The 117596-nt window shown below is 35.1% G+C and overlaps 11 protein-coding genes and 1 non-coding gene across 29 annotated transcripts; 5 read left to right on the plus strand and 7 right to left on the minus strand.

Annotated features, from left to right (window-relative positions):
- Positions 1–634: 634 nt before the first annotated feature.
- Positions 635–12329, minus strand: LOC18424129 (long chain base biosynthesis protein 2a). Of its 4 annotated transcripts, none has more exons than XR_016041290.1 (12): positions 12098–12329; positions 11629–11694; positions 11255–11343; positions 10879–11024; positions 10629–10753; positions 10438–10531; positions 10162–10325; positions 8784–8945; positions 8443–8590; positions 8149–8315; positions 1727–1834; positions 635–1070 (listed from the first exon to the last, which is right to left on the minus strand). XR_016041290.1 is itself a non-coding variant. In XM_006828723.4 (12 exons), exons 1-12 carry the CDS (start codon positions 12218–12220, stop codon positions 978–980), a joined length of 1464 nt encoding a protein of 487 aa, XP_006828786.1. In that variant the 5' UTR covers positions 12221–12329; the 3' UTR covers positions 635–977. The 4 variants fall into 4 exon arrangements, 2 of the variants coding, with proteins under 2 accessions (XP_006828786.1, XP_020517282.1); XM_006828723.4 differs by having other exon boundaries at positions 8443–8569; XR_016041291.1 differs by lacking the exon at positions 11255–11343.
- A 13072-nt stretch (positions 12330–25401) lies between these two features.
- LOC18424130 (putative cysteine protease RD19B) lies at positions 25402–30269 on the plus strand. The gene is made up of 4 exons (XM_020661594.2): positions 25402–25910; positions 27906–28025; positions 28865–29111; positions 29653–30269. Exons 1-4 carry the CDS (start codon positions 25452–25454, stop codon positions 29922–29924), a joined length of 1098 nt encoding a protein of 365 aa, XP_020517253.1. The 5' UTR covers positions 25402–25451; the 3' UTR covers positions 29925–30269.
- A 2832-nt stretch (positions 30270–33101) lies between these two features.
- On the minus strand, positions 33102–40189 carry LOC18424131 (cell division cycle 20.2, cofactor of APC complex). 4 transcript variants are annotated; one of them, XM_088847633.1, is made up of 11 exons: positions 39666–40183; positions 39427–39513; positions 39029–39133; positions 37815–38000; positions 37242–37511; positions 37046–37148; positions 36279–36745; positions 35964–36124; positions 35644–35860; positions 34903–35529; positions 33102–33731 (listed from the first exon to the last, which is right to left on the minus strand). In XM_088847633.1, the coding sequence occupies exons 1-8, from the start codon at positions 39771–39773 to the stop codon at positions 35972–35974; spliced, it is 1479 nt and encodes a 492-aa protein (XP_088703759.1). In that variant the 5' UTR covers positions 39774–40183; the 3' UTR covers positions 33102–33731; positions 34903–35529; positions 35644–35860; positions 35964–35971. The 4 variants fall into 4 exon arrangements, with proteins under 4 accessions (XP_088703759.1, XP_088703761.1, XP_088703758.1 ...); XM_088847635.1 differs by lacking the exon at positions 39427–39513 and having other exon boundaries at positions 39666–40189; XM_088847632.1 differs by lacking the exon at positions 33102–33731 and having other exon boundaries at positions 34578–35529.
- A 13276-nt stretch (positions 40190–53465) lies between these two features.
- LOC18424132 (expansin-A7) lies at positions 53466–54614 on the plus strand (the record flags this gene model as incomplete). Its single annotated transcript, XM_006828726.4, has 2 exons — positions 53466–53803; positions 54169–54614. Coding segments are annotated over 2 exons (651 nt in total), but the record flags the coding sequence as incomplete, so codon positions are not given.
- Positions 54615–57367: 2753 nt separating this feature from the next.
- Positions 57368–59908, minus strand: LOC18424133 (Pentatricopeptide repeat (PPR) superfamily protein). The gene has a single exon (XM_011630759.3). It carries the CDS (start codon positions 59906–59908, stop codon positions 57563–57565), a length of 2346 nt encoding a protein of 781 aa, XP_011629061.2. The 3' UTR covers positions 57368–57562.
- A 14-nt stretch (positions 59909–59922) lies between these two features.
- LOC148780341 (uncharacterized) lies at positions 59923–76621 on the plus strand. 6 transcript variants are annotated; one of them, XM_088847640.1, is made up of 5 exons: positions 59964–60054; positions 60744–60915; positions 65277–65349; positions 76159–76198; positions 76295–76621. In XM_088847640.1, exons 1-5 carry the CDS (start codon positions 60045–60047, stop codon positions 76345–76347), a joined length of 348 nt encoding a protein of 115 aa, XP_088703766.1. In that variant the 5' UTR covers positions 59964–60044; the 3' UTR covers positions 76348–76621. The 6 variants fall into 6 exon arrangements, with proteins under 6 accessions (XP_088703768.1, XP_088703766.1, XP_088703769.1 ...); XM_088847642.1 differs by lacking the exon at positions 60744–60915 and having other exon boundaries at positions 59923–60054; XM_088847643.1 differs by lacking the exon at positions 76159–76198.
- On the minus strand, positions 63615–71366 carry LOC18424134 (coiled-coil protein). The gene is made up of 3 exons (XM_088847636.1): positions 70452–71366; positions 65019–65138; positions 63615–63862 (listed from the first exon to the last, which is right to left on the minus strand). Exons 1-3 carry the CDS (start codon positions 71004–71006, stop codon positions 63845–63847), a joined length of 693 nt encoding a protein of 230 aa, XP_088703762.1. The 5' UTR covers positions 71007–71366; the 3' UTR covers positions 63615–63844.
- Positions 76622–77722: 1101 nt separating the features above from the next.
- LOC18424135 (uncharacterized) lies at positions 77723–79608 on the minus strand. Its single transcript, XM_006828729.4, has 2 exons — positions 79436–79608; positions 77723–78513 (listed from the first exon to the last, which is right to left on the minus strand). Exons 1-2 carry the CDS (start codon positions 79444–79446, stop codon positions 77952–77954), a joined length of 573 nt encoding a protein of 190 aa, XP_006828792.1. The 5' UTR covers positions 79447–79608; the 3' UTR covers positions 77723–77951.
- Positions 79609–85469: 5861 nt separating this feature from the next.
- Positions 85470–92791, plus strand: LOC18424136 (uncharacterized). Of its 3 annotated transcripts, XM_011630609.3 has the most exons (9): positions 85470–85772; positions 86569–86681; positions 87346–87405; positions 87599–87648; positions 87808–88041; positions 88404–88556; positions 91241–91336; positions 91592–91612; positions 92397–92791. In XM_011630609.3, exons 1-9 carry the CDS (start codon positions 85513–85515, stop codon positions 92565–92567), a joined length of 1158 nt encoding a protein of 385 aa, XP_011628911.1. In that variant the 5' UTR covers positions 85470–85512; the 3' UTR covers positions 92568–92791. The 3 variants fall into 3 exon arrangements, 2 of the variants coding, with proteins under 2 accessions (XP_011628911.1, XP_020517341.1); XR_016041293.1 differs by lacking the exon at positions 87346–87405 and having other exon boundaries at positions 88404–88483; XM_020661682.2 differs by lacking the exon at positions 87346–87405.
- Positions 92792–95092: 2301 nt separating this feature from the next.
- LOC18424137 (heat shock protein 83) lies at positions 95093–98963 on the minus strand. Its single transcript, XM_006828731.4, has 4 exons — positions 98683–98963; positions 97915–98056; positions 97483–97763; positions 95093–96922 (listed from the first exon to the last, which is right to left on the minus strand). The coding sequence occupies exons 1-4, from the start codon at positions 98824–98826 to the stop codon at positions 95372–95374; spliced, it is 2118 nt and encodes a 705-aa protein (XP_006828794.1). The 5' UTR covers positions 98827–98963; the 3' UTR covers positions 95093–95371.
- A 7683-nt stretch (positions 98964–106646) lies between these two features.
- LOC18424138 (RING/U-box superfamily protein) lies at positions 106647–114229 on the minus strand. 5 transcript variants are annotated; one of them, XR_016041306.1, is made up of 11 exons: positions 113975–114227; positions 112704–112890; positions 111742–111840; positions 111356–111457; positions 111034–111116; positions 110834–110950; positions 108998–109100; positions 108456–108559; positions 108028–108339; positions 107548–107732; positions 106647–107068 (listed from the first exon to the last, which is right to left on the minus strand). XR_016041306.1 is itself a non-coding variant. In XM_020661652.2 (10 exons), the coding sequence occupies exons 1-10, from the start codon at positions 114106–114108 to the stop codon at positions 106919–106921; spliced, it is 1692 nt and encodes a 563-aa protein (XP_020517311.1). In that variant the 5' UTR covers positions 114109–114229; the 3' UTR covers positions 106647–106918. The 5 variants fall into 5 exon arrangements, 3 of the variants coding, with proteins under 3 accessions (XP_020517311.1, XP_020517312.1, XP_088703795.1); XR_016041307.1 differs by lacking the exon at positions 108998–109100; XM_020661652.2 differs by having other exon boundaries at positions 108028–108559; positions 113975–114229.
- A 92-nt stretch (positions 114230–114321) lies between these two features.
- TRNAT-UGU (transfer RNA threonine (anticodon UGU)) lies at positions 114322–114393 on the plus strand. The gene has a single exon. It is a non-coding gene; the product is annotated as a tRNA-Thr (tRNA).
- The last annotated feature ends 3203 nt before the right edge of the window (positions 114394–117596 follow it).

The following is a 117596-nucleotide window of genomic DNA, read 5'->3' on the forward strand; positions in this document are numbered from 1 at the left end:
AAGTTTATTTTGGGTTTTGCGCTTAATAAAGACATCCAAATGACCCGATTTCATATCTAACGGTCAATAACAAATATGACCTTAAATCAAAAGTGAATAGCACATGAGATATTGGTAGAGAAAAAAACCAAATGTTTACGAGACCTAGAAAAATAAAAATACCACTATATCATTGGGTCCTCAGGTAAGATGGTATTCAAAAATATGAATAACTCAAATAGGTGGTTTCCTAAAAACTATTCAGGGGTAAAATTAGAAATTGCCGCTCAAAACAGTTTCTAACCCATGACACGTCATTGAAGGGTTTTATGAATAAAATGAAGCATTTCTTGGGGATGGTTTGATAAATTTCCCCAACTTTTATTTGTCGTCTAACCTCTCAGCAGATCATTAATGGATTTAATTATAAAGATATTTCGGTTCAAATACATGCATGCACACATAAATAAACACAAGCAGACAGACAAAGTAAGGGTGTAAGGCACAAACGGTGCATCAAAGGGCATCTACTTATTTCTCTGGGCGACCGACCGAAACATAATACAAAGTCGAGTATGCCCGTGGCAACCAGATCTATAAATCATTTTCTGTTTAACAGGCAGGGATGCATTCCTGCTCACACAGGGTACTCATATTCTAAATTTTATAAATGCATTTTATTTTTATGTACAAATCTGTTAAAAACATAGCCGACCCCGAATAGTTGGGAAAAAGCTCTGATGATGATCTGTTAATAACATAAACCAGACAAGCAGGAGAACAACAAAGAATAAATTCAAAAAAGAAACCCAAAAAAGCAAACAGATTGGAAGGTTACATCAACCGATCCCAAAGATCAGCATTGGCATCACATAAAGCATTAGTAGAGCTCCATATGATCGATGAACAAACCTCACTATAAAATAGGGTAATTTCTCTGCCTTTGGATCAACTATGACTATTTTCATTCTCGATCTACAATCTCACCAGAATGATTCTCACTCCAGCTTCTCTCTATCCTCTAAATGTTGTTTCTCGGGCTCCATTGGTAGATACTTTATGCCAATTAGGTCACCGATTTGGCTTATGACCTGAAAACCACATCAAATTGGATCACTGCATCACTCATACAAACCTAATGTGTGAGTGGAAATAATGACAAGTACAAACGTAAAAGAGAAGCAACGCATTTTATCTTCGGAAACATTCGGTCTATTAGTTATAGAGACACTTAACATCCGGATGCATCTTTAGACAGATCAATTCACAGAAAGGGACTCTTTTTTACAGTATACCCAACTTAGAGAATGGAGGTTGTGTGTGTGTGCCTGTGTGTGAGATAGACAGAGAGAGAGAGAGAGAGAGAGAACGATGCCAAACTGCTGGCAAAATCTAGTGGTGAAAAGCATATTCAACGTAAGACAAAGGATTTCCCACGAACAATGATCATAGAGAGCAGAGATTTGTGAACACAGTGTCTCTGAGAGTGAACGCCAAAATGTTGGCAACGTGAATTCTATGTTCAAATAATACAAGAAAAGACTTTCCCATGAACATTGATCCAAGAAATGGGGAAGAGGGATGTGTGTATTTTAAAGACAGACAGGTGCATTTTTGGCATGCGATGTGTGTGTGTGTGTGAGAGAGAGAGAGAGATCAAAGAGTAAACGAAAGGCGACTCAAATTTAATTTAAACTCGTATACAAAAATGATTTTCCCCAGTCAGCAAAAAGAGAAGCAATGTTACCTCCAGTCCTCTAATCAGGTCTTCCCTTGTGTGGGAGGCAGATATGCAGATACGAGCCCTCGCCAGAAGCAATGGCGTTGCAGGGAATGCAACTGTCACAACCGCAACCTATAACGATAGACCCACTTGAGACATTCATTTTCTTCAATACTTTGTGCATTGTTTCTTACAAAGATTATAAAAAAGCATCTAAGAAATGGCAAAACCATTAGGGGACTCCAAACTCCTAGGAGGATACTTCGTAAAGGAAAAAGATAACAATGTCACTGAAAGTCCTTGGAAAATGAGAGCAATATGGGGAATGAAACATAACATAATACTTTGGAGAATGGGCACAGGTCATAAGATAACTGCATAGGTCAGGAACAACAGACCACATATTATAACAAGACAGCCGTCTGCTACAATTATTACGGGTAGCAAATTAGAAAGAACTCTAGAAAATGTAGGATGTCCCTTGAGTTTCAGTCACGTGGTAGTTGGTACACATCTGGTTTGCATGCCAAGGATTTGAGACTTAAATTTTGACCAAAAAATAACCTATGCTAAAAAACGAAAGCAATTTAAGGAGATCTTGATTTTCTACTTTTCCTGCTGCGACCTAATCGGATGTCTCGAGTCTCAAATCTCTCTAGATGCATGAATCCTGTAGTATATGGTTTGGGCACTCAGGCTCAAACCAAAGAATGCAGTTGAATCTCATGGTTGCCAGTTAAAAAAATAAATAATAACAGTAATAATAATAATATCTCATGAGGCCCTTAGCTGTGAGTAAAAATCTTTAGTTGGATAGGTAACATGCTCCATAGGCTTCAAAGCACAAGTCCTGAAGAAGCGCGTATGACTCCTTTTGCGGGGTCTACATTAGATGGGAGTTTCTTTTGCTTTGTAACTCTTCCCTTCTCAAAGAATTTCAAATTTATGGACGGTTGAGAGAATATTATCTTGATAAACTATAAAGGCAAGCAACAGGAACTTTTGTAGAATCAATTCCCTTTGTACTATTCTGTATTTTACTGGATAAGAATTGAGGGAAGGGAAAGGAGATAAACAATTAAAGTAAGGGAAGGGGAATTGTTATCTGAATGCTATAAGGTGCTTTGTCATAGAGAACAAAGAACACTTAGATGGTTCATGGGTCCATTGACACAAGGCATACAAAGAAGGCCAAGGATGGTCTACAAGGTAGATATAGAGAATCCCTGGTCTACAAGGTAGATATAGAGATTAGGAAAAGATATATAAGAAAAGGTATATAGTAATGTGGCTTAGGTTTTAAAGACTGCTGTATGGGGGTTCATAAAGGTGAAGAAAGAGGGCAGCGATGTTCGGTTTTGATGAAGTATTAACAATAGGACCCTAGTGTGCCATCCCACTTGTGTGCACGTGCGGGTTTGTTTTGATTATAATTTGACTCTTAAGTAAAGAAGGCAAACCAGAGAAAGCACATATAACGGAAAGAACAACTTCGATTTAATATATTCAGTACCAAGGTACTAACAGAAGGGGTGGGATTATGAATTTCCTGGACCGGAATTTAGCTGATCCTCTTAGACATCCGGCTTATATGTTCGCCAGAGGATGCCCACTCGCTCGCTTCAATGCGCCAATATGAGGATTGAGAATTCAACGTCAAGGTCTCCCACAGAAAATATGGCCCAACCTTGCTCGATACATGTGAGAAGAGAAGGTGTGCCTCAATGCCCATATCAATGAATCTAGCCAAACGAGGTTGATATGCTTCAAAGAATCCTTCTTCTAGTTTTCGATCTCGTTCACTTGCTGCACTTTCTCATTTGAGTGTTAAGGGATTTGGAATTTTCTAGGGGTAGCCAGGGAAATTTAATTTTGGGGGAAATTTTGGGGATGTTTTTGATATTTCCCTATTTTCTAAGAGTACTCTTGGAATTTGGGGATTTTCGGTAGGGTACTTTGAATAAAAGGATTTGTTTCTCACTATAGGCTTAGGCTTCTCCACTGTCTCACTAAAGTTCCAAGCCAAAGTCGCTAACCTATAGAAAATGAGACTCCATGGGTTAATATAGAAGGTTTAGGAAACCAGGGTGGAAAATTAATAATCTAAGTCATAGGAGGGTGGACTTTCAAAACTTGGCTCAGGCTTGGGCAAAAATGACCATTTTCCGTGGTCCAAATTTAGGAAATATCATACATTTGCCCTTGGACAGCTTCTCTATCATTTCTCCATCTATTTCCTCCTTGTGTGATCCCCTTTCCTTCTTCCACAATTTTATAGAGCATCTTGCAATGAGCATTTTCCAACAAATTTGGATAAAAAACTTCAGTATTTGAATGTGTTAGAAATTTGTGGATGTGCCATTAAAACTTGAAGAACTCCCATACAAAACTCCAGTATTTGAATGCGTTGGAAATTTGTGGATTTGCCATTAAAACTTGAAGAACTCCCATACTTTTTTCAATTCCTTCAAATTTCACCCTTTACTAGCCGTTATTCGACTATCTGTCAACACAAACTGTCAGGAGTCATACTTGCAGTATTTGGAAAGAAATTTGGATAAAAAACTCAAGAATCAAGGAGTTATGATCATCTTATAGGCTCTTTTATGGGACTCAGCAGTCTCCATTTTTCGAGCAAATTCTCTCTACAATCCCACCCCCAATTCGGTTTTATACCCTACAACAAATTATATAGATGTTTAAGGAGTTGAATGAAATGTCATAACTGTTAAATTTTAGCCCAAAATGCTTCACAGATTGTAAGATATGATCAGTGTTTGGAACTCCGTCAGTATATATATGGATGGAAAGCTCTTTGGATGGAGAATAACATATCAAAATTTGAGCATATTTGGAGATGGGGATCATGAGTTACGATCAACTATTTGGGAGGAAGAAGATTCGTCACTCGCTATAAATTGTTCATGAACTGCTAGACCAAAGCCACAGTATACGACACTTCAAATGCGAACTTCTCGCTATCAATTGAGCTCAAATTTGAAACTTAAGCTTTTAAGAGAATGCATTCTTCTATAAAAATTTAGGTTAATTTGGCCACGGATTTATAGGGGTCCTTTTGTAAATTTGGGGCCGTTTTGTATCCGGACTGCACTCTCTCAATGGTCTCCAACTTTGCGAGCTTATACCTCGGTCATCTGATAGCGGAATGACCTGAGTTTTGGAGGACACCTTCTAGGCACCTCAAATTAGAATTTGAAACCCTTGGGTAACCCTGCAGGTTTGACTAAAGTTTGACCAAGCTCCATTATTGACCATCCATTCAGCAATACGACAGTGCACCTTACTATGATCTTCGTTCTTTCTTGAGGGTTTCTTTTCCTCATTTCGTAGAGACCTGCAAGGTTTGAGCCCGATTTAGGATTGCTCTCACCAACTGGTGATTCTTGTGATTTTCCGCCACTTTGGACTTATTATCATATTTCCCCCGCTTATATGGCAACATGGGGCTACTTAAAGGTCTGAAATCCATGGTTTCACCTGCCTGGAACCGTAGTCTAGTTATATGCTCCATATTCACAGTGATTACCTGTTGGGTGATTTCATTTGCATCAAAACACCCCCGAACACCTTGATGCTTATTGGTAGCTCAAGAGGTTTGTGTTATGGAGACCCATTTTGTCCATTCTCGTTGGCATCATTCAGAGGCTTTAAGCCAGCACATCAACAGGAAAGTTAATTCAAGACTTGGAAGTTTTTAGGCTAGAGCAATATTGCTTCGTGGTCTTCCAACTAAAGATAACTTTGGTGTTCTGTGATGCTCAAGGCAAATTAGAATCATGGTCTTCAAACGTTATGGGGTAGACTTGGCCAAGAAAGAACTTGCAAAAGAGACTAGTATTGGGTTTTCAGATTAGGGGGACCAGTCAAAGTAGAAGGACGATTGGTGAAAGATAGGTTGATCCCAAATAACCGTCTAGATCAACCTTTGCATGTCTTTGAGCCTAGGAAAATCCCATGGGATCGAATTGTGAAAAGCAAACACAGCTAATGGAAGAGCCAATATCTATCCTTTGATTGAGGGGTCACTCTCATAATAAAGTAACACATTTATGTATCATTTTTATTCTTTAAATTTAACATTCAGGTGTACATTAAATACATGCTCCAAACCCCCGGAGTGATGGAAGCGGAACTTCAAAAGAATCTCAAAAGATTTACTATTGAAGTGTTCTCGCGTGGAGCACAAGTGTCATTTAGTAAGCGTAGGAAGGAGTCCACAATCCTTAGAAGCAATTAGCAGTAGGGCTTTAAGAAAATGCAGGTGAACAAGGCACTATGTGGATAGTAGTGCTCGAAATTTGGGAAGGAACCAAGGGGGTTTCTGGAAAAAGTTTAGGCTTCGGTTGGGAAAGCTTCCAGGAGGTATTCTGGCAAGATAGGACTGAGATGGTGTTGACAGTTACTGTGTGTTGGTTTGCAACAATCTCATTCGCAAAGTCAGACAATAAGCAGCGTTTTGCATTTGATCTAAAATGGCTTCCCTGCCTATCAATCTCTCCACTGTAAAGGGCACAATTAAGTCTTGCCACTAATCCACTACATGCACCTTAACCAATGGTGATCCCAAAAGAAGCATAACTAACGGAATGTATGCTTATTTTGAGGGTTCTGGTTGTTAAGGATGTGGGTCGGTCTACTGGAGCATTGAGGCCCAAATGAAGAAGTTTACGTAAGCCTTCCATATGGATGGAGTAAGGATGGCAGTAGAGCTGGGTTTTCACAGTCTTTTTCATTGTAGTGGTGCTCAACCTGAATGCTAGAGTTAAGGATTGTTTGAAATGGATGGTGTAAATTATGTAAGATTGTTGCCCCAGAAGGATCCTAGAGATGAGTAGATAGTAGAGTTTCCAGGGCCCACCCAAACAGGAGATATTTGGAAGTGCTATCCGGAGAATATTCTTAGTACTGTCACATTGTCACCAAATTTGCTTTTCACAAGGTTGAGTATCCATCTAGTGTTATGCCATGCCTCCCAGGGGTGCTACCTTTTGGTTGGCTAGCAAGTAGCAACACTTGAAAAGTTATATAAAAAAGACAGTCTAAGCATCAAGTCTAAAGGCATCAAATCATTTCAAGTAATTTTCTCGAGTCACTTTTTCCATCTTCTTGGTCTGTTTTTAGGTAATGTAGCATCGGATGCTAACTCAACTGCAGTTGGGATATCTGGCATGTTCCTTGAGAGTGGTCATCTCCCCCCCCAAAAAAAAAAAAGAGAGTGGCTGCAATCTTTGGAAGATGTGCCTAGCAATGTCCCAAGAACTAGAAGATGAACAATGAAGGATACCTTTGGGCATTTACACTAGTTGTGAGGTAGTAAAGAAAGCATTCACTCAGCCATATGTTAGGTTATCGACACTAGTTAAGGAAGAGTTCTTTGGCCTCCATCACTTCTTGCACATTTGCCTAGAGGTAAGTCATGAGGTTCGAGGATTTTATACCAGAACAGAAAATAACAAAGCATATGTATGAGAATCAAACCTAAAGTAGATAGAGCTTCCTAATAAATAGAACATTTATTTTGGAGCAGCGCCCTCAGATATCCTGGTCCTTCTGGCATTTGTGGTATATTCAAGAACAATGCTTTGAAGGCTTTTGATGGACCACTCAAACTTTGTGATTCACAGAGATGAAAATGAGACCCCAATTGACTGTCTCAAGATACCTAGCATTGTTGGATCCTCAAATCATGCAGGGCAGCTCACAAACATAATTAGACGGATGAGTGGACAAGGCAATAATTATATGGAGAAGCTTAGTTATCTAAATAGCTGTCTTGTCTTCTCTTTTGACTCATTTAGAGACATCAATGTTGTCATAAAATCCCTAGCAGTGGAGAGAGTGGCAAGAGAGGATATTACTGTTCAGAACTTTCTTCCCTTTTCAATTAATCTACTTGTACATGAATTGCATTCCCTTCATGCTTGTATGATGTGTACGAAATTGTTTTACACCACAAGATATTTGCATCTTCTGTGTATTAATAAAGGTTAACAATAAAAAAGAACTTAAGAAGATCTCCCATTTCTCGATCTTCCTTTTCTCTTCAAAAAAACCTTGTTTCTTTTATCCATGTCCTAAACAATTTCTGATACCACACCCCCAAGTGGCAAGTAGAAGAAGATACATACCAGAAACCTCATCAACTAACCAGTGAGCAAAGAAGTATGCTAATTTAATTCTCGACTACCACAGTACACAAACAAGATGGGGATATCAAAATGTGTCACCATAACTCACTCTAAAATCACATAATATGAAGGAAACTACAAAAAAAGGTAAATCCATATGGTTAATATTAATAAAAAAATAATAATTAATAAGAGGGAGTCCCAAAGTTTAGAAAGATGAAGTTGGGATCTGTATCAAATATGCCTGCATATGTCTGCACATTTTCGCACGAAATACAAAAAAGATAGTAAACTTACATCCTCCTCAAGACACCCCCTAGAGAAGGCTGGAATTTTTGCCGGATTATAAAGCATTATTGGCATTACTGGAGAGTCATTATCACCCAAAACCTCAAATCCCATCTTCTTTAGTTCCGATCTGAAAAAATTGCTGTTCTCACGTACTCGCACAAGCTTCTGAGCCCCTGCAGACAACATAATATTGCTTCTCAACAAACAAGAAATTTTTTTAAAGAAAAGCAAAGAAACTTACGAACATCTAAATCAATCGATTCAAGACAATAAGAAAGTTCAGTATAAAACACTCTGAACCTCTATTAGAACCATCCTCTCCTAGAATGACTTTAATGGCAGAAATAACTTGTTGTACAGCAGGTGGCGACATGGATGTTGCATATAGATGTGCTGGACACGTATACTTCAAATATTGAATGAGTTCCTACCAAAGATAGAATGGCGCCTATGATTCAGAAACACAATAATTGTCATTGAAAACCAATTCACTAGAAACAATCCATGAAAGACATGAGGAGATATTCTCACAATATTAGAGAAAATACAATTTACGTTATCCATAACAGTAACTATGACAAAGAATACACAAAGATTACATAGTGTGATTTAGTAGACAAGTATTGAATTACTAAATGGACCTTGGATCCAGCAATGTATCCCCCACATGATCCAAAAGACTTGGTGAAAGTTCCCATCATGACGTCAATATCAGCAGGATCCACCCCAAGGAGCTCACAAACCCCTCTTCCTGACTTACCAACTGCTCCAATGCTGTGAGCCTCATCTAGATATATGTAGGCCTAGTTCAGGGAAAAAAAAAAAAACAAGAAGATATAGGTGAAAACTGCCTACAAAGACATGTTAAGATCATAATTCGGAAACTGAAAAGCAAAAAGCTTTCTCAGAGAAAAGCAAAGTAAAATCCAGAAGAACTCTATATCAGAAATCTGAAATATAATGTCACTATAAATTCATGCAGAATAGATGACAAAAGATATCTACCTAGAAAATATTTTTCTTGTCATTGTATATGTTCTAGGTCGATATCTTCTGACAATGAAAGATAGGTCAATATCTTTCATCGTCGAAGATATTGACCTAGAAAATATATAACAACAACAAATACATGATTAAAATAAGAATCACATGTCTTAATAGTGCCATTCAAAGAATTTCTAAAAGCCAAATTGGCAGAATAACATATCAAGTATAACTAATGGAGTTTATGAATGTATAACATAATTGTGTGCGCATGATTCTACATCTTTTTGAAGAAATCTACATATATGTATACAGGCATTTGTGTATTTGGTCTAAAAATATCGAATGACATATTCCTAAAGTCTCCTTAAATATGCTTCATGTTAGAAGTAGACAAGGAAAAACAATCAAATGTACTAAAATCAGAAATAATCAACAGTAGGGTTGCTATATTAGTTCAGTTCAGAAGGCTTTAATAAATTCGTAGACGAATGAATGTCTTTAATAAATTCGTAGACAAATGAATGTAGTCATTAGCAAAAAATAGGTAAAACAATTGTAGATATTAAAAATATATATATATACATATACTAGAGTTAATATAGACACTCATGTCATACTCAAAGGACTTGAAGTCAAGTTTAAATTTAGAAAAAAAAAAAAGCAGGAAGAAGAACAACACATAAGTATGTATACGCTCCAAGATTAAAATCCATGCATGATGCAATATAACTAGGAAGTTACTTTGACAATAATAGTCCAATACTTGTCAAAAGAATCACAATAATTAGTGTAGATTTAACAATAATCCAACAGTTCTCTCATGCCAACACAAACATTTAATGGAGATTGAGAAAAATCCCAATTTCATAAGAACCATTGATAACTTAACGGGGCAAAATTCATGTAGGAAGCATAGGTTAAAATATTATTTAGAATACACTACACTCATAAATTCAAAATAACATTACTGTGGCAACATACGTCTTAAAGAAAAAAGCAATTAGAGAATGCATCATCAAAATAATAGACAACCTTATATTTCTTACAGACTGCTACTATCTCTGGAAGTTGGCAGAGTTCCCCCTCCATGCTATAGATTCCTTCTACAATCACAATTATCTTTTTCCATGGTCGATGAGTTCTTGGAAGCCCTTCGGCTATTGCTTCTCTTAGAACTTCCTCCAAGTGCAATGGTGCTGAAAGCAAAAATATGCATAATCAAGAATTGACAAAATAAACAATGCAGATGTTGGACCTATACACTTTCTAATATGAATAGGTTAGAAAATCATTCTCGCTGCGACTTACTATTGTGTCGGAAAACCCTAATTGTAGCACCTGATCCACGAGCACCATTAACAATAGAACTATGGTTCAATGAGTCACTAATTATCAATCCCCCCTGTGACCAATGACAACCAAAATTAAAAGATGGCCACCACCAATACAGAACACATAGCCATCCTATAATATTTATGAATGCAAAATTCAATACGAACCTTTCCAATAAGGACAGGAATAATGGCTGAGTTCGTCGCATAGCCCATGCCAAAGACCACAGCTGAGGGCTTCCCAACAAAACTAGCAACTAATTCCTCAACTTCTGTGTGCAAATTGGTTGTGCCTAATACCAGAAAATGCCTGAGTAAATTATGCATTTCCAGATACATAATACCAGAATAAATTGTAGTACCTACTACCAGATAATCTCAACCTTCGCAGTAAAATTATGTCTCACAAGATACATACCGGCATCAACACGGTTACTGCAAGTGCTAGGTGAATATCTCTTCAATGACTCAATTGCACGTGGTGTGCAGTACTCATCTGAGGATGCAAATCCAAGATAATTGTAGGAACCCAAGTTAAGGCATCTTCTTGTTTTTGAAGTCCGTCTGTACAATGTAGTATTAATCAAGAATTTAACAAGCAAAGAAATATACTAATATTAGATGATTCCAAAAGGCCATGATGGAGGTTGCAAAGACTAACCATGACTGTAACTACAAGAATGGAAAATTAAAAAATCAACAAAAGAATATGCATAGCTCATAATTATAGCAGCTAACTTCCTAAAGAATCTCACTTATTTTACTGCAATAGAGAGAATAAAATAAATATTCACATTAGCGTTTTGTTACAGTCTGTTGAGTAACGCTCAACCAAATCAAACCAAGAATCAGGTGCACTTGAGATTGGGCGTCCAAAACAGTCCTGCCAATAAATAAAGAATATTCTTATTAATCAGTATTTGCCCAGTCCAGTTTTCTATGGACTGACAAATATAATTAGAGGGAAAAAGAAGTGCAGCAAAGTATAATAATCTACATATGAACAAAAGAATTACAGAAGAATTAGCACGTGCAGTAATGAATAATGAATTACATATATCCATTAATGATATGAAAGCAAGTGAAAATTTAGGCCCAAAATAAATACACCAGACGTTGAAAATAAAAAAGAGCAACTATTACATGATTCTATGAATTAAAAGTTTACCTGAATGCGAAGATAAAGCCGGCGCGTGTAGAAATCCTCATTCTCTAGGACAATAGGTGCATACAACTGCATCAAGCCAAATATGCATTTTACACAATCAAAACACGTACAATATAATAACCACATCACAATAAAGTTTATGACTTCTAATGCCAAAATTAGAGCATAGAATACGGAAAATTTCACCAAGAGCGAGCAGAGCATATAATTGCTTTCGTAAAACGTGAATTGACAAATCTGAGACAATTTAGACGGCACATTTCACATTTCAAGCATTAAATTAATCACAAAAACCAAACCAGCACAATGTAATCATTTCATTTAGACAGTAAAACAACAAAATCCATTAAAATCATCACTGAAATCTTAATAAAAACAATTAGATCAACAAAGGAATATTTAAAAAAAGAAGAAAAAAAGCTCATAAAAAGGAATTGCACGCATTATGAACCATAAAAACCCTAATTACCTCTTTCTTGGACGAGATCCGTCTCCATAGTTTCCTGAACAGGTCTCTAAACTGGCCAAATACAAAGAGCAAACCATAGCTAAACAGAGTTGTTAACGCTGTTACATAAGGAATCGTAATCATATTGATCTATACAAAATTTCAAATCGTAATGAATACAGAAATTCTAGGGTTTCAAGCCGCCTGAATGAAGAAAGAGGGATCCCAAAGCTGTAACGACAGCAATGAGACTGGATATCGTTTTGCCATTCGGAAAGGTTCATAGAAGGCGTGTCAAATGATATCACGCTCCGGCGGAGCTTGCTGTTCATTTAGTCCCTCTAGAAAATTGCAGTATACCGAACCGAAGTTTTGAGGATTATAAATTGGAGGAGGTTTTATAAAGCCTGCAATTTATTAAAACAAAATAAAGCTCATCCGAAATCCTTGTCTAGAAAGTACTTCCGGAGATGAAAATCTCTATGATGGCTCTAAAATCAATTTCCAACGTCGACAATAAATTTTGGAACTCAAATAATGGTATAGATCTTTTATACCGTTTACAATTATTTTTAAAGCAAAATAGATGGTCTAGATAATTTGTTACAATATATATTATTTTTAGAGCTTGAAATCTTTTTTTTTTTTTTTTTTTTGACAACCATAATGTTCAAGTTGATATGATATGAGCAAAGGTCTTTCGATGCATGACTTGAAATTTCGATGAATTATGAAGTGACGATTTATTTATTTCGATAGGGCTAAAACCCTATCAAACCATTTTCTTTATAAAATTTGGTACATATTTTTTATTTCGATTTTTTTTTTTTAATACAAGATAAGAAAAAATAAAATTCGGGATAAATATAATTGAAAGAACTTAGTTGTGGCCTAAATAGGCTATAAGATGAGGGAAATGCGATAAGACAAGGTAAAGTAGAATTAGGTGCTAGCCATGTAGCAACTTAGACTTAATAAAGCATTGGTTAGGAGGAACGACTTGGTTCAAGTGGATAGTTCTAAAATAGTAAGGGTAGAGCAAAATGGCAAAATAAGATTTATGTGAGGTCAAGATAATGATAATGATGATTTTTTTTATTTTTAATATGTCATTTAAAAAACATCTCATTTTTAATAATTTTAAAAGGAGTAATGTTAGAGTGCTCACACTATATAGTAATTTATTGTTGTACTCAACAATTTTGGATACTTGTATATTTTTATTTTGTACATTGGACATGTTTTTAATAAGAGTATTTTTATCGTTAAGAAGGGTGTCATGTCATCGACACGAGGTGTGACATCACCCACATGGAACACACTAGTACCATTTGATGTTTCATTTGGATGATGTGACACCCCATATAGATGACATCATATCCCTCTTAATTACCAAAAATATCATCACTAAAAAAAACTTCATATAAGAAACATGGTATATATGTGTCCAAGTTTTGTTGAGTATAATGATAAATTATTTTATAGTGTGAGACCGCGAATACAACCCTTTAAAAAATCCCACTTTTTTGAAAGTGTTTTTTTAATAATTTTATTCAATAAAAATAAAATTATTAAAGTGTTCATACAAGTTTTAACTGTTTTTGTTTATTTTGGTACTTTCCTTCCAAATCTTTTATGTTTTTGTACTCCATACATGTGCATGTTTGTGGGAAATGTGTAGACCAAAGGTTTGAGTTCAATTCGATGAAAAAAATTAAAATACAAGACACTCCCATGTTGATGATGATGGGAAAGTAGGGGGCTAGCTATTTTTTGCAACCCAAATCTAGTGAAATATTGGTTTGGAGGTACGACTTGGTCCAAGTTGAAGGTTCTAAAAGGGTAAAGATAGAGCAAACACGCTAAATAGGATTCATGTTGGTGAAGTTGATGATGATGATTATTATTATTTTTTAAAAATAAATTTAAAAACACTCCATTTTTTTAATATTTTTGAAAACATTCCATATTTTGAAAGTGTGTTTTTTTAATAATTTTGTTCAACAAAAATAAAATAACTAAAATATTCCTACGATTTTTAAGGGTTCTAGTTTATTTTGGTATTTTTCTTTCAATTTTTTTTTTTTTTTGTACTCCATACATGTGCATGATGGTGGGATATGTGTAGACCAAAGGTTTGAGTTCAACTCGATGAATAAAATTAAAATACAGGACACTCCTAAAAAAACAAATATGATTGTTAAAATATGAAATATGGATGGAGATTTTTAAATTCTTTAACATATTAGCAAAATATTTAAAGTTTGAGGCTGCATCTCAAGTTTGATTCCTACCATGAACTATCCAATAAAAAAATTTAAAATATTAGAGATGTTTACTAGATTTCCATTTGACTAACTTATCAAAAAAACTTCAATCATACTCTTCTCTAGGTTGAAAAACATCCTGAAGTTGAACATAGACTCCTAAATTTTGTACAGATGGGGAACTCAAAATTCAAATTTATGGTTTTTGAAATAATTATTTGGTAATTTTTAGTTGCACTAAAATGTATAGTCCAAAGTCCTCCTTTGATCTTTTTATTCAAGGTAGTAAGTTGATAGTATGATCCTGCGATAGTATACCACATGCGACACAGATTAAACACGGTTATTTCCCGTCAAAGTCTCCAACGCCTATAAACAAAAAATGCAACGCCTGTAAACAAAAAATGCACGGTCGCCCGTCGGCACGGAATGGCCTTGTTGAACATGAGGATTGGTATATATGGCCTTGTTGAACATGAGAATTGGTATATATATATATATATATATATAGAAAAAAGATGGGATTAGCGTATTAAGTCATACGAACCTATGAGTCAAACAGTTTATATTGAATTTGGGTCGATCTGATGATTACGGATGTCTAGTAGTACTTGAATTTTAATTTTTTTTTCTACTCATCCAAATCACTTGAAATTTTAAACGTGTGTTTATAAAAAATTAAATAATAACAGCCATGTCATCAATTTGAACTTGTTTTTAGTGAGTTTATTATTTTTTCACATGTTTTTTTGTTTCTTTATTATTTTTTCACATAGTAAAATAACAATCCAAATTGTCGCTTCAACGATCCATACCAGTTAAATTACCCAGACCTGCCAAGAACATAAAAAATATACTCATACCTACCAAGAACATAAAAAATAGGGCAGCTCGTGTGCATGTGAAACTTTTAATGCAATCACTATTTCTTTAGGGTCATTTGGATACTTGAAAATATATTGTTTGTGAACTTTATTACTGGCGTAATACATTTATGGGTAATACATTACCTGCAAATAGATTATTACTGTTTGGGTAGTAATTAGATGCAACCTGAGAAATACATTGCTACTGTTTGGCTATGTGTGAAAAAAATCTAGAAAATGAATTACCGACATTTTGGGTAGGAAATACTATGTTAATTTCATCTATAGTAATATGGTTTTTTTAATACTTTTTTTAGTATAAAATATCAATTATAACTACTTTGTTTTCTAATATGTAAAAGTAATATCCCAATGGGTTAATTTTATTCGGCAACTATTACGCGGCAAGTTTGAATTTACAAAAAATAAAATATAAAAGGCGAACCCATTGTAACCCAATAAAATTGCCACCCTACTATTACTACATTTTACTCAAGAAACACATTCTAAATAAAAAATAAAAAATAAAATCAACCATTAATCACAATATAATTCAACTAACATCATATTACTAAACTACATAAATTATCCCAAAGCAATAAAGAAAAGAAGCACATTTTATACAAAAATAGATTGTTATAACGATGAGTGGAAGAGAGAGTCCCCAAAGCTTGAGAGAGAGAGATAGTTTTAGAGAGTCCCCAAACTAGAGAGAGAGACCTTTTTAGAGAGACATGGATGGGAGCTTCTTATGTGTGGGCTGCTTTGGCTTTCAACCATTATTAGTTATTAAAGCCCCAAATTCATCAAATTAAACATGTTGGGAACTCTGTAATCTGACTCCACATTAAATATTGTAGTTGCAGGTTAGAGTTGGTGAACTCGAACTGAGTCAAGACTGTAATTCTATTCATTGGTCCCTCGAGGAGTTCGAGATAAGCTCCAGGTATTTATACTGTCTTATGACCATATTTGGTTGTGGTATGTTCATCGGAATAGCCTTCCTCAATGAAGTTGTTTTCCTTAACTTTAGTTTTGCTTGGTCCCTGAGAATCCCAAAAATTCATTTGAACTGATACCCAAATGGGTTAGAGAGAGACAAAGAAATGGAGTGTACGACCATGAATGAGCTAAAGCTCAGAAAGATGATATACTTTGAAAATGTGGGTTCTGAAATCCTGCTAAGAAACCACCGAAAAATGAAATTCAAGTAGTTTTAGACGAAAAACTAGGGTTTCAGGCCAAAAGGGGCAACTACCGAGGTGCCAAGTTGAGAGATGAAAGCCTGATCTTACTGGTGCGAAGCAAGCACAAGGAAGAAAGTTTTTCAGCGCGAGAGAGGTGGAAGATAAGGGGTCTTCAAATTTATAAATCATAGTTAATATTTTCTAGCGGGTCTGTTGGGTAGATATTTCCTGTCTTTTTTTCGTAATATAGTTTTTAGCTATTGGGGTGGGTAATGGCTTTCATGATTTTGAAAAAAAAATTAGGTAATGTGTTTCATATCCTGCTCACTGTGTTGTACCCAAATGCTGAAAATGATGTATTTCCTCGTAATCTATTTCCTTGTAATAGAAATACATGTATCCAAATAACCTTTATAAAATTGTAATAGAAATACATGTATCCAAAGGGCTGCTTATTTTTTGTGTGCGACAGTAACCTAAGTAATAGGTGAAAAGTTAAAAAGTTTAACATAAAAAGTAAGGAGTAGTTACCTTGTACTAAATTTTAAATAATATACTATTTACGGTAGATAGGTTCATTGTCACATAATACTATTCATTATGCACCATTCACTCGGACTATTAGTTTAGCACTATTCATGCACTTTATTAGCTGTAACGCTAGTACTTCCCGTGCTTTGTCCGAAATAGTATCAGAGCAAAATTTGCAATAAAAACCCAGTTTAGAGTAACTAGTTACTAACTAGTATTTCCAAACTTTAGTTTTGCTTAAAGTTAAAATTTAACTAGAGATGAGGCAACTGATAATCAAAGATGGAAGCCAACCAGTAAGCAATTATTTTATCAGTGAGGGAAGGCTATTGTATGCTCGTTTGAGTTGATAAGGGCTTTTAAAGGCTAGTGTGCATTGAGATAGTTACCGCTAGGCAGAATGTTTTAAGCAGGTCAAATGTAGTAATTGAAGGTTAAATGGAGACTTTGAGCCAAACTAGGATTGAATTCGAAATGGAACAGGAAGTTCTAGATAGTAACAATTATAATTTTATGGTACTAAATACTTAAGATCAAGTCAAAACTACCTACTGTAAAACTTACTAGTATCTATAGGATTGGAACTTTTAACCTTCGAGCTAAATATATTGTTAGGACAATAGAAAAAACTGTCATTAAGAGATGATCAGACTCTCATACAAGATTTCATTAAAAAATTATTAAAAGAAAAACAAAAATATAATTATGTACACATAGATACGCAACAAGTAGTCACAATAGCTCTAACCAAGCAAGGATTAAAGGCTATTGTGCATTTGAGGGGTTTGGTCAAATCAAAACTAGTTAAACTACTGTTCAAAATGATTGAATTGATTTTTTTTAGAAAAAATCAAAATAAAATAATATATATATATATATATATATATATATATATATATATATATATATATATATATATATATAAAGAAAAAGCTGATATTAGCCCACTAGCTCATATAAACATATGAGCCCAACGGGCCAGATTGAATCTGGACAGATCTGACGATATATATTGCATCAAAACAATTGTCCAACTAATTTTCACCAATTTTACGAAAACCAGTTTTTAACTTGAATAGACCAACCAAGGCACAAATTTGATGTTCGACCGGATAGAAAACATGTTCAGTCCAGTATTGATAACCATGGTATGTATCATGTTTCCTCTCTAGGCTGTCCTCTTCTTCATCCTCCTCTTCGCCCTTTCTCTCTCACCCTAAACCCCATCACCACCTTCAACTCGGGGAACTCGTCGACATACATGGCCTCAACACCTTCATTTGTTCTTCCGTTCTCCACTTTCCTTGTCCCTCTCAGTCCCCTCTGATATCATCCACCTACTCCATACTCTCCCATTCAAGAACACCATTATTGTCACCCATAATTCGAGTTCTAATTTGACTACTAATTATGTGCATGTTACCCATCTTGATGTGTATTTGGTTGAAGCTATTGTGGTCCCTGGATCCTGAGAATGCTGAATTATAGTAAATATGGCTACGATATAGTACCTTTAAAGGATAGGTTTTTTTTTTTTTTTTTTTGTGAAAGGAACCTTCAAAGAGTAGTATTTGATGCACCGACTTCATCGACATTGATGAGCAGTGACACACTGGCCTTGGATAAGTCGTCCGCGATGTCCCAAGAGGAGGTGCCTGTACCTGCGACCGCCGACGTATCTCATTAGTCAGATGCATCTAGCAATATCGAGAAATTTGGAATGATTTCTGTTGTGGTATGCTCTGTTTTGGTGATGACGGTGTTGATGTAGATTCTTGTTTATTTATGTGATCAGTGGATAATGTCACAATCACCCTCTCTTTCTTTTTGGGGGATTTAATTATGTAAATATAAAGGTAAAAGTTTATATAGAGTTGCAACCTTAAATTGTAGAATTAAAAGTGTATCTCAAAAATCTATCAGAAAATGTTGTTTTAATGTTGAAAAATCCTCTAATTAATCATCTTGACATCAAGATGTATTAATTTAAAAAAAAAGATCTTGAGTCCTAGAAACAATGCACCTTGCAACACATTATGTAGACCGTCCATTTTCAAGATTTTCATATGTTTATAGATCTACTTGATTCTTGCCCCTTATAGAGTTTACAATTTTATATTTAGAGATGAAAGTAGATTTTCAGATAATCTTAAGAATTTTTTACACCAAAATTACATGTTATGATAAAATTTCGAGGTGAGCCTTATTAGATTGTTTAAGATTGCAACGTTACAAAAACCACACCCAAAATACAATACTATATCAACTTTCACACCCATGATTTTTTACTCGAACCCATCCTTCTAGCTCATGATATGGAGGAATCCTTGCATAGATGGGTGTGATTACTAAACATAGAAGCGCAGAACGTAACCCTTTATTTTTGGTGTTATCAGTTTTTTTTGGGTTTTGGTTTCTTGGGATTGTTGTCTTTTCCTTGGACAAGTTTCGTGGAACAATGTGTTTTCTTTGTTATTTTTTATGATGTTGTTTATGTTTGGAGTAGGTATACAATGCTAGTTTACTTCTATGTAAGAAGACTATTTGGGAGGATTTTGTTAATCTGAAATTTTTGGAACCACTTAAGAATTATTAGGTGATTAATTAAAAATATAATTTAACTAATACTTAGATCTCATCATCTAATTAGGTCTCTATTTCTATTAAATCTCGAGACATTATTTTTCTCAAGTACACAAAATGTACAATTAAGGAAATTTCTTTTATTGAGGTTAATCTCTGGGTTGAAGAGGTTATGTCCCCAAATATTGTGGTCCTACAATTATTTCTAGTTGGGGTTTTATTCAAGGGAGCAAATAAACATTATATAATACCCTATGGGTTGTGCCTTTATTCTATTAAATAAGTGATTCCCATGAAGATGGGCTCATAAGGCACAAAAAAGGTTCTCATATTTTACAAATAAGCTAATTTTACATTTTACAAATTTTCAAAACCCCATCAAAAACCATATATCATTATTATTATTATTATCATCGTCATCATCATCGTCATCATTGACAATGTTATATAAGGAGACTCAACAACACCTAAATCATAAGGTGATGAAAATAATAGCGTAAATGCAACTTAGCAAGAATTATGAGTGTTAAAAATACCTCATTCCTTAGCAGGAAATATGAATATGTTCAAAAGGAACCTAAACACTTGCAATATTAATTGATACCTTTAGGGCCTGTTTGAATGTGTGAGATAAATCCGACAAGCCTGACTAAATTATCTTTTATGATTAAATTATCTTTACACATTTTCCTATACAAGCTCATACACATTGAAAAGCGATCTTATATAAAACAATATACAAGAAGACCATCTACTTTTGATACAAAAAAGTGACAATCACTTATTCTTAGGGCATGCTACAATTCTTATGGCATGCTACAAATGTGATTCTAAGAAATCCCTTCTCAAGCCATACAAAACATCCCTAGCTGCCTAATTTTGCATCTAATGGCTTGGTGTATCATAATTTTTTTAGTTTTTTGTACTAAAAATGGATGATCGTATGGTATACACTTATATAATATAGTTATGTCAAATAAGTCTCTAAATTATCCCAATAAAAGTGGGCAAAATGCGAAGAAAATTTCTATTTCATTGAACCAAATTAATGATCTTTCATTTCTTCCTCTACACAAAAAATACTTTTCTCTTCTTCAACTTAGGTTTTTAATTTTTTGAGAGCTTCATATTTCATAATGTTGCTTTGGTTTTCACTGTGTTATGGCTTCTTGATGCAAACTAAGGTTTGTAGAATTGAAGAATGAGAGTTTTTCTAGTTCGAAGTAGGTTTTTTTTGGATCAAAGAACTAGGGCAAAAAAAAGCACAAACTTTTAAAAACATTTTTGCTATGTTTTTAAAAACATTTTTGCCGTACTTTTTTTTTTTGGTAATTCAATAGAGAAGGCAAGCTCCTACCTATTTTTTCAAATAGATAAGTACTTAGCTTTTTAAAAATATTAATGGAATTAAAAACCCCAACATGATAACTTGGTATGGAGATGCTACCACCACAACTCAATCCCTCACCCTCTTTTTGGTACGAGTCACTTGAGAGAGGGCCCAACCCTTGGCAAGAATTGAGCTTTGAGCTGATGTAATGTTGTAAAATGTTAAATCAATTAGGGTGAGGCTCTTTTCCAAATAAAAATAAAAATTTGGGGAATGGGCCAAGGAAGAGGGATTTACAGTGGTGCGTCATGTTGGTGCGTCATGTTATGTCATAATTGGTTCTTTTCTATTAGTCTCGAGATATTAAACAAATAGGAAAAATATGTATAGAGTGGAGTATATGAACAATCAAATTAGAGCTCACCTTAAAAATTTCCCTAAAATAGATTGCTTTGATGCCCAAATATGTTCAAATTGATCATCTCGACATCAAGATGCATGGATATGAGAAAAAAATGAATTTCAATTTAGAAAATAATGCATTTTGTAACGTATTTCTTTACCGTCAATTTTAAAGATTTTTGTAGATTTGTTCGATCTACACTATTTTTGAAGTTTTAAATTTTATAATTAAAGATGATAATATATTTGTAGGCTATCGCAAAGATTTTCAGTATTGAAACCACATTTATTTATACTATTTGAAGGTGTATGTTGCTTTGATTGTTTAGAACCTCGGTTCTATACAAACCACACCTTTTAGAAATTAATATATCTTAATTTGAAGTAAAACTCAAATAACCCCCAACTTCCCAAACCTCGCACGCCCCCTTTTTTTCCAATTTTTTCTATTTTATGGACAAAAACACATTTTATGGTAGTCTTTCTACCATAATACATTGCGACCATTACGGTAATTAAAATACTGTTGTACATAGAGAAAGAATTACGATACTAGAGTAATAACATAAAAATCTATTACAGTACTTTAATTACCGTAATAACATAGAATATTTTGGTAATTAAAATACCGTAATACTTTAAAGTAGTATTACAGTGATTTAAATACCGTAATATTGCCCAACTCAACGCGGAAGATTTTTTACTCTCTCGAGCCTACTATTTCTTTACTCCCTCGATAAAAATCGACGGTAGCTGTAATTTTTCAAATTTCAAAATTTTAAGATATAATATCTACTTAATTTTTTATGGTTATCGAAATTTTAGAACGGAAATATGCTTAAATAGGTGTTTTTGAGCGAGGGAGTAGATCCACATCGTGCTCCCATGGGCTATATATTAAAAGCTTAAAAGCTTTAAACCAAAGCTAATATCAGGGCTACCTTTTTCAAAAAACCTAAGTTCCAATGGGAGCACGATGTGGATCTACTCCCTCTCTCGAAAACACCTATTTAAGCGTATTTCCTTTCTAAAATTTTGAGAACCATATAAAAATTAAGTAGATATTATATCCTAAAAATTTTATATTTGAAAATTTACAGATAGCGTGAATTTTTGTCGAGGGAGTAAATAAATGGTAAATCGTGTTGAGTTGGATAATATTACGGTATTTAAATTACCGTAATACTACTTTAAAGTATTACAGTATTTTAATTATCGTAATACTCTATATTATTAGGTAATTAAAGTACCATTATAGATATTTATGTTATTACGGTGCTAGAAGTATCGTAATTCTATCTCTATTTACAACAGTATTTTAATTACCGTAATAGTCGCAATGCATTACGGTAGAAAGACTACCGTAAAGGGTATTTTCATAAAAAAATGCTGAAAATTGAAAAAAATGGTGTGGGTGAGGATTTGGGAAGTTTGAGTTTTTTTTTATGATTATCTTAAAATTAAGATATATTAGCGATAAATTATCTAGAAAATATGCTAAGTGGGCTCATTTTTCCACATAGAATGGTGGTTTCTCAAGGTAATGAGGGCACTTGAGATATTTCTAAACAGTGTGGTTTGTATATAACTGAGGCTCTAAACAATCAGAGTAAAGCGCACCTTCAAATAGTGTCAAGAAATGTGGTTTCAATACTGAAATTTTTTGTGATAACAAAATATATTCTCATCTTTAATTATAAAATTTAAAGATTCGAAGATAGTATATACCGAGCAAATATATGAAAACTTGAAAATCTTGAAAAATTGACAGTCAAAAAATGCATTACAAGATGCACTATTTTCAAAACTAGAAATCCACTTTTTTCTCATGTGCATGCATCTTGATGTAGAGATGATCGATTTGAGGATATTTGCCCATCAAAACAACCTCTTCAAGTGAAATTTTTGAGTTGGGCTCTAATTTGTTTGTTTACGGCCTCAGCTCTATATAAATGTTCTCCTTTTCTAAATAAGCAGCTATCCAAGGAGCCTATGTATTATTTAGATTGATTGATACATGTATCACGTTGTGTGGAGAACAAGTTGCATATAGCAGACAAATATATGAATCTAGACAAATATATGAATCTCGGGCATAAGCATTGAGAATGTGATTTGTTTGTTATAACACATTCGAAAGAGTACAAGATAGGCCCCTTGGAAAAAGGAACAGTGCTCTCCAATGATGAACCTAGAGCTTGTCACCTCTAGAGGTGATGAATCCTTTTTCACCTGTTTATTTAGTTCTTCAGTAATTTTTTTTCCCCTAATTGTACTTTATATGCACTTGAAACAATCTACGTCTTGAGATTGAATATAGACGGTCCAATTTTCAGATGGTTAGATCTAAGTATTATAAAACTCAAAATTTATTTATTTTTAGAGAACAATCATCTAGTAATTCTTTAGTGGTTCCCAAATTTTGATAATGAAAAATCTTCCCGAGTAGGTATTATAACTGGGGGAGTAGAAGTAAACTATACACCCGAAGGGAGCATAGTGTATATGCTCTTAATTAGAATTTAGAAAAAAAAGAGAAATTAACTTTAAAATCTCTTCTCTTTTTTTATTTTGAAAATTAGAAAAACTTGCTCACATTTTATTATATTGTATGCCCAAATCTATTGTTTTTTTGGAAAAAAAATTCTTTCCAAAATTCTCTTGTTTGATACTAGAAGAAGTGTCAAACTGATTTGATTTTTTTTTTTAGAGTATGTCCTTTAATAGAGCAGAATGATGGTTCAGGATTTGTATAGCGATGAGTTCGACGCTGAACAACTGGCCATGTCTTTGACTGGAAAAATTACTGTAATATATAGCTTTGGAATTTCAAGTGCCTAATAGTTATTCAAATGTTATTAAATAGTGTGCTCATGCCGGAGCAAATATTATCAAATTGGTTCCTTGAGTTCAAAAGCTACTTGAAGATTTTCCACATTTAAAAAATTGAAATAAACTGAAGTTTAGGTCCTAAAAAGACTCCTAGGTCGGGCTTTTGTCCAATGGAGCAAATGGGTAGACGTAAAAAGAAGTGTTACATGCAGGCACTTGAAGTGCTGAACTCGTATACCACATTTAAGACATTAAGGGTGCATTTCTTTTAAATAAGCTTATAAAAGTGCAGATTCTATGAGTGGAAATTGGTGCTTCTGAATGCTTTAAAAAACGTGGAAATTGGTGTTTCTGGATGCCTTAAAAAACACCATCAATGGAAGTCGTTTTTAGGAGGTTGCCACTTCTATGGTAAATCTTAAAAGGGGTGGCATTGAGAAAGTAACCATAAAACAAACACGCTGTAAGTGCTAGGCTTACTCGACATATTGGGATTGATACTTGAAGGCCAGAAGGATAAAATCAATTTGGTCTTCAAGTGTTATAGTGATGATATTTTATGAATTGTTTTTTGATCAATTAGGTATAAAATAGAACAATGTTGACCTATTTTAGGTGTTGTACCAATAATCAATACGATGGGAGAGTAGATTTAGTTGGATTGACTATGTGTGGCGCTTATCAAGTATAACATCTGGTAAGAGATGAAAGTTAATTTAAATAAAAGAATTGAAAATGACAAGATGAGAAATAGTAGATTTAGTTAGGCGGACTATGTGTAGTGCTGATCAAGTATAACACATGATAGGAGATGTAAGTTAATTCCAGTAAAAAGATCGAAACGGACAAGAGTTCAGCTCGAAAAAAGAAAATTGAAAGTAGTACGAAAAATAAAAAGACTTACAACCCCACTAAGAGTATGACATTTAATAGAGTAAAATGATTGTATAAAGGGAGATCAAGATTTACATCCATGTAGTTCACTCCAATTAATCAGAAAAATACTATGATGACGTTGTAAATTTTTTTTTTAACTTCTACGTCTATGCTCCAAATAAAAGAAAAAAAAACCCGACCAAATCATTTCATGAATTTTGGCAGGTTTTCACCAAACCCGTCACGTAATCGTCATTATAACCAATCTTGGGGGCATATTAGTCAACACCAAGAAATTCAGAACGCATGGGGGCCTTTCCCCCAAAGTATTATTATCCGTAGAGATGTATGTGCAAGTTTCTGTGGTGCCACGTGGTTAATCATGATTGGACCCTCCCCACCAATAGCTCGTCCCCTCTATATAATCGGAGACAAGTTACGGGACATACCCGCCTCCTGTCTTTCTCTCTCTACCAAACATTCCCTATCTCTCTGGATACCATGGCTTCCTCTGCAACTGTCCTCCTTTTCTCTCTCCTCTCTCTCTCCTCTCTCTCTCTCATCTCTGCAACTCAAGCAGAGGATCCGATCATTCGACAGGTGACCTCTGACGACGCTGGCAACTCTCTTCTCGGTGCAGAGGGACACTTCTCTCTCTTCAAGAGAAAGTTTGGAAAGGAGTATTCTAATGAAGCTGAGCACAATTACAGGTTCTCTGTGTTCAAGGCGAACATGGCTAGGGCAAGAAGACACCAGATCTTGGACCCTACTGCTGTTCATGGAGTTACCCAGTTCTCTGATCTCACAGAGGAGGAGTTTCAGGAGAGATATCTAGGGCTCAAGGGGAAGCTTGATTTCCTGAAGTCGAACCTTCCTGAAGCTCCGATCTTGCCCACTAATGATTTACCTGCGGATTTTGATTGGCGTGATCATGGTGCTGTTACTCCTATTAAGAATCAGGTATCTCTCCCTCTCCCTCTCTCCCTCTCTCCATCTATTTATATATCTATATATAACTTGTGTTTGATTCCTCTTGATGATTGTTCAGTGTGTCATATAATTATTGGTTCGATGGATTTTCTTTTCTGTTGTTGTTTTCATGTTTTTGCATTGGAATATGGCAAATTTGAGATGGTAGGTTTGTTTTTTCAAGTTCTATTTGCTGCCTTTTTTTTTTTTTTTTCATATTGATTGTTGTTGGTTTAATTGCTAGCTTTTGTCTTCATGTGCTTGGGTTGATATATGGATAATTTGAGTTTGTCTACGATTTTTGGTCAAATTTATTGCTGGTCTACTTTTAATATGAATACCTGTGGGATTGCTGCGTTTGGTGATTTTTTTGGTTGTTTTGTGATGAGGTTGAGCTCACCCCTAAACGAAAAGAACCTAATGTGCTATTTATGAGAAATAAATCTATTGAGATTGGTTTCTTTGTTGTTGGATTAAAAATAAAAAACATCGTTTTGACTTGGGATATGTTTGGCTGAATATATAGGGAGGTTTTATATTGTTTGATGAGTTATTATTGAATTTATATCGAAATATTTCGTTTTTAGTTTTTTTTTTTTAATCTTTTATTCCTATTTGGATTTTTGGAGTCTTACAATGCTTGGTTGTTTTCTGACCAGTTGGTTAGAGCTTTGCTTTCTGTTTCATGCACTGCTTCCTATATATTCCGTTTGATTTGCGGTTTCCTTTTCTTTTTCTTTTAGTTATCATAATTAAGTTGTTTGGTGGGTTGAGATAACCCAATTAATTGGGAAAAGGCTATGATTATGATGGTGGGGTGAGATATGGCTATTTTGACTTTGTCTAGGAAATTTTGTCAATGGGTTTGCTTCCTTTCGTGAATTTTTGGGCTGCTTTGTGATGATATTGATGTCACTCATAAAAGAAAAAAAAAAAAATTGAGCTATTTATAAGAAAAAACCTTTATTGAGATCGGTTTCTTTGTTGCTGGCTTGAAATTAAGAAAGCAAAAGCGTTTTGACTTGCGATGTCTGGCTGAAGTTTGATGAGTTTTTGTTCAATTTATGTCAAAATATTTGGTTTTAATTCTTTATCTTTAAATCCCATTTAGATTCTTGGGGTCTTACAATGCCGGGTTGTTTTTTGATTAGTCGGTTGGAGCTATGCTTTCTGATTGTCCACTGGTTCCTATAGATTTCTTTTGATGCCTTTTTGTTTGTTTTGAAATTGTTATTATTAATTTGTTTGTCACGGTGAAATATGGCTATTTTATAGTTTGTCTGGAAAAAAAGAATATATCAAGCTATTAGAATAATGTTTTTTTTTTTGAGATTGGTTCTTGGTTTCTCTGTTGTTGCCTCGAAAATAAAAAAGCGAAAGCCCTTTGACTTGGGATATGTCGGGTGGATTTATAAGGAGGTTTTATTTTTCTTGTTTATGAGTTTTTATAAATTGGATATGTCTGGCTGGATTTATAAGGAGGTTTTATCGTTCGTGTTTGATGAGTTTTTATTCTATTTATATCAAAATATTTGTTTTTTAGTTTTATATCTTTTACTCTGATTTGGATTTATTGGAGTCTCACAATTCTGGGTGGGTTTCTGATTAGTTGGTTGGAGCTTTGCTTCCTGATTTCGTCCACTGCTTCCTATAGTTTCCTGTCGATTGTCCTGTTTTTTTTGTTTGGAAGTTGTCTTTATTAAGTTGTTCGGTGGGTTATTGATTTTGTTTTGCATTTCATTGATTTAACTGTCTTATATCTTCTCCAAATATGTTTATGTTGCTCATTATCTAATGTTTTAGTTGCTGGGGCGGGGTTATGATTTTATAGCACATTCTATTTTCTAGTTTCTATCTCCTTTTACTCTTTCATGTCTTCTACTTTACTGTCTTTTTTATTTATGTTTTGATTACAATTTTGTTATTCTTATTCTCATGCTATTATTCTTTGAATTTGATTATCTGATGCCTTGAATTGTTGGATAGGGTTCTTGCGGTTCATGCTGGTCGTTCAGTACCACAGGAGCACTGGAAGGAGCTCATTTCTTAGCTACAAGGGAGCTTGTCAGCCTCAGCGAGCAGCAACTTGTTGACTGTGATCATGAGGTTTGCGACTTCCCCCCTTCCCCATTTTCATCCCTTTTACTCTCCTTAGAGTATCAAGCTCATGGTGTCTCGTTCTTCTTTTTTCTTTTGTTTTGTCTCGCTTTATTATCTTGGATTGCTCTTTAAACATTGCACACATTCAAATACAACTACTTGCAGCTTAACAGAATGCATTCTGACTTCTCATATATATTCCTTGACAAGTATTATGATGATATTTTGACCTAGATCCATGTTAGAGACTTACATTCCACTATCTCATAGCAACATATTGCCGTAGGTGCTTGCATTTCTTCATCTTGGAATTCAACGTGTCTATTTTCGACTTGGCAGTGGTTCAGATTATGTTGTTAGTGTTTGCGTATTGAATGATGCCTGGTTTTAACCCTGAGGTGTCAATCCTTTGTGTCATCATGTCTAAATCTTATGTCAACACTTGAAGAAAGGTGAATTGTGTGAGAAAGACAAACCCTATGCACTACCCAATTGAGATTTGGAGATAAGAACTTTCTTGAGATTATGTGCATATTCTTTTCAATTCCTTGTAAGAAGCCATATACAGTGTTAATGCCTGTTCCCTGCTTATAAATTAGAAACTGGTGATACATTAATAAAAAACTGGTGATAGTTTGAGCTGCATTTGTCCCAAAAGGAACATGCAGGAATTTTTCATATTCTTTTCCTGTCTCCTGCTACTATTTACCAAACCCAGTCACTGGAAGAACGAGCTGTGGTCACTTGTGTCGCATGAGGATAGCAGACCCTTCCAGGGACCTTTTTCTTTTGTATGATACTGTCATTTTACTGTAGACAATTCAATAATTGTTTGATGGATGCAGTGTGATCCATCGAACCCTGGAGCTTGCGATTCAGGTTGCAATGGCGGGCTGATGACGACCGCCTACGAGTACCTCCTTAAGGCTGGTGGAGTGGAGAGAGAGCAAGACTACCCATATACTGGAACAGACCGTGGCACCTGCAAGTTTGACAAGAGCAAGATTGCTGCTAAGGTCTCCAACTTCAGTGTTGTCTCAATAGACGAGGACCAAATGGCTGCAAATCTTGTCAAGAATGGGCCGCTCTCAGGTAACTGCACCATAACCCGAGCTTCTCTCTCTCTCCCCCCCCTTCCCCCTACCCCCCCAATCCCCCGGGGACCCCCACACATGCCACACATACACAGAGCAATTGCAGCTAAATGAATGAATAGGATTTTTCTGTTTCCAATCTCTATGTATAGGGTTTTATTTTATATTCTGAGTTGTAATACAATCTATAGGAATACTTCTTGCCTTTCCCTTCTAACCTGACATTCCATGCTGGCAAGTTTAGTTAGGTTATATTAAATACATTTTCTCTTTTCATTCTAAAACAACATCCCTTTGTTAATAATTTATTTTATTTTAAAAATAAATCTCACTATTTTACCCAAAAAACAAAAAAAACCAAATCTCGCTGTTCTTTCTAGTCCAACATTCCATACATAAAAAATTATACATTCCCAACATACATTCTCAGATAGCTGACAACAAGAAATTAAACGTCTAGCACATCATTCTGAGTGTTGATCTCAGAACTTGAATTCATGCTCCTCTCACACTTGAATTCATGCCTTCTTTTTATGCAGTGGGTATCAATGCAGTCTTCATGCAAACATACATAGGTGGGGTTTCGTGCCCATACATTTGTAGCAAGAGGAATCTGGACCACGGGGTTCTGATAGTAGGCTATGGCTCAGCTGGGTATGCACCTATCAGGCTCAAGGACAAGGCCTACTGGATCATCAAGAACTCCTGGGGTGAGACATGGGGTGAGAAAGGGTATTACAAGATTTGCAGGGGTCACAATATTTGTGGTGTAGACTCCATGGTTTCGACTGTGGCTTCTATCCAATCGTGATTCTCTTGCACCTTCTTGGCCTATACCACAAATAGACTCCATTGTTTCGACTGTGGCTTCCATCCAATCCTGATTCTCTTGCACCTTCTTGGCCTAATATGTGGAACTTTTTATCTTTGTAAATACATGAATGGTACTGGCCTCATAAGTTTAGAAGCTTTTAGATATATATTGTTGTTAAAAGACACATTCTAGCTTGTGGCATCAACTCTGCTGGGTGATGTTTATAAGCTCTATTGCTCTGTAGAACTCAGTCCTATTAAAGCGGTGACCAGCTGAAGCAAACCGTGTAGTTGTAAAACTTGAAATGGGTATTTACTTAAAATGGTTGTGGCTTTGGTTTGATATGTTCTGTTCTGTTACTTGCTTATGTCCATCGCGAGCTTTATGTTCTGTTGCTTCTGCTTGCTTATGCCCATATTCTCGGCCTGGAATTAACGACAAGATCCTTGGTCTTGGGCATGGTTCAATGTGAATCTGTCCCTCCCTCTTCTCCACAGCTGTCTTTTACATACATACACAGTTGTAATTAGATTACCTATTTGTAGGGTATGGGTTTATGGATTGTCATGTGATGTCTCCTGCCTCTACAGGCACACAGGATTTGGCTAAGATATACTAATTACTTAAAGAGCTTTTCTTTTCCGCTTTAGGGTTGGGGGTGAAAGGGCTTTACATACAACCGGGCAAAGTGGTTGATGATTGAATCTCAAAAAATCTATTTGTGAAAAACTGTTGGCAATTTGATGTTAATTTGGATTAAAGCAGATTTTTGCATGTGTTTCATGTTTATCAATCTCAATCATTTTCTATTGGAGTCTATCCAAATTAGTATGTGAGAATTTGGTGCTCGTCTTTTCGTTGGCTTTTTGGGGAGAACCACTAGATTGCAAATTTGCACATTTCTATTTCTGTAAGGTCAGGGCATTGGAGTTGTGATGCAATAGTCGAGTTATTCAAATCTGCAGGGGAAACTTGAAAATCTATTTATTAAGGATTTTATGAATAACTCTAATTATGAAAAACCCTGGCAATTTGATGTCAATTTGGATTGAGAGAATTAACCAGTTTGAGACAATTAACTGGTTTTAGCGTGTTTTATGGTTTTTCCAATCTCTTGCAGAGGCACAGATCCATTTTACTGATGTGTCTATCCAATTAATATGCAAGAAGTCGGTGTTCATCTTTTCTTAGCAGGACTTTAGAGAACCAATAAATAGCAACTTGCACGTTTTTAGTTCTATAGGTTTAGGGCATGGAACTGCAAGAAGCAATGGTCTCAAGTTTTTTCAATCCAGAGCTTAACCATCCTCCCAAAGTAGTAGATAAGCCATGAATTGCTTGCTTCCCATTTTGTCGTGGACTTTGGGACTGGTAATCGTTAAAAAAACTTAGTCTATCAAGTGCCTTTTTAGAATGTGTACAGTAACTAACCACCTATTAGATCTATACTTTCTATTGCATAATTATAAATACAACCTGACAACATCATTCGAAATAAAATAAAAAACAAGGCTAATATGATTTCTGAAAAATGCAGGGTCATAATTTTAATAACATATGAACATATAGCGGTGTGGCCAAGGCCAAGTTCATTAGAAACGACTAATACATTGTTTCATAAAAAAAATTAGCATCCTCACTTTTTTTTGTAAAGCAGCTCCTATATGCGGGCCCTTAAAAATTTGTTGAGGGTTTAACGGACTGACCATTGGAGTTTGGAGTCACCCCATCTCATTTGATGCATGAGTTGCATGCTCGCTAACTAATTAAAGATGGTCATACCATGACTCAAGGGGCAAAACTTTTGATGGCTCCCCTCTCAAAGGGAAAAGGCACACAAGACTTGTCTAGACTCCATACCATGCCTTACCGGTCCATAACCGGTCCAATCCTCATAAAACTTGCAATTATGTATAACGCACCCGTTTTCTTATGTACCAATTTGGAAGTTTTAGCTTCCTAGAAATCTTAGACAATGTTAATGTAATATGTTTTTTTTAATAATGTTTACTTGAAACTACAATAGGAACAAAATTCTAAACGTCTATCCTGCCACTCTAACCACCACTTTTAAATGTCAACGTAAACTTTTACTTGAATCCATGGCTAACACTGTCACTACTCACTAATAAAATATATTTTCAGTTTTCTATAGTAATTGTTGAATTAAAACATATTCACTTAATATTGTTTGAAAGTTGAATATGTTGTATGAGATGATTTTGCTATGTGATCTTTTCTCCTTTTCTTTTTACTTGCTTTTTATTCTTTTCTGTTTTATCTTTTTGCCATTTTGAAACGAAAAAACTACAGTAAAATATGCTGCAAAATTAACTTTACAAACTAGTGAAACGATTGATACATGGTACCACCTCAGTACTTTATCATATATAATAATACATTATAACAACAATAATTTCGTTAGTATAGGCTAATTGATCATATAGAATATATTTTATGAGTCTATGACATGTGAAGGGAAAGTATATATTATCTACCTGGTTAATATGGAAGGTGTATATTGTAATCAATATAAACGGGAAGGGTTGGATAATTGATCATATAAAATATATTTTATAAGTCTATGACATGTGAAAAAAAAGTATATATTGTCTACCTGGTTAATATGAAAGGTGTACCCTTCCCATATATACTGATTACAATATACACCTTTCATATTAGGGTGTGGTTTCTATAAGGTGGCAACCTTAAACAATCCAATTAAGCCGCACCTCCAAATTTTACTACAACATGTAATTTTGGTGTAAAAAATTCTTAAGATTATTTAAAAAATCTATTTTCATATCTAATTATGAAATTTAAAAATCTAAAAATGGTTAAAATCAAGTAGATCTATAAATAAATGAAATCTTGAAAACGGACGGTCTAGATAATGTGTTCCAAGATGCACTATTCATGAGACTCAAATCTTTTTTTATTTTATATTCATACATCTCAATGTCGAGATGATCAATTAGAGGGTTTTTCAACATTGGAACAACATTCTCCGATGGATATTTGAGGTGCATTTGTAATTCTGCGTTTTAAGGTTGCAACCTTGTATAAACTTTTCCTTCATATATTAACATGGTAGACAATATACAGTTATATACATTCCTTTCACATGACAATCTTTAGAGAGACCGGTACTCACATTTAATAACACACATATACTTAGATCAAATACATGACATTATACAGATTTCACCAACTCAAATATAATTTCAATTTCATACATGATCATAACAAAAATAGAATCCAATTGAAAAAACACAAATATCAAGAACCCCAGACTTTTACTTTGATGTTCATTGATTGGGTCAATTTTTTAAATACTGCACATTTAGGAAGCATCATATAAAAGAGAAATTTAGACCACCATTTATACAATACCACAATCACACCAGCAAATCACCAACATGTTCTTCTTGCCTAGATTCAAGAGTGAACCCTTCTTATTGTCCCTCCCGTATGCATAGAACGATGATGGATGTGCCGATCATATGTGCACCAATCATCATCATGGCCTCTCATTTTGCTAGGAAGCGTATACCACAACAATCAAACCTGATGAGGAGACCTAGGTAGTAGGCCTTCTCTCTAGATGCAGATTGTTTGGCAAGCATCTGCCCAAACATCAGTAGGCATGCTTTATCATGTAACGAGAACAACTCACACTCATGAACAATATCCTCACTGGTGTTGATTTACTTCTGTTTAGATATATTCCCTCTCTAACAACTTCACAAATGCTTCCAAGCTCATGTACAAATGCCGCACTTCATACTCTATGGATTCCATTGCCTGCAAGAAAAAGACATTACTTCCAATAATCCTAGGAGAAGTCTTCATTTATTAAGTAATCCAAGTTCGGGGATGATTGATAATGTGCTTTTGCAATGTGGGAAAACCGATTTTTCTGTTTAATTGCGGGCAAATCAATTTCTCTTCATATGGATGTGTGAAAGCATGGTCCAGTGTCACTCACAACCAAAAGGGTAGCTCACCAAAATCTCGGTATCTACCCTTTAAAAATGGCAATGGTTTTTCCAAGTAGTTCCTACCATTTAATTTATCCATATTTAAAAGTTCAAATTAGGACTCTATTTTTCTAGGACTCTACAGTAGTAAAAGAGGTATTATGCCTTTCTGCATCCATCCATAATATACATACAAATCTAAAAATGCTCAAGGATTATTTGGACAAGTTACAAAGTATGCTTAAGGCTCCAAAAATGCTTAAGGATTATTTGGACAAGTGACAAAGTCTTTAAAAGTCCAAATTAGTACTCTAAAATAGTAAAAGAGGTATTATGTCTTTCTGCATCCATCCATAATATACATACAAATCCAAAAATGCTCAAGGATTATTTGGACAAGTTACAAAGTATGTCAATAGGCATGTTCCAAAAATGCTTAAGGATTATACGGACAAGTTACAAAGTATTTAAAAGTCCAAATTAGGACTCTAAAATAGTAAAAGAGGTATTATGCCTTTCTGCATCCATCCATAATATACATACAAATCCAAAAATGCTCAAGGATTATTTGGACAAGTTACAAAGTATGTCAATAGGCATGTTCCAAAAATGCTTAAGGATTATTGGACAAGTTACAAAGTATTTAAAAGTCCAAATTATGACTCTAAAATAGTAAAAGAGGTATTATGCCTTTCTTTATCCATCCATAATATACATACAAATCCAAAAATGCTCAAGGATTTGGACAAACTACAAAGTATGTCAATAGGCATGCTTCAAAAATGCGTAAGGATTATTTGGACAAGTTACAAAGTATGTCAATAGGTGCATAGTTGGCTTTGGTGGACATCAAAACCTATCTATTGAACCCTCCGGTTGTTTCTGCTCCTATACCCGGGAAGGCTCTCATTCTACGTGTGACCACTCTAGATGAGGCACTTGGTGCTCTCCTCGCACAGCATAATGAAGAAGGGAAAGAGACCGCCTTGTACTACCTTAGTCGTAGGATGCAAGGGGCTGAGAAGAATTACTTCCCGATTGAGAAGATGTGCCTGGGCTTGATCTTCGCGGTCCAAAAGCTCCGCCACTACTTGCTCGCCCATGAAGTCCAACTCATTTCATGAGCTGACCCCATCAAATTCCTCATGCCGCGCCCTTGTTTATCGGGACATCTGGCGAAGTGGTCACTATTACTTATGGAATTTGACATAACTTATGTGCCGCAGAAGCCATCAAAGGCCAAGCCCTAGCCGACTCTCTAGCTGCACATCCCTTACTGTCAGATTCTCCCTTATCAAATGACCTCCTGGATGAAAAAGTGTTCTATACAGAAGCACCAAACGACTGGAAGACGTACTTTCATGGGGCTTTCCAGTCAGAGAGAGGCGGTGCCGGAGTGGTGTTCTCCACCCCTAAAGATGGCATTATTCCCTTGTCCCTCTCTTGACTTTGTTGGATTCGGGGCATTAAGGCAACACAACATCCAAAATTTGGATTATAGCTTACCTGCTTTCTAGAAAAAATGAACTGCTATCATCTCCTCATCTGAATTGGGTTCTATGGGATGGTTCACGATTCCTTCTTCTTTTTTTTTAACCAAAATGTTGGATATAAGAAGCAACCTGCAAATGCAATGACGAAATGAATAAAACTCTAGTTGTTGTTAACATTAGAAAATGAAGTGATTTAACAAGTTTTGTTTAAGAAGTAATGCATGGAGAAGCGACAAAGGTAACCTGAAGTAATTATGTGTCACATTCGGATAAATACAAGACAAGGATAACCAGATGTAATTTCCCGTTCCGTCCAGTATAAATACATAACAATAACCATTGATCTAAATTGCATGTCCATCTAGAATAAATTATCTTCTACATTTTCTTCTAGGTGTTGTAATCACGACATCTTTTGCTTCATCTCTTCGGCCATGACAACAAACATCAATACCAAAATCTGGAAAATTGAAAGGAAGATAGAAGAGATTATTTCAGGCAATGTCTAAATATGATAAATGCAAAAAAAAAAGAAGAAGAAGAAGAAAGAACAAGGACTGCACCTGCACACTCATCTTATATAAGCGTGATTGAAAGAAGAAAATCCTGTCTCTTTTTCTTTTCCCTTCCTTGGAGTTGTTGTACTGACTGCTGGTCCAAACACCTGCCAAAATCGCAGTGTTTCATCTGCAGCAGCAGTTGCTACTGTAAAGCCATCTGGACTCTGAACAAAAGAAACCAAGTTCATGAGAGAGAGAGAGAAAGAGAGAGAGAGAGAGAGAGAGAGAGAGAGAGAGAGAGAGAGAGAGAGAGAGAGAGAGAGAGAGAGAGAGAGAGAGAGAGAGAGAGAGAGAGAGAGAGATTTGCATGAGACAAACCTGTGCCATATGTAAAACCCGAGAAGTGTGCCCCATAATTTCGGTAATCTTTCTCATAGATGGATACTTCCACAATATAAGTTGATTTTCACTAAACCCATGAGAGCTTAGGATTTCTTGTTCATGATGATTCCACTGCAGTGAACATACTTGAGAACCTGTATCTATGCTGTTAAGAAGCATGCCCCTCTGAGTGTTCCAAAATTTGATACATCTATCAGTTGTACCACCACCAGAAGCTAACAAATTGGTTTGGTAAGGACACCAAGCCAAAGCCTTCACAGCTGCTTTGTGTTGATCAAAACGAAAGAGATGCCGACTAGATGTAATGGAACGTGCATCCCATATATAAAGAAGGTTGTCATTGCCCCCACTAGCAAGTTGTTTACCACATAGTGACCACTTTAACCCGCACACTTCTTGTTCATGAGCGCTCAGTTGGGATGTGATGTGATTTCTATTGCGTACTGCCCACAAAAGAAAGAGTTTGTTAAAAGCATATGCAAACAACAAAGGAACAATATAAGTTGCAAAATGTGAATAAATACAAGAACAAAAAGATTGAAAAAAATAATCAATGAGAGAGAGAGAGAGAGAGAGAGAGAGAGAGAGAGAGAGGGAGTACAATTACAAAAATCAAGCAAGGGACTGTTTGAATAGGTTGCTCTTAGCTATATTGTTTCCTAAACAAAAAAGGCCACTGATGTGTAATTCTTTATTGGCAAAAATGGTTTTGCCAGTACATAATTAGAAGTTTATCAACTCACCATCATGATACAATATTTTGCTATCACGACCACCTGTGCATAATGTGGACCCATGCCATGCCAATGATCCAACACGAGCTGAATGGCCCCTCATGGATCTCACCTGAAGAATTCCAATCCAGCAATACACTATTAACTTTTGGGAAGAAAAACCCGAATACTCTTTTTACAAGACCTAACAGTTTATGGCACCTACCTTTTTCATTGTTGAGTGATCCCAAATTTGAACTTCAGAATTGTTCAAACCAACAGCAATATGATTCCCATCTTGAGCCCATGCAACACTTGTAATTGGCCCATCATCTTCGTGAACTTGCGTCAGCTCGTTTATTGCAGAATTGGAAGCATTCCACAAATACACAGTATTCCCAAGGCCAATTGCCACAACATTTGTTGTGCTCCAGTCGAGCAAATTGAGATAGTAGTCATTCACAATATCCGGAGCATCAAGAGTGCGTTCAGCTGTCTATATAAAGAGAATCAATACATTTGAACTAGAGCACAACTTGTATCCTTTATTTTTTCTTTGTTTTCCAAGACATACTAGTATTCAAATTTATATTGAAGTATATAGTACTTCTAAGAACAGTAGAAAAATTCAATACATTAAAGTGATGGTTAGTGATGGAGAGAGAAAGGGACCTCCAAAAAAATGGACACTGATGACCTTAAGGACCATGGTTTTCCATAGTCCTCTGGATTAAATTTAGAAAGTCCCATATTTGATCACAATTTGTATCCCAATGCACTTAGATAAAATCATCCTCACCTGTGGAATATGGCGAAGCAATTTACGTGGTTTCTTAGGAATTTGGAGCAGTTCTTCATCATCAGCTAAAGCACTGCTTTGTTTGCGTTTGCAAGGCTTTGCATGAAATTGTAAGATTCGAGTATGATTTTCGGAAGTGTTGTGATCCTTTAACACAATATTAGCAAGCCGTTTCCGATACTCTTCCTGCATGTTTTGAACAACAAAGTCATAGAAATTTGTCAGACATCAGAAACTAATGAACACAATACACCAGATCTATAAATAACAAAATTATTGACTTTGATTTGGCCTCAATACAGCATATTCAAATTTCATATCCTAGATAATCCATTGAATTCCACTAAATCAGCACAAGCTTTCATTAGTCGAAACATAAAAAATATTGAATAAAGGTCTTGGCAATTCGTAGGCATCAGAAATGTAAAATGAGGGAAATGCACCAGATCTGATAAATTCAAGAAACAATCTTTTTATGGTTGTGACTTGGGTTTCGGACTTCCAGAAAATATCAAACTTAAGGAATAAGATTCTTAGAAAGATTCCACTAATCAGATTAGGCTCCAAGGAGATCTTGGAGGATAATAATAGAAATATATATGCATTGTATATTTGAAAATAATCTCCTATAAAAAACTTAAGGTCTTTGAATCTAAAGCCATATTGTGATCCAAGCATTCTTGGAATCCAAATTCATCTTATGCCAGACAGAAACTATACCAAGAAGCTATCCTTATTTACTTGAAACTTAGCCATCGTGTTCATTGCATATTGTACATGAAGTTGCAGATCCTGAAACACTGAAACAATAAAAGAAACACCATACCTAACTACAATCTAGAGATTGTTTTTTTAAAATTGGAAAATTCCAGCTTAGAACTCTCAATTAGGTTTACATGTCCTCTTGCTACAGAGCATTCCTACAAAACCTACCTACATTTTAATCCATATCATGGTTACCAGTATAAAGGCATTTTATGTTACTACCTAGCATTCCCCAGGATAATTGCAACATAAATTTGCCAGGAATACTTTGCCTAACCAATAAACTTGCATGACTAACTAGAAGACCACAAGTTGGTGTATTACAGCATCATTCTTAGAGTTTCTCCATGAGACAGTTCACCCAAACTCCTCTCCATGAGACAGTTCATCTAAACTCCTCTCCATGAGACAGTTTCTAAATACATTATATTCTGCTAATGAGAACTAACCTTAGATGGTGAAACCACCATTTCACTATTCCGATTCTTTGATCGCAGCAAATATGAGGAGACATCCATGTCCATTGCAGCCCGAACAGGGATGAACCGATCTCCCTGCATGATCACAACTTATCATCAAGAAAACCACATGAAAATAACTCATGAAAAATATGCAGAAATTCTTTTTCGATAAAAAGAAGTGCGTATTTCTCTAAGGACTTTAAAGTTTGAAGTCTCAGAAAACTAGGTTACGGGTCACACTGCAAACAACCAACTAGACATTTCCCCCGGAAATATCTAAAGAAAAATGGAAAACCAAATATCATATAAACCCAAAAGAACCCCTGTAAACTTTGCAGGTAGTTATTTTCTTCAAAAGAAAAAAAAAAGATCAACGATTTTCTTACCATGAATTCAAACTCCAAAACCACGGAAAGATAGATTACGATGAATTCAAACTCCAAAACGACAGAATGATAGATTACGGTCTCAATCTGAATGGGCAGAAATTCGATTCTCGTATTTACTCTTAAAATATACAGGAAATAGTTTAGAAAGGGATAACCGATACCATAATTTGGGTATTTCTCAGAAGAATTTAACCTCTAAAAATACAAAAAATAAACGATCAAAAGCAATGAAATACCACAATTCTTGTAGAGGGTAACATGGTATGTTCTCTAGAATCACCCCCATTTCCCCATTCTCTCAAAAGCAATCTTCTGGTTTCATGGTTAAAAGCCCTAAACGCCATAGAATTCAGTGACAAATCAAAAGGGGCCGAAGATACCTGAATTCAGTCGAGGGACAAAAATAAGATCTCAGAAACAAATATAAAAAAATAAAATAAAACAGAACATAAGAAAATGCACAGCGAAGGATCGCGTGATGTATCAGAGAGAAAGAGCGCCCAAGAATGAATGAAATCTTCGAGATAAAATTTCAAAAAAAAAACTGCAGAATTCGAGATTGTTTCTTTTGAGTTTCTTGCGAGGGTGTAAGAGTGAAGAAAACCGAGAGACTTTAAAAAAGAATAAGGAAATAATTTATATAATTATATAAAACTGCAACGGTCTGAAACGTGGCGTTCAACAAATATATCAAAGTTTCAAAAAAGGAAAAAGTTTATTTAAGGATGCAACCGTAAGAACTAGATATGCACTCAAAAATCCATCGGAAAAGGTCGCGTTAATGATAAAAAGCCTTTTGATTAATCATCTTGACATCGAGACGTAGACAATGAAAAATAAAAAAAATTTAAATCTAAAAAATAGTACATTTTACAATATATTATTTACACCATTTATTTTCAAGATTTTCGTAGGTTTATAGATCCACTTGATTTTAACAATTTTTTAAATTTAAAATTTTATAATTAGATATAAAAATAAATTTTAAGATAATCTTAAAAACATTTTACGTCAAAGTTATATACCATGATAAAATTTGAAGATGCTCCTTAGCTAAAGATGCATCCATATGTTAACTGCACCCTTCCTAAAAAGGATCTGGTTTCTATGCGGCCAAGCCCGCATATGTAGAAATGCGAGCCTCTTCATAAATCTATTTTTGAGATGGATTTTAAGATTTAATTTTTAAGGACATGCAATCTCTAACATGGAGATGATGAATATGAATAAATAAATAAATTTTAAATAATAAAAATAATAGTTATGATAAAAAACATTTGGACTGTTAGTTTTCATTGTTTTTAGATGGAACACCTACTTGCATCCATCTTTAAGATGGATACGTTACACTTTCTAGACCGCACATATAGAAATGCGGTCCAGCCCGCATGAAACAATATTTTTTAAGAAAATGTAAGTTCGGAGAGTCCTTATAAAGTCAAATAAACACCATAAGGTTCGATTAATGGGTGTAAAATCAACCATTAGATGTGAAATTGGGTGGTTGCATTTATTTTATTTACCAAGTTCAAAGTTTAAAAGATTATTTTTTTGAATTTTGTAATACACCCAACCTATCAGATTTCATAATTGTAAATAATTGTGACTTCTTTACAGTAAAAGTATATGGTCTCATTGTATACAATCCCCAACTGATAATAATATCTTCTCTTTTGAGTTGTATAACTAATAGTTGTATACCATTAAATATTGTATGGTCCTTTGGCTACATGAATCCTCTATTAAAAGTTTTATTGAAAATTTAAATTTAATTTTTAAAAATATTTATTTAAAAGTATAGATATCTAAATCTTAGATCTATAAATCATTACTCAAGATATTATTAAATAAATTTTCCAGGCAGATCAATGATGTAGTATGCTTTAAGGGAGCACTTTAGGCCCCACTTTTACATTTTTGCTAGGTCTTGTGGATGTGATGCGTCACTCAATAGGGGACAAGGCCAAAAGTAAAAGAAATGTACCGTTATCTTTTTTTTCTTTTTCAAAATAACCAACACGTTTAATGGGAAAGGCAGTAAAGACCACTATTTTAACAATACATTTTATAAAGTAAATTATTTAAACTAAAGGCTAAATTTTATATTCATGTTATTTCTCAAATATATATTTTAGAAGCTTTAAACTAAAGGTTAATTTTTTAAAAAGTTGAATCGCTTTTACTTTTTAAAAATAATTCCTTTTTATGAGCATAAAATTACAAAATAAATTTTTAAAAGTTGAATTATTTACATTTATTAAATTACAATTATAAAATAAAATCTATAAGTGAGTAATAAAATTAAGGGTGAGGTTTGTATGAGGTGCCAACCTTGAATTGTATAACGAAGGCGTGTATTTAAATTTTGCCAGAAGATACAATTTCAATATTAGAAACAATACAATGGATTAAAAATCTATGTTCAGCCTTAATTTAAGGAAATTAAAACATTGCAAATTGAGCGTATTTATTAACACTCGAAATTTTTGAAAATAGACGATCCAAATTACTTGTTACAAGATGAATCAATTTTAGAACCTGAAATTCCTTTTTTCTTTATATCCATATATCTAAAGGCTAGGATGATCAATTAGAAGGTTTTCCAATTTGTGAGTACTCTTTTTTACTAAAATTTGGATGTGCACCTTATTTCTATAGTGCAAGATTTTAACTTTTTATAAATTTTGTCCTAAAATCAATTAATAGAAAAAAAAATTCAAATTTAAGTTATAAAATTTTTAAAAAGGGAAAAAGTTTATATAGAGCCGAGGCTCTATTCAATCAAACTAGAGCCTACCTCAAAAATTTCACTAGAAGAGGTTGTTTTGATGCCCAAATATCCTCAAATTGATCATCTCGACATCAAGATGCATGGATATGAGAAAAAAATGGATTTCAAGTTTTAGAATAGTGTAGTTTGTAACACATTTTTGGAACGTCAATTTTCAAGTTTTTAGAGATCTCTCAATCTACACTATTTTTGAAGCTTTAAGCTTTATAAATAAAGATGAAAATATATTTTAAGGTTATTAAAAAGATTTCTAGTATTGAAACCACATTTCTCAACACTATTTGAAGGTGGGTTCTAATTTGATTGTTTAGAGCCTAGACTCTATACAAACCGCACCCTTTTAAAATGCACGATATAAAGTTTGGTTCTTAGACCATGTCGTGCTCAAGAAATACCTTAGAAGGTATGGTTTTGTGTTTCGACCAAAGAAAAAGAAAAAACCATAGGTTCCAAATAGTAACAATGTAATTAGATTACACGCAAAAAATAGCATGGTGAGAGCAATGGGGGGTTTTGTGTACTTACCCCTTCACATATATCTATTAATTAAGGAAACAATTTAGATAAGATTGGAGCCCTAAGTAATCAAACTAAGGCGCACACAAAACAAAAATTCACTAGAAGTTTTGATGTTGAAAAACCCTTAAATCTGATCATCTCGACCTTAAGATATATGGACAAGAACTAGGAAATAGTATATCATGTAATGCATTATCTAGACGGTCAATTTTCAATATTTTCCAGTGTTCATAGATCTTGCTTGATCTACACTATTTTTAAAGCTTTCAATTTTATAATTAAAGAGGAAAAACTATCGTAAATATTTTTGGTACTGAAACAACATCTTTTGATATAAGTTGAAGGTGCACTTTACTTTGATTGTTTAGAGCTTCGGCCTCAAACAAACCACCATGAGTATAACATCATATAAAAATATATTATAAAAAATACAAAATTTCTTTTACAGGTTTAAAAGTAAAATAAAATAATTTATTTTATAATTCCAAGAGACTAAACTCTTGAAAAACTTTTATTTTCCACTAAAAAACATTACACTGATAAAAGATAAGGCTAGAATATAGTCTAGCATGACCACAATAAAAAAAATTCCATTTTCCAACTTCTGCGTAATCAAAAGCCTAAAGTGTTAGACAATTATTGCCGACTCCCGCACGCTTTAGAGAAAGACTGGACGATTTTGGTCACCATGACCAACTTGGAAATAAGGGATTGTTTGCGTGTTTTGTTTTGAGTTAGATTTTAGTTAGATAACGCTAATTATTGTGCTTCCTAATCTTATTGAATAGGAAGATTTAAGATAATATTTTATGGGTGTGGTTTCTATAAAGTTGTAACTTTAAGCAATTTAAATAAGGCGCACTTTCAAATTTTATCATAATATATAATTTTGGTGTAAAAAATTCTTAAGATTATACGAAGATCTATTTTCATATTTAATTATAAAATTTTAAACTTTTTAAAAATGATTAAAATCAAGTAGATCTATAAACATATGAAAATATTGAAAATAAACGGTCTAGATAATGTGTTGTGAGATGCACTATTTCTAAGACTCAAAATCTTTTTTTTCCTCATATTCCTACATCTTGATGTCGAGATGATCAGTTAGAGGGGTTTTCAATATTAAAACAACTTTTTCCAATAGATTTTTGAGGTGCACATGTAATTCTACATTTTAAAGTTGCAACCTTATGTAAATTTTTTCCATATTTTTTTGCCTTATTTTTGAGTGATCAGTAGATTTAGATTTACCTTTAAATGGTAAGGTGTAGATTTGGATAAGCTTTTAGACTGAGAAATACATTAGAGATGATGTAAGTTAAGGTTGTGTGAGGATGGGGTTGGGGTCCTGATGGTTGTGCCTTAGCTAGGGTCTAAGCTTCCATTCTTATCTAACATATTAAAAGACTACTAACAATTTCAAAAAACAGCATGGGCTTGACATCTCCACTGAATTACTAAAAAAGAAAAAAAAGGTTCACGACGTGTTTTGTTGTATATATCGACGGTCTTAGCTCTTAGGTATAGTTGGTCTTAGGTGTCAGAAGTTATCAATGGTCTTAGCTCTTAGGTATAGTTGGTCTTAGGTGTTTGAGGTTTTTAGTTGGGCCTACAAGGCATTCGAATCGTCGTAGGTCTTCGAGTGGGCCTTAGCAGGTGGCAATTCAGTGGGAATGACAAGCTGCTACCTTTTTTTTTTTTTTTTACAATCGTTAGTGGTTTTTGAATGCAATAGGTGAAAATGGAAGGCTAGACCTTAGCTAGGGCATAAGTCATGCTACCACCACGACTCCAACCCTAACCCCAACTCCAACCCCAACCCCAACCCCATTCTTGCCTTAACAGGTGTTAGCGTGGGCATTAAGATGGGAGGTTAACAGTAGGCGTGAGGTAGTTCTTGGTGGGGTGTGGCTGTATGAAAGAACAAGAGAGAGAAATTGTAGAAAGGTCTCTTTTTTATTATGGGTGCGGTTTTTATCGAGACTAGGCTCTAAACAATCAAATTAGAGCATACCTTTAAATAGTGTCGAGAAATGTGGTTTTAATACTGAAAATCTTTGTGATAACCTTGAAATATATTTTTATTTTTATTTATAATTTTTAAAGCTTAAAAAATAGTGTAGGTCAACCGATCTATGAAAACTTGATAATCTTGAAAATTAACGGTCCAAAAATACGTTACAAAATGCATTATTTTCAAAACTTGAAATCCATTTTTTTTCTCATGTCCGTGCATCTTGATGTCAAGATGATTAATTTGAGGATATTCGAGCAACAAAACAACCTCTTCTAGTAAATTTTTGAAGTAGGCTCTAATTTGATTTTTTAAGAGCCTCGGCTCTATTTAACTTTTCCATTTTTTTGTTTTATTATTTTTTTGTAATAAATTGAATTTTCGCTCTGTAAATTTGGTGTGGAGTGTGCACGTGATTTTGTAAAGGAATGAAACCCCTTATAAAAACCATTAATATTTGAGGGCATACTTTTCCTTTTCATTTCAGTTAGATATCTATTTTAATATTTGAGGGTATACTTTTCCTTTTCATTTCAGTTAGATATCTCTTAAAAAAAAAAAAAAAAAAATGTTTTGCTTTTAAATTCATTAAGGGGGTTAAATTATCTTTATTAACATTTGAAGACATATTTTTCTTTTTTATTTCTATTAGATACATCATCAAAAAAAAGATTAAAAGTATCCAAATTACCCTTGTTCGGTATTTGAAATGTGGAACAATCGAATAATTATGTAATTTGACCTCTAAAAGGCCTCAACCAAATGATAAAAATAACCTCAGTTGTTCCATATTACAAATAGAGAATATGTTGTTCAGTATTGGTAACATAGAACAATTATGAGTATTTTTGTCATTCTATATTTAAATATTTGCTTATATCAAATTAAAAAAAAAAAAAACACCAAGTTGTTCCATATTTTCTAATAGTAGTGATATGCATGTGTGTTGCACGTAATATTAAACGTTGATCAATATTACCATCATCACCATCGTCAGAGCTTTTTCCAAACTATTTAGGGTAGGTTACATAAATCCTGATCCACCATTGTGCTCTATCAAGAGCCATAACCTCAGTGAGACTATAAGTTCTCATGTTTTTTCTTACTGCTTCCAACCATATCTTTTTGGACCTACTCCTTACTATTTTGTAGCCTTCCAATAGAACTAACTTGCAACTTTTAACAAATATTGTATTGGGTCTACACTGCACATGGTTAGCCCATTTAAGTTTACTTTATCTCATCTTATCCCCTTATTCGTGCCACACCTAACTTCTTCTGAATGTATTCATATCATGATGCACTTAGTTTACACTGCACATGACCAGCCCATCTAAGTCTACTTTATCTCATCTTATCCCCCTATTCGAGCCACACCTAAGTTTTCTCGAATGTATCAATTTCAAATTCTATCCCTTTTTGTCTTGACACTCATCTATCTCATGTCTCAACATCCTCATCTCAACTACATTTATATGTTATTTCTTGACCACACAAAATCATTGAAATAATTTTTCAATCTTCTATATAACTCTTCTTTTTTGAATCAACACCTTCAAGCATATGTTGAAAAAAAAATCCCTTCAACCTGCATAAGAATAATAAATTGTTTACGCCACCAGGCTTCCATTTCCATACTTTCTTGGCAAAAATAAATTGAAGAAACAAATGATCCACTATTTCTTCATCATGTTTATGCATTATATATGATATTATGTTGTAGATATTATGTATTTATATTTAAATTATTAATATATATTTGTATTATCTCATGTATAGTAGATTTAATCAAACACAAATACCTATAACTTCCAAATATTCTAATAGGTTGTCAAACTAAGGTACCTAGAACGTCCTTAACATTCTAACAAGTTATCAAACATAGATGGCCAGATCTTTCTTCGAGATTTTCTTTTTTCGCAGCAAAGAAGAACTTCCAATTTCTAGGGAACGTTTGCCTTCTATATATCGAACATGCCCCTAGTGAACTTTTGAGGTGCGCCTTAGTTTGATTTTTTTCGGCCTCAACTTTATATAAACTTTTTCAATTAGAAATAATCTAGAAAAGAAGGAAAAATATAAAAATAAATATTCATGCCCAAAACACAGTATGATAATTGTCAAAATAATAAAAAAACATTAAAAAACACATTATAAACAAATCACTTATTTTTTAGGATTTTATATTTTTTTAAAATTTTCTTAAAAATAACTGGCTAGACCACCTAAACTAACCAAAACTGGCTCGGCTAATCAGCCAGTTCCAAGTAGGACCGGCCGATTTGTTGAACAGTGATGTCTCCTCTCTGATCATCAAAGTTCGCCAAATTGAACTGGAATGGTTAACTGGACATGGGCTCATAAGCAGTTTAACCAGCCTAACCGGTAAACTGGTTGATTCAACCGATCTAATCGTGCGGTCAAAAAAGTGTTGAAAAAAAAATCTACTAAAATATGAAAAGCATATAAAGAATGATTAAAACAAAATACGTTCAAATGAAGTTAAAAATTAATTCAAAACTGGATTTTAACGAATCAATTTGTGAACTAGGGGTGTTTTTAAATTTTTTTGAAAAAGACGGGAAAATATAAAAGTGGGTATTAATGACCAAAACAATTTTTAATCTTTACCATAGTGTAAATAATATTAAAAAATATATTACACATTATATATATATATATATATATATATATATATATATATATATATATATATATATATATATATATAGGAAAAGTCTTCCCAACACCTATAGGTGAAAATGAACAGTGATTTCGCCTACCCTGATCACCGTCCAAAGGTCATTTCACGGTCACGATTGTCTAGTAGTGTTTTATTTTTCATTTTTTTTTTCTACACATCAGAGTTACCTGAAATTTGGAGCATGTGTATATCTTAGTGAGACGCACCTAATAAAAATATATAAAAAAAATTCGTGAAAAATAACTTGACTAAAATACCCCCGAAATGTTTCGGGGGTAGGTCAATTTTTTTCATGTAAAATATTTTTTTAATATTTTTGCAGATTTTTCTATTTTTAATGAACATATGCTTCAAATTTAAGGTCATTCCATTTTGTATAAAAAAAATGAAAAATAAAACACTACCGAAAATCGTAACCGTGTAATGAAATTTAGACAGTGAAGAGAGTAGGCAAAATCACTGTTCATTTTCGCCTATAGGCATTTTTTAGTGTCTTCTAGATATATATATATATATATGGAAGATACTACAAAATCGCTATTCATTTTCACCTCTATATATGGAAGATACTACAAAACGCCTATTGGCGAAAATGAACAGTGATTTCGCCTACTCTCATCACCGTCCAAAGTTCATCTCACGGTCACGATTTTCTTGTAGTATTTTATTTTTCATTATTTTTTCTACAAATCAGAATGACTTGAAATTTGGAGTGTATGTTCATCTTAGTGAGGCGTACCTAATAAAAATATAAAATAAATACTTTGTAAAAAAACATTTACCAAAATACCCCCAAAATTTTTAGGGGTATTGTGGTCAATATTTTCATGTAAAATATTTTTTGGATATTTTTCATGGATTCGCCTATTTTTATGAATACACACTCAAAATTTCAGGTCATTCTGATTTGTAGAAAAAAATTAAAAATAAAATACTTCCGGACAATCTTGATCGTGCGATGAACTTTGGATGGTGATGAGGGTAGGCGAAATAACGGTTCATTTTCACCTATAAGCATTTTATCCACTGTTCATCACACGGTCATGATTATCTGGTAGTTTTTAAATTTTCATTTTTTTTTATAAATCAGAATGATCTGAAATTTGGAAATGTATATCTTAGTGAGGCGCACCTAAAAAGCCAAAATACCCCTGTAAAGTTTTGGAGGTATTTTGATCAATTTGATTTTGAGGATTATTTTTTTATATTTTTATTAGGTGCGCCTTGATGAGAAGAATATATACCTAAAATTTCAAGTAATTTGGATTTATAGAAAAAAAATTAAAATTCAAATACCAAAAGAAGTTGTGACTGTCAGATTGGCCCAGATTCAATCTGGGTCATTGGAGTTTACTGTAGCAGTCAACTAGTGGGCGTACAGAATCCACTCCTATATATATTCTTTTCAAAAATATCGATTGATTACCAAAATCACCCAAAACCAAAACCGGCCACCAACCAAATGGTTAGCGGTTGAATCGCCCGATTTTTCCAACGGTGCTATCATTGTTCCTAATGGGGTACCTTTTGGCAGACATAAATCACAAACCAGGTCAAACGATCACACGAGTTTTGACATTTTCAAGATCATGCTCTCCACCCTTTTCGCTCTCATTGTACCGTACTCTTGTTAGGATATGCCTGAGCTTTTGCCTTTACAAATTCTTTGTCTCAAGTAAGTAAAATACTTTGATATGGCTGCAGTCCTATCAAAATAAGTAAAACTTCACCTTATAACTCATCGAAAATTGCAATTTAAGCATTAGAAAATATTTGTATGGATCATTTCGACTTAAACATTTTGTTTGTAAAAAAAATTAAGATTTCAAGTTATAGCAAATTATCTAGATCATTTATTTTGCCCAAAAAATAAGTGTTCACTTATCCACAAAATATATACCATTTTTTTAATTTCAAATTTTATTGTCAGTATTAGAAATTGATTTTAATACCGTCGTGAAGATTTCTGCCGAAAGTGTTTTCTGGCCAAGGATTTGAGAGGAGGCTTTATTTTTTGAACAAAGCCCAGGTATTATAGAAACTTCTTCCCTCAAATAATCACACACAGTTTTGACTTCCTGGGTCTCTCCCCTATCACTCAAGTCTATAGACCGTACTGTTGTTAGTGCGTGTATAGACCGTATTGTTATTAGGATATGTCACAACTTGTTCACAGACAGCACCTATCTGTCTAAACCAGCGTTTTAAAAAACGCCGAGTCGAACCGGACTCGCCCGGTTCGACTCGGAAATAGTGAAAAAGGAACCGGATCGCCCAAAAATCGGAAATCGTCCGGTTCTAGAGAGAACCGGACGATTCTGTACAGTGAATCTCCGATTCACTGTACGGAATCGGCGAGTCCGAACAGTGAATCGGCGATTCCGTACGGAATTTTTTTTTTTTTTTTTTTTTGGTAATCCATGATAGATTTTTTTGTAATCCATGATCGAATTTTTTGGTTTTTTGTAACCCATAATAGAATTTTTTGTAATTCATGATCGAAATGTTTGTTTTCTTTTCTTGTAATCCATGATCGATTTTTTTGTTTTTTTTTTTTTTTTTGTAACCCATGATAGAATTTTTTGTAATCCATAATCGAATGTTTTGTAATATATGATCGAAATGTTTGTTTTTTTTTTGTAATCCATGATTGAAATGTTTGTTTGTTTTTTTTTAATCCATGATTGATTTTTTTTTTTTTGCTTTTTTTGTAACCCATGATAGAGTTTTTTGTAATCCATGATTGAATTTTTTGTAATCCATGATCGAACTATTTTTTTCTTTTTTTGTAATCCACGATTGAATTTTTTGTTTTTTTTGTTTGTTTTTTTTTGTAATCCATGATCGAATTTTATGTAATCCATGATCGAATTTTATGTAATCCATGATCGAATTTTATGTAATCCATGATTGAATTTTTTGAAAATTTGTGATTTTTTTTGTTTAATCCATGGTCGAATTTTTTTTTGTAATCCATGATAGAATTTTTTGAAAATTTGTGATTTTTTTTTTAATCCATGATCGATTTTTTTGAAAATTTGTTTTTTTTTTTTTTTAATCCATATTATTCAAAGAGAAAACGAGAGAGATGATGATTCTGAGGCCACCCTATCCCAGCCATATTATTCACATATCGAGTCCCAACAGCAACAGTGTAGGGATGAGCACGAAATACTGTAAATTAAATGCTGAATGGCGGTTCATGCAGGGAAAGAACATATCAATATTCGCATATTTATTCAAAAACATGAAAATTCTTAATGGAGTACCCTCATTTTTTATTGAATTCCTAAAAACCAATATTTATAATGAATTTTAAAATTTTTTTCGGATTTTTTTGAAGCTTTATTCTGACCGATTCACCCGATTCCGATCTGGATCGCCGATTCGCCGATCCGGATCGCCGATTCGCCGATCCGGATCGATTTTTGAAAAGCCCGATCCGGGTCACCGATCCGGTTTTTAAACCATTGGTCTAAACAGATGCTCTCTCCCCATACGTTTGTGTGTTCCTAAATATAACAGGGTTGAGAATGGGTTGGATCGGGTCCGGATCCATCGAGACTTGGATTTAAATTTAAAAAGTATACTTGCATCTTGATATGGATTAAGACCTAATCGGCTGTTGATCAAGTTCTGGATTTGAAGAGTACATGAGATTTAGATCCAGATTTAGACCCAATCGGATTTTAAAAATTATTTTATATCTATAAAATAATATATAACAAAAAATACTATCTATATATATAATATTTTAATTCATGGGATCCAAATTTTGATTCGAATCCAACAATCTGATCCAAATCTTGAATCCATACTTATATCCAGATGGGGTTCGAAAATCCAGGTAAATTCTCAGCCCTAAAATATAGGTTGGCCTTTACCAATGCATCGCTCTCCTTCTTTCTCTCACCTTCAAACCAAACATGGAAAGTATGTAACTCCTTCAAATAATTTTGAAACAATCAAACTTGTTCTAGAACTATCGACTTTCACTAAACAATTATGAAATGTTTTGGTACCTTATAATGTCAAATGCATATCTCCTTTTTCTATTTCACACTAAACTGACCCACCTCTTTCTAAACCGACCAACCCTTTTTCTAATGTGTCTAAGACCCTGGTTTGGTTGTGTGCACGTCAACTTAATGCGCCCCACGCCTATGCCACACCTTATATAACAACCTTAGAGACCAAGCCCAACCAAACCCATTGCACCAATACCTGGACCTAATGGACTCGTCTTGTCTCAGCCGCCTCCTAGTATTGAGCTTTTTTGTCAGCCAAACATGGCTCACGACTGCGGCTGTGACCATGGCTAGGTACACCCCTAGTCCATGGAAGCTTGCTCATGCCACCTTCTATGGCGATGAATCAGCATCTGACACCATGGGTAATATATTGTTTGTATATGTACATTTATCATAGTTGTTGTTGTGATCATTTTTTAAAGTGTCATTGAAAATAGAGGCTATGACCTTTTAATTGAGGCTCAAGTGGTGCTACCACAATGAGTCGAGTCCTATTCTCAATTGTTGTGATCATTACCATCGAAAAAGTACGGTTTTCTTTTAAAGTGCATATAGCTTTTTCCTGTGGCAGCATATACTGTACATTTACTTCTCCAGAGAGCAGGATTAGTATTGAAAAGGAATGGATTTTGAGTTTGTGTTATTTAGATTTGACTATCCAAAAATTAGATGTTTTGTAACAAATTCTTACAATATTATTCTTTTGGGGACCATATAGAATGTGTATTATCCAACTTATTAGATGTTTTGTAACAATACAATATTATTCTTTTGGGGACCATATAGAATGTGTATTATCCAACTTTTTGAAAAAAAAGATTTTGAGGTTGGTTGCTACGTTGAGGAGGATACGTCGCAAATTTGGGGTCCCAATAGGATTTTCGATTTTCACCTGCGGGAGCATGTGGTATTTTGACTTCTCGTAAGGAAATAAGAAAAGGTTTGCATCCTTGTTGTTGTTATCGTTCTATAGATTCTATTGTGGAGTGTAGTATCATGGGCTGGTCCGAGTAACACTGGGGGAGCTCCATGATAACTCGGCCCACCTGATAATAATTAGAAAGAAAAAAAGGAAAAAGTACAAAATTAGAAAAAGAAAAAGAAAAATGAAAACACTATCATATTATTTAGAAATAAGTTTATAAGTTTTTAGATGATTTTGATAGTTTTTAAGATGATTTAGGAAATTTCATATTTTTCTTTTTTAAATTTTTTTTTGTAATGTTTGAGTTTGAAATCAAAGTTTCCAAGAACCCCTCTATCTATATTTTTTTTCACCTTTTTAACCTTCTAATGATTTCTATTACCCATATATATTTTTTTTTTTCCTTTTTTAACTTTATCTCATTTTCTAAGGTCGTAAGTACCGACTCGGTTGAGTTATTTACCTCCGCTAAGGGTGGAGTAGCTTGGCCGAGGCGATTTCCAAAACATCGGTGGAGTGTCTTGGGTGGAGCTCGTTTTGGCCATATTTTCAAGACAAATACGATGAAAAAAAGTCTTATTTCTCTATTTTTTTGACCAATGAAAACAAGTCTTATCATCTCACAACATCATATATGTTTTAATCAGACTTTCAACAATTACCGTGCTTTTGAGATGCAAACGAGTTCTCCACATGGGTCCTTCACATATCAATTCAGAAAGAATATAAAAAACAAATCCGTCCCAACAATTTAAATCGAAAAACCTCATTAGAAATGCTGTTATTTCTTCCATGTAAATGAATTCATGCCATTTTTTTCTTAAATATAGTGAATTCCACTAAAAATTCAACTTCCTCTTTCTTTGAGGTTAATTCAACCCTTTTCTTTCTCCAAAATTTGATCATTCCACTTTCTCAAAATAATAAGAAGACAATGCATGCAACCCAAAGTTTTGTTAGAGCTTTGTTCTCAACCAGAAATTTTTGCCTGTCCTTTCCCAGAACCCTTTCAAAATAAAAAGTTGCAACCATGCCCTCAATTTTTATGATCTACTTTAACATTTTATACAGGGGGTGCTTGTGGATATGGCAACTTGTTTAACACTGGGTACGGAACCTCAACGGCCGCACTTAGCACCACACTATTCAACAATGGGTATGGCTGCGGCACGTGTTTTCAAATTCGGTGCGTGCAATCAAAGTGGTGCTTCAATGGATCCCCCATTACCACTGTCACTGCCACCAACCTTTGCCCGCCAAATTGGTCCGAAGACTCGAACAATGGTGGTTGGTGCAACCCCCCTGGAACACATTTCGACATGTCAAAGCCTGCATTCATGCAGATAGCCCAGTGGAAGGCTGGCATTGTCCCAGTCATGTATCGTAGGTACTTACTTATCCATCAGGCTGTCTCTACTTTGTAGCCTCGTGGTTTGCATCTCTTAGTTTTGAATATCAGGTTCAGGGTTTGAATTCTATGCACTTGTATCGTTTTGCGTAAGCTTTTTATTTCTTATTTGAATATGTCCCTATGCTTGTTTGCACTTTCTAGTGATTTTCACAATGTTTATGAAAAACATCTGATAATAATCCAATCAAACTTAAAAATTAAAAGTTCTTATGGTTGTAGAAAAGCTTTCATCATCCAAATTCTAATATCTATAGACCTAATAAGGTTGGTTATGAGAACTAAAAAAGTATTGAATTTAGAAAACCAGATATTTTGAAACTTGGGTTAACTTTTCTTTTCAGGGTACCCTGCATAAGGAAGGGAGGGCTAAAATTCACTTTTCAAGGGAATGGGTACTGGCTCTTGGTGTATGTGATGAATGTAGGAGGGGCAGGAGACATAGCAAGCATGTCGGTGAAAGGTACCAAGACCGGGTGGATCAGTATGAGCCATAATTGGGGAGCCTCATACCAAGCCTTCTCCAACCTTGCTGGCCAAGAATTGTCCTTTAGGGTCACCTCTTACACGAACCAGCAGACTACCTATGCTTGGAATGTTGCTCCATCTAACTGGCAAATGGGGTTAACATATCAGAGCTCTGTGAACTTTCTCTAGCCTTCCATGTTGGGCTGTTGCATATATGGGTTCATGTCATTGCCTATTTTGTTTTTCCTCTCTCTTTTCTCCTTCATTTTGTAAAAGCCATTCAGGTGAGACATTAATAATAGCTATGGAGACTCTCTCTCTCTCTCTCTCCTCTGTATTTTAGATTCACGGTCAGTCCAAAACTTACGTCACTGGTAGACTAACATATTGTGGAAATTCAAATGTGGCATATAATTACTTACCCAAAAAAATGTGGCATATAATTCTATTTTTGTACTTGACATATCTTTTCAGAATTTAGTCAAGTATCTTCGGATATAAAAACTTTAGGGTTCTATCTACTTAACTGTGTATCACAAGGCTATGAGATGTTCCCATTATCTCAAATACATATCTTCCTACAATGGTTGCGGGAAAATTGTTTGGAATGTCTTCCTTGCAAACCCATACCTTAGAAATGGATATGATTGCATATTCCTAAATATTTTGAAATGTTTGAGGAAATCCCATATCAGAAAATTATGTAACCCAGTGGTTGAAAGCTTCAAAATTTGGAATTTGTGGTAGATTATTTCATTTTATGAGAAAAAGAACTGTTTAGAGATTAGTTCTTGGTCTTTGAAATGATCCACTTGTTTTCCACATAAAACCGCATCTGCAAAATACTGTTGCAGCAAACCAACTTCCTTCTAGTTTATCTATACCCTTTTCATATATTAACGCTTACCATGCTCCCAATTTGACAATTGCTAACTTCAAATAGCAGCCTCTAAATCAATGAAAATTGTGGCAAAATCAAAACCACATTCAGTTCTTGTCAAGAACTATGGCTACAAAAAGCTTCTCGTAATGCAAGGAACAAAATGACAGACATATGAAAGAAATCATTAAGTGTCTTAAGGGACATGGACACAGGTGAAAGGAGTCACTTTTTTCTTGCTTATTTCATTTTTCCTTAATTTGTTGTTGGACTTCATCTACAGATGAGCCCTCTTTGCTTGGAAATGCCTGATACACCTTTGTTAAGAAATACTTTGGCATCCTCGAACCTGTAATTTATTACAGATAGTTAAATGGAGACAACTATGCTCGGGGCATTACTTCCTAAAAGAGAACTGAAATCCTGCTGTCTATTAGATAACAGCTTTATCCATCTAAGATGCCATTATGCTTAGAAGAGTTTGTCCAATTAATCGAGCCTTAGCTAGGAAAAATTAGTTTCTTCATAGTAAGTTTTGTAAACACACTCTAACATTGCATTTCCATTGAGGCTCTTAAAAGAAATTTTCTGTCCTTACAAACCTGAATCTATGGAATTTAATCTCTCAGAAACAATAGTTTCAAGATTTGCATTTCTTGTCAGTTCTTTTTTCCCTCCATAATATGACTAGTATTTGGAGGTTTTTATCTTCATAAAAGAAACTCTTAGAACACTTAAGAAAGTGGAATGGATAAATATCACAAGATTTAGTTATGCTAAACCCAAGTTTTCATGCAAAACGAGAGAGGGTCCAACAATTGCCCCATGTATCAGTGTGTGAGAGAGTTGGAAGTCAGCCACTTGTATACAATGTTCTCAGGATTTATCCAGCTCTATCTTTCTAGACATGAAATCTTATTGGGGTTTGAATAGTGTAATGCCATAAAGATTTGAGAGAGTTGATATTTCAGTAATTTTATTATTCCTAGTGTGCTATTTAAAGCCACCAATCTCTGTGCAGTTCAAATAAATTTGAGAAGCTACAATGAGAAAGAAAATGTTTCAATAATGGAAAGTAGAGGAAAAACAGGCACATATGATAGCTGGGCATTCCAAGTTGGGCTCCTCTGAGAAGCACTCAGCTGGTATATTTGTCAAAACATACCTTTGGTGCTTAATCTAGCCACCAAGAAGAAGGAATGGCTGTCCATGACGGTAATTTCTCTTCTAATTGTCAAGAAGATCTTACCTCGAGGAATACTGATACAACAATGGTAATAGCTCCTTTTAACTTATGAGGAAGCTATGAAGAGCAGTGAAGTTGTAATGCATGCACCCAATCAAGGCTTTCTTTTCTAAGAATCAATCAAAGAGAGAGAAACAAGTGGAGATAGCTGATGCAGATCATTTCAACTGCATCAATAGCTCAACTTATATAACGGGCTGGGAGAGACCAATCCAGGCCTTCTCAGAAAAAGAGTTTGGTTAGGGAGAGATGATCCCACACTGATCATTGGAGGAAAAATCAGTGATTTATTGGAAGATATATTAATATCCATTTTGATCACTGATCATCATTATCTGAGCTTTATCCCAACTAATGCATAAAACTAGTAAGGCCAATTTTACCCTCTATAGCGTTCAAATTTTACCCTCTTTACGAGTTAGTTGGAAACACGCTTTTAGGGAAGCCAACAAAGCTTCTGATGCTCTAGCCAGGGAAGGAGCAAGTCTTAACTCCCCCACGGGGATTATAGGCATCTTTTAAAGCTTGCATCCTTCTTTTCTTTCAGGTGTCGAGCATTTTTTGGGCCGATTAAGGGTTTTTGTACGGGGCACCCTTCGACTGGGTCGCCTGTTTTTTGTGAGGTTTTTGTACAGGGCACCCTTTCAATGGGTCGCCTATTTTTTCTATACAGTCTTGATAGTACCTCCTTTTATATTTTATACAATAGTCAACGAAAAAATCATGTGTTGAATTTCTTCAGCAATGCTACATGAAATCTTCAAATCCAACCTCTCCCTCTGGCAGCACATTATATGAGCAAGATAAACTAAAAAATGGCTTTCAATGTTCCCAGGGTAACCCATTTCCAAATTATAAAATTATACTTCCGTGATTCGTGAACCAGAGTTTCATTTGGGTATTTCTCAGCCTACTGTGGCACTGTACAATGGCCCCTAAACAGCATGTATGACTTAATTTACATATATTCAATCATTGATTTGAACTATACAAGAGGCCAACTGCTTGATTCAATATGAAGAGTATCAACTAAACAGCATGTATGACTTAATTTACAAATATTCAACCATTGGTTTTGAACCATAAAAGGGACCAACTGCTTGATTCAATGTGAAGAGTATCTTCCATCTCCTTGAAACCAAAATCACCAGTAATCACCACAGGAACATTCCCCATCCTTAAAATGGTGGAACCGGTTAGTATCTCTCACAAATATTTCTCTCGATTCAAACCTAGATATGAACTTTATCACAGAATGGCAATCACCACAAGTTCTAAGATTCTTTATAACCCGAAGCTGCGATCCAATAGTTGTGTTCAAGAGACCGAACCCAATCGCCAACTTCTCACTATGGCCACAAAGAATTTGCTCCTTGTCTTGCTCCTCCACATCTTGAAGAACAAAGTCGGTTTTTGGTAGCCAACCTGCCTTCTTCATCTCCAAGCTCAGGCTCTCGATCTTCTCGATGATTTGAGCCATCTGAGGGTGGGATTTATCGCCCGCTAAAAGCAGGTGCACCTTATTCTTGACCTCAATCCAGCTACAACCAGGGCTCTTCCTCAAACCCAACCTCTTCATTTTCTCTCGCACTCTATCCACCCCATCCAATAACCCAACTGACGCATAAATGTTAGAGAGAAGCACATAATTTCCAGAGTTTCTTGGCTCGAGCTCAAAGAGATGTTCAGCAGCTAGCTCTCCGAGCTTCACATTCCTATGAAGCCTACATGAGTTGAGTAATGCACCCCAAACACAGGTATCAGGCTTAGTGGGCATCTCGGTTATGAGTGAGTAGGCCTCTTCAAGCCTACCTGCTCGACCGAGTAGACTTACCATGCAAGCATAATGCTCGGTTCGAGCCTCAAACCCATGCTCGCAAGCCATACTGTGAAAGTATTTCCACCCTTCTTCCAAAAAGCCTGCCTGGCTACATGCTGATAGCACACAAGTGAAGCTTATATGATCGGGCCTGAAACCTCTTTCAAGCATGGAATCAAAGAGCTCGATAGCATCTTTGGCTTGACCATGCATTGCATAACCACCAACTATCGCATTCCAAGACACCAGATTTCTCTTTGGCATGGCATCAAAGACACGGCGAGCTTCCATTATTCGCCCACACTTCGCATACATGTCCACTAATGCGCTCCCCACATAGATGTCAAAGCTTATTTTTCTCCTTATAGAGAAACCGTGCACTGCACGCCCATGCTGTAATGCCGCGATATTCGAGCAAGCAGGGAGAACACAAGGAATGGTTACCGAGTTCGGGCTAATGCCTGTAATTTGCATCTCCCTAAAGAGGTCTAGAGCCTCAAGGTCTCTACCATTTTGGGCCAATGCAGCCACCATTGAGGTCCACGAAATAATGTTAAGCTCCATACCAAGCCCTTCTATCTCCCGAAACACCTGTAATGCCTTGTCAACAAGCCCATTACGCGAAAACCCCGCAACAAGCGCATTGAATGAGCCCACATCCTTTGTGGGCGTGTCCTCAAAGGCTTGCAACATTTCTTTGGCTTTCCCACACGTCCCATACATGTCTAGTAACGCGCTCACCACACAAACGTCAAAGCCTAAACCAAGCTTGATAGTGTACCCATGAATTTGGCGACCACCCACTAGGTCTTCTAATTCCGCGATGGCTGGGAGTACGCTAGAGATCGTCGTCCCGTCAGGGCCACAACCATTTGCGGCCATTTCCAAAAAGGTCCTCAGGGACTCTGAGGCCAGCCCAGCTTGCGCAAGGCCCGCCACCAATCCGTTCCATGAGACCACATTGGGCTCGACCCCATGGGCCTGCATCTCCTTGAAGAGCCTCTTGGCCTCGTCCACGTCCCCACCCCGAGCATATCCCGAGACAATCGCACTCCACGAGACCACATTCTTCTCACGCATTCTATCAAACACAAGCCGCGCATCACCAATTTGATTGCATTTTACATAGGTGTGGACAAGAGAGCATTGCACATAGGGGTCACAAGAGAAGCCAAGGGTGATGGACAGCGAGTGGAGCTGGCGAGCGGGTTCAGGTGCAGGGAGGCCGGCGCAAGCCTTGAGGGCACTTGGGAGGGCAAAATGGTCAGGGATGAGGCCACATTTTACCATTCTATGAAATAATTTGAGGGCATCGGAGAAACGGGTGGCGCGCGTATATGCCGAGACGAGGGAAGCAAAGGCTAAGGCATCCGGTCTCGGGATGGTTTCAAAGAGCAATGCAGCATGCGAGAGGGCGGCATTGCGCGCGTAGAGGTTGATGAGCTTGGTGGCCAGGAGGGGCCGGACAGCAAAGCCGGTGGTGAGGAGGTGGGCGTGGGCCTGTTGGGCTTGGGCAAGAGTGGAGGCCCGGCCCAGGACGGCAAGGGGGTCGGATAGGGGCATAATAGTCAATTCTAGGGGGTCTTGGGCTCTGGAGAAGGGTATAACGGTCATTTTAGGGGAACGGAAAGGGATAGAGGTCAGAGCCGCTTGCCTGGCGGTTGCGGCCATGCTGTAATCCCCTCTCGAATGGGAGCTGCGAAGGGAAGGTGGCCGGGGCTCAAATGGTCATTTTGCGGCCACAGGAAAAAAGGGCGGGACTCGTTTTGCAGCCACACAAATACTCATCGAAAAGTAACCCGCACTGATGGCATATGGTAAGATACTCATTTCGGAGCACATAAGACATTCAGGGCACGTTTGCTTCGCACGCACGAAAAATTAATTTCTTAAAAAATAGATTTATATGATTTAGGTTTCTCGTACATTTTTTTTTTATTTTTTTATAACTCAATTAGATTCCATATAAAATTATTTTCTTTCATTTGGTAACGTGTTTAAAGATCAACCATCTTAGAATTAGCCTATTTCTAACATTAAATTTTAATTATAAATATTATTGAGAAGGCCCTAATACTTATCAGATATAACAATGTTAAAAAAAAATTTAACATTTAATTTTAATTATAAATATTATTGGGAAGCCCTAATACTTATCCGAAATAACAATGTTAAAAAGTCTTATAGTGTACAACCCCTCAAAAATCCAATAAAGAAGGGTGCTATGAAGTTGAAGAACTTTAAATTGATCAACCTCGACATGTACGATTGTAAAGAAAAAAAAAATTTCAAATCATAAAAATAATGCATCTTATAGCAAATTATACAGACCATCCATATCCATAATTTTTCAAGTCATTATAGTGTTGAGTTTTAGGCTTAGGAGGCAGTGAGAGAGAGCAATGTCTAAGTACTAGAAGCTTAGGGGGTTGCATCGGAGAATGGGGGTAGTTGAACCAAACGTGTTTAAGACGAGTGATTTCTGATTCTGATCTCCGATTTGAAGGGCAACCGTTTCAGATCGAATCAATTCTAAGAAGGTATGTTTCCCAGCCCGGCTCTATCTTAACATCGGAGATGGGGAGTGGTTGGTACCAAAAGTGTTTAAGACGAGTGATTTCTGATTCAGATCTCCAATTTGAAGGGCAACCGTTTCGGAGCGAATTAATTCTGGGAAGGTATGTTTCCCAGCCTGGTTCTATCTTAAAACCCCACTCATGTGTATAGGACCTCAAATGATCATCATTAAATCTAGTACAGATCTCTAGAAAAGTTATCATATGGGTGTGGGAGGGTCTCATAGGATCATTACTCATATAATATATATATATATATATATATATATATATATATATATATATATATATATATATATATATATATATATATATATATCATTTTCACACATAGGCTCGACGCCCGTCCAAAAAACAGCATGGATTAAAGACCGTCACAGACTTAGCATATCTGTGCCAGTCGGTCACGGACATAGCACGTCCATGACAAGAATTTTTTCATGAAAATTTAATGCAAAAAATATGGGGGGCCCACCACGGCTCTTGTAGGTCTGTGACTTTTTTAGGCAAAACCGTGACGGGGGCGAAACACTGTAGCACTTCGACTATAGGCCTTTTTAAGACTTTTCCATATATATATATATATATATATATGACCCTCCTATACCCATGTGTGTAGGACCCTAAAGGATCGCCATTAAATTTGACACAAATCTCTAAAAAAGTCAAGTCTCACACCTATGTGATCACTTTTCTAGAGATCTGTGCCAAATTTAATGGTAATCCTTTGAGGTCATACACACATAGGTGTGAGAGGGTCTCATAGGATCATTACTCATATATATATATATATATATATATATATATATATATATATATATATATATATATATATATATATATATATATATATATATATATATATATGAAAATGATCCTATGAGCCAGTGGGCTCACAAGAAAATATGAGCCCAACAGCAACAGCCCAGATTGAATCTGGTCCGATCTGACGATCACGAATATCCGTTAGTGTTTGAATTTTAATTTTTTTTTTCTACAAATCAAAATCACTTGAAATTTTATGTGTGTGTTCTTCTCATCAAGCCGCACTTAATAAAAATATATAAAAAAATAATCCGTAAAAAAAACAAACTTGACCAAAATACCCCCATAAAGTTTTGGGGTTATTCTGGTCAAGGTTTTTTTTACGGATTATTTTTTTTATATTTTTATTAAGTGCGGCTTGATGAAAAGAACACACACCTAAAATTTCAAGTGATTTGGATTTGTAGAAACAAAAATTAAAATTCAAACATTACCAGATATCCGTAATAGTCATATCAGCCACGATTCAATTTGAACCGTTGGGCTCATTTTTTCTTGTGAGCCCACTGGCTCACATGATTATATATATATATATATATATATATATATATATATATATATATATATATATATATATATATATATATATATATATATATATATATATGTGTGTGTGTGTATATATGTGTGCAGTTAGCATACAGATGCATGTGTAGCTGTAGAGGTAAGGTACACCTTCAAATTTTATCATGGTATACAATTTTGAGGTAAAATGTTCATAGGATTATCTCAAAATCTATCTAATTATAAAATTTTAAATTCCAAAAATGGTTAAAAGCAAATAGATCTATAAACATATGAAAATCTTGAAAATGGATGATGTAGATAATATGCTGTAAAATGCACTATTTTTTAGACTTCTACTTTTTATTTTCATGGCCATACATGTTGATGTCGAGATGATCATTCAAAGGGTTTTTCAACATTAAAACTACCTTTTCCGATGGATTTTTTAAGTGCATCCGTAGTTCTACATTATAAGGTTGCATCTTTATATAAACTTGAGCCCAACGGCCCAGGTTGAATCTAGACCGATCTAACGATTACAGATATCCGGTTGTGTTTAAATTTTATTTATCCTTCTACAAATCCAAATCACTTGAAATTTTAGACGCATGTTTATCAAAAATATGCGAATCTTCGAAAAATGCCAAAAAAAATATTTTACATGAAATAAATTGACCAAAATACCCCGAAAAAGTTTCGAAAAGTATTTTGGTTTTTTTTCACGAATAATTTTTTATATATTTTTATTAAATGTGCCTTGATAGAAAGAACACACACTTAAAATTTCAAACGAATTGAATTTGTTAAAAAATAAATAAAATTCATACACTACCAGACATCTGTAATCGTTAGATCGGCACCAATTTAATCTGAATTGTTGAGCTCATATATTCATATGAGCTAGTGGGCTAATCCCAGCTTTTTTCATAAAGTTGCAACCTTAAACAAGCCAACTAAAGTGCACCTTCAAATTTTATCATAATATATAATTTTGATGCAAAATATTCTTATGATTATCTCAAAATTTATTTTTATATCTAATTATAAAATTTTAAATCCCAAAAATACTTGAAATCAAGTATATTTATATACATATGGAAATCTCGAAAATAGACGATGTAGATAATATATTGCAAGATGCACTATTTCTGATACTCAAAATCTTTTTATTTTTCGTAGTCATACATCTCGATGTCGAGATGATCAATCACAGGGTTTTTCAACATTAAAACAACCTTTTCCGATGGATTTCTAAAGTGCATCCGTAGTTCTACATTTTAAGGTTGCAACCTTATATAAAATTTTTCCTATATATATATATATAAAATAAGGCCGTAAAAAGTCCACTTAAGGCGCACCGTCAATTTTCAAGAGGTCTAAATATTCATTGATCTGCTCAATCTACATTATGTTTTGAGATTTAAATTTTATAATTAGAGTGGAAAAAAATTTTATAGCCATCACAAAAATTTTCACGAGAGAAATAGCATCTTTCAACACTATTTGAAAGTGCGTCTTTCTTTGATTGTTTAAGGCCTCAACCAAATACAAACCACACCCTATAAAGAAACAGTATAAAATTATTCACTTTCAAAATACAAAGCACAGTATGAAATTATTATCAATTAAGAGAGAGACACTGCTGCTTCAAGAATAACACTGAGAAGCACTCGCCTGTGATACAGTCTCGATACTTCACTCACTCTGCGGCCTGCACCTGAACAATTGAAGCATGTTATTATTTTCTAAATTGCATAAAAAAAGTCAAAGCCCCCAAAATCAGATACTATGAAATGCATGCTTATCTTGTTTGTATGAGCATATAGGAGGAGGCATGCCTTTTCCAAAATGTTAAACAAAAAAAGGCCAGGTAATATTAGACAAACTTCAATGGTTCGAATTCTTGAACTCTATCACCCATCCTGATATGTCTATCACCATGCGGAAGCCTAAGGGACATCTTCTTCATGTGCTACGCGTCTCTTGAGCATCAGTTGCATGAGGGCATGTCCGTAGGCCTGTCTACACGCACCTTAGAGAGAGAGAGAGAGAGAGAGAGAGAGAGAGAGAGAGAGCTGTTGGGTGTCTTGAGCTACGACACAGTAAGGTGTTTCCTTTAAATTCAAGGGGCCTAAGCACAAGTAGGGAGGGAAATAGAAGCCAAATGAATGTTGATGACCACATAGGCTTGTCCTAGGAGTCTCTCCACAAGAAACTATTCGAGCCTCACCAAGTTACCATAGAATGATAGAATCACCACGAAATAAGATATATTTTCACAAAAAAGGAAGCAGAAAATTATACTCTGCCTAGGCACATCCATTTTGTGATTTTGAGTTCCTAGAAGTCTCATTTGTTTCCCTTTTTTTTGATCTTTTCATTTTATCAATGCAGAGAAAAGGAACTGGAAGGCACGTAAAGCCTTTGACAAAGTGCGTTGCTAAAAATTACATTTTAGAAAACATATCAAATAACACATATCCCAATCAATGTCCCTTAAAGCCCCTTATAGCCTTTGTCAAAATGAATTGCTAAAAAATACACTTAGATAATGTCCCTCAAAGCCCCTTATAGCCTTTGTCAAAGTGAATTGCTAAAAAATACACTTAGATGACATATAGTTAGCTATATGGCATAACCTATGTCCCAATCAATATCTCCCCTAATTCAAGGGGAGGGCAACATGCCTTTCTTTTGAGGGGTGGGCAAGGCAATCTTAAATGCTTACTTCTTTTGAGCAACATGGTCATTGTTCATTCCAAAAGCTTTTATTTACCCAAAAAAAAGCTTTTATTTTCTGTATAGGTATGCAGAGCGAATAAAACAAATAGAAAGGAAAAGTTTATTTCTTGCTTCAGACTTTTGAAACACACCTGATTAAGAGGATTATCAGGAGATTTCTTCCATAACTTCCATATCATGTCTTTATACTGGGTATGTGTGAGGCCAGGCTTTTCCTCCTTCAGCTTGCGAAGCTCAGCTTCTTCAAAAGCCTACAATTTGCAAGCGAATTTTACTTAAAATAAATATACAGGCATGGTTTAACAAAATGTAAACAATGGAAATACATCTAGAATTTGATTGAATTTGGAAATACATCTAGAAATTGACTAATTCAAGATTTGTTTCAGCCTGAAGAAGTCCAAACCACCAAATGTACTAGCATCTGGAAGAGAAGAAGAAAAAAGGAGCCAGCTGCAAAAGGTCAGTGTGGCCATGAAAAAATTTATCAAGAGAACTAAAACAAATCACTAACATATCTAATGTTGCATGGTATAATAACATCCCATAAATAAAGTAAAAGATATATTGCACATCTTTGGGGTAGGTTAGCTTCATTTGCAGGAGTCCTTGTGACCCACCTCATATATCTGATGGCAAGTTGGCAGCACGCTGCCATAAGCTACATATTAGCTCATTAAAATGCAGAAAACTGTTGCTCAATGTAATCAATCGTGTGTTGTTTTGCCAATCAAGTTAATAAGAAGGTGAAGTTTGTTTCAAATTGCCGTCTTCAGGTTTATGTGTCCCTGCTATACTTATAAAGATAATATTAGCAAGTGGGCAGATGGAACAGTATATGCCAACAGCCCAAATTTAATATGGGTGATCTAATGCCAGTGTGGTGGTTCACTATTTGTTTTTAAATTTTTTTATAAATCTATTGGACCTCAAACTTTTGGCGGGATATGCACCTGGCCTAGGCACGCCAAAAAAACAATAAGAATAAGATTAATAATAATGGAACAAAATAGCCCCACCTTTGTCAGTGAATACTGGATGTCCACATTGACCTTAGTAGTTCAATCAGGGACATTGGGCAGATACTGCTCTCTCAGCCTTCAGCTTACAGAATCGTTATCCTTTTTATAAACTGCACCGTAAATCACATCTTCATGGTTGTTCTTTCTCTCTTTTGTAAATCCAATTTGCAGTATACATGCTCGTCATTAATTGATGTTAAGTGCAACCTCTTCATACACAAACCTCACCATAAGGTGATTAAATGCTGGTTTGATATTGTTAACCCAAAAAAGACGAGCTGCAGGATATTTGGGTTTTTGAAACTATAAGCCTTATAGGTGATATCTATGAAATTATCAACAACAAACTTTCTAGAAGGGATAAGGCCATTATTCCAACAGTCATCTTCTAGTCACATGAGGTTCACCAGGGGCAGACAGATTCCTTAATCCTTATGGAGCAAATTTAGCCCAGAAATCAATAGATCCCAGATATAGGTCATGGGTCTTTCTATAGGTGCATGAATCCTAGGTCATAGAATGTAAAAATTGACTTGGGTGAAGTATATACGGATGGATCTGAAATTAACTGACCTGGAGTTTATGCATAGGAGTGCGGCAAAGTTCATGGTACAAAGTGAGGCAATAAATTTCTCAATAGTAGCCACAAAATATGGAATTAGTAATTATTATTTCACAATGTGATAGATGAGTAATAAGGTAGTATTCACATGGTCGTGGTGATTGGGACAATGGCAAATTCTGCAAAGAAAGGCAGCCAGGGGGCCTATCACTGCATAATACGCGGTCTATTTTCCTTAGTCATTACACATAACACGCCAGTTAGGTATAGGAATATCTCTCCTTTGAATTTGATCAATTGTAAGGGCATTTCAAGAGATTCAAGCTAGTTGAAAGCCTGAATCTTGGGGGAAACAGGCATAATCCAAACCATAGTTAGCAAGTCAAGGAATAATAATATATCGACAAACCAAAAATATCATTAATAAATAGGTTTTATTTCAAGTGGTCGGAGGAAACACTTGAGTCAAAAATACAGATCGCCAAATAAGGTATTTATTGAATCGTAAATATTTTGGATTTGATTGGGTTACTAAATCGGTTTTACGCATAGAAAAGTTTGATTAATTTCATATTTTATTTTATTAATGGAACCGATATAAATATGTGTTTTATTTTATAAATATATGTTTCAAGAAAAAAAAAAGTTTTCATTGGGTTACTTCTCTTCTAACTCTACCTATTATTTTGAGGTATATGATTGTTTTGATTTCTTAATTTTGGGGGAATGTATTGCTTATATTTTTTCGTACACTTTTTTTAAGGGAACTTATTAGTGAAATTTTTTATTGAATTTTTTGTTAAGTCAAGATTCTTAATTTATTCCCACAGGTAATGTGCTTATCTTTAAACCAAAATACAATAATATTAAGCTAATGAAGAAAAAAGTTACAGGGAACAAGTTTTCTTGAAAAAAGATAAAACACATATGTTTATCGGTTCCGTTAAAAAAGCTCAATTTTTTTAAGATCTCTTGAAAAACTCAGAGTTCTTAATGGATCTCCAAAACTAAGAGATTTTTTCAAAAATCATACTTTAAACAGAGACTTGCTGACTATGATATAGACCTTACTCCCAATGACAAGTCTGGGGTACATAGCAATCAGGGCTCTATGCATGGAGAGCACTTAAAAAAAACCCCAAAGCATTGGGTTCCAAATTGGCTTATCTCTACCCACTTGTAGAGAGAATTGGTTGAGGAGGAGGCTCAAGAGGCCCACCAAGTCTGTAATTTTCAGTGTTCCAAACATAAAGTTTGGTACCCATATTAGTTGCCCCCCCCCCCCCCCCCCCTCTCCCCAAGCACCTCGTGAAACTGCTGAATGGAGACATTCTTGTCTGCAGCAAGTGAGAACATTCATGGGGAAAGATGGGACCAACTACAGAGTGGGATCACCCACCTCATATTTTAATGAAGATCAACATCAATGGTTGTGCCAGAAAATGCAAGGCCAGCTGGTCTCAGTGGTGCAAACTATAATATGAATGCATCTTTCCGTAAATGAATGATCTTGATCATTTGCATAAGTCTTCACCTCAATAAGGAGACCAATTCAATGGAAACTAATCTGATGATTGCATGCAACCATAGTCCTCTTTCCAAAAAGATTACATACTTAAATGTAACTTCAGTGATATTCTGACTCCCAAAAGTTCTATATACATCAGATCATGTACAAATATCATATCACATAGTATAAACATACTTGGAAAATATTTATTAATTAATTGTATAAAAGTAACTTCCCTTTTCTCACTTAGTCTCCTTTTAACTGAATATCTCTCTCTCTCTCTCTCTCTCTCTCTCTCTCTCTCTCTCTCTCTCTCTCGCTCTCTCTCTCTCTCTCTCTCTCACTCTCTCTCTCTCTCTCTCTCTCTCTCTCTCTCTCTGTGCATGCATTCATGCACGTGCATGTACGTGTGTGTGGTTTGTGTGTGTGTGAGAAAGAGAGAGAGAGAGGCATACTTCTGGATAGAGAGTCAATATGAATTTTAAAGTTGAAGAAAGAAAAGCATTTTAGCTAAAATAAAATAGGGGTTTCCACATGCTAGGGATATTATATGGTAGAAAAGGAAAATAAAATCGAATGATCGACAAACAAACATTTAAATTTTGTTTGGACCACCTTTTTAATTCTCTTCTTCCTGTTTTGCACTTTGGTATTGATTTTATCCATATTGGAATTTGGTTTTGGGTTTATTTTTCGATTTGTCATCACGTTTACATGCATTTGATTTATCAATTCCTTTGGTTTAGAGAACTATGAATTGAGATTGGATTTTGCTTTTGTTATACCTTTTTTCCCCTCTTTCTTGAAATGCTCCTAATTTTTTGATTTTGATATTCCTCATCCATTTTTTTCTAAAATAGTTAACCCTATCAGTTGTTTCTTTTATTGTTTTCTTACCTTTTCTTTTTATGTCTTCTTAATCAGGGTTACATTATCGGTCCCCGTTCTATTTCCTCATTCATTACTTTCCAGAATAACGTGCATATGTGGCACCTGGATATCGTATAGCTTGTTTTCTTTTGAAATGTTGGCAATGCTTATTATCATTAAACTTAACCCAAATCAAAATGTCAAGTTAGTGGCAGAAACCTAAATATATTTAAAACAGTGGCAGAACTCTAAATATCGAATTGTTCCATGATAAAAACCCATTTTTAATTGGCAAATACCATACAGGAAATAACTACGAAATAGAACACAAAAACGAATGTCTTAATGGCATACCTAATATAAGTCTTCACAATAACTTTATCATGAACCAATGATAGAATAAGAACAATGCAGAACCTTAACACAATAACAAAAATATAGTGTCCATAATGTATTGATCAGTCACAAATGAATTTGTAAAATGTTGATCATCTGATCATACATATTTTGGAACATTATATCCCTTGATCCCTCCCACAATTTATGTGCCATGTGCCACAGAGCTATGAAGCCATGAGGCAGAAAATTCCCAAAAGCAACGTGCATCTAGGCAGTCCTTTTCTTTTTGTCATGAATAGACCTAGTAAGTCTTCTGACAACCTAACCAGGCACTTAATTTCACCATCAAATTTATGTTAAGACATCAAGTCATAAGCACAAAATTTTGCCAGGTATTAAGATAAACAGGAACTATAAAGCAAGGATCTATAACTGAAACCCTATGAATCAAACAATGTCCATTAGGTACCCAAAAAGAAGTTGGTGAAGGTTTATGTCATTGAGAACCCCATGGTCAAGGCTTCAAGGTCAGTTTTAGGTATGCAATAACTAAAAGAGTATCTTCTTTTGCAACATTGTTCTAAATTTCTGTTTTATTCGCATGAAACAGAAATATATTTAGAAGAGGAAGTAGGGAACCTCAACCTAACAAATATGTGCATATGTTTTCTGACAAAACCATAATCTTTTCCAAGTAACTGCTGTTGTCTTGATTTGTTTATAACACCCTCATGACCTGAACAATGAAATTACCTATTATAAAGAAATGATTAACATATCCTTTTCATTTTTGCAGGTGTATTATAAATATGCACATGAGTTCACAAATCCAATAAATCAAAGAATTATACCAAATCCAAACTCAAAGATTGGCACCAATCAAATAATAGTTCGAACCCAAGTATAAAACTTCAAATTCACAATATAATCGCAAATTCTCGAACCTCAAAACAGAATTTCTCCGCAGAAGAACACCAACAGAAAACTTAAGCATGATAAAGGTAATCATATAATGTAAACAGGGTACGTCTTAGTTGGGGATCATAAATCAATAACCTGAAGAGTCATAGCAATTCCTCAAACCATTGAATCATTCCAAACAAAAAAAGAGGGAGATAGCAACCACATCACATCAGTCAATAAGACCGCCAAAGATTCCCAGACTAACAAAAGGGGGGCTGGAGAAAAGAAAGAGAGCGAGAGAGGGAGATAGATCAAGAGGCTCATTAAAGAGAAGAAAATCCAGGCATATAATCCATACCTTGAATGAAGCCTTGAGCCTTCTCTCGGGGTGCTTATCAACCGGTAGTGGATCAACACTCATCAGAGCGAGAGCATCCTCAACGGAGTGAGCCTCTATCAAACTATCATCCCTATTTATGTTTTCAACCGAAACCATCCTCTCATACTCCTCCTCATCAGCCATCCGACTCTGCCTCTTCTTCGCTTCCTCAGCTCTCCGGTTTATCTCAGCCCTCTCTTGCACTCTCCTCCTCTCGAGCTCAACCTCAGTAACCTTTGGAACGGGGATCGAAACCCTATTCGCCTTCTTATCAGGCTTCTTACCAAGGCTCTCCATCTCTTTCTCTTCGAGCTCAGCTAACCTTCGAGCCTCTGCTTTCTTAGCAGCCACCTCCGCTCTCTTCTCCGCTTCTTCCTCTTTTTTCTTGGCAGCTCTGGATTTAGACCCCTCAGCTTCGCGCCAGTACTGTTCTTCTTTATCTCGAGCTTCTTTCACTTTCTTCTCAGCCTCTGTTGCGCTCTTTCTTGCCCTAGCGTCTTCAGCTTTGCTGTTTACACCCATTTTCTTAGGCATTTTTGTGATCGATTGCTCTAACCTCAATTGCAGAGCTATCTCGATGGCTTCTCAGGGACGGGTTGCAGATAACACAAGGTACAAAACCCTGGGAATTCTAACGGAAATAGAAAGGAAATTTTGCAGACAATTAAGATTAATATGGAGTGGTTGCAGAAGTGGTGCTTGAAAACCCTAGAAATTGTACATTGTTTGTGGTTATTGCAGGAGCGAAGGAAGGAGCGTGCAGAGATTAACACTCGCACTTTTTCTTCAATGGACGCCTGGAGCGTTTAGAGAGAGAGAGAGAGAGAGAAAGTGGAATTTGGGCGTCACCACAATTAAAATGTCCTGGTTATCTCATTAGGAAAAAGTAAGGCCGAATGCAGAAGGGCTATACTCGTTATTTTAAACCCAGCCGTAAAAATGCCCAGAGATTTTGTGCTCCCGCTTGAGCATACATTAATGTACAATAACTCCCTCGGGTAAAAGTGTAACTTTGGAGTTTTATTTTATCTGAAATTTTAGGATCCACCTAAGTATATTTAGATGAATATTTTGAAGAAAAAAAAATTGATCCCAAGTGCTTGAAAACCTAGGTCTTGACCTCTGAAAATTGGATGGTTCCTATTTAGTTTGGGACACTAATTTTTTGAGCCATTAGAGAGTCCTATTTATTTATTTGTTTCTTTTTCTCTTTGACAATGATTGTTAGGTTCTAAAACGCTATATCTCTAAAAAATTTGGGTCCAAAAAATATTCCTGACATGAATTTTACCCTTAGGGTGCAATGTACAGTATGCTCCCACTGGAGCAACAAATATTTCCACTTAAAAAATTCGAAGGCAAAAAATAGGGACAAAGGATATTCTAGATTCGGTTAAAGAAAATGAAGTAAATTATTTATATTTATAATGACGTAAAATAAAATTAAGGATTATTGTGACTTGTGAGAATGTAATAAAGTCGTTAAGCAATAATTTTATGTCACGAATGGGTAGTACTTATCCCACTTGACAAAATTTTTATACAATTTTTCATTACATAAAACAACATGATATGCTTCTCCACTGCTACAAGAAATATAAAATGATTTTGTTGAGATCATTGGATGAATAAATAACATGAATACTAAACACCAAATCACCATATTTTATAGTGTCGTTAGAAAAGAAAAATGTCAAAAAAAAAACAACTTACTATAGGATTGTCAACTAAAGAATGAAAAATCTAAACTTGCGAAACACCGAACCATCCAAATTGTTCGTAGTAAAAATCCAAAAAAAATAAACAATATTCAAACTTATGTTTACAGAGAAAATGTTATTCAGGCTTATTTGTACTAATCAACACAAAGTAGAAGGAAAAAAAAAGAAGCTAACAAATAATTGGTATAATGAATAGTAACCCGTTAGATCTTCATCGGATGATTCAAAATACATATCACTATTTGAATTTTAATATTTTTATCTAGAAATCGAATCGTGATGAAATGTTAGATATGTGTACTAAAAAATAGGCCGTATAAGTAAAAAATATAAAGTAAATATTTTTCAAAACATAAAATGACCAAAATATCTTTAAAAATGGTAGGGGTAATTTGATCATTTTAAATTCTATTTTTATATGATGCGCAATAGTATTAGGTATATACACCCAATATTTTATCTTAATAAAATATATAGAAAAAATTAAAATTCAAATAGTGATATATATTTTGAACCATCTAATGAAAATCTGATGACTAGAATTCCACGTATATTATTATTCATTATAGTTGTCAATATTTAGTAGCTTTACTCAAACTCAAATATTCAAACCTTATCCTTAATACCCACATATATGAATCTTTAGTTGTGATTAAATCACTCCTTCTTCCTCTTTGAAATGATGCTTCTAATTTAGTGAAAAATAATATTTCATTGATTTACACTTCTTGTAATTTTGAATTTTTGGGAAATGCTGTTTTTGTGAGTATTTTTTCCTAGGATACGTTGGTAACTAGTATTTTGGAATAAAATTTCATTTTGGAATATTTATGTTGGTTAAAACTTTGATGAAAGTTTTTGTCAAATCAAAATCTTGTTTTTAATCGTACTCTTAGTAAAGCTCATCTCCAAACCACAACTTAAAGATTTCAAATAAGGAAGTTTGAAAAATAAAGGCATTAAAATTACATTAGGGAAGAAATTTCTAAAAAAAATTGTTTTTTTATTATCTTTTGAAGTACTCTGAGTTTTTTTCTGACGATTTTTTTGAAAAAAATTGTATTTTAATAAGAGAAAACTTTAGATTTTTTAAATCCAATATATTGGTGGCTCTCAAACACACCTAAAACAAGGGTCAAGCATTGTTAAACTTGGGATTTGAAGTTTGAATCTTCAAAATGGGAAGTATGGGCAACTTTGTCATTAAAACAAAAAACAAAAACAAAAAAAAAGTTATGAAATTATTAACCTAGAAAGAGGATTTTTTTAAATAATGGTATTTTGGAAGGATATGGGCAAAATTACATAAAAAATGGAAAGTATCCTATTCATGCTGTTGACAGTGTAGTGGGTGCGTGCCCTTCCAACAATTTAGATTGAAAGCCTATAAATTAATTTTATTTTCATTTTAATTTAAAATTTTTTATAATTTTATGGGCTTTGAAAATAGCTACGATCATTTGAACAAATCGAAGGGTGTAGTGCACCCATCAAATTTTTACATCATGTGGAGGCTATAACATCCCCATATGACCTTATACGAATGTATAGAGCCAAGGTTCTAAACAATCAAAGCGCACCTTCAAATGGTGTTCATAAACGTGGTTTCACTATCGGAAATTTTTGTGATAGCTTTTAAATGAATTTTAGTCTTTAATTATAAAACGAGTAATGATCCTATGAGACCTTCCTATACCTGTGTATGTAGGACCCTAAAAGATCATCATTAAATTTGTCACAAATCTCTAGAAAAGTTATCATATGGTGTGAAACTTGAATTTTTCTAGATATCTAAGCCAAACTTAATAGTAATCCTTTGGAGTCCTACACACATGGGTGTGGGAGGATCTCATAAGATCATTACTCTTATAAAATTTAAAACTTAAAAAACAATGTAGATCAAGCATATTTATAGAAACTTGCAAATCTTGAAAATTGACGGCCCAAAAAAGTGTCACATGATGCATTATTTTCAAAACTTGAAATCCATTTTTTTAACATGTCCATGCATCTTGATATCGAGATGATCAATTCAAAGATATTTGGGCATCAAAACAACCCCTTTTAGTGAAATCTTTGAGGTGGGCTCTAACTTGATTGTCTCTTGGCTCTATATAAATTTTTTCCTATTGCAAAATGCTAGTGTTAGAGTGAGCGGCCCATGCCAAATTGTATGTTTTTGATGGATTTTTTTACCCGAAAACCCTTCAATTTTTTTGGTAACTCTCCAAATCCATCTCCCACCTACAAAAATGCACTTGGGCTCCTATAGTAAATTGAACTCTTTGTCTTTTGGTTTCAAAAACATCATCACTATCATCATAGCTTTTTTTTTAGTTTCGAAAGCATCATCTTTGAAAATAAATATTTTCTTTTTCCAAAATCTATACTCAGTTTTTTTTTTTTCTCCTTATCACATTTATTTTCCCAACTTTTGGTTTGAAAAGCTCCTAATTAGAAAGTGAGAAAAGAAAAAAGTTCTATTTTTTTCTCAATGCAATGGCAGATGTCGAGTTGTTTTAACTCCTAAACTCTTTGTTGTTCACATTTGATAGCCGAGGAACGCCCAAAATACAATTTGCAGCCAAACAGGCCATGAAAATTCTCAAATACGTGGGGACGAATGCCCCATGTGTACAATTAGGGCGGTGGTACTTCTTCCTCAACTGTTATTCCATGACATATTTGCAAGTTCCCTCAAGGGCTTGTTTGTTTTCTGGAAGATGCAATTTCCGTGTTTAATTGGATACCGCTGGATCCACTTCCCCTATATTTAAAATTAAAATGTAGATACCGCAGGTTCCAAGGGGGACCATAGAACTTGCAGTATCCACTTGTTTGGGAGACTCAGTTTCCAAAACTATGTTGCTTCCTCCAGAAATCAAACACACGCATTTGAGATGCCACTTCGGGACATGGCTGTTATTGCTTCTTTCTATTGAGATTTAGTCTTATAAAGCTATTGTTGTTTCTGATTAATGCATAAGATAACAAAGGAGGTGTTGTCTTATCAAGAAGAAGATTGCAAGAAATGCTTTAAGGGATTGTCTACAATAAGAATGTTAATTTTTTGTACACAAAGATCACAAACACCGTAAGCAATTAGATGTAAAATCGGATGGCTGAGGTGTGTAATTTCTACACAGAATCCGAAAAAATAGTTCTCAAACTTAGAGCACCGTCACAAGTACGTCCAAATTCCCTGATTTTACATCTGCTGGTCCTGAAGTAACCGTGACCTTCTTGACATTAAAGGTAAGCAGGTCTCATTATATATTTTTGCCCATGATTTAAACCTCTCCCCCTCTCTCTCTCCCCCCAGTGGACATGATCAAGGATTACTTATCTCATTGGTTGAGCACAATGGCCAGATGGGCACATTAAAGGATTCCATCTTTTCATGAAGCTTGTTTCCGGGATGTGAACTTAAGTCAAACAGAATTTGTTAATGCCCACATGTAATATTTCACTCATCTGTTTGCAATCTCTATATTGAGTATATTGATTTCTTCTGCACTTAAAAGCCGTCACTGATTTGGTTTGGAGCTTAAATTGCAACTTCAAATGACAAAATGCTATTCTGAGATAGTTCATCTAAGGTGGAACCCCATCGGATGTTACACTAAAGCTTTAAATCCTATGTGAAAATAATAAACTGAGTCTTTAACAATTGAGTCCATTTGCCCATTCAAACATTTTTTTTGCGCAAAAAGAATTAACTTGATGGTGAAGAAGATCAAGCCTAAGTATTTGTTCAGACTTCAGCCTAAAATTGCTGTTAAGAGAGAGCCACACGGGTTGAACTCGCACCCTGCAACCACTACTCCCTCACTAAATGGATGAATTCACCATAGTTTTATTTTATTTTATTTCTATTACCTTTTTCGATTCTGAGTTCCTGTTCTATAATGCAATAGTAAAGAAAGGCATTGTTTCTAACCTCTGGCCATTCAAGCATGTAATAGGTTCTGATGAGGGGGTCCATTCTCTTCAACATTCTTTCATGTAATAAGAGTTCCATCATGGTTGTTTCAGTTTGCTTTATGCTTGCGATTAAAACAATCCGAACACTTATTTGTTTCTGTGTTTGTTGAAATGCAGTGCCTGTAGAAGCCTACTTAGTTCGCTGCCATTGCCTACAAAACCCTGCTTAACTTGTTTTTTTACCATGCGTGCTTGCAATCGGTACACTAACTTGTTAATACAAGGAATGTTATGTTGTATAGAATGTCATATTTTATAGTTTTAGAAAACTCTCTACCTTATTGGGGTGAGACAGCAAAGCAATATGTGGCTTTCCTCTGCTCAAAATCCATTGTCTTTTTTAGACTTTGATAGGAGGAACGACACACCAGCATAAAGGTCGGAGGGAATGACTAGAATACTTTTTGAACCCAACTCCAGAATAATATACATTTCTTTTATGTTTGAATTTTTTTTGTATTTGTGGAGGCAACTACCTGCACCAGCAATGATAGGTAAAAACATGGCTATGCAAATCAGATTGTCCAGGTGGACTCGGTCTCGACTATATCAATCTGGATTCTGGATCGTACAAATTGGCGATCCAATCAAAAACTTAAAAAAGGTACAAAATGAAGGAAAACAAGAAGAAGTTGTATAGAGCATCCTCGCCATCTATAATATGCTATTTTGATGATCTAAACCATTAAGCAGACATATTATAGGAGTAAAATGTATTTTAGAAAGAATAGGGCTGATTGCTCTGGGAGGGAAACGGCCCAGTGAGTTACCAAATCTGATCCGTATTGGCAAGCGCCCAATTAGGATAAGTGATTTTTAAAACCATGGGTGAAAGTATCCATGCTACTGGAAATAAAAAACAAAGCTGTACAAAGCTCCCTTGAGGGAAGCCTAATTTTTTTGGCTGTATATGTCTCCCAACTCTTCGAGCTTAAATTTTGTACTATTTTCCTTTATTAATACGAATTAAACATTCTCAAAAAAAATAAAATTAAATTAAAAAAATAAAAACAATGCCAGCAATAACCTGTTGCTCATAAAATGCATCATCTAACAAGGATCATGATAATCATGAACTGTTCTCTAAAGCATGATCATCGTATACATGCAAACCTAAAGCATATAATACCAGATAGATCCTTCATATATTTGCATGAATAGAACATGAGTTGACCAAAACCCAGCCACTGTGCACTACATCCTTTTTCCTTTTCTGATTATTAGTGCAAGTCTCTTTAAAAGTTTTGGTACTCTTATTAGTCAATACCATGGCTAGGGCCTTCATTTTTTTCATCAGCCAAGCCTAAAGCCAGTGTCATATCTAATTACAAAACACCCCTCCCCCCACTCCAACAAAAAGAAAAAAAGAATTAACCAAAGATTGGTGAAACTGTAAATTCATTAGCTTGCATTTTATCATGTCAAAATTAGCAGGAACATTCAACTTCTAGGTTTCCAACTAACCTGATTGAGATAAAAAGTTCCACAAGAGAGATAAGAGACATGAGAGGCAACCACATCATATTCAAATAGGGGATCTAATTATGCAAAAGAAAGCAGAACTATGTGATAGATAAATGAGAGGAGAGGAGAAATTACAAGAGGGAGCCAAAAACATACACAAGAACAAGATAAATAACCCTTATTAAGGGAAGGCAAAAAAATGCATAGTTTGAAGGACATGCACCAGACGGAACATAACTGACCATTTCGTGGAAAGGCAAAAGATGCATGGTTTCAGCGATAATCGCACAATGAACGCACAGAGATCGTCCTAGTGCGTAAAGGCATAGAGGACTGTAGAAATGTACACCACTAGGGCAGTTGATACGAGCACCACGAGTGTCCACACTGCCTGAGCTGCAGGGTGGCTACCACATGTAAGCGTCCCGAGTCTGATCTGCACCACATTCACAATCGATAGCACCAAGAAAACACATCCAAGCACCGACCCAGCCGCCGAGCCAAGCATCCCTATCCTCAGCAACCGACCATTGATTCTAGCCCTAAAAATCTCATCTGCTTCATTACTATTGATCAAGTTGATTGCCAGCTTTAGCCCTTGGGCCACGAGACTAGAGAAAAGGAATGCCGCGAAGGCAACGACCTCAAAAACAACGACACGGCGTGCAACTTCGGGGCCAGCATCGCACTTGCCAGAGCCCTGCAGGCTACGCTGCCCAGGTGCAGTGATGGAGAGGCCGACAAAGACAGCAATGGTGAACAGGGAGTTGACATTCACAAGTCCATCCAGCGCAGTGACGTGTACGCTCGTTGTGGAGGAGGAGGGGATAACATAGTTCCTAGTGTGATGCTCCGCCTTATCTTCACGATATCTGGTTAGGCAAGAGTCATAACATATCAGAGCAATGTTCTTTAACTCCACTTGAACCAGTTACTCGCCCTGGCTGAGCCGAGAAGCTCAATTGCACATGTCAGAAAAAAATTTAAACAATAAATAAAAATAAAAATTTCTTAAGAATAATTAAAAATAGGAAAATGCAACATAATTAATAGAACTCATTGAGGTCCATGAAAGTCCAAAAAAGTACATAAAAGATGGATTGTTCAAAATTTTGATTTATACCTTGAAATATTCAGAAAAATAAGAAAATGAAAAAATAAAAATTAGAGCAAACTTCCCAAATCATCATACAAACCACATATGTTATCTAAAAATGTATAGATCATCTAATTAAGAACAAAAATAGCATTTTTATCTATTTCAAACAGGGCCAAGTTGGCCCCTGGACTTCGTTGGAACTCGCCACTGCAGAGTTCTGAAAAACTGCATCAGAGAAAGGTTAGAAACGATAGGAGCAAGGGGAGAGAGAGCTATGTCTGTGTGTGTAGATTCTTGAAAGGGGATCTTGGGTTTCTTAAATTCCAGTCGTGATGTCCCAATATTAAAAACTCTCTCTATCTCTCTCTCTCCCTCCCTCCCTCCCTCCTTCCCTCCCTCCCTCCCTCTTTCTCTCTCTCGTGCAGTTTCTTTTACCAGATAGAAGCCAGGTTCTTCACCAAGGGAAAATCATGGGTTTTCCAGAGCTCCAGCAATCCAAATTCTTTTCATGAGATAGAAACCGGGTTCTTCCTCAAAGGAAAATCATGGGTATTTCAGAGTTCCAGCAATAACAACCCAATAAACACAGGAAGGCCTAACAAATTAGCATGACACAGACTTGCAATAAAGAGCGCAGAGTACACATTCTTATTCTTAACAGTAGACATTGAACTAATTGGGGAGCTCAAACTTACTCTTCTTCCATGGAATGAGAGGTCCAAGGCCCTAAATTTCCTTGTTTTTACTGATATTCTCTTTGAATAGGAGAGACCCAAAACTTGCACCTCTTCAATGGCGGAAGCCCAATCCTTCTCCTCAAGCGTCTGGTTCGAAAGCTAATTTTTTGAGAGAAACACACTGAGCTGCCAAAGAAAAAACGGACCAATGAGAGGCGGTTCATGGCTTTTTGCAATCCAAAATGCCACGGTTCGTAGCGTAATAATACGGATGTGCCCCTGAGGTTTTATTCAAACGCGGCCCATTTTTGATATGGAACAATGATCTAAAACACATCCACGCGTCACCATACATTTTCTATTAAAATGTGGTTTTGTAGCTCAAGGTAATTAGGGTTGGGAATGGCCTGGATAATACAGTAACAAAATTCAAAGTAATCTACTTTGAATATTTAAAATTTATTTTTTATTAAACACATAAAGGATCTTTTTTTTCTATGCTATTTAGCTTCGGCGGGTCTCCGTCATTTCCCATCACAGCTTATCACTTTTTGTAGAAAGGCAAGCTTGGCAATAAATATATTTTTAAAATATAATTTGATTTTAATTTTTAATTTAACATAAGAATGCAATCTTATAATGTAGAACTACGGATGTACCTCAAAATCCATCGAAAAAAAGTAGTTTTAATGTTGAAAAACCTTTTGGTTAATCAACTCGACATCGAGATCTATGATTATGAAAAATAAAAAAGTTTTAAGTCTCATAAATAGTATATTTTACAATATATTATCTATACTGTCCATTTTCAAGATTTTCATATTTTTATAGTTCTACTTGATTTTAACTATTTTTAAAATTTAAATTTTTATAATTAAATATAAAAATAGATTTTGAGATAATCCTAAGAACATTTTGCATCAAAATTATATACCATGATAAAATTTAAAGGGGCACCTTACCTCTAGAGCTACAGATGCATCAGTATGCCAATTGCACCCTTTAAATAATGGGATATAATCTTTAACATGGAGATCATAAATATGAAAAAAATTTGAAAACTAAAAATAATAATTATATTAAGAGAGCATTTGAACCGTTAGTTACACTTGTTTTTAGATATACCACATATTTGCATCAATTTTTAAGATGGATGCTTTATACCTCTAGACCGCATATTGTAGAAATGCCATTAAGCCCGCATGAAATAATTTTCCAATTGTAATGATTAGATCATCTATAAAATTTTAGGTCCAAAATTCATCTATATGAAACATTTGCACTTAAGTAGTTTCAATGGCTGATGTGCTAAGACTTGTCAAAAAAATAAAGTAAAAAGTTTATTGAAGGCATCAATTTTATACTATCGAAGTAAGGTACATCTAAAAAATCCTCTAAAAAAGAGTGTTCTGATATAGGAAAAATCTCCAATGGAACATCTTTGTTTCGAGATGTATGGATATGGAAAAAACAAAAAGCATTTCGAAAGTTAAAAAGGTACATTTGGTAACAAAATCTATTTTTGTAAATGTATTTTGTGACAAATTATTTAGGTCATCTATTTCAAGATTTTCAAATGCTTATAGATCTACTCGATTTATACCATTTTTTTAAATTTAAAATTTTTAACAGGGTATACAAATAAATTTTCAAGCGTTCGTAAGCTTTCTTATGCTCCAAGTAAAATGTAAAATGGAGATTGCCTTACTTCTACCATATAAAAAGGGAAAGCTTTCGATGTTCCCACTGTACCATATAAGTTTTATGTTCCTCCTTATCCAACCGTCCATTTTTTAATGGAGGGGTAAGATTGCCCTAATCACAATGTCACATTTATACACTGTTTTATTTTTAATTTTTTTCTATAAATTGTTTGGATACCAAATTTTGGACGTCCATTCTTCTATTAAAATTGGGCTAACAAAAAATATTTTCAATAAAATAAAATGACCAAAATACCTCTGAAAGTTTCAAGGGGTATTTTGATCATTATTTTTTATCAAAAAATTATAGTTAATATTTTTTATAGGTGTGCCCCAATGAGAAGATATCACGTACCAAATTTATATTTAGAAAATTTGTATCAAAAAAACTAAAATAAAATACTTTAAGACGTCGGATCTAAGATCAAACGATGACCAACTCTCTTAATAAAAAATGGACAGTTGGATGGGAGGTAAAACATAGAACTTCTACGGTGTAAAAGGGGCATAGAAAGCTTTCCCATATAAAAAAGGGACCTCACCCAAAAATAAATCCGTCAGACAACAAAATTACTATTGACATGCCCACGAAAAAACAAGTCTTTGTGGAGAACTTCCTTGTAAAAAGAAAAAATTTATACCAGACATTAATCTTATATTGACATAAAAGTAAGGTATACCTTAAAATCATGAAGCAAATTACTATATTTGTTAGCTTTCCTAATAGTTTATACTAGAAAAGGATTGTCTATCGTTTATCTAAAAATCAAGGGTCAGCATTTCATCATAGTAAGTCTTTGTACAAGTGTTTTAAAAAATGATTTGGTGGAGCGGATCAAATCCACTACGGGTCCCTACTGAAATTATTTGGATGGGCGATCATGATCGTTTGGATCACTGATCTAATAATTTTGTAAAACATTTAGGCTAATATCCCTCATTTCTATCGGAATTTGAAATCCATCCCTCAATATAGTAATTTACGCTCATGTCTACTTTATTGGATTTTTTTCTTCCAACATATACCATCGGTTTGGACTTTGAAAATATGAACCAAAACTATAAACATATATGTTCAAAAATCAAAATTCCAAAACCATTTTTTTGTTAACCTACCAATTCGGATTTTCAAAATTCAAAGGGATTAAGTTAAGTAGGTGAGAATATGGGTTCAGATTTTAAAAATCCAAATCCAAAGCTCAAGAAATTGTTTCAGATTTTGAAAATCCAAATTGGCAAGGCAGGAATTTTAATTTCCAAACCGATATATCAATAGTTTTGGTTCAGATTTTGAAAGTCTGAATGATGGCAGATTGGTAGAGGAAACAAAAAAAAAAAAGAAAAAAGAAATAAAAAAAAGAAAAAGAAAAGAGATGAGCATAACTACAATATAGGCTTATAGATTTTTAATTTTTTTTAAAAAGGATATTGGCATAAATTTTGTGAAATAATTAATTGAAATAAGAAAAAGTGAAAATGAGAGAAAAAAAAAGAAAAATCATTTCATGCGAGCTGGACTGCATTTCTACATTTGCAGTCCAAAAAATGTAAAGCATCCATTTTAAAGATGGATACAAGTAGGTGTTCCATCTAAAAACAACGGAAACTAACTGTCAAATTGTTTTCTTACTAAAATTATTATTTCTAATTTTAAAAATTTATTTATTTATTCATATTCATGATCTCCATGTTAGATATCACATGTTTTTAAAAATTAAACGTTAAAATCTATCTCAAAATATATTTATTAAGAGGACAGGGTCAAAAAAAAAAAAAACGCCACATGGGGGAGTAAGGTCGTGTCATGGAGTACAATTATCTAATAGCTTGAGCGACTATTGATGGCACTATTGAAATTATGAGGTGCAAAAGGTGGCAGTCTTGGGTTTCCTCCTTCACTTTTTGAATGTTCGCTTTTTCTAATTCAAAAAATCGTGGCAAGGCATAGATTCCTTAACAAAGCAAACTCTACAATTGTAGTAGCTTGAGCGCCTTTGAGGGGACGGCGTGGATCTCTTATCTACCCTTTGATGAACGGTTATGAGCAAGTCAGGTAAAAGTTGTGTTTCCAAAGATCGTAGCCGTCCATGTGGAACGCAGTCTCTCTCTCATGACATCAGAAAGCAATAAACAAACTCAATGTTGTTAAGAGTCTTTTTCGGCTTAGTTAGTAAAATAAAGCAAATCTTTGTTTCGGCCAATGAGGGAAGCGTTTGGTTTTTTATTTTTAATTAAATATAAATAAATAATTTATTTATATTAAAAATATATAAAATAAAAAAAAATAAAAAATATTTGTTTGCTTTGGCAAAATCGACTCAAAGCTTATCCAAACGACCGCACTAGGCTTCATTTCGCTTCGATTTAAGCTTAAAATTCAAAGGCCTTTGACCAATGCAACGCGAATTTGAGAGTAGAGAAGGAGATTTATACTTGGTTAAGGAGAGAGATATTGATTCATACTTTGTTAGCGCTCTAACATAGCCCACGTGCCTTTCAATTCCTTATAATTGAAGAGCAAAGTTGAAAAATACTACCCTTTGAATACCCAAATTGAAGAGCTTCACTCCTAAAAAAACTAAATCGGATGACATTAAAGTGGATAAATATCAGTGGATCAATTCCTTATATTTGAAGAGCAAGTTGAAAAATACTACCCTTTAAATGCCCAAATTGAAAAGCTTCACTCCTACAAATAAACTAAGTCGAATGACATTAAGGTGAATAAATATCAATGGATTATACTTGTTGTTATGGAATACAAGGATGATAAATTATCATCTAATTAATTGGAGTCGGTTATACGAATCGTAGTCTGTCATTCTGCTCTATTAAGAGTCATATCCTTAGTGAGACTATAAATCTCTATATTTTTTCGTACTACTTCCAACCACATCTTTTTTGAACCTACAATAATGATATAAATAAATTAAAAAATAAAAATAAAGTGAAAAAATGAAAGTTCACAAATAAATTGCCATACAAGACTATATTGAAAAAAATATAGTTTGTTTTGCCTTCTTCCTTCTTTTATTTTCTTTTCTTTTTTATCATTTTTACCCTCAAATTCCATCTGGTTCAAATGCCCAAATGTCTCCTATATAAAAAGACTTGGTTTGGATATTGGATGCATTGACCCACTCTTTTTTTTTTAGCGTGGACCCACTCTTTTTTATTTGGAATATAAAGAGACTATTTGATTTTACTATAAAGATGTCACAATTGTTCGTCTGTTAAAATTTAAATTGGGTGGTTGTAAGTGTGTCATTGCCCTATAGAATGCCACACTTACTCCAACAAACACGGAAATGGTTTCTATTGGAATGTTGAATTCCCTCGTGCAAAAAGTCTAGAAAATCAAACTCTTTCTTAGGTTGCAAGATTCCATTTTGTCCTCTTATTCGTTTGGAGGTTTCCCTACCTAATTAGAATAAATAGGCAAAATGTTTGATTAGCTTGGAGATAGACAAATTTATATAAAATTTTAACTTTTCTTGTAGAAGTAAAGTTGCAATTTTTTATATGGTCTATTTTAGTTAGACAACCTACAATTAACATATCTTTTAATTTATTGTCAAGAAGTAGTGTACCTTTTAAGCAATATCAAATCTACACGATCAAAATAAAATGTATTTTTTTTTTAATATCTGAATGGAATGTGATCACTATTTCTTCTACTAAAGTTGCAGCCTTGTATAAACTTTTTCTATGATAATATATATATATATATATATATATATATATATATATATATATATATATATATATATATATATATATATGCATTATTCAAAGTGTGAGAGGGATTAAAATGATAGATTAAAAGGGAGACCAAAGTCTTCTATATACATTACTAGATATCTTTGAGTACCCTGCCCTCTATAGATTTCTTTTTAGGGCGATCTATCAAATGCACGCTACCGACTAGCCATTGTTGTTTTCATTCCTACCACTAACATCATCCCCGTAACACTTCAAAAAATCTCACTTCTAATATACTTAAAACAATGGTTGGGACTTGTCTTCTCCACTAAATCACTAAAAAAGAAAAAAAAAAAACCACTCCAGCCCAAGCCCGACTTGAAAACTTATCAATAGCACAAAAATGACCCTCAAAATCCTTAAAACAAAACCAACATCCTGCTCTCTTGAAAGTGTACTCAAAATTGTTGGCTTTTGGGTCCTTGTGAGGTGGAACTATGGAAGTTTGAATGGCTCACTTAGATGACTTCCACAGTATGTGCCTGTGGATTACGTACATGGAAAGGGCGGGAAACCTTATCCTCAAAGATAAGTGAGATAACGATAGAGAGAGAGGGGTAGATAAGACGCACTGAGGATGTGGAGGTGAAGAAGAAACACAGAAGTGGACCAAACCCTCCTTGGTGCGCCATGGCGCTGCATGTGAGCCCCAAATGGCTCGCCGTCGAGCCCACCCACGGGACTCAGACCCGACCACGCAGCGCGGTGCGGGTCCGGTGCACCGCGCAGTCGTCATCTGCTCCTGCTACCAGTCCTTCATATGAAGAAGGGGAGCTTGAACGGCCACGATGGGCCGGAGAGACCCCTCTATCTCGCATTGTGGCCGCTATTATTGAGTTCAAGCCCCTCTACTCCATCCTCAAGTTCGGAGCCAGGCAGGTCTTTATCAGGTACACCGAGCATCTCCGAAATTTTGCCGCAACAAATGAAGCTTTGATAATGGGATACAGCGGAAATAATATCTGAAATTTCGGAAGAGGCTTTTGTCCGAAATTTATTCGATATAAAATGTGGTTTTGTTTCGAAATTCCTGAAAATTAGCTATGAACCTTTTAAAGTTTATTTTGTAAAATTGGGCATCCCAAATTTCAGCCTGTTTCTGAATTCTGACTATCGTCATTTTTGTCGATTTTTTTGTCTGAAATTTAGGACTTCAAAAAATTAGCTAAGTTACTAGACTCGGCCCAGGCTAAGCCCAATGAAAGGGATATTTTTATCTGAACCTTAGCCCCGCTTACCGGAGCAAGTTAAAAAAAAAGAAAAAAAAAAAGAGGAGCGGTTTGTATGGAGCCTAGGCTCTAAAAAATCAAGTTAGAGCACACCTTCAAATAGTGTCGAGAAATATAGTTTTAATACTGAAAATCTTTGTGATTGCCTTAAAATATATTTTCATCTTTAATTATAAAATTTAAAGCTTCAAAAATAGTGTAGATCAAGCAAATCTATAAAATTTGAAAATTGAATGTCCAAAAATGTGTTACAAGATGCACTATTTCCAAAACTTGAAATCCATTTTTTTACTAGTGTCCATGCATCTTGACGTCGAGATGATCAATTTGAGGATATTTGGGCATCAAAACAACCTCCAAATTTTTGAGGTGGGCTCTAATTTGATTGTTTAGAGCCTAGGCTCTATATATACTATTTCCTTATTTATATATTTGTATATGTACTCTTTGGAAGCAGCACAGCACAGAAAAAGGAGATCCCATGGGTGGAGATGAGGAAACAAATCATGTCTTCCGATGTTTACAAGGAGAAGGCTGCCGTTGAAGATCCTTCACTTGTCTATCCGGATTGTTAAGTATATTGCATCTTTATTGTTAAGTATATACTAAAGGAAAAAGTTTATATAAGGTTGCAACCTTAAAATGTAGAACTACAAATGCACCTCAAAAATTCATCGGAAAAGGTTGTTTTAATGTTTAAAAAACCTCTGATGGATCTTCTCGACATCGAGATATATGAATATGAAAGAAAAAAAAAAGATTTTTGAGTCCCAAAAATAGTGCATTTTACAAATAGATCTGCTTGATTTTAACCATTGTTTTAGTTTAAAATTTTATAATCACATATAAAAATAGATTTTGAGAAAATTCTAAGAACTATTTTCACCAAAAATACATGTTATGATAAAATTTGGAGGTGCACCTTAATTGGATTGTTTAAGGTTGCATCCTTATAGAAACCACACCCTATACTATATGCCCTCTATTTCTTGTAGAGAATTATACAATGATCCATGTGACCATAGAAGTCTATGATCATAAGTGTCATCGCCGTCCAATAAATGCAAGGATAGTGATGAAAGGAGTGGAACCACCTGATAGGTCGAAATCTGTCTCCATCTCTATCCATCCATTGATTGGACTATCAGTGGCAGGCTTTTTTTATCATAATTTTTCTCCCTTGGTCATATGAATCATCGCATGGATTGTCTCTCTTCTTCAAATGACCAAACAGCCGTGGCAGTAGTATCGCCGAACCCCATGATGAGGTCTATGACTCCATTCTCACTAAAAGGTAGAGGCCCAAATCCCCACGGACTTACCACTTTTTTTTAAAAAAAAATCTGGAATTTTGGTTGAAGTGCACCCAAGCTAAAGAGAATACAATTTTACTGGAATGCCCCAAATTTATTTTCCTAGCTTTATAATCTTGTGACCTTTACTCCCTGGTGGCCTCTAATGAACAAGGTTTGTTGATTTTCATGCAGATTATTTGAAGCCTTTCCATGCCTATGATGAAGGCAATCTCTCATGGCTGGTAAATCCTGATCTTTCAAACTTTAAAACTTAAACCCTCTTACTAGGAGCCTTAGCAGATCCTTATGTGATAAACGTGTATCAATTGTGAGATGAAAGCTCAAAATGTCATGGGAATTACAATCCGCTCTCATTCGGTGCCCCTGTCTAATGGTTGCAGGCAGCTGCAGAGGCGGAACCTGCAACCATGTCCATGGCTTTGAGAGCGATTCCTGAGGCTTCTTCAGCAGAGGAAGCTAACAGTGTCATGAGAGGAAATTGGCTTGATGCAATTAAGAGACATCACCTTCAGTTTGCTAAAGGTTGTGAAATCAAGGACATTTTGGATATCGGTTGCTCGATTGGTATTAGCACAACATTCCTTGTCGAGAAGTACCCTTCAGCTAAGGTCACGGTGAGTATGGTTTTGTGAATTTCTTATGCAAATTTTTCCCTTGTAAGCACTCAAGCATAACCATTAATGCTCATTTCACATAAACATATAACTCACGCATAATCTTAATAAGATACCTGACGATGGAGACTCTTGTGGTGTCCTTTTTCATTTGTTTTCCTTCTTCATGAGAGAGAGAGAGAGAGAGAGAGAGAGAGAGTGTTTAAATGGTTACTGTGGTTCCATAGATAGTAATATCTTATCTCTCACAATTTATACCAAATTTTATGTGAACAACATTCAGAAGGTAAATACATACACTTGGTATTTCTCATGTAACTGTTGTTTAATTCGCTAAATGTTTGTTTCATTTTATGTGACAGGGCCTTGATCTGTCTCCTTATTTCTTAGCCGTGGCACAATACAAAGAGACAAGAAGACCACCGAGAAAAAATCCAATTAGGTGGGTCCATGCAAATGGCGAATCCACCGGCTTGTCTTCGGCTTCATTCGACCTTGTCTCCTTGGCTTATGTGGTACATCTACACATTATAATAGCAAATAACCCCTTTTGTTTTAAACTCTCATACTCATGGGTTTCCCTCAGTACTTTTTCTGGTACTTTTTCTATATGGAAAGGCATAACATATACTTTTTCTATTGTTTTAAAATCCATTGAGCCAGTTCAGAACTGCATGTGCCGGCTCAGAACTGGTGGGTGGATAGTCGTGGTCTAAAGACCCAATGGACTTGCTGGTTCCCACCGGTTTTTTTTGTTCTTTCAATACAAAAACACCTCGAAGAACTGCAAGTAGGATGGGAACCAGCCAAGCTGTATCGGTTTGGCAAGTGACCAAGTTGGCCCTTTTTCTACAAGAAAAATACAAAGGAAATCTACATTGGAACCCCATGAAAGAAAGACCCATGTGATCTTTTATCGGGGAATACATTTTTTTTTTTTTTACTTCACCCCTTTCTTTTGGTAAAAGATCACTTACATGTGGCCTTTATTATAATAAGATAAATTTCAAAATAAAATCAACATAACAATAAAATCAAGATCTTAACAACTTGGTGCCATTGAAACAACTATGCACTATGCTTGAGAATAAAAGATAAGATCGCAAGAAACAAAAGGAAGAGTGTCGGAGATTACCTTAACCGGGCTTATTACACCCCACACCGAGTCACCACAATTCGATGGTGCGAGATCAACGGTCTAGCTTCAATCTCGAACCGGGAAAGCAAATTTTGGCCAAGCTACACCAATGGAACATGAACCACTTTGATCACAAACTCTAACCCTAGGTGAATTCTCTTAGCAACCTAGTTTAAGAGAGATGAATTCTCTTTTTGCTAAACCCTAAAACCTTTAGCCATAAATCCATATTTGAGAGATAGGAGAGAAGAACTCTATAGCGTAAACCCTTAGGTTTTCTCACAATGTGAGAGAGAGATCAAACATTAGAGAGTGGTGTGTGCCCCCCTTTATGGGATATGAGAGAGAAAGATGGGAATTGGGTACAAGAGATAAAGTGTAGAGATTTTTGGGTAGAGATAATCCTTTTTTATAGGCTTTGAATAAGATTATGGTTTCTTAGGGTTTTCTTTAGCTTTCCTCTTCTTGTGAGCCGCCGATCAAGGGTGACTTGTGGGGTGAGAGATTTGAGCCATCCATTTTATAGATGGGCCATCAACATTATAGAAGGTGCATGAATCTTTATCCCCCTTTCTTAAACCATTTTCCGATCAATATATTTAAATAAAAGAAATATCATACATTCTATAAAATTGCACGATCCATATCACATATTCCATAAGGATATGTCAAATAATATCAAGTAGATAAATACTATCAAATATAAATAAGATAAGATCCATATCAATTCAAATTGACCATATCTCTTTAAAACAAACTTGCTACAAAATAAATAAAGCTATGGTCAATATATCCCTTCCAAGATTTGACCACATGCCACAAATCAAACTAACTTTATCTTAAAAGCAAACAAGATAATCCAAAGAGGGTGGGGCATGCCACCTTTTTGTGGCACATGTGGGCCCCCACCCACATCCCACATGGTGGGCCATGTGCACTATAGGCTCCCATGGAATATTATAAAAAAAATATTATTTTTAAAATTGAATAAAACAATTTAAAATATATATTTGAATTTTTATAACTTTCTAAGAACAATAACTGTATTTTTATAAGTTCAAAAATTACAAATAAAATATTGAGAGATTCATAAAAATTCAAATAATAAAATTAAAATCATTTCAATAATAAAATGAACACAATTAAATTAAGATGCTGGAAAAATGATCCATATGGTTTAAGAATCAACAATCATGGGGCACTCCACTTCAACTGTGGACTATAGACCACACTTGCTTTATGAGATCGACCCAGTGTTTCGCATGACCCACATTCCAAGTAGGGGCTCATTAACGGGTCACCAAAGTCAGGTCGATGAATCAATGGGTCGCAATCCCAGTCTGTGGATTACAGGTCCTCCCCTAGAGACGAGTCAAGGTCACCATGACCTGATGCGACCACAACTCTATGGCGCATAGGGTTATCTCTTGCACATGCATGTGCATCACCCAATGGTGGATATCTGGCTTTTCCGAACAATCTATCAATATGCATGCCGTGTGATGGAACATGGATGAGGTTTTGGCCCCCGTCTCAGTAGGTCACCATCACACACAAGGGTTACACAGTCTCTCGGCTCACTCATCCGGGCATATTTTTCGATCTCATCAAGGGCTAACCCATTAGAACCCTTCTCGGTTTATTCTTTATGCCCAGGTAATATGGGTTGTTTTCAATCGACTGGTCTAGATCGTCAAGCACAGTCCGGTATCTATAAATGCCGTTTGTTTAGTATGGTCCACGAGGGACCACACTCCCATTGAGTTCATGTTCTACTATACCCTTGCATTTTACAAGCACTTATAAGGCCTTTAAAGGCCATATGAACCCAACACCCTGACCCGCAATCACCTCTAAAAATAAAAAATGCATAGGACTATTTAAATTCCAAACAACATATGGGATTTCAGTTTTTGGCATTTAAATTTTTTGTGTTAGGTTAATGTGATGTTAATAAAGCTTTTTAAGATGAAGAGCTTTTTAAGATGAAGATTTTTATGAATGGTCCTATTTGCGAAGTGTAAATGGTTTTCTTCAATGAATCCGAAATTGTAAATGCAGATCCATGAGTGTCCTCAACGAGCGACCATTAACTTAGTGAAGGAAGCTTTCCGGCTGCTCCGTCCAGGAGGAATGATCGCAATTACAGATAACTCAGTATGAATATCTCAGTCTCAATCCCGAATTTCTGTATTTTGGAATTCAAGTTTTCATCCATAAAATGAAAATGAAGTGACTCAGTTCTTTACTATCTTAGGATTTTTGTCTGAATGCTTTGAAAAAGTGGTTGTTTTTATGCTGCAAATTGATTTCATGGTTTCATGTTCTTTCTTTTGGTTACAAGTTTCTTTAACTTAAATTAAACATGTTATAAGTTAAAAGTATTTGATCTTTTGACTTTTGTGGTTGCAGCCGAAATCCAAGAAGCTCCAGGTGAGCTGCCTCACTCTCCCTCTCTCTCTTTCTCAAAACTGTTATAGCTTCTTTGTATTTGTTTTTTCCTATTTTTCAGATTAGAATTTTATCGAATATGGAAATCCTTCTTAACAAAACATAGTAGCAAATATTGCCCCAAACAATAGCCAGGGTTCAAAATTCACTGATTACCGATTGAAATTCTTGAAATTTGTAGTAGCTGTTAGCCAATGATGAAATATGGGCCTCCTGTTCAATACTTGCAATGTTTTTTCTTTTAGTTGGCGTTTTCTTTTCTAAAATGGGTCCACCCAGTGTCTTTGCCTATTCTTCAATTTCATAATTTCACCATGACTAAGCCAAAACCTCTACAGTATAACCAAGGTTCATATATCGTAGTTTGTCTACACATGCAAAGAAGCTACCTAAATCATTTTCTGGTTTAACTCGGAACTGGTGGGTGACTGGCCCGAGTCCCTTTAAATCGGGATTAGGATCACCCACCCCAAAACTATATTAAAAAAATTAACATGCTAAAAAATGTTATTTTAGAATGATTTGAGGTTCATAAACCTTGTTCACCTTTTAGATTTTGTTTACATTTGAAAAAAAAAAAAAAAGAAGCTCGTCCAATTTAGCGGAGCTGACTCATCAATTCAGTTAGCTCGACTCGGAACTGGTGTTTAACCTTTTCAACCCATCAATCCGGATTTTTAAACACTGGTCCAAGCTCATGAAACATAATGCTTGAAAATGACTCCAATTGATGTCTCAACATATCGTTTCTTGCTTTTGGTTAAAGGACTTGTCACCGGTCTTGTTCACACTGATGAAGAGCACGGAGCCATTTCTGGATGAGTACTACACATTAAACTTGGAGGAGACAATGAGGAGAGTGGGGTTTGTGAATGTGCAATCGCTACTCACTGATCCACGGCATAGAACAGTGACCGGGACTGTCCTCCTCAGTTGATGCTTGTATAGAGTTGCAGATTTCCTTTATTTCTTTATTCCCTTATTTGTGCATCCATTGATCCAATTAGCTTATCTATGAGATTTAATACTCGTTGATTGACAAATTTGTCCATGAAGACTCACATTTACCTGTCTCCATTGCTCAAGTTTTTTGGAGAGATGTCTCTCTTTTAATGTTTGATACAAGGGAATGTATAATATAAGGGAGTGCATTTTGTGAAATCGTTTGTCTTCGTATAAAAAAGTCATGTCACTTGGATCTTAAGAATACCAAGCAATGAGTTGGTTATTAGGTCATACTAGGAGTCGGTGCATCCATATTCCATAATTTTATTTTAATCCCAACTTCAAAGAAAACCGGATCTCAACCAGCCATATGCTAAGCATTGCAATTTTATTAAATGGGTTAGTCAAATCTTTATTTGACCATATAGAATTAAATTCATCATTTTTGAATGAAGGCAAAAGAGGGCAACAGTTTTTCGTTTTTATCCCTATCCGTGAAATAGAAAAGTCCTTTTATTCAATGTAAAATTGTGCATCTAAAAGTTTGCCATTTCTCTGCATGAAGATAGCATTTCGCGAGCGCGAGTAGTCTGATTTTACAACAGATAGTTATTGGATATGAACTTTTTTGCGTGCAATCCTTTACCAAACTTGGGGTTCTAATAGTCGAAAAAAAAGAAAAAGAAAAAAAGGAGAATAGCAGATGCTATTTCTGTGGGGATTTTATACTATAAGACGGACCGTTATTTCAGTTACAAGGAGGTTGAGGTTACTTTTAACCGTTAGGTGTCAAATTGTGTGACTTATTTGGATACAGTACAAGTCGTTGCTTATTTTCAATATTTCTATATTATATTGGGAAGTGATTGTGCTTCTTACCGTCATGTATTGGCAGCGTGTGGCACTTTAACATCGGAAAAAGTTTAAGTTTGACACCTTAAGTTGTAGAATTAAGGTGGACTTAAAAGATACGTCGAAATCGTTGTTTTGAAGTTAGAAAACCGTCTAATTAATGTCCTTCACATCGAAATGTATGGATTAATAATAAAAAAATAAAAAATTTAAATATAAAAAATGATACATCTTATAATATATTATCTGAACCATCCATTTTCAAGATTTTTATATGTTTATAACTTTTTGAGTTTAAACTTTTGTAATTACAGTCAAAATCAGGGCCATCCTAACAATTTACCACACCAAAGTTACAATTTATGACAAAGTTTAGAAGTGCCTTTACTTTGATTATTTAAAATTGCAACCTTATGCAAACCACACCCCTTAATACCTATGCGCCAACAAGGCTACTGGAACGTAAGGTTGGATATATTAATTAAGCTTGGCTTACATGGCTTGGGGATGAGTTCAACTTGAAAGGGCTTAGCTTCAGGCCATAAAGAAGCCTAGCACAAGTCATACTTCTAAAATACAATCGTTTTCCAAATTTACATGAATAAATATTTTATTAAACTACTATTATGCACATATTTCTGAAATACATTCATTTTCCAAATTTTTATATGTATAGATGTTATATTAGGTCATGATATTCTACCTAAATAGTAGACAATACCATTGATTATATAAATTACGTGAATATATGTTATATTAAACACCTATATAATTTGTCTTTGAGATTCATTAATAAAGAGTGGTACCTTTGTTAAAAGAAAATGTTATACTAAACAATATCATTAATGATATATTATATAATGAGCAAGTTTGAAAACTATAAAATAAAATGACGAATCAAGATTCGTTTAACTGCCCTCAATTAGTTGAAAAAAAACTTTGATGACGATGACATAGTAAACAAGCTTGAAGTCCCTAAAGTGAATTGAAGCCCCTGAAGTGAAGTGAAGTGAAGTCTCAGCTACAAGCCTACAAAGTTGATCTTCAAATACAAAACTTGAGTTAGGTCAGGATTGTTGAAAGTAATGCAAACATAGAGAAAGTATGTAACCCAAATCAGCAGAGCCTAGTGGGATTCATTGTCCACCCCATGTATCCATGACGTTCCTTGAAGATTTTGGATCACTCTCAATCCATCACTCACTCATAAATCGACAAGGTAGTAATAATAATAATAAAACAAGGATTTATGGGGAAATATTTTGAGGAAACCCAAGACAAAAAAAATAGAATGAAATGAAAAATGTGTCTTCCCCCAAGGGAAGGCTCCACCTGAGCTTGACACACCATGACCTTCCAACTTCCCAAATCCGTGTACTTGATTGACTCCCTCAGATAATCAATCTCGCTCCACACCTCAACTACAACCACAGCTTGTTGAAAGAAAGGCACTTGAAACGGCACCTCACAACCCTGTGGTGCCCGTACCTTTATCTAACCTTTTTTTTTTTTTTTTTCAAGGTCAAATGAGTTGCTTGATAGAGATGTAGATCAGTAAGCATTGTTCCTCTTAGAAGTTAGAAAAAAGAACCGATAGCGTTTACTGCAACATAAGAGTAAAAGATCAACTATCAAACAAAAAAAGGAAGAGAGAATCAACACCCGTTTCCGGCAAAGTAGAAATTAACCTTTCCACGGATTCATCACATATTACATTCTGTAGAGAACGCACCACCAGTGGAACGCACCAGATCAAAAAAACCAAAAACTAAACAGACATCACCACATGCCACTGTCCACAAAACTGACGCATATTAAAAACTCATATTATCCATGATCCCCTCAGGAAGAACAGGGAAAAAGTCGTCCTCAGCAGGCAAAACGAAAGAGAGAACAAAACTATGAAAGAGAGAGAGAGATGCCAGGCGCCAATTGCTCAATTGCTTAATCAACTTCTTCCATCTTGCTCTCCTCATTGCCGTCTTCCTCGAGTGGAGGCATTTCAGCATCCTCCGCAACCTCTTCCTCATCAATGCTCAGACCTAACTTCAGCATCCTGTGAATTCTTCCTGAAAAAGTGTTGGGATCGTCCAAACTGAACCCAGATGTCAGCAATGCAGTCTCAAAGAGAAGCAACACCAAATCCTTCACAGACTTGTCATTCTTATCAGCCTCAGCCCTCTTTCTCAGCTCCTCCATTATTGGGTTCTCCGGGTTAATTTCCATGGTCTTCTTGCTCGACATGTAGCTTGACATGCTGCTATCCCTCAATGCTTGTGCCTTCATAATCCGCTCCATGTTCGCAGTCCATCCATACTCACCAGTCACCAGGCAGCAAGGTGAATCGACAATGCGATCTGAAACCACAACCTTCTCAACTCTGTCTCCCAGAATCTCCTTCATGGTCTTGCAGAGCCCCTCGAAAGCAGCCTTCTTCTCTTCCTTCCTTTTCTTCTCCTCCTCTGTTTCCTCAAGTTTCAGCCCCTCCTTGGTTGCTGAAACCAGCTTCTTGCCATCGTATTCCTTCAACTGACCAACCGCATATTCATCGATCACATCAACCATAAACAAGACCTCATACCCCTTCCTCTTCAATCTCTCCAGGAATGGGGAGTTCTCCACTGCCTTCTTGCTCTCACCAGTTATGTAATAAATATCTTTCTGCCCCTCTTTCATTCTGGTCACATAGTCTTTCAGACTTGTCATCTCATCTCCACTCTTGGTCGAGTGGTACCTGAGGAGGTCAGCTAGCTTGGCCCTGTTCTGAGAATCCTCATGGATACCTAGCTTAATGTTCTTAGAGAAGGCTTCATAGAATTTGTTGTAATCCTCTTTGTTCTCTGCAATCTCAAAGAACATTTCAATGCACTTCTTCACAAGGTTCTTTCGAATAACCTTAAGGATCTTGTTTTGCTGCAGCATCTCTCTAGAGATGTTAAGGGGTAAGTCGTCTGAGTCGACCACTCCCTTCACAAATCCTAGATACTCAGGGATGAGCTCCTCACAGTTGTCCATGATGAACACCCTGCGCACATAGAGCTTGATGTTGTTCATCTTCTTTCGAGTATCGAAGAGGTCGAAAGGAGCTCTCTTTGGAAGGAAGAGGATGGCCTTGAACTCAAGTTGGCCCTCCACAGAGAAGTGCTTAAGAGCAAGGTGATCTTCCCAGTCATTGGTCAACGATTTGTAGAAAGAAGCATACTCCTCCTTGGTGATCTCCTCTGGCTTTCTCATCCAGATGGGTTTCTGCTTGTTAACCAGAGTCCATTCATGGCTCACTTCCTTCATCTTCTTCTTCTTTTTCTTATCCTTACCCTCGTCATCTTCGACCTCCTCAACATCCCCTTCCTTCTTCTCCTTGTCCACTTCCTCATCCTCATCATCACTGACTTCTTTCTCAGTGGTCTTCTCAGTCCAGAGGTAGATGGGGTAGCTAATGAATTCAGAGTGCTTCTTGACCAAGTCCTTGAGCCTCCTCTCTTCAAGGTAATCTTGCTGCAATAACAACAAGGAAGAGTTAGTTAGATAGTAATAATAACAACAATAATAATAAGGCAACCATTGCCATGTCAATAGATAGGTAGATAGAAATTTGGTGCGTAGAGAGAGAGAGAGAGAGAGAGAGGTCCTCTTCTCCAGAATTCAGCAAAACATAAATTGGACTAATCTGGCCCCACTTTCTTCCAAAACTGAGGTTCTTTTGAATCACTATTACCCAACAAATTCATTTTTAGCCCAACAAGATTTTAGCAACTGATCTATGAAAATGCAAAAATGGTCAGCTCCCTCATTATCAAGAACAAAGCTGTGGAAATTGGGCAGATCCATAAAGGCTGCCGAATTAAGAAAACCACAACAAATTTGAGAACTCACACAAATTCACAAATCAACTCTTAGATCTTAATTGGCTTTTCAAGTATAATAAAACTCAAACGACAGCAGCAATGGTAGGAAAACCTGAGGGAGCGAGAAAATGAGGTAGCCAAGGAAGCACATGGGCATTATAATGCCCAAGCAAACAATAGAATCAACGCAAGGATTCCTAAAGCGCTCACCTGATCCTCCTTCAAGAAGAGGGTAATCTTGGTGCCCCTGCCCAATGGCTCTCCATTAACATCCCTTGTCACTGTGAAGGAGCCACCAGCCTGTGACTCCCAAACATACTGCTCATCATCGTTGTGCTTTGTGGTCACAATAACCTTCTCTGCAACCAAATATGCAGAGTAGAAACCCACACCAAATTGACCAATCATACTAACATCAGCACCCGCTTGCAAAGCCTCCATGAATTCCTTGGTTCCAGACCTTGCAATGGTACCAAGGTTGTTCACCAAATCTGCAAAATAACAAGAGATGACAATCGTTTAAATTTTAAAACACTGATTTATGCAAACGATACTAACAAAATACATTTTGAACCTTGACTCATTATTGACTCAGCAAGCAGTTAGACAAATGAACGAGGTGAACATATAACTACCACTTACCAGCCTTGGTCATGCCAATTCCGCTGTCAATTATGCTCAAGGTCTTGTTCACCTTGTCAGGAACGAGCCTAATGAAGAGTTCTGGCTGAGCATCGAGCTTGCTCTTGTCTGTGAGACTCTCAAACCGGATTTTGTCCAAAGCCTACAGCGATCAATGAAACCCACAATAAGAAGCCATACACAAATCCCATCCAAAACCACACCTCAACTAGCACCACCTAACACAACCTAGAGAAGAAATCAGGAATTTCAACAACTTTTTTATTCTTGAAAAGCGTCAAATCCATGAAGATTCAAGCCAAAAACCATAAACATACTAGACTGTGTACACTTTCGATTCAGAATAGAACAACTTCAAAAACTCTCAACATCTTCAATAGCAGAAGAAAAACTGCAGTAATCCATGGGAACTAACACAACTAATCCAGAGCCATTGTATACACACATCTTTTCCTTCAGAAATGGACTAGCCAATCCATTAAAATTTTTAATAAGAAACCATTACAAAAATCCCAAACCAAGAAGACTATAACCACACCTCGTTCCCACCAAAAACAACCAGGAAGTTTCACAGACTGAGAGATTGTTAACACAGAGTAGGAGAGACCCAAATAGAGGTAAGCTCAAACAAAATAACCATTCAATATTCATATGATCATATCTAAAGCCTTTGGACCTGACATGAATCGCCTAGCACCTCTTGAGAATAGAATTTGTGTTTCAAAAAGACAAATTCAGAGACAAATGAGAAAAGAAAGAAGAACTTACATCAGATGAGTTGCTGATCAGTTCTCGAAGGAAAATCTCCTTATTACTGTAAAAGGTGTTGATGATGAGGCTGAGAAGCTGGTTGATCTCAGCCTGGAAAGCAAAAGTCTCTGCCTCACCACCAGCCATCTGAACATCCGCCATTGATAAACCAGAAAACAAAGCAAACGACTGAAGACTTAAGGATGAAAAGCCTAGAAAAGATAGCTAAATTCAGAGAATTATAGCTTTTTTTGCAGAGCGAAGCGCGCAGAAAATGCAAGCCATTCAACCCCTTAATCGAGCGCTACAGAATTGGGGCAAGTATTTATATTGGAGTTTAGGAGTCTCTGGAATCAGTTTCTGGAGAGTTCTACCACTCTCTTTTCTTCGAATTTTATGTTTTGTTTTGAAAACCTCTTATTTTTTCTTTTTTTTCTTTGACGCTGATCTCGAAGCTTCTTTTCGTTGGAAATGGAGGGAAAGTTGAATGGGAAAAAGGTTATATAGAGCCGAGGCTCTAAACAATCAAAGTAGAGCTCACCTCAAAAATTTCATCAAAAAAAGTTTTATCCGGACATCAAGCTGCGTGGACTTAAGAGAAATATGGATTTCAAATTTAATAAATAATGTATTTTGTACTGCATATTTAGACCGTCAATTTTCAAGATTTTTAAGTTTTTATTGATATACTTAATCTACATTATTTTTAAAATTTTACCTTTTACAATTATAGACGAAAATATGTTTTAAGGCTATCACAAAGATTTTCAATATTAAAACCACATTTGTCCTCTACTTTGATTGTTTAGAGCCTCGACTCTATACAAACCACACCCAAGTCGATTTATAATGGGAAAATAGTTTCATCAAAATTAAGGTACGAGGTTTCTATAAGGCCTAGGCTTTATGAAAACAAAATAGAGCCTCATCACAAATCTTCATTCGGAAGGCACTTTTGGTACCAAAAAATACCTATGGCGACTCAAAAATCAATGTCCAACACCCACAATGAAATTCAAACTCAAAAAGGTACAAATCTTAATGATCTATAAACATTTATTTTTAAGGCAAAATGGACGGTCTAGATAATCTATTATAATATATGCTAGTTTTAGAGCTTAAAATCCTATTTTTTTGTACAACTATAATGTTCAAGCCAAGATAATCAATGTAAAGCTTTTCTAATGCTTGAATTGTAATTTTTTTATGAGTTATGAGGTGAGACTTTACTTATTTTGATAAATTTGCAAGCCTATGAAACCATTTGCCTTTAAATATTAGAGAATTTCCACATCGATCATCATGGCTTGAACATTATGGTATGAAGAAAAAAAAAATAGAATTTCAAGTTCTCGTAACATATTATGTAGACCATCCATTTTGCCCCAAATCATATATCCGTAAGATTTGTACCCTTTTTTTAGTTTCAAATTTCATTGTCGTTATTAAAACCTAAGTTTAGAGCCATCATGAAAATTTCTATTGCCGACAATGCTATCGATTCGATGATTTGAGGTGAGGCTTTGTTTTGCTTTCAAAAACTCTGGGCCTATAAAAAATTCATTCTTTATATTGTTTTGAAGTTATTTACCAAAAAAAAACAAAGTTGAACGGTTTATTTATGGGATTTTATACAATGGAACCACTTATTTTGATACAAGAAAGGCACAATTATTTATGACCATCCGATATAAAATTTGATAGCTTGGTTATGTCACAAAGTTTGAAGCGATTTTTTTTTGGAACTTTGAGCTTGGTCAATGAAAATTATATGTAGCCTTCTACCAAAAATAAACAGTATCATTATATATTTTTCCTTTATTTAATTGCCCATCATTGCAAGAGAGGCTCCATTGTGGTAATGACCATTGTGCCCTTATGGCTGTTTGGGCACCAAAGTGCTCTCAAGATTTCTTATAACTTTATTTTAGGAAAGTATATAATGAGACAATTTACGTTTGATATGAGATGCTCGCAATTAATCTTGACCATCCAAGGTGAAATTTGGTGGCTGTATTTATTTCATTGGCCAAGCTCAATTCTTCAAAATAAATGTTTTCAAACTTTGTGCTATAAAATTTCACATGAGAAGGTTATAAGTAATTGTAATCTCCTTGAACCAAAGATAAATGGTTTCATTGTATACAATCTCATTTATTATTTTATGAAAAGAAAAATCCAAAATGAAAAACCCTAACATAGTGAATGAGAAACTTGCCCCAATACCATCAAGAGCTTCGCAAAAAGGAGATAATCTCATGAAAAAGAAACTTGCCTAAAAAAATAAAAAGCTATAAGAATTTCCCATTTGTTCCCATGTAAGCTTCACCGGTCAATTTGTGTTTGGTGATGAATTTGGCTTATATTTAAAAGAAATTTATATGATTATTTTTTATATTTTGGGAAATTTAGATAATGTCTTCAACATACTATATTTTACGTTTATGTCCCACTTTTCAATGCATTTAGTAACTTAATTTTATTTTATTCTATATATTGGATTGTGCTCAAATTTTGCATATTCAAACTTCATATTATGATATATTTGTAAAAATATACACAATACTTAAATAAAAATAAAATAAACAAAAAAATTAGATGTACAAATTTTAGAGATATATTGGTAAGTCATTTTATTTATTTAAAAAATACATACCTAAAATTTCAAGTGATTTGGATCTGTTGAAAGTAAAATAAAACTCAAGCACTACCGGACATCCATGATCGTCAGATCGACCCAGATTCAATCTGGGCCGTTGGGCTCATATGTTCATATGAGCTAGTGGGTTAATCTCATCTTTCCCCATATTTAAATTGTCCTATTTTTTAACTAGCATCTGAAAACAGGGCTCAAGGACCCGAATTGGGTACCTACCAGACCTAATTCAAGCTGGCCAGGCCAAGTAGGCCAATAGTTTAAAAAAAAGGTGCAATTAGCATACAGATGCATCCGTAGCTGTAGAGGTAAGGTGCACGTTCAAATTTTATCATGGTATATAATGTTGATGTAAAATATTCGTAGGATTATCTCAAAATCTATTTTTATATCTAATTATAGAAATTTAAATTTCAAAAATAGTTAACATCAAGTAGATCTATAAACATATGAAAATCTTGAAAATGGACGGTGTAGATAATATGTTGTAAAATGCACTATTTATGAGACTTAAAATCTTTTTATTTTTCATTATCATACATCTCAATGTCGAGATGATCAATCAAAAGATTTTTCAACATTAAAACTACCTTTTTCGATAGATTTTTTAGGTGCATCCGTAGTTCTACATGTTGCAACCTTACATAAACTTTTTTCTTAAAAAAACGAGAGAGAGAGACAAACTTTGCCCTATTAAATTTAACCTAATTGTCCCATCAAGCTTTTTAATTAAAAATATTTCGGACCTTAATGTTTAAAGTTGATCCAAAACTTGGGCTTTCGACCTTCAATGGCTGAAGTTGTGTTCCACTTTGTTATTGCCATTCCCTTAACTTTAGATTATTAGAAGCGGTGCAGGTGATTGTTCTGCCCTGCCAAAATGGAACGACATCATAGCTTGAAGGTATATAGTTGAGCTCTCGAAGAACTTTAGACCTTGTGTAAAAAGCATTGATCCTATTAGGTTAAACTTCGAGCCTTCAATTAAGGGACCTGAGCCAAGCCTGACCTGACTAGGTTTAACCCAAATCTGACTACAAGTGAATTGGACCAGGACCTGACTTGGACTCCAATTGGATCTAGGTAATTTGGACGCAGACCCGAGTCTTGACGCCAGCTCTAATTTGACTGTTCAGAGCATCAGCTCTATAAAAACTTTTCCCAAACCCATGTTAGCGCTGATTTGAAATATACACTCCTTTCATTATAATGAACAATCACAAAAAGAAAAAATTGAAACGGAATTTAAAAAGTATTTTTTTATCCCAATTAACACAGGTCGTCTATTTTGATAAGATGCTTAGATCTAGATCTTGGAAAGATTTTTTCTTTTTCAATTTTTTTAAATGGCTTTATTATCATTAGATAAACAATGTTAAAAAAGAAAATAATGATTTTGAGTTTGTAAAGGCTAAGATATTGAAATTCACCAAATGAATGGTCTAGATTCGTTGTTGGAAGGGACTCATTTTGACCATATCTAAGATTCAAATTGAACTCTTTTTTTGTGAATGCTTATTGAGATTAAGAGAGCATGTGTGCAAAATTTTGAGTCGTTTGCATCATACTATGATACAACCGTTGCATGAAATCATTGCATATATATATATATATATATAGAGGAAAAGTCTTCCCAACGCCTATAAGTAAAAATGAATAACCCTCATCACCGTCCAAGTTTCATCTCGCGGTCACGATTGTCAGGTAGTGTTTTTATTTTTTAGTTTTTTATTTTTATTTATAAATCAGAATGATCTAAAATTTGGAGAGTATATACATCTTACTGAGGCGCATCTAAAAAAAATATCCACAAAAAAATGGTTGACCAAAATACCCTCAAAATTTTTTAGGGGTATTTTGGTCAAATTTTTTCAAGTAAACTATTTATTTATATATTTTTCGAAGATTCTCCTATTTTTGATGAATACATGTTCCAAATTTCAGGTCATTCCGATTTGTAGAAAAAAAATAAAACAATATCAGATAATCGTGACCACGCGATGAACTTTAAACGGTGATGGGGGTAGGCAAAATCACTGTTCATTTTCGCCTATAGGCGTTGTGTAGTGTTTTCCATATATATATATATATATATAATATTATATAATGAGACAATCTTAAAAAACCATAGCCATTTGTTTAACCCAAATTTTAAAATATGCACTCTTTGCGTTCTAATGAACAATCATAAAACGAGAAAAAATTGAAAACACAACCTAAAAAATATTTTTTAGCCCAATTAACATAAGCCGTCTATTTGGGTGAGATATGTAGATCTAGACCTTAAAAGGATCCGTTTTCTTTTCAAATTCTTTACTATCATTAGATTAACAACATTAAAAAAAAAATTGATTTTGAATTCATAAAGGCCTAGATTTTAAAATTCACCAAATGGACGGTTTGGATTGATTGTTGGAAGAGGACTCATTTTGACCATATATAGGATGCATTTTTTTTTTTTTTAGGTATTACAGTTTCTGTGTTTTTTGCATGAAAATTTGACCGCACCAGATATGCTAGCATATATGATGCGGTTGATTTTTCTATGCCATTTGAAATAATTGGAGAGCCTATGGATAAAAATACTATTCATTTTCGCTCGTGTTTTGACTTCCATATATATAAATTAATATGTGTTTATATGTTTTGTATATTTTATATCAAGTCAACCCTGAACCAACCCAATAGAGTCCATACCAAACCTAGACCTAGACTCAACCCACTGAGGTCCAAAACATGGCCCAGAACTAGACCTGATTAGTCAACCTGGTAGCCACCCCTAGTTGTCAATGAATGAAAATATCAAAGAAAATGTATAAACAAAAAAATAAATATTATCAAGAAATTTATTAAACAATGGTAATTTAGATGGAAAGATATTAGCCTAAGCCCGAAACTCAAAACCTGAAACCCGAAACCCTAAACCCATAATCCAAAACCCGAAACCCTAAACCCTAAACCCTAAACCCTAAACCCGAAATCCTAAACCCTAAACTCGAAACCCGAAACCCAAAACCCTAAAACCCTAAACCCTGAACCTTGAAAACCCTAAACCCATAACCCATAACCCAAAACCCTAAACCCCGAAATCCTAAACCCTAAACCCGTTGTGAAAGAAGGCTAGGGAGTTGGTTATCAGTTGTGAAAGAAGGCTGGGGAGTTTTTGAAATTGATGTTTTGGCTGATCTAAAGAATTTGTTCAAGATTGGTAGAGTTAAGTGTAGGCCAAAAGTGAGGTGGTGTCTCCCGATGCATGAGTGTTATAAGTTGAACTTTGATGGAAGCAATTTTGGTAATCCGGGTATAGCGAGAAAGGGTGAGGTAGCATGTGATTGGAATGGGGTTGTGGTCTCATGCTACACAAGACCTTGTGGGATTAAATCTGCAAATGAGGCTAAAATAGCCTCATTTTTGCAAGGATTATGGAATTACAGGATAAGCAATAGGATGGGGTTTATATAGTGGAAGGGGATTCATTTAATACAATTTTATGGTGTAAGAAAGAGAAAAAAGTCCCGTGGCAGTTGCGACAATATTGGTTGGAAATTTTGGACCTAGCACCTGAGGGTCTCGTTCTATCATGTTTATCGGGAAGCTAATGGGGTAGCAGATGAGTTAGCTAAAGTAAGGGCTTCTCTTTCAAATTCAGTTAGTAGTAATGACGTTTTGAGTGTGTTGTAACTATCTTTTGGAATCTTTTGAATTATTAATAAAAAGCTTTTAATATTGTCAAAAAAAAAAAGATAGAGACAAAGGTGGCAATGGAGAAGGTGGCCCAGCCGTAAAAAAACTAAGGGTATAGGCCCTACAAAATGTGGCTTGGGATAGTACCCACCATAGGGCCATGTTGAGCCTGGGCCAAGCCATAACAAGGCTAGCCTAATTCATCCCGACCCAGCCCTTTTTGACCTTTATTTTTTTTTTCTATTTAGCCCACCCAGCCCCACCTTGATAAGGCTATGGCCCGGCCTTAGCCACAGCCTCCTTGGTTTGGTCCGTGCCTGGGCCAGCCCTATATGGACCGGGCTCGGGCCAAGGGTGGCCCGACCTAGGCTCGTCCCATTGCCAGCTCTTATTATAGAGGAAAGATAGCATCCTCTAAGTGCATAATGGGATTGATAAAGCACGTGCACACATGCTAACATAGGACGAACCCAAAAAAATAAAATCATATGCATGCGTTGTTCTGATGAAATAAATTTAAAGAAAGGAGTATTACATTCAATCTCCGATTTAGTTGAGAGAGAAAGTTAAAAGGACTCTTACATGAAGACAAAATGCAGATTGGATGCATAGATTAAACAAACTTTAGATGTGGAACACTAATTTTACATAGAAAAAATGTTTTCTAGAAAACATTTTCACATAACATGTTCACATGAAAATACTTTTCTAATTTTTACATGAAAATGTTTTATCCAGAAAGTATTTTCTAAAAAATATAATATGAAAATGTTTTTCATATGAGAATGTTTTCTAGAAAATGTTTTCTAGTGAATGTTTTCACATGAAAATATTTTTATATGAAAATATTTTCACATGAAAAATGTTTTCACATGAGAAATATTTTCACATGAAAATGTTTTATATAGAAAATGTTTTCACATGAAAATATTTTCATATAAAAAGTGTTTTCTCTATAAATGTTTTCTAGAAAATGTTTTTATATGAAAATACTTTTCACATGGAATTTCACATGAAAATATTTTCTAAAAAATATTTTGATATGAAAATGTTTTCTAGAAAATGCTTTTACTTGAAAATGTTTTCTAAAAACTGTTTTCACATGAAAATGTTTTCACATAAAATGTTTTCAAGAACATTAATTTTACATGAACACTATTTTGTTCACGTGAAAATGTTTTCTATAAGACATATTTACATAAAAAACTTCCCATCATGCGGTCAAGTGTAAAAACATTTTTATATCAATTAGTTGCCAATTGATATGAAAAGATACACTAAAATCAGTTGGTATAAAAATATTCCCACACTTATCGCATGAAAGCATTTTTTTCATACGAAAATGTTTTCTAAAAAATATTTTCACATGAACCAAACATGTTATATCCCTTCACTATATCAAGTATTAATGGAACATTTCATTGTTAGTTAAATTGCTTATTTTGTTGTACTTTGTCAATTACCATCCAATACCAAAATAACTAAAAAAGAGCATTTAATAATTAAAATTCTTTTGCGAATGTCAATACATTCAACTATAACCTTATGATGAACATTGGATGGTGATGAGCCATAAGTAAAATACTATAAAAATTTTACAATGAAGAATTAAAAATAGAAATAAATGTTAAACAAAATATGCTTTACGCCAAAGAATCTCACTATCAATAAACTTATACAAGCGTACAAGTTGCATTGGCATTCCTTATGGCAGCATGGTGCCAATCTTGGATTTCCATTATCCGTTGTGTAAACTGTTAAGAGAACCACAGTTGATTTGCATGCTATTCATTAGCATAGCAAAATGAATAAATTGGTTTGCTTGCTGGCAACCCAATTACAAATGGGCATCTCCAATTCAAAATAACAAATTTACATTTACAAAAAGAACATGCATGCACATGCAGCCTTCCATCATCGCGCTGATCTTTGAAAATAATGCTCAATTTGGTGGCAGCCACGAGACTGATTACTGTTATTGTTGTTATTGTTATTGCCTTGCTTGGCACCAATCTTGCACCTCTTGGGAGCCCTTTCCCACAATGACCCCTCATGCCCCACATCCTATATATTCACAAACAGAAGCTCATTAAATGATAAAAGCAAGGTTCACAAAACATGACAACGCTTGTTATAATTGCCAGTATAACTGTATTCGTGATTGACTGTTATATTAAGAGACATGCTATCTTGTAAATTACTTAAGGACAAAGTTTATATGATGGCAATAACTATCAATCCAATGATGTTAAGCCTTATTCCTTCCGGCCTGGTCCGGTATGGAATGAACTTAAAATCTGATGATCGAGTTGATTCCATGGCATGTGTGTATGTGTTCTGTGTTTGAGCATGAGAGAGAGAGAGAGTGAGAGACTTGTGTGTGTATTTAGAAACATGTATCATGCATGCCAAAGAAACTAAACAGAGTTTGTGAGTCTTCAAAACCAGAACATAGCCAGGAATAGCATAAACCAAGCAAAGAAAATAATAGAAGGAAAACAGAAAGCTGCAGGAAAAACTAAGATAACTAAAAGGAAACCTACAAAGAAGCTGTTCTGGGATCTTAATACTTTGATCCTTCCACCCCTGCCATCTGATCCAACAGCTATTAGATCACCACTGACCCCATGTCTTGGAATTGACGATCCAGATGAACATGCCTCACTTTGTGCTGGCCTGCACCACTTTGCACTAGCTCTCATGCTTGATCCCATTGAGCCAATAAATCCTGCAAATTAACTCCCTCTCCATTAAATGAATTTTATAACAGTGATTTCATTCCATATATTTTCTACTTTCCTTTGTACCAATTTTCCTTTTTAAACCTACTCCCAAGTTTTCTTGAGAATTTCTAAGAAAAACTAAAAGTTGTGAAAATATCCTGTAGAATTCCATGAAAAATTCCTAGATACAGGATTTGAACGTCAAGAAATGGAAAAAAGAACCGGTTTATTAGCTTTTATAGTAACTAAATTGCATTTGCAAAAGACTGCAGTTCCTGTAACTCAAAGAGAGACACTCACCAGGAGTTGAAATCGAATCAATATGGACAACTGAAGTTTCCTTCGTAATGGGAATGAAGGAAGATATATTTTCTAAGCTTTCAGCAACAAGTGATTCCTGCAAGCTTGTATCAAGTGGCCTGTTAACTGCTCCATCTCTCTTATTCTCAACCATCTTTACATTCCCTGATTTGGGGGGCATATTTTTTGTCGATGGTCCTATCAAATTAGTTTTGTGGGCCTCAGTTTCCTTGCAAATACGTGATTGAATTTGAGGTTCCAAGCCAGTGCTTGGAGTCTCAGGCACTGTAGAAGGATTCCCCCCATGGCCATCTATGATGAGACAAGCATCAGATTCGACATCAATTGAGATGGGTTTAACGGATTTCTCTTCCTTCTTAGTTGATAAACCAACAGGAGCAATTGTTTTCACTGAATTCAGCTCAAACCTGCTCAGATAAGCACTGTTCTCTACACCTTTGGAGATCGTCAGGGACCTTAATGCTTCGTTTTCTTTCTCTTCAAGAGCTCTCTCTAGTTCTTGTACTCTTGCCTGATTCATTTCACAAAAGCCATGTTACAATCAAATAGATTTGGAAATAATTTCGCAGTTTGGTCAAATTTCACTCATCAAATGGCTAGAAACAAATTGTTTTTGTTGACACTTAACAATGAAATTTCTAAAATTGGTATAGATCAAAAGATGCTCAAAATCAGATGGAAATCTATCATCATCATCATCTATGTAAATATTAAATCAGTTCAAAGCAATTAAAACTGAAAACCTTTATAACCAAAATGCTTCAAATGGGCTATTAGGGGTTGTGACTTCAGCGGGATCACATTATACATCCAATCAGATTTCATCATGCTTCTTGATCTACATACATACATACATATGTAGATATGTTTTTGTGTGTAAGCACGCATGCATAAAATCAGACACAAAGTAATAAGACAACTGATCCAAGAGATCAAATAGGAGGAGAACCTTCAGCTTCTTAATCTTTTCAATAGCCCTCTCAAACTTTTGAAATGAACGACTCTCTCCCCGTCCCAGCAAGTTGCATTGGGCCATCAACTCTTTATATCTCCTATAGAAGGGCATTCAATAGAAAATTCCACAACACATTAAAAGATTATATACAACAGCAGTTGACACTCGCTCAGAGTATACATGATGATAAAATGAATGGGAAGTCCATTCAAAGAGCATATTGTGTAGAAGGGCTTCTCGATACATAAAGAACAACAAGGTGCAGTTTAACATATATTGCTTGAGTGCTTAATAAAAGCTTGAGGACAACTCAAGTGAGATAGAAAAGGTTATTCAGCCAAAAAGTGAGTTAAGAAAATGTGGTTACTATCAAGGAGGCCAAAATGCTTAGGTGGGGCCTAAGTGGGTGCCCTGGGTGTCCTTGCTCCTAGGTGCTCACCTAGGCGCCCACCTCAAGCAGAATCATGGGCATCCTTGCTCCTAGGTGCTCACCTAGGCGGCCGCATCAAGCAGAATCATGGGCACCCTTGCTCCTAGGTTTGTGGGCATTTTTTAATGTTAAGCCTTTTAAGTTTGGCTTTTGAGAGAGAGAGAGGGGGGGAGGGGTCCCCCCTTGTTCTTAGCAGGCGCCTGGGCCCCCTGGCGGCAAGGCCGCCAATCCGCCTAGGTTGGTGCCACCGCCTTCTTGAACATTGGCTGTAGTCTTAATGGAGTGAATTGCGACTAAAAAAGAATGTCTATGCCATGGCTTAAGTTTCATGAAGCTATGTATTCATCTTTCATTGCTAGCGGTGAAGAAGCTCTGTATGAAGCATATTATAGAATTACACCTGTTATATCATACTAATAGGACAGGCTAAGAAAAATCATAGTCCATTGGGTCATCACTATCCACTGTACTATTGGATGATTATGAAGAATAAGAAAGAATGTTACCCACCATTGGAGCCATGTCTTGTTCCAGTGGATCCAAATCTCTCTCTCTCTCTCTCTCTCTCTCTCTCTCTCTCTCTCTCTCTCTCTCTCTCTCTCTCTCTCTCTCTCTCTCTCTCTCTCTCTCTCTCTCTCTCTCTCTCTCTCTCTCTCTCTCTCTCTCTCTCTCTCTCTCTCTCTCTCTCTCTCTCTCTCTCTCTCTCTCTCTCTGCCATAACCCATCTTGTAAATATGTTGGTAATGGCCAGGCCTGGCCCTAAAAAACTAGGACTTTGGGCATAAAATTTGGCCCAAGGGCAGGGCCAGCACGGTCTGAGGATCGGGAAGGGCTGACCTTGAGCCATGGCCTAGACAGGTTTGACCCATCCCAGCCCCTTTTGTACTTATTTTTTATGCTTTTGTTTACTTTTATTCTAATTGGCTGGCCCAGCCCCAACAGGGCATGGGCCGGGACCTCTTCATGCCCTATCCACTCAGGCTGGCCCTATAGGGACAAGGGGTAGGGCTGGCTGAGCCCACTGCCACTCCTAATGTGAATGTCTATTATTGCCAATGGACAATGGATTTCCCATAGTCCATTAGATTGTGGCATAGGTTCCTGATTGTTATCAAATAATCAAACCTAACTTTTCTGGTATGGCCATATTTTTCTATACCTTTTAGCCTTTTAATATATGCTAAACACCCACAAAAACTTTCAAGGATGGACATCAAGATCAATAACCACAATGATAACATCAGATGCTAATTCCTACAGATCTGACAGTTCTAGTGGTTTTTAAAGGCGTACTTATTATTACAAAGGACGAGATTTTTTTAGAGTTTCTATGATATCATTGCTCTTTCAGATGCAAATTCGTACAGATTATACTGTCTGCCAGTGATATAAAGGCTTACTTATTGCGAAGAACAAGAGATCTATTGAGAGTTTCAATGATATCATTGATGTTTGACCCATGGCCAATGGATGCAAGCCTCAATACGTCCTCTTCATCTAAATCCAAATCTGACACCCTGTATGTCAAATAAGAGAAGAAAAGCATATAAGGAATGAGGAAAATAACAAACAAGGATGTATTCAGTGTGATAAGTCTCACAATTTGTATGATGCAAGCTCTTTGGCCAAAGATAGACTCCTCTCCTGTAACCTAGAGCACTCAGAAGTTGATTTTGAAAGTTCCTGCACATGTAATCAAACAAAAGAATTAAAAAGGTCTCCAGAAAAACAAAAAGAAAACTAATACAAGAGCTGAGACTAGGAAAATGGCACCATACTTTGTTAACCTTGCGTGTTCATTATTATTCAACTAGACAGTCAACTTTGCGTGTAGCAAACTATACAACTAGACAGTCAGCTTTGCGTGTTCATTATTATTCTTAGAACTTAAGAACATGACATTATGAATTTCAAATCATTACTTCAATATTTCTTTGAAGCACATGTTGTATGCCGATTTTCTCTTTAAGAATAGCATCTCTGGCAGCCTCAGATTTCTCAATGCAAGACTTGGTCACAGACAACTGCAACAATAAGAAGAGAACAGTCAAAACTCTCTCTAAAACAACCCCTGGCTATTTGCGAATTTGTAAATACAGGCCTGGAATGACAATTATTACAACAAATACAAAACAAATGATGACAATGGGGCAATTATAATGAACAAGTTTCTATATTTTTAGCTCTTTGAATTTAACTATGCAAGACTAACAAATATGTGAACCAATCAATAAATATAGACAAGTCACAAGTGACATTTGAGTTTAATGCATGAAATGATTCAAAATACATAAAACTTCAGTATTACCTCCTCATTTAGCTCCTTAAGAGATTTCTGCTGCAAAGTAATGGCACGATTCGCAGCAGCAAGCTGCCCCTCCAATTTAGCCACATCTGCTTGCAATGCCTTTAGTACATGGTGCAAATGAAGAACATATTAAAAAAAAAAAGCATGGTGCAAATGAAGACTACAATTAAGCTTCCACAAATGCTATGCCATCACAATTCCCAGCTTCTAATATAATTTGATAGGTGATTTGAAGAGATCAGGAGGAATGGTTCTTATTAAGCATTAGAATTGGGTCCTAATGATTTACATACTAGTGACACAGCCAAAACGCCTAGAAGTTTTACAAATAGCAACACAATTTTTCCCTTGGGAGTAGAATAATCAGAAACAAAATTTTGAGACATCTTACTCAAAACTGTCTTACTCAAAACTGTACTATGTCAATGAGGTACAAGACTTCAAGAGATTGATATCATACATCAATCTTTGCATTAATAATTGAATTGATTTCTATGGTGGTTTGAAGTTGCATGAGGTAGATAAATCAACAGGTAATCTAGTCCCAGACAAACCAGCAATTAAAAGTTGTGCTTAGTTTGATCATGAAAATTGGACTTAAAGAAACCCATATACTACTAATACTATAATAAACTCATAATAAAAGGGAAGGGGGAAAGCCAAATAGACGGGAGAAAGCATGAGGAAGTTAAAAGGTATGCCTGTTTGTGACAGAGAGCACAAACCCAGAGTATCTCACTTTCACACAATAAATTACCCTATACCAAGCCTCATTAGTAGTCTTAAAACTAACAGTGACATCCAGGGTTAAAAAGCAGCCTACCCAACCAAAACAAAACTCTCTCTCTCTCTCTCTCTCTCTCTCTCTCTCTCTCAGACACACACACACACAGAGCAGGGAAAATCCCAACAAAAATGATACAGCATTTTTAATGAAAGACAACTGAAAACACACAGCTCACCTCAGCCTTCGCATGATCGACCTCACCAGAACCTGAAAGGTATGATTTTTTTGAAGCATCAGGATGCATGCATTCAGATATTGACTGAAAGAAAAGCCTGGTAACATTCTTCTGGCTACAGTGTTGCTTGCATATAGGGCAACTGTTCTTCTTCCCAACAGGGCAATACTCAAACCATTGTTGTAGGCTATGTCCAACAAAATACTCAAGTCACTAAAATCCCAACAAACAAAATAAATAAATTTCTGAGACAAAAGGAACAATTTTTACGTGCTCTCTGGGTAAAAACGCATGTCATCAAAATTCCTAAGAATAAAGAAATTGAGGAAATTTCTTAGACAAAGGAAGCACTTGTGCATGTTTTTTCTAACTGAAAATTGTTGGAATCCCAGCAAGGAATGAGACTCAGAAATTTCTGAGACAAAATGATTCATTTCTACCCTTCTTCCCATCATTTGCTAAACTATTAAAAACCCAATAAGAAACTAAACAAACCTTGAAATTTCTGAGACCAAAGAAGTCACTTTTGCAGGCTTTTCTACCCAAACTCAATTCATTAGAAACCCAACGAGAATTAAATTTCATGAAATTTCTAACACACACAAAAAGAAGAAAAACATCGCTGCACACTTCACCAAGAAATTCAGGCTAGTGAAATCCAACAACGAAAAATTAACGAAAATAAACTCCTGAGACAATGCATTTCCTAAAGCTATTAAAAACCCAATAAGAAATGAAAGCAAAAATTTCAAACAAAATGAAGTAATGAATTAAGGGCTTTTCCACCCAGTGAATTGATCCATAAAAACCCTGACATTTCTGAGACAATAGTAGTCACTTTTGCAGGCTTTTCCACCCAAACTAAATTCAGTAGAAACCCAACAAGAAAGAAATTCAGTTAAATTTCTAACACCCAAAAAAGAATAAAACATTGTTTCACACTTCTCCACCTGTTAATTCAGACCAGTGAAAAGCCAACTAGAAAAAAAAGAAAACAAAAATAAACTCATGAGACAATATTGAACATTTTTTTCGAGCTTCTCCCCCCAACAACTCCATTCTTAAAAACCCAACATTGCAGAAGCTTCTGATTCTGAGATTTCATAAACAACCATTGCCACAAAAAATCAATCCATGAAGAAACCCAATAACCAAAAACACAAAATTCGTTAAATAACACCCAATACAGTAGTAGCCATTTTCATTCAGTAGCTCAATCCATCAAAAACCAAACAAAAGAAGCAAAAGGAAACAGAGAGGGAAAGGAGTACCAGAGGTCGTGAAAGACATGGCCGCATGTTGAGATGCATCGGAGATCCTCTGTGATAGGCTTGAGATCTTCGAAGCATATGCTACAAATGGTCTTCGCAAAACTGCTTTTATCACAATCTTGTGATGACTGCATTTTTTTAGCTTCATTTGATGGGAGGTTCAGTTTTGATGGAGAGATTTTGTTTTTGTGGGTGGGTTTTTCTGTACCTGAATGTGATTATGAAACGCGGGGAATCCAAAGTTTTGAGGGGATAAAAGGCGGGAGGGAAGTGAAAGGCACAAATAAATAATGGCTGAGAATAATAATGGCTAAGGATAATTTAATTTAAAATAAAATCAAACAATGGCCTCTATAGCTCAGTGGTAGAGCGTCAGTCTTGTAAACTGAAGGTCTGTAGTTCGATCCTGCATGGAGGCAGATATTTTATTTTGTTTTCGACCCCTGAAAATTTATTTTGTTTTTGACGGCTATGAGTCCGATATTTTATTTTGTTTTCGACCCCTGAAAATTTATTTTGTTTTTGACGGCTATGAGTCCCGTAGAAATGAGTTTGTTTTTGACGGCTACTATGAGTCCTGGACCCCTCGTAGAATTTTATTTTGTTTTTGACGGCTGAGTCCCGATAGAAATGAGTTTCTCCACCATGGAGATCATGAATATCAATAAATAAATAAATTTTAAAAATTAAAAAATAACTATATTAAAATAATATTTGGACTATTAGTTTCAATCGTTTTTAGATAGATCACCAATTTACATCCATTATTTTGTTTTTGACGACTATGAGTTCTGGACCCCTGGAAATTTTTTTTTTTTTTATGGCTATGAGTCCGGTAGAAATGAGTTTGTTTTTTACGGCTACTATGAGTCATGGACCCCTCGTAGAATTTTATTTTGTTTTTGACGGCTATGAGTCCCGGTAGAAATGAGGTTCTCTAACATGGAGATCATGAATATCAATAAATAAATAAATTAAAAAATAATTATATTAAAATAATATTTGGACTATTAGTTTCAATCGTTTTTATATAGATCACCAATTTACATCCATTATTTTGTTTTTGACGACTATGAGTTCTAGACCCCTGGAAATTTATTTTGTTTTTGACGGCTATGAGTCCCAATAGAAATGAGTTTGTTTTTTATGGCTACTATGCGTCTTGGACCCTTCGTAGAACTTTATTTTGTTTTTTACGACTATGAGTCCCGGTAGAAATGAGTTTCTCCAACATGGAGATCATGAATATCAATAAATAAAAAATTTAAAAAAAATAAAAAATAATTATATTAAAATAATATTTGGACTATTAGTTTCAATCGGTTTTAAATAGATCACCAATTTACATCCATTATTTTGTTTTTGACGACTATGAGTTATGGACCCCTAGAAATTTATTTTGTTTTTGACGGCTATGAGTCCCGGTAGAAATGAGTTTGTTTTTTACGGCTACTATGAGTCTTGGACCCCTCGTTGAATTTTATTTTGTTTTTTACAGCTATGAGTCCCGTTAGCAATGAGTTTCTCCAACACGGAGATCATGAATATCAATAAATAAAGAACATTTAAAAATTAAAAAATAATTATATTAAATAATATTTGGACTATTAGTTTCAATTGTTTTTAGATAGATCACCAATTTAAATCCATTATTTTGTTTTCGATGACTATGAGTTCTAGAACCCTGGACATTTATTTTGTTTTTGACGGCTATGAGTCCCGATAGAAATGAGTTTGCTTTTGACTGCTACTCTATGTCCTGGACCCCTCGTAGAATTTTATTTTGTTTTTGACGGCTATGAGTCCCGGTAGAAATGAGTTTCTCCAACACGGAGATCATGAATATCAATAAATAAATAAATTTAAAAAATTTAAAAATAATTATGTTAAAATAATATTTGGACTATTAGTTTCAATTGTTTTTAGATAGATCACCAATTTACATTCATTTTTTAAAGGGTACAGTTTGCATACGGACGCATCCGTAGGTGTAAAGAGGTGGACCTTCAAATTTTATCATGGTATATAATTTTGCTGTAAAATGTTCTTAGGATTATTTCAAAATCTATTTTTATATCTAATTATAAAATTTTATTTTTAAAAATGGTTAAAATCAAGTAGATCAATAAACATATAAAATTCTTGAAAATGGACGGTGTATATAATATGATATAAAATGCATTATTTTTTAGACTTAAAACCTTTTTATTTTTCATGGTCATACATCTTGATGTCGAGATGATCAATCAAAAGGTTTTTCAACATTAAAACTACCTTTTCCGATGGATTTTTAAGTGAATCCGTAGCTCTACATTATAAGGTTGCCTCCTTACGTAAACCTTTTCCTTTTTTAAATGGATGCTTTATACCTCTGGGAGTGCGGTCCTCGATGCATGAAACATTTTTCCTCTTGTGAGAGGGTGGTTTTTGGGCCCATGAAGAGGCTCTCTTGGGCTCATATAAAGCGAGGGAGGAATTTGGGCTTATGAAGAGCTCATTCTCTTTGGGATGCGATTTCTATGTGGGCCCTTACGAATTTATTTTAGAAATAAAATGTGATCCTACTTTTTAGGGAATATATAATATTTAATATGGAGATTATTAATCCGTATAAATGAATAAAATTTAAAAACTATTTTTTAAAAAAATAAAAAATAAAAAATAATTGAACAATTGATTTTTACTTTTTTGGAGGAGTATTACTAAATAGACTTTGTTTTGGTGGACTCCAGCCTGCATAATAACAGATGTGAGCTTGGCTGCACCAAAAAAATTCATTTTATTTGGGACTTCCTTGTTTAAAAGTATATATATATTTTTTTACGAATGTTATGAACCTTTTCTTGTTGAATGAAAATTACCCAAAATGGATTACATCGTTTGAAATAACAAGAGAATGCAAAGAGGAGTCAAACTTAGCCAAATATTCTACTAAATAATTGGCCTCCCTAAAAATATGGACGAAAGAGACTGTCAAAACTTCAGCAATATCAATAATTTGTGACCAAATATGAACTAGCTTCCACGAAACCTGTAACTCTGTCTTACACCATTGGATGACATTCAACAAATCACCCTCAATCATACAAAAACCACTTAGATTTCTACTTTGAATAATTTTTAGACCCTAGAGAAGAGCAAGCAATCCGCCTTGATTTGCAGTAGCTTCCCCAATTGGTTCTGCATAGGTAAAAATAATGTCCCCATTCCAATCACATACATCACCCAATACTTGACAACCTTGGGTTCCCTTGTAAACTTTCATCAAATTTCAACTTAAAAGTCCTTATAGATGGTGAAGTCCTTGTTTAAAAGTACTTATTATCTAAATAACAAAGGGAAATCATCGATGAGTTCCCCGTTTAAAAGTTACCCATATTCTTATATTCTATTTAGTGATGCAAATATAAGTTTCCTGGCAATTAATACATATTTTTAAAAAGCATTTCTCATTTTTCATATTTTGCATCCATGTCTCATTTTATGTTCTCCCTCAAATACTGTAAGTTTTGAACTCAAATTTATGATCCAGCGCTTCCTTTTTTTTTTCTTTTTTTCTTTTTTTAGGATTGATAAATGAGTTTGAAACTTAAGGTTACAAATCACCTTTTAAATAAATAAA

The sequence above is a fragment of the Amborella trichopoda genome, chromosome 9 (genome assembly GCF_054954075.1).
Source record: "Amborella trichopoda isolate Santa Cruz 75 chromosome 9, AtrichopodaSantaCruz75HAP2 v2.0, whole genome shotgun sequence".
NCBI lineage: Eukaryota > Viridiplantae > Streptophyta > Magnoliopsida > Amborellales > Amborellaceae > Amborella > Amborella trichopoda.

What these genes read in the sequence shown, in the direction of transcription:
- LOC18424131 (XM_088847633.1), bottom strand. Translation starts at nt 39,773, where the DNA reads ATGGCGTTTAGGGCTTTTAACCATGAAACCAGAAGATTGCTTTTGAGA. An exon ending in TGGTGGTTTCACCATCTAAG is followed by an intron (nt 38,001 to 39,028) that starts GTTAGTTCTCAT and finishes CAAAACATGCAG; the next exon opens with GAAGAGTATCGGAAACGGCT. An exon ending in TGCTTCGCCATATTCCACAG is followed by an intron (nt 37,512 to 37,814) that starts GTGAGGATGATT and finishes CTCTTTATATAG; the next exon opens with ACAGCTGAACGCACTCTTGA.
- LOC148780341 (XM_088847638.1), top strand. An exon ending in AGCGAATTAATTCTGGGAAG is followed by an intron (nt 60,916 to 65,276) that starts GTATGTTTCCCA and finishes GATTTGTTTCAG; the next exon opens with CCTGAAGAAGTCCAAACCAC. An exon ending in AAAGGAGCCAGCTGCAAAAG is followed by an intron (nt 65,350 to 67,814) that starts GTCAGTGTGGCC and finishes TCTTGTCTGCAG; the next exon opens with CAAGTGAGAACATTCATGGG.
- LOC18424130 (XM_020661594.2), top strand. Translation starts at nt 25,452, where the DNA reads ATGGCTTCCTCTGCAACTGTCCTCCTTTTCTCTCTCCTCTCTCTCTCC. An exon ending in TTGTTGACTGTGATCATGAG is followed by an intron (nt 28,026 to 28,864) that starts GTTTGCGACTTC and finishes TGATGGATGCAG; the next exon opens with TGTGATCCATCGAACCCTGG. An exon ending in CAAGAATGGGCCGCTCTCAG is followed by an intron (nt 29,112 to 29,652) that starts GTAACTGCACCA and finishes CTTTTTATGCAG; the next exon opens with TGGGTATCAATGCAGTCTTC.
- LOC18424138 (XM_020661652.2), bottom strand. Translation starts at nt 114,108, where the DNA reads ATGCAGTCATCACAAGATTGTGATAAAAGCAGTTTTGCGAAGACCATT. An exon ending in TTAAGGAGCTAAATGAGGAG is followed by an intron (nt 111,458 to 111,741) that starts GTAATACTGAAG and finishes TTATTGTTGCAG; the next exon opens with TTGTCTGTGACCAAGTCTTG. An exon ending in TCTCTTGTTCTTCGCAATAA is followed by an intron (nt 109,101 to 110,833) that starts GTAAGCCTTTAT and finishes GCCCTTCTATAG; the next exon opens with GAGATATAAAGAGTTGATGG.
- LOC18424129 (XM_006828723.4), bottom strand. Translation starts at nt 12,220, where the DNA reads ATGATTACGATTCCTTATGTAACAGCGTTAACAACTCTGTTTAGCTAT. An exon ending in GATACATTGCTGGATCCAAG is followed by an intron (nt 8,570 to 8,783) that starts GTCCATTTAGTA and finishes TATCTTTGGTAG; the next exon opens with GAACTCATTCAATATTTGAA. An exon ending in AGAGGATGGTTCTAATAGAG is followed by an intron (nt 8,316 to 8,442) that starts GTTCAGAGTGTT and finishes TGTTGTCTGCAG; the next exon opens with GGGCTCAGAAGCTTGTGCGA.
- LOC18424134 (XM_088847636.1), bottom strand. Translation starts at nt 71,006, where the DNA reads ATGCCTAAGAAAATGGGTGTAAACAGCAAAGCTGAAGACGCTAGGGCA. An exon ending in GGCTCAAGGCTTCATTCAAG is followed by an intron (nt 65,139 to 70,451) that starts GTATGGATTATA and finishes TGCAAATTGTAG; the next exon opens with GCTTTTGAAGAAGCTGAGCT.
- LOC18424136 (XM_011630609.3), top strand. Translation starts at nt 85,513, where the DNA reads ATGGCGCTGCATGTGAGCCCCAAATGGCTCGCCGTCGAGCCCACCCAC. An exon ending in GCCAGGCAGGTCTTTATCAG is followed by an intron (nt 85,773 to 86,568) that starts GTACACCGAGCA and finishes CTTTGGAAGCAG; the next exon opens with CACAGCACAGAAAAAGGAGA. An exon ending in TTCACTTGTCTATCCGGATT is followed by an intron (nt 86,682 to 87,345) that starts GTTAAGTATATT and finishes ATGACCAAACAG; the next exon opens with CCGTGGCAGTAGTATCGCCG.
- LOC18424137 (XM_006828731.4), bottom strand. Translation starts at nt 98,826, where the DNA reads ATGGCGGATGTTCAGATGGCTGGTGGTGAGGCAGAGACTTTTGCTTTC. An exon ending in AATTGGCATGACCAAGGCTG is followed by an intron (nt 97,764 to 97,914) that starts GTAAGTGGTAGT and finishes GTTATTTTGCAG; the next exon opens with ATTTGGTGAACAACCTTGGT. An exon ending in TCTTCTTGAAGGAGGATCAG is followed by an intron (nt 96,923 to 97,482) that starts GTGAGCGCTTTA and finishes TTGTTATTGCAG; the next exon opens with CAAGATTACCTTGAAGAGAG.
- LOC18424133 (XM_011630759.3), bottom strand. Translation starts at nt 59,908, where the DNA reads ATGGCCGCAACCGCCAGGCAAGCGGCTCTGACCTCTATCCCTTTCCGT.